This window comes from Tamandua tetradactyla, chromosome 21, assembly GCF_023851605.1.
Source record: "Tamandua tetradactyla isolate mTamTet1 chromosome 21, mTamTet1.pri, whole genome shotgun sequence".
Taxonomy (NCBI): domain Eukaryota; kingdom Metazoa; phylum Chordata; class Mammalia; order Pilosa; family Myrmecophagidae; genus Tamandua; species Tamandua tetradactyla.
Genome location: NC_135347.1, coordinates 6017911 through 6149752, shown reverse-complemented (window position 1 = coordinate 6149752; position 131842 = coordinate 6017911). Strand labels below are relative to the sequence as shown.

Below are 131842 nucleotides of genomic sequence, written 5' to 3'. Positions count from 1 at the left end.
TAAAGAAACCATGTTAGCCCACTTAAGTTAGAAGGGTCACGGTTTTCATTCCTAGCATCGTATCTTTTAAACTTTCAGTCCTAATGGATAGTCAGACTCTTGTTTTGTCACCCATTATGTATACTAATTGGCTTTTTTGTTTTGTTTTGTTTCTTTTTTTTTTTTTTTTTTTTTTTAACATGGGCAGGCACCGGGAATTGAACCCGGGTCCACTGTGGCCCGCCCGCTAATTGGCTTTTAAATCACAAATCTTTAATATATACTTTAACTCTAAAAATAACATAATCACATGAATAAAAAAATAGACTAGAGAGAGGGCAACAGTGGCTCAGTGGCAGAGATCTCACCTGCCATACCAGAGACCTGTGTTCGATTCCTGGTGCCTGCCCATGCAAAAATAAATAGACTAGAGGGAAAAAATCACCCACAATCCACCACTCTAATGCAATCACTATTCTGTTTTTTTTCATATGCATGTTTTCACATAGTTATAAAAATGATGCCCATAGAATTTAGCATCTTCCTTTGTAATCAAGTAACATTTTATTATAAGATTTTTCCAAATTGTGACGTATTCTCCTCAATCCTCTTTTCCTATACCCATTATTGTAATATCAACATATTATTCCATTTTGGAGTCACACTATAATTTAAATATTCCCCTGTCGGTGAACATTTGGAGTATATCTGATATTTGAGTATTATAAACAAGACTGCTAGAAGCATCTTTGAGCATATAACTACTTCCATATCTCGTTCAATAGTGAGAGTATTTATTTATTTGTATTCTATTAATCTGCCTAGATCTATAGCTAATAGATCATATTCATTTATATCAATTTATTATTGCTTTAATATGTTAGGTAAATGTTGAAACCCTAACATCAGGTAAGTTCAACAAATTAATATATTAGGAACTGACAATTTTCTACCATGTTAAATATACTAATTAATTTTCTCAAAATACGCCTTTTGAGCATTACACCGGGAATTATTCCTGACATACTAAGAAGGTATGGCCAGGGGAGGCCTCACTCCTGCCTGGGGGGGCTTCCTTGTATGGGTGGTGCAAACCAGTCTACGGGTGACCAGTACTTTGAATGAGTGAATAAGAGGCACTTTGGAAACACACAGGAGGGCCTCAACCCTTACTTCCAGGGTCTTGGAGGGCTTCCTGGAGGAAGTGACATCTAAATAAAGCCTAGAGAATGAGAATCTAGTCAGCAAAGGACATGGGGTAGGATATGGAAAGTGGGTAATTGCACACCAGACTAAGTTAATGGCATATGAAGACCAAGGGAACACATGCGGTATAAAAGGAACTAAAAGAAGATAGTGTGCCTGACACGGAGATTATGTGTAGGAATATTGGAAACTTTCTTTTGCATTTTGCTTAATATTCATAAACAGTCAGATTGCATTAATAATTTTCCTTAATTTATCAATTGTGTTAATAGATAAAGTCATCTCATTTGAGGAAAAGGCGAGGTATTTGAGGGCCAGTTAAACTGCATCCTCACCAGCATCAGAGGGTACCATTTAGGTTATTTTAATTGTAAGACAGTAAAACAGATATTATTTATGTTAATAACCATGATTTCATGACCATAGATAAACAAAGATCTATGGAGCAATATGAGAGAATCACCTAGGAGAAGTTCAGTTCAAAGAGGTCTCCCATAATTCTTTCCTTTGAGACTAAACTTTCATTATTTCTTTCTTCTTTGGCTTGAGGTATTGAAAGTCCTTGTTAATTTTTGAATTTTGTAGTGGAAAAAATTACATGTTCAATTTTTAACTGCTGTGAACACTCCATAGTTAATTATGTTTTCATATTAGCAAAGTGTTGTGTCCTTCAGGAATGGGTCACAGTAGAGCTAAGTTTTGATTGTGAATTTTGAGATGAGAAGCATTCTTAATATGGATATTTTCTGGGAGATAGAAAATGTAGGGATGTGGTTAGGCTTGGGAAGGCTCAGGAAGCAGGGATGAAGGGTGGAAAGAGATACTCCCCTCAAAAGATGACAAAATAGCTCCAACTCATATCCTACTCACAATTTTTTCCTAGTCCCAGCCCTGTCCACAGCAATCATTCTAGAGTAAAACGGAAAATAGCTTTGAAACCTAGCTTCTAAAAATCTAGTGTGAGATCTCTGTGTCTCATGGCTAATTTCTCAATGTAATGTAGGCTAACAGATTCATGGTTTCCTTGATACTCTGACTCTTAGGGCATGCATTAGTAGGGTACACCCTATATCTTAGGAAGTCAGGAAGATCCACACTAAACGAGGAGGAAAGTGATTAATGCAGTTGTTGGCACCCAAATTAGGTGAAACAATTTAATCTCAGCTTGGTTCTAGCAACATCAAAATTAATATTCTAAGTCTTATAGTATTTACAATTTGCTGTTCAAGTACTGTGGGAGTCATTTGGCTATTTAAAAATATTCTGATTCTCCTCCTTGGGGGCACTTGGTAATTATTGACATTTCCCACCTTCCTTAAAGTTGTGACTTGCTTTTGCCAATGGAATGGGAAGGAAAGTTGATGTATCTCCTCCAGGTGGAAGCCATTAGCCAGAGGAAGATGGGATCAAATGGGCTTTGCTTTGAACCATACCAATTCATTAGCCACTGGGAAATGTGCAGCTGGGAGGACTAATGAATGCAGGAGAAATTCTCATAATAATTGTAGCGAAAAGAAACATAGACAATCACAAACCTATGATCAATCCTCATTATTGATGGATTCCATATTTGAAAATTTGTCTACTCACTAAAATTTTTTTGTCACCCCAAAATCACACTCACAACATCTTCAGGTTCATTTGCAGGCGAGCATAGCACAGCAGAAAATTGTGTTACTCAATGCACACGTTCCCCAGTTTAGGTCAAACAAAGTGAAACTCTGTCTACTTGTTTCAGCTTGCATATGGTAAACAAGTCTCATAAGTGCCACATTTTTCATTTTTTTGCAATGTTTTTATTTGGTGATTTTGAAGTTCAAAATGGCCCCCAAGGGTGCCATGGGTGGTTCCGTGGTAGAATGCTCACCTTTCATGTGGGAGACTTGGGTTCGATTCCCGGACCATGCATACACACACACGCGCAAAAAAAAGGCCCCCAAGTATAATACTTTAGCACTATCTATGTAACGTTCCTAAGCGCAAGAAGGCTGTGACATGCCTGATGCAGAATCTACGTGTACTAGACGAGCGTCATTCAATCTTGAGCTATTGCACTGTTGGTCATACAGTCAAAGTTAATAAATCAACAATATATAGTAAATAAGGTGCCTGTAAACAAAAATACACATAAAACTAGGTTATGTGCTAATCAGTTGATGAATGCCATGACCAGAGGCTCACAGGGGCCTAATCATGAATTTCCCCGAGGAGCAAACGGTAGGGTCGTTGCTAATTCAGTGTTCACAGTGACTTTACTGTGAATAGTGAGAATCAACTGTATTTCTCCAGCTATACTCTACCTGCTTTGTGAAAAACTCAGTTACCCTCAAATGACTCCCAGGTAGTCTGAAAGTTCCCAGGCAACTCTTACCATGCTCTGCAGCCAAGTCTTTTGGCTGCAATGTACCATCTGTCCTCTTCCCTTTTACTTCAAATCACCATGGCATTGAAAATGATCAACGTAGCAGCTTTTTCAACAATGCACATAGAGGTGTCTCTGTCACTGATGCCACTATTGCTGAAGGGCAATGACATCTAAACCAAAGGCTACAGATATTGCAGGTGCCCATGGAAGGCCCTAGAGCCAATATGGTAATACTATGCATTTTCAAAACCTCACTTATATTAGTTTTTGTTTATTTTCTTCATGATAGCCCTATTTTGTCACAGAGGTCAAATATGAGATCATGGTGACTAGACCTGAGCAAGAGACATAAAAGGAGCTGAGCTCCAAATCATTCTTTCCTTCTATCCTGGCCCTCAGTGCATCAGATAAACCAATGCATCTAGAAGATTCCTTCTTCCCATCAGATGCTTGCTCTGCTAGGTGTCTCCCCTGACCTTCTTGTAAACAGGAACTTGTTGGGCCAAACCTATCAATTCTCCAGATTTGTCACTGGGTAGGCCCAGGCTGGCCCCCCTCCTATACAATCTTTGGGAGTTTCCTGGATCTCTGATTGCAATAACCAGAATTTTATGAGTCAGAATCTAAGAGGGTACCAAACTAAATAGAATAGAATTGGGATGGAATGGAAGAAAAAGAAAGGGGGAGAAAAAGGATAATGTGGTGTTACTATACTATTTATTTAAATAGGTACATTCTACTAACAAACAGACTATCATCAGAAAGGCACAGATTATACCAGAATGGAAGTTAAATACCCATAGTTGTTTCCAAAAGACCATATTTGTGATGATGAGATGATGATGCAGCAAGGATAGTCACAGCCTCTCTGAGCCAGAGGACTAATGAGTGTGGCAGAGACTGCTTGTTCTCCACAAGCATTCTTCCTTTTATTTTGAAACAAATTTCAGTTTTCGCTGAAATGGTCCTTAAAGATCTACATGCCTTTTAATGAAGAGGCCTCCCTTCCAATTCTCTTGTTCCCTTCTGGCTGATAGGAATGGACAATGGTGGAGCTAGAGCAGCACCCCGAGATAAAAGCCACGTGAGAAAGATAGTGGAGCAGCTGTGAGAAACCTGAGACCCTGAGAGCATGAAGCTGCATTTCTGCCTTGTATTGTTCACACTCAGACTCTTAAATGAAACGTGAATTCATTTCCATTTAATTTAAGCTACTCTATTTATGTATTTGTAGCCTAACTAACACAGCAAGAATTGAGGTGGTAGAAAGAAAGTTACCAAAGATTTGGGCAGAACTGGAAAGACCAAGACTTCTTTGGGAGTAAACAATACTTAAGGCAAAAAAAATTCCACTGGATTGTGGGCAAAGTTATACTCACCCAGGGTTTGTTCAGGACAAGAAGCAAGTGTGATGTTTTTCCAAAATCCAATTTCCAATGTTTTGCCAAAATGATGGCAAGCTTACCATCATTTTGCAACCCATACCGTCAGTATTGCAATCAAAGATGACTTTGAATGCCAATGCATTTCAGTAGCTAACTTCACTTTATGAGCTCAGTCATACAGAGCCACTTGTTCTCTCATTCCTCAGATAGTTTCATCATCATTGAAAATAGTGGAAGCGATTCAACATCTTTTACCCCTTTCCATTCCCGTATTCCCCATTCCTATGCCAGGGCTTAGAAAACAAATTTCCACAGTCCTAAGAATAAATTTCAATCCCAGAAGCACAGGAGTGAATTTTCTCTGTTCTCAGAAGACTTGAAGCTGCAGAATAACCATCTCACAGTGACTCGGTGTTGGCCACTGGCTATGTGAGAGGGTCTCTGCCCCTCAGTTAACTGATTAGAAGCTCAGTCTTCACTGGGTCTGTTTAGTTCCTGTGATAGATAAGAACTGTTTGGTAGCAAGTGATAGAAAACATAACAAATGGTGACTTAAAACAAAAGTGTATTTATTGCCCCAATTCAAACAAGCCATCTAGAGATAGGAGGTCCCAAGATTAGTTTACATCAGTGGCCACAATGACATATCATCAAAGGCCCAAACACTTTGCATTCAACTACTCTGCCTTTATCAGCTTTGGCTTCCATTCCCCTTGGAGGCAAGAAGCTGACCCAACCCCACACTCACATCCTACTTCAGTGCTATTCCAAAGCAGGCAGTTGGGGGAGAAGGGGAAAGTAGCTTTCTCTTCATACGCCATGCTGGTGGGAAGCTGTTAGGTTAAAAGGCCATGTTCTTTCAATCCCTTCCTGTAGGTGTAGACCTACTGTGAGTAGAACAGTTCGATTAGGTTGTTTCAGTTGAGATGTAACCCACCCAATTCAAGGTGGACACCAGTCCTTTGTGAGAGGATGCAGGACAGAAAAATTGGAGAAAATTTAAAGACCAAGGCCCTGGAGGAGCTAAGAAAGGACCCACAGAGGGAGCCACGGGAACCAGAGCTGAAGGGAGCAAAATTCCAGAGCAACGGCCCAGCAGACATCAGCCATGTGCCTTCCCGGCTGCGGGCAGCCTTTCTTCAGAGTCTGGGCTGATGCCTCAATTGGGACATTTTCATGGCCTTAGAACTGTACATTTGTAAGCTAATAACCCCCCAGTGTTAAAAGCCAGTCCATTTCTAGTATACTGCCTTTCAGCAGCGTTAGCAAACTGAAACATGGCTTTCTCCAAATTAAGGAGGAAAATGGTTGCCAAATGCCCCCTAGTATCTTGCTACTCAAATCGTGGTCCTCAGATCACAGCATCATCATCCCCCAGGAACTTACTAAAATGCAATGTCCCAGGGCAGTGCGATGGCAGCTCAGTGGCAGGACTCTCACCTGCCATGCCAGAGACCCGAGTTTGATTCCCGGTGCCTGCCCAAGCAAAAATAAATAAATGAATGAATGCAATGGCCCAACCCTATACCCATGACTGATTCACACTCTGCATTTAGACTAGATCCTTAGGTATGTGTATGCAGCATTGGAAGAACCCTGCTCTGAACAGATTTTACCCTGTATCATATTAGCCATTCCTAGGTAGAAGGAAAGGGAGCGTGGAAAAGTAATCTCCTTTTTCAGCTTCTTTAGTGGGAGACAGGAAAGGGCAAATGAGGTGGAGAATGGCTGTTGGTACGTAAAATCCAGGGCCTGGCACAATATTTCTCTGTGGACAGAATGATTCAGGACGCCATGCTCCCTGCTGTCCTGTGTTGCCAGGGGATGCTCTAAACTCCCGTAGCCTATGAAACCTGCCTAGGGAATGAGGCATAGGGCCCATCAGAAGTATTTTTAACAGCAGATTGAGACTTTACCCATGTGATTTTGGAAAGGTTTCTTCTTTTTATAATCTTGAGGTTTAAGAGTTCTGTCTGACCCAGGGGAATTCAAAGGGAAAACATTAAAGCTAGTATAATTGAAGGGAAAGCGAAGATTGTAAAATAGTAGGTTTCTTTGCAGTTATGGTTGGTATGAAACTTTTTTTTTCACCGGAGCGCTAATAAAATCTCTTTTCCCTTTCATGTGCATTTTTTCTCTGCTATGCATTAATTTTCAGTATACTAAGAGGACTTCATAAATATTAAATATAAATATTAAATAACTGGCTTAGAGAATTTTCATCGACTTTCTGAAATGAGAATTGTGCTCTTTCAAGAGTGAGCCACGTCTTCTTAAGTGTTTCATAAAGTAAAATTGTAACATGCTTTCCAATAACACATAGTAATAAAATGCAAGGGTAAATGGCATATAGAATAGACAAGAAAATAAAGGTAAAACGGAGTGAACTTCTTACTCTTGGCTCAAGGACCTTGTAAACTTCAATTTTAGCCAATCTTGGTTGGACTTCCGGGTGATGATATGATAGTTTGTGTGTGACATCATAGAAATTACAGATCTCTTCTTATGTCTCAAAATACATCTTAGCATTATGCAAGTTTCCTAAATGAGTGGTCTTTCCCACGGTTTACTTAAAGGGCACGTTGAGAATAGGTTTGTATATTCTCATCTCCTCCCGACCACGTCGTTATTTTGTTTTATTCCATGTTCCCTATGAACTCAGTGCACTGTCGCCTGAGGCAATGGATTTGATAGAATAAATGAGGTGAATTCCCAGAGGAACAGAAATGACTGCAGGGGAAAAATCAGAGGAGACTTGACCATAAAGGTGGCTGTTTGTGTTCAGTAATATTGCAGACACAATCGAGGCTCTTAAATTGAAAGCACAGATGAGTCAGGGGGCCTGCGGGGGCATGAAGGGGTGGGGTCCAGGTCACCCCTTACATTGCTTAGCTTGTTTTAGGTGCACACAGTTCTCATTGAATTGGCTGGGAGATCTGCTGGCAGACTGTGGCATTCACGGAAACAACTGTGACTTTCAATAAAAATCCATGCTATGGGTGCCAAAGCAAACTTGTGAAAATTGTCCACTTTTAGGCAACCGAGACAAAAACTTTTGGAGGGCTGAAGTCACTATTTAAAGAGCTCTCTCCAAGCCAGGAGAAATGTATGCCTGACTTATTTGAATACAAGTTCTTGTAAATGGCAAAGCCATCATGAGCCAAATTTGCATTTCATACTTGGAGCCTGAATTTGGCTTAACCACTTTGGCTGGTGAAAACAAGGAGACTCCTTCCTCCTTGTTCTTTGAGATGTTGAATGGAAATTTCAGGAATGTGGTGAAACAGTCTTAAATTTAAAGATTGGGTGGATTTGGGGGCAATCCTGTTTCCACTTTTTTCATAGCACGTGTTCATTGAATTAAAGGGGAATACTATATTCAATAAAGCAAAAAAGCAAGTTTGGTTAAGAAACTGGAAACTTTCTGAAAATACTTTTTTTCTCATTTTGGTATTTGAATTTCAGATTCTTGTCAAATATGAGCTGTATGCAGTCTGTTTAGTGCTTAATCAGAATGTCACCACTTGACCTTGGCAAAGTTACCTGGTAACGAGGATGAAAGGTACATGGAACAATTTGTGTCCATCTGAGTCACCAAGTTTTCCTTCAACAGCACAAATGTGTCATCTGTTTTGTCATGACTTGTCTTGAGCAATAGAAGCCTGGACGGCAAAAGGGACGGGAAGGGTCCTGGAGTGCAGGTCAGAAGGCAATATTCACACTTATGTATATGCCTATAAATGAATAAACTTACTGGAAATATACTGGAAACTGGTAATAGGAATTGCTGCTGGTGTGGGGTACTGGAGAGGGACCCTAGTGAGTCAGGGGTAGGAGAAATTTTTTCATTTTTTCAAATATGCATGTGTGTGTGTGTATATATATATATGTATATATATATATATGTATGTATGCATGTATGTATGTATGTATATGTATTGTCCATTCAAGGAAATGAAGATTAATGACAAAAGGCAAAGTGAAAAAGGTCAAATTTTTCTTGGCTCTACATCAAACTGGCTCTATAATTTTCTCTCCCTAGACCTTAGATGCCTTTTTTGTGAAAAAAGAAAAGGTGAAACAGAATTTAGACTACAAAAATAGCCAACATTTCTTGAAGAAGTAACTCTATTAATAAAAAAATAAAATTTTCCAATCTGAGTCTGATGTTAGAGAGATAGTATACAAAGTATAAGTAAGATCTTAGTAGTTTAAAGTTCAAAACTCTATGGTTGTTTATTGACCATAGAAAAGAAGCATTAAGGAAAAAAATAAAAGAGACTTCAAAGCAAAAGCTGTGGCGGACAGGAGAGCAGGTGATGAAAGGCCGAGAAGACATAACAAACAGCATATCCAAGAGCAAAACTTGGATAAGACCAAGCTCCTCTGGCTGGGATCATGTTTTCACCAGAGCTTCTGCCAGTTCTTACTTTACCTAGGAGCTGACACTGGTGTAGTCCCCTTGACCAGCTGACCTTATACTATTTTCCTTTGACTGGGCTGTGGTCTTACACCTCAGAGTCCATACTTTTCTACACCTCAGTCAGCCTCTAGCCTTATGTTCAACCACTAATTCCAGGATCGTTTTCATAGTAAAGAACAAGTCTCCATTCTTTGACCTGGTGCTTTCTCTAGTTGGCTTTTGCACTGCAGAACTGATTTCACCCTCCACTCATACACGATTAAATGTCTGAAGCTCAGCTTTTTGGGGCAGTGATGTGGTAAAGAATATGAACTTCGGAATCAGTCAAGGCCTGCATTCAAATTGCAAAGGAGGCCTCACTATTGGCAGTGGAAATATGAGTAAGCTACTAAGACTCTTTGTGTCCATTCCAGAAAGAAAGTAATTTCTCTAATAGCCCCACTGATCATACTCAGAGAGTACAGAGCTTGGTCTTCATAACTGGCATTATTGGCTTTTAGGACCACGTGATTCTTTGTTGTGGGAGGTTGTCTTGTGTGTTGTAGGATGTTTAGCTACACCACTAGCCTCTCCCCACTTGATGCCAGTTTCACCCTTCCCCAAGATGTGGAAACCAAAAATGGCTCTGGACATTACCAAATATCCCTGGGTGTGGGGGATGGGGGGAGGGAAGGAAAATCACCATCGGTTGAGACCCACTGTTTCAGAGGATGATTTTTTTCCATCAAGTTTCACTTGGGTTCATACAGAGTGAGTCAGCCTGGAATGGATGTCTGGACAATCCTGTCTTTTTCTGAATTTTTTATCCCTCATGGTGGACCCTCAATCCAGCTTCATTTGGAAGTTAGATAGGACAGTAAGACAAGTTATAAACTGTGAAGTCATAAACCAGAGAAGCTATAAATTCCTAGAGAAGGCAACTCCCCTGCTCCATATGCACATCTGAAAGTGCACATGCACGCTCCTAGGCACAACAGCTGTCTGTACTAGAACCACTGCTACTATATAGCAACAACTTCAAATAAGCATGTTCACCATCTTGCAAATCCTGACTTGGCTCTGTGTTTTCCTTATTCTTGCCCCTTAAGCAGTGCAGAGTGCTACTCTTAATATACTGTAGCCTCCCAGGACCAGTTTCCTGATTTGTAAGTTCCCTCATAACCTGTTACTGTTTTGCTATATGGAGTGGCCTGCTTTGTTTTTCAGTCTTAAATCCTCATTGAATTATGGGGGAATCTATTCTGTAGGTTCACAGCCAGAAAACTGGTGAGCCAGCCTGGAGACTGAAAACAAAACAATGGCCATCCATGGGGGGAGTCCTGGGATGGCCAACTTCCAGTATGTGGTAGGAAGTAGTCTGCTTCCTAAAACACTTCAACTCAGTGCATGTGTGTGAGAGCATCTTGTAAATGCTAGTTTTTAAGCATTTGTCTAGTTTCTTCAGAGAAGAAGAAATACTTCAGACAAAGTATTATTTGTCTGGAGAAACTGAGAGGCAAATGAAAATTGCAAGGAAAAGAAATGATTGTAGCTCTATTAGCTAGGATTCTCTAGAGAAACAGAATCAGCAGGAGATATCCATAGATATAAAATTTATAAAAGTGTCTCACATAGCCATGGGAATGTAGAGTCCAAGGTCTGTAGGGCAGTCTGCAAGCTAGGAACTCTGATGAACATCTGCAATGAACTCTCAGGAGAGGCTGGTTGGGCAACCATGAGAATGGGAGAGTCCAAAATCTGTAGGGCAGGCCATGAAGCTGACGACTCCAATGAAGGGTCTGGATGAACTCCACAGGAGAGGTTTGCTGGCTGAAGCAGGAAGGAAAGACTGTCTCTTCTGAATCCTCCTTAAAAGCCTTTTTGTGATTAAATTAAGCATCACTCATTGCAGAATACACTCCCCTTAACTGATTGCAAACATAATCAGCTGTGAATGCAGCTGGCATAATCATGATTTAAGTTCATGAAATGTCCTCACAGCAACAGATCGGCCTGACCAGATGACTGGATACCACCACCTGGCCGAGTTAACACATGAACCTGACCATAACAGCAGCCATCATGTGGTTGCAGCTATGGGCAGTTAAATGTCCATTTAAAAGCAAAAGCCAAAGTAAGGAGAATAGATGAGGCTTTAGCTATTAAAAAAAAGGATGTTAGGTTAACATGTTCCAACAACCCCAACACATTAGCCAAAAAAAAAGGCACACACCCAAGAGGGACAATTAGAAGTAATGGCATGTAAAGTGGCAAAAATATATGGACAGGGTGTCCCAGAAGGAAAAGAGAAGGGAAAAGGAGGAGAAAAACTAATGGAAGAAATTATCACTGAAAATTTCCCAACTCTTATGAAAGACCTAAAATTATAGATCCAAGAAGTGCAGCACACCCCAAAGAGAATAGATCCAAATAGGCGTTCTCCAAGACACTTACTAGTTAGAATGTCAGAGGTCAAAGAGAAAGAGAGGATCTTGAAAGCAGCAAGAGAAAAACAATCCATCACATACAAGGGAAACCCAATAAGACTATGTGTAGATTTCTCAGCAGAAACCATGGAGGCAAGAAGACAGTGGGATGATATATTTAAATTACTAAAAGAGAAAAACTGCCAACCAAGACTTCTATATCCAGCAAAATTGTCCTTCAAAAATGAGGGAGAAATTAAAATATTTTCAGACAAAAAGTCACTGAGAGAATTTGTGACCAAGAAACCAGCTCTGCAAGAAATACTAAAGGGAGCAATAGAGTCAGATATGAAAAGACAGAAGAGAGAGGTATAGAGAAGAGTGTAGAAAGAAGGAAATCAGATATGATATATATAATACAAAAGGCAAAATGGTAGAGGAAAGTATTACCCAAACAGTAATAACACTAAATGTTAATGGACTGAATTCCCCAATCAAAAGACATAGACTGGCAGAATGGATTAAAAAACAAGATCCTTCTATATGCTGTCTACAGGAAACACATCTTAGACCCAAAGATAAACATAGGTTGAAAGTGAAAGGTTGGGAAAAGATATTTCATGCAAATAACAACCAGAAAAGAACAGGAGTAGCTATACTAATATCCAACAAATTAGACTTCAAATGTAAAACAGTTAAAAGAGATAAAGAAGGATACTATCTACTAATAAAAGGAACAATTAAACAAGAAGACATAACAATCATAAATATTTACGCACTGAATCAGAATGCCCCAAAATACGTGAGGAATACACTGCAATCACTGAAAAGGGAAATAGACACATCTACCATAATAGCTGGAGACTTCAATTTGCCACTCTCATCAATGGACAGAGCATCTAGACAGAGGATCAATAAAGAAACAGAGAATTTGAATATTACAATAAATGAGCTAGACTTAACAGACATTTATAGGACATTACATCCCACAACAGCAGGATACACCTTATTCTCAAGTGCTCATGGATCATTCTCAAAGATAGACCATATTCTGGGTCACAAAGCAAGTCTCAACAAATTTAAAAAGATTGAAATCATACACAACACTTTCTCAGATCATAAAGGAATGAAGTTGGAAATCAATAATAGGCAGAGTGCCAGAAAATTCACAAATACGTGGAGGCTCAACAACACACTCTTAAACAACGAGTGGGTCAAGGAAGAAATTACAAGAGAAATTAGTAAATATCTTGAGGCGAATGAAAATGAAAACACAACATATCAAAACCTATGGGATTCAGCAAAGGCAGTGCTAAGAGGGAAATTCATTGCCCTAAATGCCTATATCAGAAAAGAAGAAAAGGCAAAAATTCAGGAATTAACTGTCCACTTGGAAGAACTGGAGAAAGAACAGCAAACTAACCCCAAAGCAAGCAAAAGGAAAGAAATAACAAAGATTAGAGCAGAAATAAATGAAATTGAAAACATGAAAACAATAGAGAAAATCAATAAGACCAGAAATTGGTTCTATGAGAAAATCAATAAGATTGATGGGCCCTTAGCTAGATCAACAAAATGAGAAGAGAGAGAACGCCAACAAATAAGATCAGAAATGGAAGAGGAGACATAACCACTGACCTCACAGAAATAAAGGAAGTAATAACAGGATACTATGAACAACTTTACGCTAATAAATACAACAATGTAGATGAAATGGACAAGTTCCTAGAAAGGCATGAACAACCAACTTTGACTCAAGAAGAAATAGACAACCTCAACAAACCAATCACAAGTAAAGAAATTGAATCAGTCATTCAAAAGCTTCCCAAAAAGAAAAATCCAGGACCAGACGGCTTCACATGTGAATTCTACCAAACATTACAGAAAGAATTAGTACCAACTCTGCTCAAACGCTTCAAAAAAATCAAAGTGGAGGGAAAGCTACCTAATTCATTCTATGAAGCCAACATCACCCTCATACCAAAACCAGGCAAAGATATTACAAAAAAAGAAAACTACAGACCAATCTCTCTAATGAATATAGATGCAAAAATCCTCAACAAAATTCTAGCAAATCGAATCCAGCAACACATTAAAAGAATTATACATCATGACCAAGTAGGATTCATCCCAGGTATGCAAGGATGGTTCAACATAAGAAAATCAATTAATGTAATACACCATATCAACAAATCAAAGCAGAAAAATCACATGATCATCTCAATTGATGCAGAGAAGGCATTTGACAAGATTCAACATCCTTTCCTGTTGAAAACACTTCAAAGGATAGGAATACAAGGGAACTTCCTTAAAATGATAGAGGGAATATATGAAAAACCCACAGCTAATATCATCCTCAGTGGGGAAAAATTGAAAACTTTCCCCCTAAGATCAGGAACAAGACAAGGATGTCCATTATCACCACTATTATTCAACATCGTGTTGGAGGTTCTAGCCAGAGCAATTAGACAAGAAAAAGAAATACAAGGCATCAAAATTGGAAAGGAAGAGGTAAAACTATCACTGTTTGCAGATGATATGGTACTATACGTCGAAAACCCGGAAAAATCCACAACAAAACTACTAGAGCTAATAAATGAGTACAGCAAAGTAGCAGGTTACAAGATCAACATTCAAAAATCTGTAGTGTTTCAATACACTAGCAATGAACAAGCTGAGGGGGAAATCAAGAAGTGAATTCCATTTACAATTGCAACTAAAAGAATAAAATACTTAGGAATAAATTTAACTAAAGAGACAAAAGACCTATACAAAGAAAACTACAAGAAACTGTTAAAAGAAATCACAGAAGACCTAAATGGATGGAAGGGCATACCATGTTCATGGACTGGAAGACTAAATATAGTTAAGATGTCAATCCTACCTAAATTGATTTACAGATTCAATGCAATACCAATCAAAATCCCAACAACTTATTTTTCAGAAATAGAAAAACCAATAAGCAAATTTATCTGGAAGGGCAGGGTGCCCCGAATTGCTAAAAGTATCTTGAGGAAAAAAACCAAGCTGGAGGTCTCACACTGCCGGACTTTAAGGCATATTATGAAGCCACAGTGGTCAAAACAGCATGGTATTGGCATAAAGATAGATATATCGACCAATGGAATCGAATAGAGTGCTCAGATATAGACCCTCTCATCTATGGACATTTGATCTTTGATAAGGCAGTCAAGCCAACTCACCTGGGACAGAACAGTCTCTTCAATAAATGGTGCCTAGAGAACTGGATATCCATATGCAAAAGAATGAAAGAGGACCCATATCTCACACCCTATACAAAAGTTAACTCAAAATGGATCAAAGATCTAAACATTAGGTCTAAGACCATAAAACAGTTAGAGGAAAATGTAGGGAGATATCTTATGAATCTTACAATTGGAGGCGGTTTCATGGACCTTAAACCTAAAGCAAGAGCACTGAAGAAAGAAAGAAATAAATGGGAGCTCCTCAAAATTACACTTTTGTGCATCAAAGAACTTCATCAAGAAAGTAGAAAGACAGCCTACACAATGGGAGACAATATTTGGAAATGACATATCAGATAAAGGTCTAGTATCCAGAATTTATAAAGAGATTGTTCAACTCAACAACAAAAAGACAGCCAACCCAATTACAAAATGGGAAAAAGACTTGAACAGACACCTCTCAGAAGAGGAAATACAAATGGCCAAAAGGCACATGAAGAGATGCTCAATGTCCCTGGCCATTAGAGAAATGCAAATCAAAACAACAATGAGATATCATCTCACACCGACCAGAATGGCCATTATCAACAAAACAGAAAATGACAAGTGCTGGAGAGGATGCGGAGAAAGAGGCACACTTATCCACTGTTGGTGGGAATGTCAAATGGTGCAACCACTGTGGAAGGCAGTTTGGCGGTTCCTCAAAAAGCTGAATATAGAATTGACATATGACCCAGTAATACCATTGCTAGATATCTACTCAAAGGACTTAAGGACAAAGACACAAACGGACATTTGCACACCAATGTTTATAGCAGCGTTATTTACAATTGCAAAGAGATGGAAACAGCCAAAATGTCCATCAACAGACGAGTGGCTAAACAAACTGTGGTATATACATACGATGGAATATTATGCAGCTTTAAGACAGAATAAACTTATGAAGCATGTAATAACATGGATGGACCTAGAGAACATTATGCTGAGTGAGTCTAGCCAAAAACTAAAGGACAAATACTGTATGGTCCCACTGATGTGAACCGACATTCGAGAATAAACTTGGAATATGTCATTGGTAACAGAGTCCAGCAGGAGTTAGAAACAGGGTAAGATAATGGGTAATTGGAGCTGAAGGGATACAGACTGTGCAACAGGACTAGATACAAAAACTCAAAAATGGACAGCACAATAATACCTAATTGTAAAGTAATCATGTTAAAACACTGAATGAAGCTGCATCTGAGCTATAGTTTTTTTGTTTGTTTGTTTGTTCTGTTTTTTTATATATATATATTTTTGTATTTTTTATTTTTATTTTTTTCTCTATATTATCATTTTATTTCTTTTTCTGTTGTCTTGCTATTTCTTTTTCTAAATCGATGCAAATGTACTAAGAAATGATGATCATACATGTATGTGATGATATTAAGAATTACTGATTGCATATGTAGAATGGAATGATTTCTAAATGTTTTGTTAGTTAATTTTTTTTAATTAATAAAAAAAAAATATATATATATGGACAAATGGTGCCATGCAGCAGGTCTGAGCAGTTATCAAAAGGGAAGGCTGAGATCCAAAAGTGTGGTATCCCTCGATTCCCTAGGAGAATGCAGAAGAGGGAGAATGAGAGGAGGAAATTGAAATTGAAGATATGCCTAAGCAAGCAAGACCATGAATAATTATGAAAATGACCCTCAAGAAGAGATCCCTGTGCAGAAGCAAACAGCAGTGAAGGTGCATACCCCCATAGAATGAGTAACCTTAACAGAAAAGTTTAAACAAGAGGACCTAGAGAGCATACCTGTTGGGTTACTAAGATTATGGGATGTAGAAGCAGACAGCATTATGCTTTCGGAGGTGGAAATGGCGAAAATGGCAAGCGTAACCATACATTCCTCTCTCCGTCAGCGTCTTTACCAGGCTACAACAAAAGTCAGATGATATTCAAAATGTGTTAATGGTACATTTTTTAACTGTAAACGTGGCCTGACTGAATGAGGGGCATATGCCATCCACGTTAGGCAAGTGGTTATCTACTGAAGAAGTACAAAATATAGTTGGAGAACTAGGAATGAAGCACGCAGCACATGTTGAATACTTTCGTGGACCTGATGATGAGCTGTTCAAGGCTGTTTTGAAGAATAAAATCCTCCAATCCATACCTGGTATGGGAAATTATTAGCTATTCTTACTCCACTAGTCGGCAAGACTGCTCACTGGGTCACACAAGCAATAGCAGACTTGGGTGAGACCAAAAGAATAGGGTTGAAGAGGGTAAGGAAAGTAACTAAAGAGACCTCACAAGGGAAGAGGCGGAGGGAGCCTGTATAAGTAACCCAGAAACAATTATGAGCTGATTGAATTGCTTCAGACAGCCCAATAGAAAAATAAACAGCCTAATGCTATTAGTAGGACTCTGGCAAAAGCTGCCCAGGGAAAAAGATATCAGCCTCTGCCTACATTTAAACCTGTGCCACCAGTCATCATTCCCATAGTACCCCATGAAAGTCTGTATAAGGGAGCATATTCCATATACTCCTGAAGACTAGGGTGGCTGAAAATATGAGTGACAGCAAGCAATTGGAATCCTGAAGTAGAACTAGTTATCCACCAGTCTACTACAAACTGTTTGCACATTGTAGCTCTTATTGAAACTGGAGCAGAGTGCACACTCATCTAGGGAATCCTTGGAGATTCATAGCCTTCTAAAGGGGACAGATGGTGTGCTGGTTTGAAAGGATGTATGGACCCTAGAAAAGCCATGTTTTAATCAAAATCCCATTTTGTAAAGGCAGAATAATCCCTATCCAGTACTGTATGATCATCTCCCTGGAGATGTAACCCAATCAAGAGCGGTTGTTAAACTGGATTAGGGGAGATGTGTCTCCACCCATTTAGGTGGGTCTTAGTTAGTTTATGAAGTCCTATAAAAAAGGAAATATTTTGGAGAATGAAAGAGATTCAGAGGGAGCAGAGAAGAATGATATGGCTATGAGAAGCAGAGAGCTCACAAGCCAGCGACCTTTGGAGATGAAGAAAGAAAATGCCTCCCGGGGAGCTTCATTGAAATAGAAAGCCAGGAGAGAAAGCCAGCACTTGATGCCGTGCTTGCCATGTGTCCTTCCAGCTGAGAGAGGAACCGTGACTGTGTTCACCATGTGCCTTCTCACTTGAGAGAGAGACCCTGAACATCGTTGGTCTTCTTGAACCAAGGTATCTTTCCCTGGATGCCTTTGATTGGACATTTCTATAGACTTGTTTTATTTGGGACATTTTCTCAGTCTTAGAACTTTAAACTAGCAACTTATTAAATTCCCCTTTTTAAAAGCCATTCCATTTCCAGTATATTGCATTCCAGTAGCTAGCAAACTAGAACAGATGGGTATAGGGGAAAAGTTACATGAGTAGTGCAAATTACCCTAACATTACAAATCGGATGCCTCACCCCCTGAAAGTATATTGCATGTTTCTTCCATTCCTGAATATATTTTAGGAGTGGATGTGTTATGCTATCTAGACCTTATCCCCACCACCAGTTAAATTTCATCTTCACACATGCATGATGACATCAGTCATGCAGGGTGCTGCTCATTGGTCCCCAGTGCACCTGCCTCCACCCTGGAGGGTCACCCATACCAAACAACATCATCCCTCAGGTGGACATGATGAAATCAGTGAGGCATTACAGGAACTGGCCAGAATGGAGATCACATGACCAGCACAGAGCCCATTTAATAGTCCTGGATGGCCAGTGAGAAAACCTGATGATAGCTGGATGTTCTAGTTTGCTAACTGCCAGAATGCAATATACCAAAAACGGAATGGCTTTTAACAAGGGGTTTTTAATAAGTTGCTAGTTTACAGTTCTAAGGCTGAGAAAATGTCCCAATTAAAGCAAGTCTATAGACATGTCCAATCAAAGGCATCCAGGGAAAGATACCTTGGTTCTAGAACGCTGATGACATTCAACGTTTCTCTCTCAGCTGGAAGGGCACATGGCGAACATGGCAGCGTCTGCTGGCTTTCACGTGGCTCTACCAAAAGGGACTCTCTCCAGAATGTTTCCTCTTTTAAAGGATTCCAGCAAGCAACTTCACCTTCAGTATGTGGAGACACACCTCCATGGAAATCATCTAATCAAAAGTTACCACCCACAATTGGGTGGGTCACCTCTCCATGGGAGCAATCAAAATGCTCCCACCCAGCAATATTGAATGAGGATCAAAGGGCATGGCTTTTCTGAGGTCCACCACAGATTCAGACTGGGACATTGGAGAATGACAGTTGATTATCAAGAATTAAATAAGACTGTTTCTTCTATGCATGCAGCAGTGTCAAATATTGCAATGCTTCTGGTTATTGACCCAGCTATGGCAGTTCCATTATATATTAGACTTAGCTAATACCTTTTTCAATATCATACTGGTTGGAAAGAGCCAGAATCAGTTTGCATTTCATGGGGAGGGCAACAGTGGATGTTCCAGGTTTTGCCACAAAGGTACCTACAGAGCCCCACCATCTGTTAAGGAATAGAGGCAGCTGATCTAGCAATATAGGAAAAGCTACCAAATGTTGCTGTGTTTCACAATGTTCTGCTTACTTTTTTTTTTTTAACCAGTTTTGTTCACACACCATACAATCCATCCAAAATGTACAATCAATAGCTTTCAGTATAATCACAGAGCTGTGCTTCCTTCTGATAGTGTTCCATCTCTGGAAACGGCAGCCCTGCCACTGCAGTGCCTTTTTATGAGTAGAGGATAGGCTATCAATAATGCCAAGATCCAGGGATTTGAGCAGTCTGCAAAATTCCTGGGGATGGTTTGGTCAGGTAAGACAAAGGTCACTCCAGAAGTGGCCATAGACAGAGTACAAATGTGTCCAATTCCCCACACCGTAAAGAAACCGAAAGCCCTTATAGGCTTATTACATTACTAGAAGCCTTCTATACCCTAACTAGCTCACTAGTACTCAAACACTATATAGACTGATAGAAAAGGGGGCTCACTGGTATTGGATACTGAGGCCAAGTCAGCATTTCAACATGCAAAAGTAGCTGTAAGATAGATCCAGTCTCTAGGTACTTTAAAAGGAGGGAAAGCTTGTGAGTTAGATGTTGCCAGCTACCCAGAAAGGTTTGAGTGAACCTTGTGGCAAAAACAAGATGGAAGCGAGTACCCCTCAGGTTCGGGTCCCAGCCTCAGAAAAGAACATCACAATGGTAAAGTCCTATTGAAAAACAGCTGTTAGCAGTTTATCCTGCTCTTATGCAAACTGAGTCTACAACAGTGACTTTGCCAGTAACAGTGTGCACATCTTTGCCATAAGTTGATGGGTCAAAGATGCTTGTATTTGACCCAAAAGTGCTCATGCACAGGCTAGCACACCATGAAAATGGCATGCTTATGGGGTGGGCCACGGGGGCTCAGCAGGCAGGAATGCTTGCCTGCAATGCCAGAGGACCCAGGTTCGATTCCCGGCGCCTGCCCATTTAAAAAAATAAAAAATTCATTAAAAAAAAATGACATGCTTATGTACAATAACAGAATTCTCTCCATACCAGCCAACCACCTGAGGCGTTAAATAAATTAGTTAGCCAGTTATGTATGTAGAGAATCCAAATTCTCCCACACCACCATCCAGGCCAGTGTAGACAAAGTAGAAGCCTCATGGAAGGATGCTTTGTATACTGATGGCTTGTGCAGAGGACAGTGCCCTCGATGGCACATACTAGCAGTTCAAATGTCTACACACGCTCTAAGGACGGATGAAGGAGAACGTCAAGCAGTCCATCGGCTGAGCTCTACACCATCTGGATGGGTATAGTCCATGAACCTATGCTTATCTCCGTATGCACTGAGAGCTGGGCCATGTATCCTGGTCACAGATGGGACAGTGGTAACAGGGTAAATGGACCATAGCCGGTAAAGATCTATGGGGTAAAGTCCTGTGGAAAGATATCTGGGTTAGGGCACAAAACCCCAATGCCAAAATACAATCTGGCATGTTCCAGCCCATACTTCACAAATACCTCTGGGAAATTTGGAAGCTGACACCTTAGCTAGAATTAGATGGGTTGACAAAGATCATGACCAAGCAGATTGGCTACCATGTAAATTGGGACGTGATTGTCCTAAGACTCTATGGGAATGATGTAAAAGGTTACATCTCTCTCTGAAATATTAGAGATGTGTTTATGGCTTGTGAGTCCTGTCCAAGGGGCACTCGACGGAGGCGGCCCCTACTTCACAATACAGGACAAATGCTGCTGGGAAAGCAGGCCAGACTAAGGCTGGCAAATAAACCATACAGGACACCTTCCTCTGTCAGAGGGACAACATATATGTACTAAACTATATACATCCTGCTTCAGGCATTCGGCAGGCTTTTGGATGTTAACGAGGAAATCAAGCTTCAACAATACGAGGACTCGAGAAACTTACCAATGTATTATATGAGACAGCGACCAAGAGACCCATTTTTACAGGTCACCAAGTGCAGGACTGGACACACAAAAAAGGAAGTGCCTGGAATTTTCATCTGTCATACAACCACCAGGCCGCTGGCCTGAAAGAAAGAAAAAAATAATGATGTTTTGAAGCAACAGCTGCACAGTTATCTCCCAATGACTCATGGCATGGGTGGCAACACCTCGTTTACAGAAAGTAATTGGGTCAACAAATAGTGCACCAATGACTGGAAAAGTGTCAGCATATGAATGTTTCCAGACCCAATGTCCACTTCCATCAACAATAAGAAGAGAAGTAACAAGGTATTCCAGCAATTAGAACAGGGACTTATATTGCGATTGCCACAGCCCATATGCAAAGGCACCCACCAAATTTGGTGGGGCTTATGCTGAGAAATACCACCCAAGTGCATAGGTATTCTTATTCCTTGGGCACGTGGAAAGGAATTAGCAATACCTCTGATTCCTGTTTTATATCTAGAAGATCCCCATTGCTCTAGACAGCTAGAGGCAGAAGCAGACGTTGAACTGCTATTATTGCTTAATACACAGGCTGCTCCTTTATACAATGTCCTACTCGATGCCATAGAACCCTTGGGGTCTAAAGTTTGGTGCACATCCCCAGGGAAGAAGCCAATGTTGGGAACTATCTTGTCAGGAGATGGCCCTGCAACCTGCATAGTACCAAACAGTCATGGCTTCTCCATGTTGGTCCCTACTAAACATCTTGCATTTGTCTGTAGGTTACTGTTTCTAATCTTTACAGCAGAAGGAAATGAAATCCTGGAATGGGCAACTAAATGGGCTGCAATTTATAACCAGACTAACTGCTGAATGTGTGGATAGTCGCCGACTTCCACCAGAGATGGACGCCTTGGACAAGATTACCTTTTAACCCAGCAGAGTGGGGTTTGGGGGATCTGCTTTACTCATTTTCCTTTTGACATATAGTATTCATATATGTGTGTTTTATGTTGTTGTTTTGGATTCATCCTTCCAGATGGGCTTTTCGCTTAGGGATGTTCATGGAAGAGAGGCTTGTAGAATGTAGGAGTGGGTTTTTTGAGGGGTGAGTATGAGGTCATAAACTGGAGAAGCCATAAATTCCTAGATAAGACTTACCCCACTGCTGTAGGTGCATCTTAGAGCACATACGCACATTTCTATGCATCACAGCTCTCTGTACTAGGACTATTCCTACTACATGTCAGTAACTTCAAAGAGTTATGCTTATGATCTTGCAAATCCCGAGTTGGCTCTGTGCTTTCCTTGCTCTTGCCCATAAACCCGTCTGTTACCCCCTGGCAGTGTAAAGTGCTTCTCTGGATGTGCCGTGCTGCTGCAGCTTCTCTCTCTGTAAGTACACTAATAAATATTGCTATTTTGTGTATGGAGTGGCCTACTTTGTTTTTTGGTCTTAAGTGCCCTTCAAACTTTGGTGAAACCTATTCCACAGGTCCACGGCCAGACACGGGTCTCCACGGGAGTCAACTGAAGGCTTTTACAGCCTTTAGGAAGCGCCACTCTAAGGCAAAGAAACTTAGTCTTGCCGAGGTTGACCTCTTCAGTAAAGTTTTCACATGTTATTATTCTTAAGTTTCTATCTTACCAAGCTTTACCAGATCTGCAGGAAATTAAGGAGTAAAGATCCAAAGAAAACTCTGTCCTGTCACTGCAAAGGAAGATCACAATACCAAATGAAATACCCATTGCCTTGGCATAGGTATTAACAAGGAAAATAGTAAGACTATGGCAGCTGGGCTGGTAAAGTCATCTGCACCAGAATGAGGTACTGGGCAAAGCAAGGATTGGCCAAGGGTCTTGTGAAGACACTGCTCTCTTCTTTCCCTCCTGTTCTCCTTCCGAACAACTGCCATCTCTCTCCCACTCACCCACGTTGGTGGCCCTCAGCCTCCACACCAGCAGCTGTGGACCCTGACCCAAGTTTTGGCCTCAACTCCTCAGATGGATTATATGTACACTTGGCAGGTATTGAAGTCAGTCTGTGGAATTTGTATTTTATTTTTCTAAAAGCAGCGGGACGGTTAGAGGCAGAGAGTATTTCTGGTGCATGGGATGACAACAATATTAAATGCCTCAAAGATATTGTGGGTGAGAGAAACTGAGTAAAGCTATTGGATGAGTTGATTGGGGTTCACGGGTGACATTCCAAGAAGGGAATAGAAACCAGATGACAGGGCGTAAGAGAGGTTTAAAAGGAAGGAAGATAAGAGGAGAATGAAAGCAGTGGCTTAAACCACATTTTCTCAAGAAGAAGGTGGGGGAGTACAACAAATGCAAGTTACTCCCTTTCAAGACAGAGGACATCTGAGATTCTTTGAAGGTTGAGAAGAATAAGCCAATGTAATGGAGAAATTAATGGTACTAACGAAAAGGGACGAATTAGGGAAGCAAATTTCCAGAAAGAAGAAACCTCTGTTCTGAAACAGGTGAAAAGAATGAGAGTAAGAGGGAATTCCTTTACCATTTACTATTTTCAGTTAAGGAATTGAAATGACCTTCATGAAATGCACATGAAAAGGTAGATTTTTATCAGCCACGAGTACCCTAATTTAAACCAGGATCAGAAATCTGTGAGCCATAAAGTAGTGATAAGTATCTATTAAACGTTTATTTTTCACATGCTGTAAAGCTTTGGACTTCTGCCAGTTCTCCAACAGGAGAGACAAAATTATTTCAAAATGTTTAGATTATATTAAGTAGAAAATGTTAACTAAGTACTAATCTGGCCTTACCATCTCGTAACCTTTTATCGTAATTAAAAAACTGATTACTTATCTCTTTTAACAGAAAGGTGTGTCTCCACTTAGTGGGCAAATATTCACTGAGCACTCACCTCCCATGTACAAGTACTATATTTGGTCCTGAGTTAGTGGATGTTGGGAAAAGAGATAGAGCAGAGAACTGTGCCAGGACAGCTTCCTAAGCCAAAACTTGTGATGAGTCGTTCAGTTCACAGAAAGTATTTAAATATTTAAAACTTGAATATCAGATCCTGAAACAGGTGGTTTTACAACACAATACATATTCAATCTTTTATAACCAGGGACACACTAGATGTAATGCTGATGACTCAGTGCTTAACTATGGAAGGGAAAGCAAAAGAAATCAATCCTTATATCTGTCATTGCTCATTTGAAGCTATTATGTACCCCAGGAAAAAGCCATGTTCTTTTAATCCATTTCTATGCATGCAAAGCTTTTGTAGGTGGGTTATTCGGTTAGGTTATTTCAATTGAGATGTGACCCACTCATTCAAGGAGTATCTTAATCCTTTTACTGGAGTCCTTTATGGGAGGATAACATACATATAGAAGCAAAGAGATGAATTTAAGAGAAGCTCACAAAGAGAAAGCTGCAGGAGGAGTTGAGAGAGAAAGTCACTGAAGCCAGAAGATGAAAGCAAGAAACTTGGGAGAGTAGGATCAGCAGATGCCAGCCATGTGCCTTCCCATGTGACAGAGGGATTCTGGATGCTGGCAGCCTGTCTTCAGGGTCCAGGTATCATCCTGTTGATGCCTAGAGTTGGACATTTTCACAGCCCACGCATTGTAAATTGTAAGTTAATAAATAGCCATTGCAAAAATAAACCCATTTCTGGTCTATTGCATTCCAGCAGCTTTAGCAAACCGAAACACTGCCCTGAGAATGTTTTTATTATGTCAAAGATAAAGCAAGGGAGTACTTTGACAATGTTTTTGAATGGAGTCTGCATTCAAATCTGGGGCACATGAACAAATAAATTAATGTCCTCTGCTCAGATGCCTCATTGATTTTAAAAAGCCAGGCCAATAACATCTTTATTGCTTGAAGACTGTTGGCTGGACGAGGCACTATTTTGAGGTCCGTATCAGCTCCACGAGTTTGATTCCTGTGATAAAACCACTCAAATGCATACAAAATAGAACGCATATGTTGATCCTTTTCAAACAAATCCATGTTTCTCTTGAGCGCCAATCAAGTGACCATCTGCTGTGCTTTTCTGTTTGGGCAATTTAGGAAGGGTCTCTATGGTTCCTGGGCCTCTTGGTCACTTTCTGCATTAGCTGGGTGTCTGAGACCAGCGCTGTCACCTCTTTAGACATGGGGCACTGGGGCATGTATTCTCAACACCGGGCACAGAAGGAGTTTTGGGGGGGGGGGGGGGGCGGTTACAAATTACATTGGTGTGTGGTCTGCCAAAGGGCCACAACCTCTAAACTGATACGCTGCTTATCTGTGGTATTCAAATCTCATGGGTGCGGGGCAATAACAACAAACAAAAAATCTAAAAAAGGCTTCTGGTGGGGTCAAGAATGAAAAAAAAAGCTAAAAAATACTGTGCCAGGGACAGGAATCCTGCGGATTTAAGACCAACTGTTGGGAGGGGCTCTGAGGCTTCACATTCAATATATATTTCCTTTCTTAAGTTTTGAAAGTCTCTATTTGAAGTTTATTTCCCCCTCTCCTAGAGCTTTCTATCTAATCCACCGCAGGACCCTTTTTACAATGTTATAAGTTCAGACATTTTCAAATCCAACACAGTATATACAACTCAATTTACGAAAGGATATTCATGCGGCAAAGGGGGTCTCTAGAAAAATGTCTCTCTTTGGGGTCAGATTGTTTTGTATGGCAAGACCCTAGAGGAAGCGGTGGAAGGGGAGTGTTCGGGCACCAAAAAGACATGCATTTCAATCCCAGATTTGTTTGAATTAGCATCGAGATCAGGGGTAAGTAGCTTCATGTGTCTGGATCCCAGTTTGGGTCCCAATTTTCTTACCTATGAAACAAGGATACTAATTTTCTACCTCTGTTTAAGGACTCTGGATAACAAATGTCAATTGTCTGCACTCCCCATTTTGCAGTTAGGTGTAAAGATGAAGGGGGGAAAAAAACTGGACAGAAAATAACAAGGATCCCAGTGGACATAATTTACCAAATATCACAAACATCCTGTTTGGGTTTCTGCTGTTACCACTAAAACGATTTTTTTTTTTTTTGAAAGAGAGAAAGAAATCCTCGCAGACAGAATGTAACCAACAGCCAAGTATTTTTTTAAAAAAAGCACCCCCAGAAGTATTATTATCAGTAGCTTGCAGAATAACGTTCGGGCATTGTATGAGTGAGACCACAGCAGCACTGTCAGAGATAACGGGAAGAAACAGCATTTCTCCAGTTCCATAAAGTCACTGTGATTTATTCCTTTCATGAAAAAACTCAGGGCCATGGGCTGGCCCAACAGCTGTGGTTTTATGAAGGGAAAATAAGTCCAGAACACCTTGTGGTGGGACTGTTGTCACATGGGGTCTGACTTGGATTGTTGATGGAAGCTGGTGTCACCTCACAGCGACACAAACCCAATGGAGCATCAAATAGCTTGAAATAACTTGAATGCGTGTTAGGTGAGAGAGGCTGAAGCAATAGCAAACCAGACCAGCTCTGTGTAAGTGAATGTTTCAGTGTCCTTGGTCTGAGATTGAGTGGGGTGTCTGGAGCGGGAACAGAAAAAGGAACCCAGTTATCATGAAGCTGAGGCCGTTGACGGCTGCCCGCCCTGAGCAGATGTGGGCATTTTAGCTGTCACAGTGAATCAAGGGCCCCCGAACCCCTAACGTTACAGACAGGGATGGGTGAATGTTTGGGACTCATCGGCCTCCAAGTATTCTTCAGATGTTTTGGGTTGAACCAATCACAAACTACATAATACTGAGTACATCTTCCCTCGAGTTTTTAGGACCATGTGTGATTTATGGGAAGCGGAATCCATATGTTTTTGCTTCATTTACACTTAAGGCATCAAAAGCCTGGACGTGAGAGCTAGTTAATGGCCAAAATGCTTTTTGAGTTTCGTGTCTCTTTCTTTATTTTTTTTTTTAGTATAAGCCTTTTAAAAACTTTAGTCTCTTTAAAAGATAAAACAAAAATCCCCAACAGCGACAGTGAAAACCAACCCCAAAACCCCAGGAAGTACTGTTTGCCAATATGAAATCAATCTGAATACTGGGAAGTTCAATTTAGGCTGGGACTACAAACCTATGTTTTTTTTTTTCGAATGAATCCAGAATTGGGGAGAAAACAAATGCTCGTCTCCAGCCAGCTCCAGAAACAGCTCCGAAGAATGCAGAAAAGCAGTTGTTAACTTGGCAAGGCACCAAGGAAGAGGGGCCTGTGAACATACCAGGAGTCACCAAAGCTAATGCATTTGCCTCCTGCTTCAAGATCTGATATTCTCAGTCCTCTGGAGAGCTGTCGCTCCAGTCAGGGTTAAGAACTCATTGCCCGATTTTAACATGGAAGTGTCTGCCCTCGTGATGTTTTCCCGGGATTGTCCTCCTGTCCTAGGCCAACATTTCCCGTCTATTCTTCTGCCATCTGGCCCGAGGAGTTGGCGCATTGTGTGTGCATTTGGGATGGTGTCTGTTTATTGGGCAATTTCACTAGAGAAATCTGTCATATAGCTTACAATAGGGTCAGTAAGGTATGCGGTTTGTGTAAAGGGAGAAAAACATCCACAGCTTGGCAAAGACGGACCCACCAGTTAGCAAAGAGCCAAATGGAAAAATTTGATGGCCCCACTTTCAGTATTTTAGCTCCTGGCATCAAAACAGTTCTCAAGCCATTTTAGGTATGCGTTATCATTTTTAGACGGCATCTTATGAAAGGTTTCAGGAGAAAAGTGTTCAAATTAGAAATGTTTTACGTGCAGAGTATACTTAAGATATCTTTAAGTCTCTATAGAGGATACGTCTATACATTGTCAGGATGTGGAACTTTCTCGTCCAGTAGTGTTCAGGCTGTGTGGCCAAAGTGATGTTGTCAGAATTAATAGCCCCCGGAGTTGCCTACGTATCCCATTGCAGCTATCTAGGGGTAAGGAACAAGGCTTTGGAATCTCACAGGTTAGGGAAATAAAAACATTTAATAAAATGCTCCTTAATCCCACAACTCAGAAATAGCCACTAACATTTTGAGGTATATCCTTTGAGTAAATCATGCATGAAAACACAAAAACTCACAGTTTAATTAGATAATGCTGTTTATACTGCTTTATAATTTCTTTTTTTTAGCACTGTATTGTGGACTTTTTCCTATGTCAATAAACTTTATTTTACTTCGTGAGTTTTAATTATTGCACAGTATTCCATTTTGGGGGATGTACCATGATTTTGGGTATGGGGTTTAAAAATAATTTTTTGATACATATTTTTAAATGTTGAACTTCAGTTTAAAAAATATATATGTTTTCTATATCTTAGGATGTGTTAGAAATGGGAACTAACCATAGCTTCCATATCTAGCATTTCCTTGCATTTTGGACCACCTTTTGAAAGTCCCGGAGAATATAGCTTCCTGTTTCAGAAGGGGCCAAGCACTCCTACGTAGATGATAATTTCCAAAGGCTCTCGAATAGAAGGGCAGTAAGAATCAGTAAATGGTGTTTCTTTTTCTTCGTTAAGAATAAAAGCTGCTCCCACCTCTTCCACCCATCAAAAAAAAGAGTCTTGTGACTTAAATTTAACTGCCACTCCTTGCTTCATGCTTAGTCCATTGGTCAAGTTCTTAGAGTCAACTTGAAAGAAAGCTGAAGTCCATATCGATTTTGCTATATGTGTCTGAGTTCCTTCACTTTTTGTTTTATATTTTTAGAATCAGTTACCAGACAACTCAGTCCTGTCTCTTTTGTTGACACGTTGCCAGGATACATCCAGGCGACAAAGGCTGAGATTCCTGTTACTCGGGCAGCCTCACAGGCTAATACAGACACCCACGAGAGGGGACGTGAATCTTGAAGGTCCCAGCTTTTCTGTTTCAGGCACCTTCTTGAATAGTCAGAGGGGCTGAGCATGCTACAATAAAAGCTGAAACAAAAAGCTAAAGACCACATGTTGGAAGGTGAGGCTCTCAGGTGTGTTGTTTCTCTGCTGTCTGGTAGCGCCTCAATCTCGAACCTTCTTTTTCAGCTAATAAGGACTGCTTATTTTAAATAATCTTGATCACTTCCACTTCCTTCTTATGGGTAAGTAGTAAATATTTCTTCCTGAAAAAGAATCCGAGGAAAAAATCATAAATCCATAAGTATAAAAACCCTCAGTTATTACTAAACAAAATTAAAACATTTTATTTAACCTGATGGTGCTGACAATGGTGTGAACTATGGAAGAAATGTTCTGATGAATGAAACAGAATCAAATTCCATTTTAAGAGGGGGATTTCTAAATCATCTGCTTCAGAGAAAAATAAACTATTTTTAACGTTAATCCCAGATTATATTTTTGTGACTCAGATTAACCATGAATGAAAAAGGTGATAAAAGCTACAGTTCCTCAGTTGGTTTGGTATTATTTTTTCACTAACTGAGGTAAAATTTACATAGAGTAAAATGTAACAGATGTCAGACTCTTAAATTCAATGAATTGAGTCAATGTATATTCATGTAAGAATCATTCCAAATAAAACAGAATATTTCCATGAACCCAGAAAATTTATCATATCCCTTCCAGTCAATTTTTCTTCCGTAGGAAACCACTCTTCTGAATTCTAGCACCAAAAAATAATTTGGCTATTCAAGGATGTTATATAAATAGAATCATACAGTATCTATTCTTATACCTGACTTCTTTGGTTCAATATAATGTTTTTGAGAATCTTCCATATTGCTGCATGTATCAATAGTTCAATTCTTTACATAGGTGAGTAGTGTTGCACTTTATGATTATTACCTATTGGTATTCACCTATTGATTAGTATTTGGCTTGTTTGCATTTGGGACCTACTGTAACTAAAGCTGCCAAAAACGTTACTGCATAAATCTTTTGTTGAACATACATTCTCTTTCTTGTGGGTTCAAGCCTAGGACTAAAATAGGTGGGCCAAAGGATACATGTGTATTTAACTTTATAATGGTTATGAAATGGTATCTTGTGATTTTAATTAGCATTTCCTTGATAACAAATGAAGTTGAGCACTTTTACATGGGCTTTTAGGTGGTTTGCATATTTTTTTGTTTAAATATCTCTTCACATTTAATTGTTTTTTTTCCCTTTACATGTCTTTATTGATGTATAATTAACATACAGTATAATGCTATTATATTGTAACTTTTGGTTGAGGGAAGAAGGATATTTCTTGGTTCATAATTTCTGCAGGGAAACAGAGTATTCATAATCTCTACCATATTACCTATATACCAATGTATTTCTTACAATTACAGAAAAATTATCCATACCTCATAAAATAAACATCAGATTTAATGTCTTCATGTATTCCTATGAGTCACCAGAAAATTATCAATAGTCAAATGTTTTCTAAGCAAAAATGTTTCCTCGACCTTTCCAAACTTTGCTATGACTGCCATAAAATATCCATTTATCTTTGAGCCCAAGAATGTAAACTATCATTTCTGTAAGTTGTACATACCAGCTTTTCTGAGAATTTGAGTCATATATTATTTCGAAGAGAAATTTGTTATCGAATTGGATCTTCCTTCAAACTGATGGTTTCTTCTCTGGGTTGGTATAATTTAAAATGAATATGTAATATTATTTTTTTTTAATTTTCCCAGATCTTCTGTTGAATTATACATTTTCAGGAATATACACAATTCTAGAAATCAGTTGTTCATGGTGAAGAATGTAAATAATTCCAGCATATCCTTCCTGAGGTCTTAAGACCCCCATGAGTCTTAAGGACACAGAGAATTATTTTCTAACTATGACAGCACACAAATATGGCAATAGGAATACATAGGTTGGGAGGTAGCAGAAAAGTAGTAATTTATTAATAGGTTACTTAGGCAAACAGATGTTTGAGCCCAATGGAGTTTTGTGCAAGCAATACTTAGTAGGATCCTAGTAGCAGTGAGTGTGGTTTTATAAAATCACATTGATAATCGGATGTTTCAGTTGAATGGATTCTCATTTGTAATCCATTCTTGTCTAAAGAAGGAGTCCTTAAACTTCTCCCATGAATGGCCAAATAGCAATTTTTTGTTATTAAAGAGTTATGAATTTATGGAAAATTCATGCATAAAATACCGAGTTCCCATATACCATACTATTACTACCACCTCAAATAGCAAATATTTTGATTCGTGGGCCATACACTCTGCTTTTGTAGGGCAAAGCAGTCAAAGAAAATATGGAAATGAGTAAGCATGGCTGTGTACCAATAAAGCTCCATTTCTCATAAGAGGCAGCCCCCTCGCTGAATTTGGTCCAAGGTCCATGGTTTGCCAAGCTGTTTCCGCTGTTCAAAGAAATGTGATCAGCTATCTTTCAGAATCATACACTAATAGTTAAAGGTCTGTGGTCTTGAAACTGTTCTTCCTTCAAGTGTCTGGCACTTTAATGCTTTCTTAGGAAGAAATATGACTTCCAAAGAGAATTAAAGTTTCGAAGTCATCTGCACTCACAATGCATGTGGGCAAGAGAGACAATGTAAGAATGAGCTCAGCTTAAGGAAGCCGACCCGTGTGGTTCTTTTTCAGCTTTCTATCTTAGTTAGTCACCCAGCGGCCTCCAGTGTACCTGCCTAGGCCCCATTCTTGGGGGACGCTGCACCCCAAAACGCTGGTTACTCTTTACTTGATGGACAGTCTTTATACCGATGCCCAGTGCTTGGTCTAGTCCTGTGCTAGAATCTCAATTATCTGAAATCCAGTATAGCTACACTTCTAAAGCTATAATGCTATTATAATACTAATTCCTGAATTAGTATTATAAGCATGATTGGACAATGGTCGCTAATACTCGGGGATCCCTAAGACTTGAGGAAATATCACAAAACTGGTTGTTAATTTTTTCTTCCCAAAAGCCCTTTTATGTTTTTATTCCTCTATTTAAGTAACAAGCTTGATTATAAATATATATATATATAATCGAGATAATTTCACTCAGCTAATTTAACATTCAAGGTATTTTGATAGCACCTACAATGGGGCTGGGGCTGGTGAGCATAGCCAGAGGGCAGGCAAGTCCCTGATGACTGGAGTTTACATGCGAGTGCAGGAGACAGATTCTGCACATGTAACCAAGCAAATGAACAAGTCAAAACCAGATGTGGGAAAAGCTGTGAAGAAATAAACAGATCAACGTCACAGAATGTAACTGTGACGGCAGTGGTGGCATGTGTGTACGTGAAAGAGAGAGAAAAGTACTTTAGAGTGGTCAGGGAAAGCCCTTCTGATGAGATGATACTTGAAAGTGAGAAGTCCAGGCAGAGGACAAAGCCTGGGGTGGAGGCGGAGGAGAACCTGTGCGAAGCCTTTTCCCATTCCTCTCCTCACTCACCCTGGAGAGGGAAAGAGCTTGACTTGTGTGAGGAAGTCAACATGGGGCATGGGCGAAACAGAGGAGACAGGGGAGAGGAGAGAAGAACAAGTGGGTGTCTTAGAGTGGCACCAGTTACAGTTGGGTTTCACGGTGGAGAGATTGGATTTTATTTTGAGAGTAGTAGGATGGCCATAGGACACTTAGTCTGCCGAGGTTTAGGATCTGGTTTGTGTCTTTAGGAATTTCACGTGGCTCCTCTGAAAAAGATACATTAGGGGGGACTACTATGGAAGTGGTTACTCACCTCCACGTGGCTGAAACTCAGCATATGGACACTGAGGCACATTCGGCCACCTGCAGGGAAGTCAACCTGTGATTATAAGTGAAACATCCTAGAGAAATAACCAGCCCCTTCCACACTAGTTTACTAGCATAGATGTTTCCATCTACAGTAATGTGATATCATAAAGAGGTTAATCAATAGCAAAAGGGTAAGATGAAGACAGGAGTCAAAAGATATGGGAAAGACGATGCATTAGGATGCAACAAGCAAAAACTAAAAGGGGAGATGAGAAAGTGAGTAGAAGCAAAGTGTTAAAATGACTAGAGTAGGATAAATCTTTAGTTTTCTGTAACTGAAATGAAAAGATGCTAAGTATTTTTCTAGAGTATCTGCTAGCACCTTTTACCTATTCTCTTGCTCTCTTCTCTCTGATCCCATATCCCATATGCAAGTCCACGATGCAATCAAGAACCTCATTGGCACGCTAGGGCAAAGGAAAATATTCTCATTATGCTCTCAGTCTGGCCTTACCATCAGTATGATGATATGGGGAGCCCTATTTTATTTGTTTCAACTGCATGTAAATTTGCTTGTGATTTACATAGATTTGGATTTCTGTAAATCTAAATGATCTTTAAGAACTGCAATAAAAAGTGCAATTGTAATGGTCAAAATATTATTTTAGTAAAATTATCATGAAAGAAAAAAAAAGAGAGGTAGTGAAGACTGAAGATGGGAAAAAACAAGCAGTTGGAGAAAGGAGGTTCAAACTTCAACTTTCAGTGATATTTTCACTAACAAATGTCCTTATTGGTGCCATCTGACAGTTTCAGTTCAGCATAGCACAAACCAAATAAATGCTACATTGGGATGGCACACTGGCGTGGATTAGTTGATAAATGAAGACCATGATAATATTATTGATACATTCCCACGACCAAGAGGGAATAAGGAGAGGGAGGTATAGAGGCATGCACATGTGTACATGTGCACTTGTGTGTGAGCAGTTGGAAACAGAGAATTCAGTAAAGTGATTAACAAATAGAGCTAATAAAACCCTAGTTTCTTCCTAGCAGGTACATATTTTTATTGAAAGGATGGAAATACATCTCTTTGTCTTGTGAAAGATTTTATATTATGGCTCATTTTAAGATCAGCAATGTGTACTGAAATGTGACTATTTACATAGCTTGAATTAGTTCATGGCAATCCCTCTCAAAAATACCAAACGATTGTGCAATGTTAGAATAAGATCAATCTTGGACTGCTGTGTCTGTTCGGTTCCACGTGAACCATCTTATATATGAAACATATGACATTTTAATCAACAAAAATTGAAACCACATTTCCCTCTTCAGTTAGCCTATTGGTGCTGTAAAACACTATGTGAAGTGGAGTTTAATTATTTTAACTATCAGGGGCAATTATGGTTGATAAGTTTCCAAATAAAGTTTTCAACAGAGACTCCCAGGGGAAGCATATTGATAAGTGGCATTAAGAATGCCATTCTAGCTAAAATGACTTCAAACGCATTCCCCATTGCATACCTAAACAAAATCAGTGTAATGCGATTGACTAAAAATTTAATAATATTTCATGCAGTTGAAATAATTCATCCATGTGAGATTTACGGAACCGTTACTAATATTTCATGCAACAATTATTTCATTGTTAATTTGTAACTGGAGTTTTACGAATAAGCAAAAAAGGAGCATGATTTGTAGCCTAAAATTGAGATATTCATCCACATGAGATTTTTAGAACAGATTCTAAATGTATGCATTTTAAAACGTTGATTCCATAAGGTCTTGAGATGTTTCAGCTTATTCTCTGTCTATTTTTTTCCCAAATGATCATGGTATTCAGTAAGACTTTGGTATTTCAAGAATTAGAAAACTAAGAACATGATGGTGTAAACAAATAAATGAAAACCAGCTTACAATATTTAAAAGGAAGTTAAAAGAAAACAACAAGGAATAACAACAACTGAACAAAAGCAAAGCATTGAGGAATTGTCAAATCCTGGTGAAAGCAAATGAGGACCTGACTAAGTACATCTCATCTACACTTGCCCACCCTGTGATCTAGGATTAGCTAATTATTATTCAAAATAGAGAAAGAAAAACCTTTTTAGGAATCATGCAAAGCATGCCGATTTTGTCATTTAAAGAAGAGCTTGTATATAAGGAGGTGTGGGCATGAGTGAACAAGGAAGGGTGAAGGAGAAGAGTAAAAGGAAGAGGCTATTCGTGATGTCTCTTCTTGGTGTCCATGAACATAGGCTGATGGAATTCTCCAAAACATCCACCTGCATGTGGCCAACCACAAACCATTACAGATAGCTCACATAGGTGAAGAGGTCCAGCAGATCCTTGGACTGAGAGATAAAGAGCTGGTCCATTTATTCAGCATGAAGGTAGCAGAATGTCATTATTTAAATAAGGATGTAGTAGTAATACAGTATTGCATCCATAATGGAAAAACCAAGACTGCAGTGAAGCATTGGTGTCATTGAACCATAATCTACTCTATTTTACCTACAGCAATTCCCTCCCCCTGTGTTCTTTCTTCGGCTTATGCATGATTCGTTGGCCATGATGTTTCATGTGCTACTTCACTAATAACCTCTTCCCCTCTTCCTAATAGAAGAGTCTGATTGGATCAGTTAACCTTTTCATTTCAGACTATATCATAGATTACTGGTGAGCCTATGGATTAGCTACCTTTTTGCCCAGTGCCCAGTTCGGACCCAATCAGCTCAGACTGAGGATAAGGAATTGAAAAACATGCCACAAAACATATCCACCTAGGACCACCTCCCTGGAAGCTGGGAAAGTTTCCTTAGCAGAGGCTATGAATATGGCAAGCAACATGATTACCATATTTCATATTGATTTGAGTTTTAATTTTGGAAGATGTATTCATGTTTCTCATGACTTTTCAATATTTCTTTCTTTTTCAAGAATTCAGTTTAAAATGCTTTTAAAAAAAGTATGAATAGTAAGTCCTGATTTGAGTTAGCTAGACAATGAAAACAATGGAGTTACTCAGAATATTTTAGTAAAAAGGAGCATTTCAAAAATGTACATTTTCCTAATTACATTTTACAGTCTGTTGGATTATTTATAAAATAGCATGGAAGACAGATATTAAAAACATATTAGAGGGTGGGCCACTGTGGCTCAGCAGGCAAAGTTTTCGCCTGCCATGCCAGAGACCTGGGTTCAATTCCTGGTGCCTGCCCATGCAAAAAAAAAAATACAAGAATTATGACATACTTACCACATGCCAGCCATCGTGCCAAACATTTTACCTTATTTTGAATACTCACAATACCCCTACAAGGTGGATGTTATTCCACTAAATACATGATGAACCTAAAGCACAGAGAGGGCACGGATCTCATTCAAGATTCCCCAAGAGATAGGCATTTTAGAGGTGGGGCTTGAAATTAGGTCTGATTTTATGAAAGTGTACAAAAAGTTCTTTGAAATGGAGACTGGCAAAGTACATACTTCATTCTTTGCTCTTAGCTACATCTTCTGTTATTATTTAGCAAATTAGACTTTGCCAGCTCATTTCACACGTTGCTTGAACTTGTATTTTTTTCCCTAATTGATAGTACAATCAAAATTAAGATCTGAGTGAACTAATCCCATGACACCCAGAGAGGGAAAAGAAAAATTGTTTTGGCATCTAAAGGGGAGATGTTATGGGAAATAAATTATTTCATTATTTAAGCTTTGTAGATACACAGCAAAATTCTACACCAGAAGGCTACTTTCTAGGTGTGTTTACTGAGATTTTTAACAAAACCATTTAGACATTTGTCAGCTACTAGTAACATAAGATGGGTCATGGAGGCAACTGTTGGGATCAGAATTTTGGATCTGGAAGGGAACATAAAGTCTGTTTTGTGTAGTATATATAGTCTTGAGGAGGTTCATGCAGATCGCATTTTTATAAATCAGAGCAACCTATTTACCTCCCAAAAGTTGGCTTTTAAAAGAAACTGCAGGGGATCTTTTTAAGAAACTGAGTAATTTCCTTTGCCTAGTCCTTAAATGTTAAATTTATGTTCTCCAGATTTCTTCAGACATGATTTTTTTAATCATCAGTGATACATACTAAAAGAAACCTATAAAGGTTCCCATTTCCTGTAGGTTGAAATAAAAATGTCTGAGAGTAGCTATAAGGCCTTTCATGATTCTTTCCAATTTACCGTTGTAGTTTCTTGTATCAATCAGTCATCACTCTTTTTCCCTGTCTTGTTTTACCCACATCTCAAGACCTATAGACATACACACATACACACACACGTACACAAACCCACATCCAACCCTCACATCCATCCACACATTCACTCACATCCATACAGATTTGCATCTTAATCACTCATATCCATCTACACACGCATTCACTCACACCCATGTGCATACTCACATCCAACCATTCACACTTATCTACACACTCACACTCACAACCATCCCTATACCCATGTACACACACACATTAACTCATCTACACACTCACACATAAACACTCTCACCCATCCATGCACATACCCGTAACGCCACCCATCTACTCACACTCATGCTGTTTCAGGTCCCCTTATCTTTGTGCATGCTACACTATCTGCTAGAAATGTCTTTCCTTCTTCTCTATTTATCTAACTGCAATTCATCTTTCATAAAATGTCATTTCATAAATGACATTTTTTTCCTTTGGCACACAAATGTTCATAGCGGCTTTATTTGATCCCAAACTGGAATCAGCCCAGTTGTCCTTCAACAGGTTAAACAAATTATGTTACATCCTGTTATGGTCTGAAGCTTTATGGACCCCAGAAGATGATGTTCTAAAGACAATCGATTCCTGTGGGTGTAAACCTATCAAGGGTGAGACATTTTGATTAGGTTATTCCAGTTGATGCATTAATCCTCTTACTGCATCTTAATCCTCTTACTGGAGTTGTTTATAAGAGGATGAAATTCAGAAACAAAGACACAGAAGCTGAGAGAGAAATTCCCAGAAACAGAGAGGAAAACATTGATACCAGAAGCTGGAGGCAATGAAACCCATACGAGGAGGGAGAGACCAGCAGATGTAGCCATGTGCCTGGCCGTGTGACAAAGTCCCGAATTGCCAGCAGCCTGTCTTCAGGAAGAAGGTATCATCTTGATAATGCCTAAATTTGGATATTTTCATGGCCTCAGAACTGTAAGCTTCTAAGCTGATAAATTCCCATTGCTAAAAGCCAGCCCATTTCTGGTATATTGCATTTCAGCAGCTTTAGCAAACAAAAACACATCTGCACCCTAAAATACACTCAGCTATAAAAAGTGATCTATTGATACATGCAACAACTTAGATGGGTCTCCAGGGAATTATGCTGACTGAAAAAAAGAGCTTACATACTGGAGAATGTCATTTAACAATTTTGAAATAAAATTTTAATAATGGAAGACAGATTAGTGTCCCAGGAGTAAGGGACTAAGAGATGAGCATGGTTATAAAAAGGCAACACAAGGGATCCTTGTGATGTTGGAACTGTCCAGTATCTTGACCATGATAGTAGACACTTACGCAGGTGATAAAGTTGTAGACTGCTAAATGCACATACAGCCACAAATGAGAACAAGTAAGACTAGGGAAATATGACTAAGATTGGTGCATTGTTCCAGTAGCAATATCATGGTTTAGATACTATACTACAGTTTTGCCAAATATTACCATTAGGGGGAAACTAGGCAATGTGTGAAAGGGATCCGTATATTATTTGTTTCAATTGCATGTAAATCTAAAATTTTCTTTATAAACCACAATTAAAAAGTGCAATCATCATTTCATTATTACATCTAAAAAATAACATGGCAGGAAACATCTTAAAAGTTAGTGATGGGATAAAACTAATTTTTTAGGCTGATATATACCTGGGAAAGTGTAAACTTCACTTTCAGGTCCAAACATTCAATCGCATCAGTGCAGATAGAGGAAGACATGGCTCACGGCAGATCACAGGGCCATAGCTAAGGTCTGGTACGTGATGATACGTGCAGTGCAAACATCATCACGGCATAAAGCAACATATTCTGAGCCTGCATTACTGGGTTAAGATTTATTCATGAGGGAGCACACAGGCAGGAAAACAGCAAGAGATTTCTCATCTTTTGGGCACCACATCACATTAACACAATAATTTGCATGCTTGGGACTCTTCTCTCTTACCTGTGGAGAAGTTAGAAATCTAAATTGTTGCATCAGTCAGTAAAAAATAGTGTTTATTGAAATCAAGTCTTTGAAGAATTCCGTTAATAAAGCCTCTACCTTTTGTGAATGCTCAAATGCAAAAACAAAAAATATAGACAAAGGGGAAAGTGGAGAAAAAGTTCAAGGTGTGGACAGAAAAGACATACTGACCACACTGAGGAGAATGCAAAGTCTGGAAGGAGAATTCCCCCAGCTGCACTGATTGAGGGTTCTCAACTAAGCTAGAGAGAGTTACTGGAACCTCCTGTATGAGTTTATTGTGTCTTGTGAATATTTATGTATTTGTTACTGTGTAGTAAATTGTATTATTATCATTCTCACTGTAGAAAACTCACTTTGACATCTCAAGAAAGCCATAGGGATGGAGACTTCTTGGTGGTGTTTCTAATAGAGACTTTAGCTGGGTGACTGTACCTGGCCATTAAGTTTTTGTTTCACAATGTGGACAAAACTAGCTAAACAGCATCTTTTGCAGAAGGCAGAATTCAGAGAACTGATCTCTTTCCCTTGGGGGTGTACTAGTTTTCTCTTACCACTATAAAAATCACCACAAAATTAGTGGCTTTTTAAAACATCACAAATTCATTATCTTATAGATCTATAGGTCAGAAGTCGGACATGGGTCTCACTGGATTAAAATCAATCTTTCAGCAGGGCTCCATTCCTTTCTGGAGGTCCTAGGGGAGAACCTCATGCCATGCTCAGCTTCTAGAAGTCACCTGCATTTCTTTTCTCACAGTTCCCTTTCTCTGAAGCCAGCATTGACAGGTTAAATTCTTTTCACACTTTGAATTTTGACTCCTTTTTCAGATGGTCCCATTTCTTTCTCACCAAATCCAGGAAAAGTTCTCCACTTTTGAGGACCCCTATGATTGGATTGGGTCCATCTGGATGATTCAAAATAATCTCTGCATCCCAGGGTCCATAGTCTCAACCACATCTGCAGTTCCTTTCTCCATGTAAGGTAACCACTCATTGGGTCTGGAGAGTTGGGCATATGTCATCTTTGGGGACCTACAACTCTGCCTACCACTGTCAACCCCCAATGATCTGTGTCTACCCTACATGCAAAATGCATTCATTCACATCCCAAGGTCACAAAAAGTGTTAGCCCATTAAAGTATCAACTCAAAATTTAAAATCTCATCTCAATTTCATAGCTCAAAAGCCCTGAATCTCATCTAAATTAGGTATGGGTGAAGCTCTGGGGTGTGACTCTTCTCTGTGTGCAAGTTATCTACTTCCAAAGTAAAATGGGGGGACAGGCATGCAATAATGGTTCAAAAAGAAAGAACATGCAGTGAAAAACAGGAGCCACAGATCCTAAACAATTTCTAAATCCTGATTAACTCCACTTCGTTTCAAGGAAACTTTGGTTTTCCTAGCCTCTAGGTTCGAAGCTCCACCTTCTGGCTCACGCTTGCTTCCTCATGAAAGATAGCACATATTTGTAACTGGGTAGTTTTAGCAACTTGCTTCTGCCTATAGAATTTTAGGGAGCTGACAACCTTCTTTCATTTCATAATCTCAGTCCAAGATGGCAATGTTTTCCCTGACATAAGCTCTCAAGAATCTTGTGGTTTTCCTAGGTATTTCACAGGGATTCATTTCATTAGACCAGAGGTTCATCATGGATTCAGTTTAGGTAATCCCGTCTCTCTTCTTCGCTTCTGCTGAGATGACTGAGGGTCAGCATCCTTTAGCTTCCTAGATTTTCTCCGGTTTAATTGAGTTGATCTTTGTCTCTTTAAAGAGCCTTTTGCGTTACTGAAGGCTCTGCTCTGAACTTTTGATCTTTCTGGGGTATTACAAGAAAGGTTATATAGCCACATCTACATACTTTTCTCTAAAGAATGCTTTCCTGACAGTGAATCACTTAATTTTAGGTCTTTTGCCATTGGAGTGGGCTAAGAATTTCCAAAATCATCAGGTTCTGGTTCTTTTTTGTTTAACAGGTATTCCCTCAATTTATCTCTCTCCTCTCACATTTCATTACAAGTAGCAAGAAGAGACCAGGATGCATCTTTAATTCTTTGCTCTGAGACTTCCTCAAATAACCAAGCTCATTGTATACAAATTCTATTCTCTACCTAACTGCAGGACACAACTCAGCTAAGTTTTCTAAAACTTTGTAACAAGAATCCCCTTTCCTCCAGTTTCCAATAATGTGTACCTTATTTCCTTCTGACCACTCACAGTTAGTGCCTTTTATGTCCATATTTCTAGCAACAGTCTATTCAAGGCAATCTAGTCTTTTTTCTACTATGCTCCTCAAAATTTACTACTCATTCCTGGAATCAAAGTCTGTATTTGATTTCTATTACTGCTATAACAAATAGCCACAAACATAGCAGCTTAAAACCATGCACATTCATTGTTTTAGATTTCTTTAGGTCAGAATTCTAGCAATAGGTCTCAATGGGTTAACATGAAGGTGTTGTCAGAGCAGCATTTCTTTCTGGATGCTCTCAAGAATTATTTTTTCTTCGCCATTCCCAGCTTCTAAAGGCCACTCACATTCTCTGGCTCATGGCCCCTTTCTCTATTTTCAAAATCAGCAGTGCCTAGTCAAGTCCCTTTCACACTTCAAGTTTCCCGTCCCTCTTTTTCTTCTGTTGTCCTGTTTCTCTCTCACTCAAATGACAATTTGAGAGTTGTTCATTCTTTCTCTGTTCTTAAATTTTAAGAGTGCCCTGAGGCACTCCATTGTGTCCCTGATCACAATGCATTATTATTATTCTTATGTTAATGTCTTATCTCCCAGGGAAAAGAAACATTGTAGGGGTTCAATGAATCTTTATTCAGTGAACAAATGAACGTTTTTAGAATGAAACTAACTCTTTGTTCCAACCCAGCTCTTGGAGGGTTTGGGTTGAGACAACCGGAAGACCAAAGAACACATCAGGCATGAAGTTAGGCATGAATTTTAATCGGGATTTACGGATAGGAGAGGATCTTCAATGGTAGCATAGTGGCTGGTCATGGGAAATGGAAGTCAGCGCTCTGCAAAGGATGCAGGGGTGTGCAAAGGCTTATAAGCATTTAGGCATCAGGTGTTATAAGGGTTTAGGACAAGGGTGTAAGGCACAGAGGATTGGAGGTTTGTTATCAACAGTGATCAGAGCAGGGAAGTTTCAATGCTTTGTTTAGATACCATCTATACATTCTTTTCCCCCTGAGGAGATTTGATGACCTTTAATGTCTGTCCTGGCCATCTAGCCATCTACATGAAATGACCTGGTCTCTGGTCTCAATATGGAGGGGAATCCTGGGTCCTGGATCCCCACGATCCTAAACCAAGCAAAAGAAAGAGGTAAACCTACAGGGACCTAATCTATATGGGAACACTTACAACATCAGTTGAATAAATTGAAAAAATGAGGTTCCTGAAATAAAATGAGACTCCTTACATAATTGATAACATGTTTTATTATTCTTGCATCCACTCCCTCTTTCACTACCTCATGGCTTTTTGCCCCTTACCTCCTATATTGCTTTCTCCAGAATGCAATGGGGTTAAAATTTAAGCAAGCCACACTTCGCTAGTGGCATTACTTTTATCCCTCCTGCCAAATGGACAATACACAGCAAATTAGCAAGGAAGTCAACCATGGGATGCCACATTCTTCACTCCTTTCCCAATAGTCGCTTGTCCTGATGTGTTGTACTGGTTTAAATGTTACAGACCCCAGAAAAGCTAAATTCTTTAATCCATATTAAATATTGCTGGGTGGAGCATTTTTGTTGTTTTCATGGAGATGTGACCCACCCAATTGTGGGTAGTAACTTTTGATTAGGTGGTTTCCATGGAGATGTGTCTCCACCCATTCAAGGTGGGGTTGCTTACTGGAGCCCTTTAAAGAAGAAACCCATTTTGGAAAGAGCCACAAGAGCCCATGCTGTCAGAGAGTTCTGGAGATGAAAAAGGAAAATGTCCCTGGGGGAGCTTCGTGAAACTGGAAAAGAAAGCTAGCAGATGTCACCATGTGCTCTTTTAGCTGAGAAAGAAACCCCAAACTGAGTAAAAGTAACATCTTCTTAGTGCTTTAATTTGGACATTCTCATAGCTTTGCCTTAATTTAGACATTTTCATGGCCTTAGAACTGTAAACTTGCCACTTCATAAATTTCCCTTTTTAAAAGCCATTCTGTTTCTGGTATATCACATTCTGGCAGCTAGCAAATTAAAACATGTTGGGTTGTCCTTTTCCATTTAAAGTGGAGAGAGACAATGAATACAAGAAAACAAGGTGAAATAGAAAACAAAAATGGGCACAGAGCCTGCGGAAGATTCAAAAAGATAGGAAAATTCATGGCTTTTCTCAGCATCCCCAGAGTTGATTCCAATCAAGTATCCCAATCTTCGAAATCTTAGAGGTGACTTAAAATACACTCATGGATTTTTTTGTTTACTAACAGAAAACAGAACAAGGCAGTCAATACTTTCACTGACTTTCTTGCCATTAGATAGCTATTGGGCATGGTTTCAAAGGCTTTCAGTAAATTTTAAACCACCAAAAATTTTTAAATTACAAGCTAAGAAAGTTTGCAAACAAAGAATTGTCACCACATTTCATGTTGTGTTTGGGCTCTAGGGACAAGTAGAATGAACGAATTCTTCCTAGACAGTAGGAGATTCATTTGAGTGATTTATTTTTTCCAGCAGGGGATATCCTCTGGAAGATTTCCTGGGAAATATAAGGTTGTAGTATGGAGGATTCTGAACCATTAGCAATCTCCCATCTGGCTTGTGAAAGACTGCCTTGTTCACATGATGCAAAGATGTCAAGTACAATGACAATAGCATTTTGATGACTTATTTATGTGGGAGGGTGAGAGATCTGGGGAGAACAGTAATAAAGAGCCTTATGTTCGGAAAGAGCTTTCCACTCGTGGGCGTGTACAAACGATCAGGTCTCCAGAGTGACCGCCATTGAAGCTATGGGAAGCACAGCAGAAAATAGAGGTGCATTCATACACAACAGTCAAAAACTCATCTTGCCTTCTGGGCTCTGCTCTGGTTTTGACTTTTTTCCTAGAGTCTTTCCCCAGAAACAACTTTGGGTGGGGAGAGAGCATTATTAACAAAGGGTGTTGATGCCTTTAATGAATGGTAATGATAATCTATTTAAGAGTTAGCCAGGCTCCAGGGAGCACTGACCTTCTGGAGGTGGATAGAGTTTAAGGCACAACTTTGAGGCTGTTGTAGCATGAATGGGGAATAAGGTAGCACTGCTTCCTCCAGGACACAAGGAAGCCCATTGCTTTCGGGCCAATATATCCTTCAAGGATAGCTGTGTTAGCCATTGTGCTTATTTCCACCTGGACATACTAGTCCAAGGACTACACTTCTGTTCTGCCACCTTATGGCTTAAACGTCTGTGCTGAAGCATGGCACCGAATTAGCACACTGAGAAACTAACGTAAGGATGTGAAGACATTGGGAACTCCAGGCAAGTGTATCACATGATTGGGACCATAAACACATGCATCAATTTGAAATTCTTTTATAAAATTGAATACTAACACATCAGTCTCAGTGGGCTTTTCCTGAGTTTTAAATCATAATACAATCTATTTTAGACACTTGATGGATCTAGGATATCCCGGTCTAAGCTGGGAAAGGATTGCTATAGTGGACATTACATCCTTTCATTTCCAACTTATAGTTACTTTGCAACAAAATCTAAGAAAAAGTGCATCGGATTCTTTAATCCCTACAAGGAAGCATAATTTTCTTATGAAATATTTCTAGCCCAAATCTTGAAACTCCAACAATATGCTATACTGTTGATAGCTTGTTTATGTTTTTCATTGACTGATACATTCTTTAGATTAATAATTTAAATCATTCATTCTTTTTCATCTGGGGAATCATTTAAGGGTGAATCAAGGGTCACTGGGTTAAATTGAAGAGTAGGTCTTATTATGTCAATTGATAAGTAAATTATCATGGGATGGTTTCCAAAGGGTTCATATGGCCTCTCTTTTTTTTTCTTTTCTTTGTTTTTTTTTTCCAGTCATCTCTCTGATGGCTGCTCTAAACATTGGCTGCCTGACTTTTTCTCCCTGTAATTAGATGCATCAACTTCTGTGACCTTCTGATAATGCATGAAGATTCTTTCTCAGGCCACTGATTCTTTTCTCCTTTGGTTTTCCCCTCCCTCCTAGAACCAAACCATTTAGCCTCAGGTTATTTTCATTAGGAAGCACTCTTTCTGAATTTTAGCTAATAAGTATCTCTTGTTTTTAGTAATTACCTCCCTGAGAGACTTCAGTTGGATTCCCAGTTTGCTGGGGGCAAATGCTTCTTGAAGTGATTTTCAAATATTTAGTTGAGGAGAAAAAATGGGAGGGAAGAGACACTTCAAAGCGAGGGTCACAAATACAAATGGTTCTGGAGAGAAGTAAGAACTATAACTTAATGAAGCAGGCTGCTGAGAAATGGTAGAGTGAAAACAGGCAGCTCAATCTGTAGACACAGCCCTGACTTGGCATCAGCTTATGTTACATATTGCCAAAGAGGATGTAGTCTCTGTACAGTCACATCCGCCAATTTTGTTTTTGAAGAGAATTCCCAAATCCTTATTTTATGTGATATAGAGCAATTTAAAAATAATGACAGCTTGATGCAAACATTTTAAACTCTGTGTAGGCCAAAAAAGAACTGATGTATATATGGACCAGATTTGTTCTATGAGCCACTGCTGTGAAGCTGTGAGAGATAGCTACTGGAACTATTTTCCTAAATGCCAGAAAATATGGTATGTGAAATTCCTCTGTAAGCCAGCCTCCCCCACTTTATATATTTATTTTTTTGTCTATCCTTTGAATTTACATATATATTACAGGCCTCTAATTTGATTGCACTAATGAGTTTTATAACCAGTTTTCCAATACTCACATGTCAATTGATAACTAAATTATCATGGGATGCTTTCCAAAGGGTTCATATGGCCTCTTTGTTTCTCTTTTCTTTTTTTTTTTTACATCACAATTACAACATTACAATTATATGGTCATACCTGTGTGGCCTTTCAGGACTCTTGGGTACTCTGTGATTTGGATGCTCAATATAGAGTGAAAATTACAGGCTCGATCTAACAATAGTTTTCACAGGGTGATATTATGAGCCTCAACAACATAAAATGTCCTTACCAAAGGCTCCACTTAGAAGCATAGAGTACACTTCTCCCATTTTTTGTTTGCACAGTTTTGCTAACACCATAGACCATTTTGTCTACATCTGACAATTTGAATGAATAAAAGTGAAAGCACTTCTTTCTTGGTTGAAAGTTCTTCAGATCATAAAGGAGAGGTAGGGAAGGAGGCATGTTTGCTTAGGTATTCAAAACCAGCCTGAAAATGTCACTTGTCCATATAGTCCCTGAAAGTCATGCCTTAAAGCTAAATGACTTCAGAAAGCGTCTCCATTTTTGGGGTTTTCAAATACCTTTTCACATCACCACCTCCAGTTCCCATTTGCTCTCACATGGCCTTTTGTCTACTCACATCAGAATTACTCAGGACTGCAGTACTACTGGCTCTGATACTGCCTGGCCAGACAGAGCAGCACCAGCTCCCCTCAGTGCTTTCTGGTCAGACTTGATCAATGAGTGTGATCCCTTTACTATGACAAGTGGCCTTATAGGTAGTCAGTAGGGAAGAGTGCCATGCAAAACTAAGGAAAACATAAATATGGCTAAAATGGCAAGCTTATCCTTAGGAGTTAGTGCAGTTAGTGGCAAATGGGAGAGCAACATTTTATAGCTCTGAAAGCTTAGTGATGATGCCAAAATTACAAACAAGGCTTTCAAGAATCTGAATGAGCAGAGGATTGAATGTTAAGATAAGCACCTTATATTTGAAGATGCTGTAAAAGAAGACATTTGCATTTATATTTATAGCAACAGTAGCAGCCTGCATATCACAGATTTTTATTATTTATATTCTGAGGGTAATAATCAGGAGACAAAACACATTCCGGTTATTTAAGCAGAATTTAATATAAATCACTGTTAATTAGGAATGTTGTTAATTAGCTCATTTATAACTAAGAGGTTATAAAGAGAAGACAAGCATATGATGGAAGTAGCAGCTGCCGTTCCTAGGGCTAAAGGATCAAAGGGAAAAGGTTGAATTATTAAATTTTCAAAGTTTAAAAGAGGGATCCTTTGGAGCTGCAAATCTGATTTCTGGGGAGGAGGCACAGACAGGCTGGTGAGGTTATCTTATGAGGAGGGAGGCTCCACAAGTGTCAGAAAAATTATAGACAGGATTCAGCTGCTGCTACAGGAAAGCATTGCTGCTGCTGCTGCTGGGCTGAAGCATTACTGGGGTGATGCCTACAGGAACCATAGCAAGTAGCAAGTCTTTAGAAAGAAGCACATCTCCTCTTCCTCCTCCAGCCTTGTGTTGTCCCTCCAGTCCCACTCTTGGTAAAGCATAACCCAGAGCCAGCTAGACAAAGCAGAAACGGGGTATGCAGAGTCCCAGTACCGGCATCACAAAGCTGACTCTACAGTAGAGGGTTGGGAGTTTTGACCCAATATGTTAATAACTGGCACAACAATGATACCGCTTAGACCTTTAAAAAGTTCATGGAAAATAGTTTTTTTTTTCCCCTGATTCAAAATATACCATAACAGAGTGCATGGGTGGTTCAGTGGTAGAGTGCTCACCTTTCATGCTGGAGATGGACCATGCACCCAAAAGAAAAAAAAATATGCCATAACAATTTTCTGAGAAAAAAACAAAACTAGGAAAGAAACTTTAGTGAATTTAATTCTGAGGAACCATTAGTTCAGTACTTGTAGGTGTATGTTTCATATTTCTAGTTTGCAGATAAGAATGTATATTTAATAAGTCAATTTTACCCCAGATCTATCCCCTCTAGAAAAAATATTGTCTCATCCCCAAAAAAGAAAATCCTGAAATTTGAAATATCACTAATAGAATTTATTTTGAGCTAAGTCAGTGACCACTATGAAAATACACATGTACATAAATTAGGATTAGTATTAATATTATTCATGTGCATAAGAGACCATAACAAAGGAGCTAAAATATGAATAGATATCTGTTTCTCTTATGTAAATAAAGCCAAATGGAAGGTACTTCGGAGCTTGTATGATGACTTCAGCGTTATCAGGAGCCCAGCTCTGGAATGTCAAGTGTCTCTGCTCTATCATGACAGAGTTTGCATGGATGTCTCCTGGCTCAAAATATTTTCTGGAGCTCCAGCCATCACATCCACCTCTTAAGCATCAATATGGTAGAAAGGAAGGAAGGGAAGAGAAAGAGAGTTATGCTTTTCAAGATGAGTTCTTACAAGTCTCACATAACACTTCCACGAGCTCTAAAGGAGTTGGTAGACTTTTAGCTCAGAATCATGTACTTAGCTAAGTTCATTACAGGGGCTTTGTTCATGAGAGGGAGCTGGGCATAATGATTAGTGATGGGCAACTAACTATCTCTGCCAAACTTTGGGAGGTATGTTATTTCATCAAGCATTAAGACTTGTTGTGGATGAATCCATTGGCACGTGAACCTATGAAAGAAGTTTCACAGATAAGAAATAATGAGAATTGTAGGAAGATACAAGGCTGGGGATAGAGAAGGTTGCTGAACAGTATGGGTAGAGAACACTGAATACAAACTTCCTCTATTTTACAATTTTGCTGACAGCCAAAAACAGCACCCACTCCATCGTTCTTATTTATATTGCTGCTTAACTAAAGAATTAGGATTTTATACCAACAGGAAAGGGGCTAAGTGGCATTAACATTTATTTTATTTTGAAGGGCTGAATTATTTTTCAAAAGATTTAAACAACTTTTCAGTCGTATTTTTTCCTTCACTTTTAGAGAAATACTTTCTAATGCTAAGATGGGTTCTGGATTTCCATGCTCATTGCAGTTGTCTTCATGAGTTCCTCTCTCCCTTCCCATGAACCCCATTTTCCCAGGAAAAATGATGTCATATTGATAAAATATGATGCCTTCCAAAACATTATTTAAATGTCTTATGTGCAAATACGGTTCAAATGAATAATTCAGGTCAATTGGAGTTCATATTTCTCCATGGATGCTTGGAATGAAACTGGTTGGCTTTGCAAAGTGATTCTCTTTACAAACTAGCAACATTGCTTTACTACATGTCCAGGTGACAGGCCAATTTCAAGTGTTTTAAGTATATGCATTTAGTATTTTCCATCACTTTTACTTTTAGAACTAACTTACAGGCTTGAAAAGTTGACCTTGTTGCCCATTGACACATGGTTTGGCAGATTCAGTGGCAGAAACGTTATCCCTCACTCCAGTGGATATCTCAGTTCCCCAACATTGCACTCACTTCTAGCTACTTCATCTTTCATACATTGCTCCTTTAAATCAAAATAAGACAGAAATTTTAGGAGGACATCGGAAAAGGAAAGGGAGAATATAAAAAAAAATGTGGATTCAATCTGGGATGGGCAGCGGTGGCTCAGTGGCAAAATTCTTACTGGCCATGCCAGAGGCCGGAGCCTACCCATGCTCCCCACTTCCAAAAAAAAAAAAAAAAAAAGATTCAATTTGGAATTCTGTGATGCTTCATCTTGTCCACTATAGAGAAAATACTGGTGCACAAATGCTTGATGTGCACAGATCCATCACTATTTGAAATCGTGAAATGATTGCAGACAGAACACCATGTGGCCTCTTTGGGCAGCCCTGGCTTTCACCCTGTGCCCATTACAAGGACAGACTCAACATGTCATTTTTAAATCATGAACCACCCTGATTCTAACCCCCACTCTTGGCTGTACGTGTAGATTTTTCTTAAGGCTGCTGGTGAGAATAGAAAAATGATTCATATTGCATTCCATGCAGGAAAAAAGATTTCATCTATAACACCATAAGCAGCATAGTAAAATAATCCCTGTTGCTTAAGGGAAAACAATGTCTTCAGTAAATCCAAGCTCCTACTTCTGCTTTTTCCATCTCTATACCATATTTCCTTCCTTCCTTTTACCCCTTCCTTCTCCTAAAGGAGAACGAAGGCTACTGAGAGCTTGATTGTTGCCTTCCTACAGAGCATATGAATAGTACATTAAGACAGGATGAAAAATAAAGAGAAGACGCTCTGCTGGTAGAATTTCAGACAGAATGAATAATGGAAAGAATCTAACTGAGGCCAAAGAGAGCTGGAAATAATTCCCAGTTCTGTCATTTAGAAACTGACTGGTTTTGGGCAAGTTACTTGGCTTTTCTGAGTCACAATTTCTTTGTTTATAAAAGTGGAGTAATAATATCTGCTTCACAATCATTGGAGGATTAATTGAAGTGATATATTTTAAAGCATTATAACAGTATCTGGTGTATAGCAGTCATTTAGAAATATTTGCTTCCTGAAAGGAGATGTAAAAGGTGTTGGGGGAAATGTCACACAGTACTCTATTCCTCTAGGAACAAAGCTGAGTCTGTGTGTGTATGTGTGTGTGCAAGAGAGGGAAAGGGACAGAGGGAGAGAGATTGAGAAGAGAGAGTGTTTAGGTTAAGGTATTTGATTGCATTGATTTTTCCAACCCATCCGTTTAACTACTTTTAGTGTCTGCAAATTCCTGGTATCAAGGTACCTGAGAAGCTAAATCAGAAGGTCCTTGGTGGACATGAAATCAGAACAAATGAAACAGAGGGTTTTTGTTTTGTTTTGTTTTGCTTGGCAGGGGTGGGTAGGATGGTATTTCATCAATGTGCTGATAAAAATCTAATGAAGGGTTTTTACTCTGTTCCTTGCATTCCCTAGATCTACTCTCTCTTTTGGATGATGCTGGTCAAGTGATAAATCTTGCTCTTCTAAGCTTTGCATTCTGTGCTAGTCACCCTGTTTGGTGCCAACACATTCTTTTGCCACATGTGTTAATATCACTGTCTTAGGATCTGTCAAAATGAAGAATTGCTTCTTTCTCTGTGCCAAATCGGGTTTGAATCTCTTAATTGCAGAATCAAGCCCCTCTTGGAACCAAAATATTGAGCAAAATTATTACCTATCTTTTTGTCCTTTATCAAATGCAATACCCGCAACATTTTGATATCACCATCACTGCAGTCCTTCCTCTGCCTGAATTAAGTACTTGCCATGGTCTCCAAGGCCCATTCTCAGAGCAGGCGCTGCTTCCTTGCAACTGGGAATAGATGCTGCTATGTCTCTAGTCCTGATCTGGGTCACTGTTTAGGAAAGGAAGAAGGTCCTGAGTTCTAAAATTAGTCCTGGGCAAGACTGTGGGCTCATGGTAAAATTTATTCATGACTCTCTCCAAGGTCAGCACTCTTTAGCCTTCTGCCTATAGCAAGATCTTACCAAATCTTTCATCTTATTTGTTTGGGAAATAAGTTCTTTTATAAATAAAAAAGTATTTGGAAGACATACATATATCAAATGAGAAAGTAAGCACGATGCTTAAAAAAGAATGTTAGGCCCAAACTTTTCTTCTTAGGAACGATCCATAGATGTCCCATCAGAAAAGACAGAAGCCTGGGTTTCATTCTTTGACTGAGAGTAGTGGCCACAATTTATTAATTGTGGAAATTATTAATTTTCTTTAAGAAGGAAAAGTGGATACATCATGGGTTATAGGAGATATATCTCCCTTGATAATCCTCATAATATTCAGTATTGAATACTTCTGCAGGAGTTCTTAAAACTTAGGTCCATGGTCATTCACAAAGTCTGTGATACTATTATATCACAATTAAAGCACATACCACAACCAAAAGTATTTGAACAATTATTTCAATAGAATTGGTTTCACTTACAACAGTGAGATTGTACTTTTTGCTTTCAAATTGTTATTCTGAGGCGAGGTCCATAGGCTTCACAGAACTAGCGAAGAGATCCATGGCACTAAAAAGGCAAGAATCTCTGCTGTGGTGGAAATTTCAATGGGGCCTGGGGGGTCTTTTTACAAGACGTGCTGCTTTCATTAATCTAATTTTCAGCTCTTCATTCTCCCTTCTGTGGTCTCACCACTGTAACCTCAGCCTCTGTTGGCTCATGCCTTGTATTTCTATTAGGTACTACAATTTTCAGTCTTCCTTTGGGCAGAACGCTATTCACAATATAGTAACAGGGCAACTCATAAGAAAAATGTATTTCTTCATATTTATTTCAAAATTTATTGCACTAAGCCTATGTGCTAATGACTATACTAACCAAAAAAGGATACCAGGTCAAATTAAAAATAAACATACAATAACTGGCCTTCATTGTCTCACAGTCTAGGATGTGTGTGTGTGTAATAATTCATGGGTGTGCAACTGATTCATGTTCTTCCCCCCTCCATCCCTTTCCCTCCAGATCTTGGAAGCATCTGAGGTTTAATGGGGACTTTCCAACATTCCAGACTGCTGCCCTGCAGATGAAGCTCTGAGTCACGGGCTGTGGGGCTAAGGCACTGGCAATAATGTGGAACCCCTGGACAGCCAGCCTCGCTAACCTCCACTCTGTGCAGAAGCCCAGAACGAGCCTGGCCAGAAATCAGAACAAGCACTAGAGAAAGACATCTTTGTTAATGGAAAGAGAAAAAGTGAGAAAGGCTTCCAACAAATTGCAACAAACTTTCCACCATTCTAAAGAACCCACCTTCCTTATCAAGCAAGTTGTCCTATCTAAGTACTACCATTCTAGAGCTCTGCCAGAAGCAGAGAGTCTCAAACCCACTGAAAACATAAAGACAAACGCTCAGAAGAACAGACCTGGAACCGTGATACTAGCAAAACGGTCAAGTGGGAGAGGCATGTCGGAAAACCATCTTAGCCCTCCGGTCATCCCACCTCGCAGGCCTGGGTTCAGAGTGTGCTATATCTGTGGCCGAGAGTTTGGGTCCCAGTCACTCGCCATTCATGAACCCCGGTGCTTGGAGAAGTGGCGTATTGAAAACCAAAAGCTGCCCAAGAACATGAGGAGACCAGAACCGTCCAAACCACAGCCTCTCAGCGGCACTGGGTCCTACAGTCTTCAGGCTGCTAATGAGGTGGCATTCCGGAGCGCCCAAGCCCAGCTCCTGCCCTGTGAGTGCTGTGGCCGCACGTTCTTGCCAGATCGCCTTCTAGTTCACCAGAGAAGTTGCAAGCCAAAGGGTGAGGGTCCCAAAGCACCAAATCCCAAGAGCCCTGAGAATCTTATTGGCCTCAAGAAAGGCCCTAATGAGAACCCAGCCCGACCGAGGACTCTCATCTGCTACATCTGTGGTAGGGAATTTGGCACCCTATCCCTGCCTATTCATGAGCCCAAATGCCTGGAAAAGTGGAAAATAGAAAATGACCAGCTCCCCAGGGAGCTCCGCCAGCCACTCCCAGAGAAGCGGCAGCCCCTTCCAATGGGGCAGTCCAGTCAAGAAGGACCAAGTAAGGCACAGCTGGTGCCCTGCCCAAACTGTAGCCGGACCTTTGCCCCAGACCGCCTTCAAGTGCACCAGAGAAGTTGTAAAGCTCAACCTTGTGGGTCAAAAGTTCAGAATTTAACTTTAGGGAGTAAAGCTGGCCTAACAGAGTCTTCTAGTTCCAAGCAACAAAGGAACATGGCAGCGTCTACCGTGTCCGATAAGGTAATTCACGCCACACGATATACAGTAGGGAGACCTGGGGGGAAGGGTGCATTCTACCTCCAGGAAATTAAGAAAAAACTATCCCCAGAATCAGCAACTTGATTGGATGGCTTCTTCCAATGCCTTATTTCTGCTTCAGTGCCGTCTGTCCGAGTTGACTTTGGACTCTAGGAGCCATAGCTTTCTTGGTTAAGTAGATAAATGAACATCTTGCCTGATTGGTTCGTATTCCTCTTCAATTCTGCTGCATAAAACAAACAGGGACTTCTTTCTTCCCTGGTCCCACATAGCAATAATCCCTGGGAGAGACTGTTATTTGTAAATGAGTCATTAATGCTGTTTCTACATTGCAGAGTTATAACTCCTATTCCGACAGCCAATATTTATTGCCGGTTTATTTCAGTCATCTACCTTAGGAATTCATTTTTGGCGAAACTGGGTTATGCTGAGTTTATCTTACTAAAATAGCATCTGTGTCAAAAACCCCAGATGACTTTCGCAGTAATTAAACACTGGAGCATTTTCAGAAATACACACGCTCTGCAAATACAACCGATTTTCTTTTAACACTTACGGGATTGTAGTCAATGAGGAATTAGCCCCACAAAGCCAATGATACAATGAGGTGCTATGTTCATGGTCTGGGGGTGCTTGATTGTCCCTTCTGCTCCGTACCCTGTGTTTGGGTGAACATCAGGTCCTGACCTCCTGCTTGGGCTATTCTAGATAAGAATGACTCCAGGTGTCTCCAACCTGTAGTGAAAACAGTGATTGGGCATTTAATTGAAATTTACCATCAACTCAGGATTGGGGAAGGATGTTTATGAGGGCAGTTACCTACAAGACAGAGCAGATTCCATGCTCTTTCTCTTGCAATTAAGCTGCCCTGTGTCACATCTTTCAGAATATCGAGTCATGAGAAACAAGAGGTGGTCAAAGTCTTTTTCTCCATGGTTTACTACTTGAAACATTCAGTCTTCAGAGACTCTTTTTTTTTTCTTTACATTTTTTTATTGTGAAATATAACATATATACCAAAAAAAAAAAAACCCAATAGATTTCAAAATACACTGTAACAAGTAGTTATGGAACAGATTTCAGAGTTGGGTATGGGTTACTGTTCCACAATTTACTTTAGGTTTTTCCTCCTAGTGCTCCAAGACACTGGAAATTAAAAGACATATCAATATAATGTCAGCACTCATACTCATTTGCTAAAACCTATCTTCTCTGTTATAACTCCTCTTTCTCCTTTGATCCTTCTGTCCATCTTCAGGGGTATTTGGACTCTGCCCATTCTAACATTTTCGTGTTGGAAAGGGGATACGGTAATATGGCATAAGGGGATGGAATTAATTGATGTTCTTCGAGAGGTTGGCCCCTTGCAGAGACTCTTTAATGGGCTGTTTTAGGGAGATAAAGGCTTCAAATCTATTGTAGAAGATAAAGCCAGAGGGACAGAGGTATTTGGAGGGAGGGGCATTTTTTTTATTAAATGCTGTTTTTCTTACTTTTAAATTTTATTACTTTGGAGACTGTTCAGTTCTTTCACCCCCACCCCCAGCCCCCAATTTCTAAGTTTAAAATGAAATAGGACTGTGGACTTACTGGTTTACAAGATTCCAAGACAATGATTCTGAATCTGAATGTTGGGCAAGTTTCCCGATGAACATTGAAGAAAGAACAGTTACTTTCTTTGCCTAAGGAAAACCCAAATTCTGAAGTGTGGCATGGACTGCAAGCCGGTCTTATAAACATGATCTGTTTTTCCCATCTCCTGGCTGTTGCTTTTCTTCCAAAATGTGTGGGGTCTGGATTCAGAGAGAGAGTGAGAAAAAAAAAACAAAAACGTGTCTCAGGACTATAAATCAGAAAGTCCTTTAGCATTGATTTAGCGCTGTTTCCTGGTCGTATGCATTTACTGCGAATGTTCTTATTGCATATCCTCAGATAGGGAAGTGTGTGGTCAGGATTCTCGTGCTTGTTGTTCTAACACATACTTTGTGCTTCCAAGAGCAGAGCCAACAGGCTGAGCACAGCATGTTCTCACTCAGTCACATGACTCACAAGAAGACACCTTCCTGACTCACCCTGTTGCCTGGAGGGGAGAATGTCAGAACGGGAGGTCAGCCTCGGCCCCTCCAGGACCCATGAATTTAGATCAGAGTAGGGAGAATCCATTAGAACAAGGGCATCTAGCGGACATGGCTGTGTCTGCGCACACACACACACACACACACACACACACACACACACACACACAGCCCCGCTCGGAGACCCAAGAACGGCCTGTTGGTGGGAAACTGGCCTCTGCTGCTGTCAGATGTGTGCTGGCTGGTCTGGGGACCACACAGGCTTCCGCAGAGGACATAGAAAGGTCATCCTACATAAAGTCTCTTTAGCTGCCTGATTTAAAACAAGCTTGGGTTAATTAAAATGCAGAAAACGCCTAGGCATCTGAGAGGCATACGATTTTTTTGAAGCAAGTTTTACGTCTTCCCTGAAGATATTTGCCATTCCGCGGTGCTTTCAGCAGAAAAACTCTTCTGGGTGGTGTCGTTTTCGTTTTAGTTACGATTTGATCTTGTCGACTGATGGTTTCTTTCTTTGCATTACTTAAAATTTAGATAGTACACAGAATCGTGCATTTTTCAGGAAGAGCACTGCCCTTTACATTATTAGATTTCGCAATCCCGTCGGCCTGTGACGGCTGACTTTTGGCTGACTGTGGCGCTCATACTTTCCTTTTTCTAATTCATTTCTTCTCTCCTCAACTACAACAGTTTCTCTCTAGAATCCTTGATCTGACTTCAGATTAGAATCAACCATCTTGCCTTATGTTCTCAGGGGGTTCAATCTTCTAATGAATTCAGGTGAGGAAATGTTTTCAGAAATATGATCGTAGCTCTTGGAAAATAATTCACTCTGATTGGGTGATACTGTTTCCCTGGCAGTGCAAATTATCCTCTGCTCAGAATGGTCCTCCAACACAGACAGGCTCAATTCCCGCACATCACAGGTGCCTCTGCTACCTTTTGATGAGGTCTAAACAAAATATAAGCATCACGAAGGAGTTCTCCAAGAACTGGTGGGCATTTCGCTTTGATTCGGCTTTTGCTCTCTAGCTGCTGTAGGTTCTTGAATTGTCACATTGCTTCACATCTGAAATACAGGGATGGATTCATTCTTTCTTATCTGCAAGAAAGTCATGGAGGGCAAGAAACAGTATGTATGGTACTAGAGTCCTTAGTGGAGATTTTTCTTTGAAAGGTGAGACAGTCCTGGAATAGTTGCTCTCCCATTATATGACATAATGTGCAGCATGACACTCTCTTTCTTTACTTTAAGACAAGAAAAGCCTTAATGAATAACATCTGATTTAGCGAGATGTTACAACCGGTTTCAGTCCAGGTGAAATTTGGCTGTATGATATGAAAAACCATAGATTATCATTTAAAATATTAACAGTGCATCTTATTTAATGAGCTCTTTTGAGGTCTATTTTAGTAAGCTTTTTCCCAAGCAATGCCAAGGAACACGTGATAAAAGTAGTTTTTGTTCTTTATTTTAATATAAATGAGTAAATGTTAATATTTCCATTTAATATTTCTCAAAAATATTGCCCTGTTATAGAAGCCAATGGTATTTCCTTCTTTAGCTTCAGGCACTTTCAGGCTAATTGGAACACAGATTAACAGAATTAATTAAATATAAGTCAAAATGAAGCCTTTGTCTTCATTTTTGGATAAATGAAGTGTATCCAACTTTTTGGATAAAGAAGTTATCCAACTTTTTATTAGTTGGATAATGCTTGGGGATATTTTCTTAAGATTTTACTTATCATATGTGAAACCCTGTTCCTAAAAATCCTATCCTGTATTAAAAATAGGCATTATTTTTCTCAGTGGGAGCTATCTATTTAATAAAAATGATTGCCAGTCTCTGAGTGTAGTTTTAAACTGCCTGTGAACTTCTAGATGCCCAAGTTTGAGCCAAAAGCCCATTAGATTAATCTCTAGCATCTGTGCTGCCACCTGGTGTTTTCTTTTAAAGTAATTTCTTCTACATGTTCAAAAATACTGCCTTTTTCTTTGTGTTACCTCGAAATATATTTGAGAAGTTGCCCTTATAATACAAACTCCAATTATTTAGGACCACATTTTTGTATTTGGTTTAGAGTCAATGAATACTGTTCACGGCTAGGTATGTCATTATTTAGAGGCAACACTTTCTAAGGGAAGATCAAAGTTAGAGAGACTGAAAAGGGCAGGATGGATGTTTTTCACGTTTCCCAACTTTATCTGTGTGTGTCTACATGTAGGTGTAAAGTAAAGAATTTGGAGTTTAGTGGAAGGCATGGGAGAAAGGAAACAAACTTCAGTTGAATTCTTTTATGGTTGGGACTTTATAGATATATGGTTATATTTTAATCTTCATAGTATTACTACGAGATATTGTCCCCATTTTACAGGTAAGGAGACTGAGGCTTTTAAAGGTTAAGCAACTTTCCAAAAATCACACAGCTGGTGCAACACTGGACATCAGAGCCAGTTTGCTTAATTTCGAAGACCCCCTTTCTTTTCTTTTCTTTTCTTTTTTTTTTTTAACATGGGCAGACACCGGGAATCGAACCTGAGTCCTGGGCATGGCAGGAAAGCACTCTTACCTGCTGAGCCACCGTGGCCCACCCCCCCCCCCCTTTCTTTTCATGTCGCAATGAGAGAGGCATAAGTGCTCTACAAAATAAAAGTACTTATGACTACCCTGCTAAGCTATAAATGTTGGACAAAGAAGAAAGAAGTTTGATCACTCAACAGATATTTGTTATCAGGCATTGGACTCAGTGTAAATTTGTAGTCATGAAAAAAATATGGACATAGTTCATGTTCTCATGGAATTTATAGCCCTATGCAAGAATCAATATGATAGAGATAAAAATAAGCATGCAATTTCAAATTGCAATATGGCAATGTGTAACAGTGAGAGGGAGGCATTCAGGATCTTGGTAGCAGAAACCTGCGGAAAGAAGTGACACTTCAGCTGAGACATGAAAGATTGGAAGGCATGGTTAGGAAAAAAGATGGCGAGGGGGTAGCATGTGTGAAGGCCCTGAGGCAAGAGAGATCTTATAATGGAACTTAAAGAAGTCCACATCTGATGAGATCCTACTGAGGCTGGGGAGACACACACAAGATGAAGCTGTAGAGGGAGCACAGTTCCCTCCAGCTGCTCTGTGGACATAAGGACAGCAGACATTGGGCTGTAGCAGGAATCCAGGTGAGAGGTGATAATGGCTTGGCCTCTGATGGAGAAGGTGCAATGGCCCGACCCTGGTGATGGTTGGAAGGTGCAGAGGTGTGGTGGGGAGTCAAAGGATGACTCCCAGATTTCTACCTTGAGCGACTACATGAAATGTGCCATTTTCTAAATGGGGAAGACTCGAGGACAGGCAGGCTTTGAGGGATAAGAACAGCAGTTCAATTTTTTTTTTAATTTGAAAATACTGGATTTAATAGAAAATATCACATTTAAACAAGTTCTTTGAAAGATTAGCTTAAACAGAATGACAGTGACGATCACGTAGAAAAGCCTCAAACAGAACTGAACTGAACTGGTACCAAACACAGTACAAGAAAGAGATCTAGGTCAGGCTCAGAAAAGTCTTCCCTAGAAAGAGAGGCAACAGCAGCTGCCAATAGGCACAAAGACAGGCAGGAGAAGGCAGCATCCACTCTATGAAGGCTTCAGAGAGTGAAAGGAAGGCAGAGCAATAGACTCATCTTATGAACAAGGGGTGAAGGACCAATGGAGAGAGGGGTTGTACTTCCTTAAGCTCTAGAAACAGACCATACCATATGAGCCTAAGAAGGTTCTAAGGAAGGCAGAGTCCTGTCAGTAAGGGAAAGAAAATTAGGCAGCTTTAGAAGCACTGGGTATGTTATCTTGGCACTCAGCTCTTACGGGTGCTGGAAGACATGTCTCTCGCACCTGAGCTTCTTGTCCTGGCTCCCATCACTTTGACTGAATGCTGACAAAGAATCTGCTATCCTAGTGGACCACCCACCTTCTAATGAGTGCACAGTTGAACAGCCACAGTGAGACCTTTGAACAAAAACACAGGGCTCTGATGGGAAAACAGTTTCCGCCTTCCTCCTCTTGGTGCTAGAGGATCTCTAAGGGAGAGGAGTTTGACAGCTGGGCCCACTGGGGCTCTGGGGTCATTAGCAAAAAACCCTTCTCTTTAGTGCCGCCTTGTCCCCACCGTTCAAATCTTCCCCCAAGGAGTCCTTCAAGTTCATAAAAGGTCAGCTCTGAAACCAGGAGGGAAAAAAAGAAAAAAAACTGGGAGGGAGGAAGGAAGCAAGAGTTTTCTTTCCACAGCCCTTGCTGCTGACCGGAGGAACTGTTTCCCTGTACTTACTTTTGACAATCAAGGGCAGTGATTCTCAATAAGGTGGCAGAACCAAGAGGTTCTTAAGACTCTCCAAAGAGGTTGTGTCCAGTATACACAAGCCCCTAATTCCCTCTCAGTTGAGAATCACTGCATGGAATCATAGCAGCTCCTAAAGGGAGAGTGTTGTTCATATAAACTGTGTCAGAGACAAAACAAAAAGTTTAAAACTCCTAACCTAGGTGTGACAGACACCAAGATGGATGGAGTATATTTTAGAGGGTTTTTTCTGAATAGGAGTAGGTTACAAACAAGTCATTCCCCAAGTAGCCAAACTATAGGGCTAGGCACCAAACCTCATAGACAAGAACCAAAGGCTTACTCACTTATCAGGAATATTAATACTAAGATTAAAGAAATATGATTGTGTTCTCCTAAAGACCATTTCCAGAAGAACCTACCCATCCCTGTGGATACTAGGTATAGCACAGGCTAGTCACTGTATGGTTTCATGGGAGACTGGTTGTTCTCTAGTTCCTTCGCTTTGATGCTGTATAAGGGATCCACCAACTCATCATGAACAAGCATTAAACATGTGAAATATTTGACAGTTTTCACTTTCAGCTCTAGGGTGGCATCCTCGTCATACACTAACTCTGTGCGGAGCTGCTGCTAGAAGGCAGATACAGTCCCCATGTGGCTCACCCCTTCCTCAATGGTGGTATACAGAGCAAATGCCTTGCGTGCATCCGTGATGAGATCATCACCTCTCTAACATCCATGATGATGCCAGGGCCCACCACCAGGGACATAGTGGGCACCTCGGTGAGCTCTCCATTGAAGAACCTCGCATTGGGCAGGATGGTGCCCATGGCCACTGTCTTCACACGAGTCCTGGACACCAGATTGGAGCCTCGTTCACTGAAGATGATGTATCCATCAAGGTCAATGCCTCCCACAAATGGCTCGATCCCACCTGCAGCTGTGGGCATCACACACTCCACCTCCAGGCCTGCTGCGTTCCCACTCAGAACCTGGATGTCAGTGTGCTTGAAGAAGCTGTTCCATTGAAGAGGTGGTGACTGTCTGGGTGGTCTCGAGAAAGCCCACATACTTGTCCACCTTGAAGCTGTTCACATATTTGAAGGATAGCTCCCCATTCTTGTGGAACTCAATCAGCTTCTTGTAGCAGCCGAGTGGGGTGCCCCTAATGGGGGATCCCAAGGTGAAGCACTTGTCTGACCCTGGGCTAAACTGGATGATGTGGTTCGTGATGTATTTGGCTGCCCACTCACTGGCCTGAGAATAGTTGTCGAGAAGATGAGATTCGCTGTGTTGAGGACACCAGCGGCTGCTGCAGCAATGGCCAGTAGTTCAGTTTTGAACATAACTAATTCAAAATGTTTGTGGGGCAACTAACTGCATAAGTTAAGCTGGATGTATAAATCTGGACCACAGAAGAGAGGGCTGGACTGAAAGTTTACATTTGCGTGATATTAACCTATATTCACAGTCGATTCGAGGTTATGGGAATGAGCACGGGGTCAGAACAAGAGAAAGGCCCAGGATGAGCCTGGAGGCATTACAGAGAAGAGAAAGAAACTGAGAACGAGTAGCTGGAAATATGGGAGAAATGCCCAGAGAGTATAGTGTCATGGAAACTGAGATCAGAGAAAATGTCAAGAACGAAGGTGTGGGAAACTATGGAAGACGGAGAGGCTGAGAAAGATAAGGACTAAAAAAGTATCTATTTCATTTGGCAATATGGATTTCATTTAAGGATCTTGGACATTTAGTATAGTGATGGGCAGTAAAGATAAATGTATTTTGAGAAGCTTGACTTTGAAGACTAGGAGAGAAATAGCAGGTTGGCTAGAAAGAGAAAATACTGGTTTAGGAAGGGTTCCTTCCAGACTGTAGGAGATTTCTTCCAAACTATATTAGAATGCTTAGAATATTGATCTAGTGAAGAGAAGGAGATTGAAGAAGAAGGAGAGGTGATGAGGGAAAGTGCCAAACTTGGAGGAAAAAAGGCACCAAGAGGTGGGATCCCCAGTGTACGTGGAAGGAGGAACCTTTGAAAGAAGGGGAACTTCTTCCTTTGTTTCAGTAGATATGTTGAGTGCAGATGAAAGCAAGCTTGTAGCTTTGCAGTGGGAAAATGGGGCTGCAGCCTGTTAGCTTATATCATATTTTCTCAGTGAACTATCAAGCAAGTTTATAAGGCCTATCAGATGAAAAAGATTGGGGTACAAAACAAACAAACAAAAAGGATAATTTGAAAGCCTTCTTAGTTTTTTGTCTCTTCATGTCTTCTGCAAAACTTAGCTACTGAAATCAGTAAGACTCCTAGAACTCCTAGAGCTCTATGATCTCCAAAAGCAAACATGATCTGGAACTCTTTAGAAATTGTAGATAAGACATTGAGTGGGATCTTTTTTTTGGTGTTCTTACCCTTATAATCACCTTCAGTGGCCCTTATTCACCTCCTCACCTGTGCTGATGTAATGAAAACCAGCCTCAGCCTCACAAACTGTCCCCCAATGATGCTGAGCGCTGAACTACCAGTGTCTGACTCCATGCGCCAATTCTTCATCTCCCCTTGGTGCCAACCATGTCTGCATATCAGGCAACATTCTAGCATCCCGTGGCTTGCAGGGGCACAGGAGTATAACTTGAAAGTAACAGGAGCAGCCCTTCTGCAATGTTGGCCATAGAGGCCAACCCAAAGTCTTCCACATGTGTGCATTGTGTGTGAGTGTGTGTGTGTTTAATGTGTGTGGATTTGGAGAGAGGGTAATGTGACAGATATGTCTTAGAGCAACAGTGTCATGGGTGAAATGGGTGTATAGCTTCCTATTAGGGAATTTTGAAGACCAAAATTCGCTTGTACGAAATTACAATTCAACGTAATTGTTAAAAAATTAATCGGTCTCAAGTTATAATTATAATATCACATATCGGTGGAAAGAGAGGCCATGATAGATATCAGCTACACCTCCCAAAGCCCAAAGAATAAAGAGAAAATAGATCATCTTTGCACTAGGGCTCCCATATGTGACTTCTTTTTTTAGAAAAAAAAATTACTGATTATAACCTCAGTTAGAGGAGAGGATTCCATATGGCAAATTCAACAAATATTATTCAGACCTAAAGTGACCAAAAAGTGCAACATGGCCATACTCTCAAAGAGTTAAGCTAGCTTAAAATGATTTCGTATGTTTTTATAAACCTGCCTTCCTCTCCCACCTCCATTTCCCTGCTTCCAGCCCCAAACCTACATACAACTACATTTCTCAGTGATAGATGCTTAATACTTAATAATTCTTTATAGAATAACTGAATGGATATCCATGATTCTTAAAAACCCATATTCCAAGGTCAATAAGTTATAATTTTCCCTAATGTTCTTAGAATCCACCAAAGCTAGTGCAACCCAATCTTGAAGCCGTCCTTATTAAAATGGAGGTGAACAGACTCTTACTGCCAAATATGAGAAACAAGTTCAGCTTTATGGATGGTGGAGGATTTACTTATGACTCCATCTCTTGCTTACATTTTAGTATTGTGCAATTCTCCTCCTTCTCACTTTCATTGCCTCTGTCAAATATTTTTCTCTAAAATGTTGTCTTACTATATAAAGAAATATCCTAGAAATTGAGGAAAGACCTAATCAAGGAAGTCAGTAAGTTTCCAATATTAACGTTCCAAGCACTGATACTGTGATCCCTTAAAGTTGTCACGTCTCAGGCCACCCTTGTTTAAGCAGAGAGGATGAAAACACAAAAAGTATCACTGGTACCAACATAAAGCTTCAGGAAATCAGAGGGGAGTAGTGCATGGGGCAGGGCAATGGAAAAAGCATAGGGTGAGATTAGGTTCAACATTTCTGATAAAAGATGGAAAACAAAAATCCCTTAAGGTTAGACTTCTTTCTAGTTTATCTAAGGTGATTTCTTCTTTTCCTTCATTGGGAAACATCTTTCCTTGGCCTTCCCCCTGAGCTAGGACCTTTCACCATATAATAGACAAATCAGGTACTGGAATTAACCAAATTTCCAGGTTCCAGGTCAGATAGTGTCAATGCTTTCTTTTCTTTTCTCTAACTGTAGAAGCTGGACAAACTCAAGTGATGGCGTATGCTGTTGCTCTCGCTAAGAACTAGAGCTCTAGGGGGATGCCTGTCTCAGTTTCTGAGTTTTTCCTCTCTTGTCCATTGCTCCCATATGGCTTCATTTTGCCCCGTGACCTGGATGCTGTTTGACCATGAGGATCAGGGCTGGTGCCAACCCAATGGGCAAAGAAAAGTGATTTCCTGCCATAACGACCTTGGCCAGAAATCCAACCAATGCCTCAAATACTTCACTTTCCAAGCAATGTCTTTCTTAGAGATCAGAAAACGCAAACAGCTTTATCTCAAATGTTAAAAGGAAAAAAGAAACTTCAGCTAAGAAATTATAATGTTAGGAACATAGACTCTAGACTCTGTTGGGTCAATGACCTATTTTTTCAGTCCTGTATTTTTGCATTAACAATTAAATAACTTAAATGCCGAACATGTATTCAAAGTACCAACAGTTCCTTTTTTTAAAAAAATCAGGTACGTGAGGATAATATTAACAGCATTTCCAAATAAATGACCAAATCTTTCTCATTGTTAAAGGGAACAAAACAAAACTCCGAATCATAAGTAGCACACTAGTAGCTGGCCAATAGACAGTCTGGATTGGAAAATTCTTTTACGTGGCATCCAGTGTTTTCCAAAAACAATTTCATTTCAAACAACGATCCTTCCAGATGTGACATTTGGGTAGAATTGTTTGAAAACACCAGAAGGAAATGTAAAACGCCAGTGGTTTCCAGACAATCAAACACTGCAATTGCTGAGATTTAAGACTTAAGCCTATATAGAAGTTGTTCCTATATATTAAAATGATATTTATACTTTGTCCGCACATGTAGGACATGCCTGGGGAAATGGAAACTTAACTGTACACCTTCACTCTCATTCAAGATTGTTGAAATCATGCTTTAAATGGCCACAGGCAAAATTCAGACTCTGGGAAATTAGTTTTTGGTGACCTGGCCTCATATTCTGATCTCCTTTTATTTTCAGCACCTCCTGTACTCTCCCTACCCTTAGCAACCCTCACCCCTTGGTACTGCTTGGGTGGTGGGGAGGCAGCTGGGAGAACCTGATAAACTCTTTCAAAATAAAAATGTCCCTCATTGGAGTGTGTGCATTTCAGAAGGGGTCTCAGAGGAGAGCAATATTTAACTGAAGGAATGAGTTTTTGAGTAGTGGAGAGCAGAAGTAGACCTTTTGCTAGTTTCTCTCGAATCCCACCCAATGGCCATCTCTATGGACACATAAGGCAAAACATCATGCTCTGTTGACCAAAGATGACTTACCCCCCCATGTTTCTGGAAACTGCCAGAATCAGACAGACAGACATTTAGATCTTGGATGCACAGCAAAAGATGTATCTTTGAACAAGTCACTTAACCTCTCCTAAGCTTCTTTCAGCTGACTGTGAGGGGGTTGAAATGAGAGAATGTCTGCAAAGCACCCCAAATGGTCTCTGTTAAAGCAAACTTATTAGCTCCTTTCTGCCCCCTTCTCAGTGGCGGTATGGTGAAAGGTGGATTTGAAAACCTACTGACACTCTGTGCCTCAGTTTCCAGGTTAGTAAAATGGGGATATCAGTAGTGTCTTGGCCAGAGGGTTACAATGAAAAAAAAAAAAAGAGATAATACATTAAAGTGTTTGTTTAGTGTAGGACCTGGCACCTAATAGGTGCTTGGTAATTGTGAGCTGCCATTGTGCAATTTGGTCAGACAGCTGCAATATTGGCTGAGACATAGGATTTATGAAGAGTTTTTACTTTTATGGGAAAAATAAATCTCTCTTCTTATTTCTCCCATCCAAACTTTCTGCATTCTACGATATGCCTTGTGCACTTACCACAGACATCTCAATTATTTGGCTAATGGAAGGGATCAGGAGTGTGGAAAATCTAAAACAGCAGTGAAAGTTCAAATTCTTTACATTTAACTTTGTCATGTGGAAAGAGAAACACTCATTGATGGACTGGCACCCATTCGAATAGCTGCACAATCACATAGCAGTTGTGGTGTGGGGAAAGCAAAAGCCTTACAGGAAATAAATAGCTTGAGGAATACCCATGGTTACAAGTGTACATGTCGTTTTGGAAATCAGTCCCATCCCTTAAGGTAAGAGCTGCTATGCAGGCTTCAAATCTCCTGCCAAATCCTGTAGCAATTGCTTTAAAGCTTAAATTCAAATAAAGCAGGAATTTTCAGTGGGGCATAACCTTTAATGTGCTCCTGAGATTTTTTTTTTTCCTAAAATACCTACCCTACTACCTGGCAAGAATTTTTAAAACTCCCCAATCAGAAAGTTCAGTTCTTTGAATTAAAGCAGTAATTGTTAGGAGAAACTAGCCCAAAAGGCAAAGATTCCCAGGTAGGTAACACACCATTTTTATCCACTGGTCCACAATTAGGTGAATTAACAATCAGTTTAGCCATTTCTTAGCTTTGGGACATAAGACACATACATTTTCTTGGCAAGATGAGTGGAAAGAGGGATTAGGAAAATAAACTGCTCGTGGTTGCCAGCTCAGATGCTTTCAGGGACTGGGAAGGCAGCATCCTGGAGAGCAGGTCTCACTTAAAGATGTTCTCATTTAAGAACTTTTAAGAACATTTTTAACTTTTAAGAACATTGTTCTGGCCAAATAAAGCTTGTCTGTTGGTCACCAATTGACCCATTAGTTTGCAATCAGAGCTTCAGAGTATGAAACATAGGGAGAGGCTGTTCTAGGGGGTAAGCCTGGCCCAGTTGCTAAAAGAGGGGAGCTGGATCATGAGGAGACAGTGGTGGGAGCTGAATGGGCAGTTGTGCACAGGGGTCAAGGGCAGGCACACTTCATACCTTCAAGTATAGGGTAACATGCCCAGGCTGTCAACCACCCTTGATCACCTGTGGAAGTTTCCAGAACAATGAGGACCTTCTTGTGGATAAGACACCCGAGAGCCAGACCTTCTAAGAATTTCAAAGGATTACAAAAAAGACCTGGATCCTAGTGAAGTCCCATGTAGGAGAGTAAATTTCAGAACGATTCAGTCATAATCTGAAAATATCAGTGGGCAGAGAAATTAAGAAAAGGTTTCCTCCACTCAGCAGGTCCCCTTCTCACCTTACCCTCATTTCTTCACTGATTTCCTTTTCCCCCCTTCTTCCCTGGTCTGATGGATGGGCTCAGTGCATGCCAAATAGGAATCTGTCAACCTGACTTATTGCCTGAAAGAAAGAGTTTTGCAGAAAGTAAATATGCTTCCTAAATAAAGGTGGTAAGTTGAGTATGACCGTTCTGACTGTTAAGGTGAATTCCTTGTTCTGGCCTCTGCATGGTACTTGGCAGTTGGCCCATGATCAGAAGAGACTTCCTGAGCACCAGCCTCTGGACTACAGATGGTTCTATTGAGAGTCAACCCTTTTCTCCAGATGCATTTCCTGAGTCAGACTCAGCTGTGTTTTTAGCGGATGTCTCTGGTTTATTTCTGCTCAGAATGCAACTTCAGTATCAATACTTGGGATTCCTTTGTTTGTTGGTTTTGTAAAATTTTTAAAAATGTATATTTGATTGCACCCAGCTATTTGCAGACTGGCCATCCTGTGCTCATTACTAGCTGTACTCCAGCTGGAGACAAGGCATGCACTGACTTAGGGCCTACTCTGGGCAAAATCCTGAGATGGGGTGACGATTGTCATCTGTCGCTTTTTATTTTGTGCCTTGTGACTTGTATTACTGTAGATGAATGATTGCAACCTGATGGTTGGAAAATGTCTCAAGGTAAGGAAGCCTTTTTCTAATTTATACAAAGCCATGGTTCATACTTGCAGGGGCTGTTTCCTGTTCAAGATGTTCTCTCACCTCTGGGTTCCCTGATTTCCTTTTGACTATTAAGTTGAAGAATATCCCCCAAATAAACAGAGAACATTTGGGTTTTTTGATGCAGGGATGCTATGATGCAGCCTAAAAAAAAAAAAAGAAAGAAAAGAAAAAGACCATTAAACTTTCTGCACGTAAAAAAAATATTTCCAAGTAGTGTGCAAGGAATGTAAGGGAAGGAGGCAGGCATTTCATTTGCACATGTAGTTTGCAATAAAAAATGCATCTTTTACATTTTGATATGGCTGCTTTGGCACAGTCCCACTATAAAATGGCCTCATCAGCAAGACCAGGGCATCTGCTTCAATGATAACAAATAAACCCAGCAAAATACTGCCTTTCGATGTGCAAATGCAGGAAACTTCCTCCACTCCCTGATGGATGAGGGTAATTGTATCTGTGGCCTTCTAGACCCCAAGTTATCAGCTTTCTCTCTCTTCCTGGCGTAGCCACCCTAAAAGATGTTTATTTGTAGGCAGGAGTGAAGACAAGGGCAAAGCTAAGGAAAATGTAAAGGAATGAATAGGTTGAAGCAGAGGAGTCTTTCAGTATTCCTGAAAGCAGCTAAAGCAAGTGATGGTGTGACGTGGTCTTTTATGCACACACACACACACACACACACACACACACACATTCAAATACTAAAGGACTGCATGTCTCCTCATAGGAGAAGATGAGGGACTGGTGTCAGTTATGTTTCAAACAGACGAAATGCACGCACATGAGCACAGAGAGCCCTGCTTTGGTGTTACCCATCTCTGGTTATGGGAATCAGGTCCTGACACTTCTCTTAACAAAACTGTGCAAAATCAAGTTGACTGTTAGTGCACTTTCTTTGGCAAAAAAAGAAAAAATGTATATATATAGTTCTGGAGGGAAAAAAAAGCCAAAGAGCTCTATAAAACATTTCCTAATTCTCTACTTCGTTTTCTTTTTACAATCTTCTTTCGTAGTGTTTTTGAACTGGGAGAACTTCTTAGGAGACAAAGCAAACGTTTTAGAGTATAAATAATTCAAAAAATATTCCCTAGCTCCTGTCAGATAGCAGTTTGAAATGTATGATTTCTGAATCGCATCTGAAAATGTCTGTGATGACTCTGAACTGACTGCATTGCATGGTTATTAATGCTGTGAAAAAATGCTGCACTAAACTCAGTCTGCATTAGGATTTTTGAAATTGGCTTTATTGAGGAATAAATAAACTGCATCCATTTAATATGTGAAATTCGATGAGTTTTGACAGTTTTATCTACCTGTGATACCGTCACTGTAACCAAGGTACATTACGCATTCAACATCTCCCCAAATTACTTACATCCCTTTGCAGTTTGTCCCTTCTTCCACCCCCAGCCTCTAGGCAACCATTGATTTGATTTTTAATCACTACAGATTAGTTTGGAGTTTATATAAATGGAATCATATACCATGTATTGTTTTGTGTCTGGCTTCTTTCAGCATAATGATCTTGAATTTTATCCATATTTATGTGTGCATATATAGTCCTTTCTTTAAAGAATAATGAACTTTCTTTTTTAGAGCAATTTTAGGCTTATCGAAAAATGGCACAGAAAATACCAAGTCCCCCCATACCCCCCTCATAGTTTCCCCTAATATTAATGACTTGCATTAGTGTGGTACATTTGTTATAATTGATGAACATTTTGGGTAGCTAAAGACAGCAGTTTACATTTGAGTTCACACCCTGTGTATATAGGGTTTGTGGATGTTGACAGATGTATAATGCCATGTATCTGACAATACCTTATCATCCAGAATAGTTTCACTGCCCTAAAAATGCCCTGCACTGCACTGATGCCATCCCTCACCACCACCCCTTGCCACCTGCACCCACAGCAACCACCAATCTTTCCACTATCTTTATGGTTTTGTCTTCTCCACAATGTCATGCAGTTGGAACCATATAGTATATAATGTTTTCCAACTGGTTTCTTTCATGAGTTTTTGTTGTTGTTATTGCTGAGTCATATTTATTGAATGGCTGTATTATATTCTGTTTATTCAGTCACCTGTTGATGGACATTTGGGACACTTCCAGCTACATTAGTGTTTCTATTATTACTGGAGATTGCTATCTGCTTCGCTGTTTGCATTTCATCAACTTATCCAATGATGCTGTAGTATATAAAAATGATGACTTGCCTTATCTGGCTCACTCCTTAATCTGACCCTGTCTTAAAAGTATGAAATGGGAGAAAAAAGTAGATAAAATGCTGTGGCAGCAACTGGATCCTGAGGTGCCGGGCCGACCCACCAGACCCGAGCCTTCTGGACCTCCTTTCTGAGGGAGCTGCGAGCAAGATGTGAAATAGTGGATTTGACAGCTATAGCAGCTCCACCTATGGCAGCGCGGTGGCTACACACAATCCCCTGGGGGCTTCGGATCGCCGACACCTTCTCAAGCTGAAAAGAAATCAAGAACCCAAGCCCAGCACATCGTTCCTTGTACCATATCCCAACTACTTTCTGCCACTCTGGTTGATGAAGTGTTCAAAATTGGGAATGTTGAGATTTCACAAGTTACTATTGTGGGCATAATCAGACATGCAGAGAAGGCTCCAACCAACATTGTTTACAAAATAGATGACATGACAGCTGCACCCATGGATGTTCGCCGGTGGGTTGACACAGATGATGCAAGCAGTGAAAATACTGTGGTTCCTCCAGAAACATATGTGAAAGTGGCTGGCCACCTGAGATCTTTTCAGAACAAAAAAAGCCTGGTAGCCTTTAAGATCATGCCCCTGGAAGATATGAATGAGTTCACCACACATATTCTGGAAGTAGTCAATGCACACATGACGCTGAGCAAATCTCACAACCTGCCCTTGGCAGGGAGAGCACCTATCAGCAATCCAGGAGCGGGTGAAGCAGGGAACTTTGGTGGGAATAACTTCATGCCAGCCAATGGCCTCACTGTGGCCCAAAACCAGGTGCTGAGTTTGATTAAAGCTTGCCCAAGACCTGAAGGATTGAACTTCCATGATCTCAAGAACCAGCAACCACACATGAATGTAGCCTCAATCAAGCAAGCTGTGGATTTCCTTAGCAATGAGGGACACATCTATTCCACTGTGGATGATGATCATTTTAAATCCACAGATGCAGAATAACAGGAATAACTGGATCTAATTGGGTACCTGAAATATTTTCTAGTTGGATCTAGTTTCACAATCTGTTGTCTCCAATTGTGCATAAGTTTGGCCAGTTGACTTCTAGGAAGTAGGTTTTATCTATAAAAGGTCTCAACTGACATCCTTCTGAACTTTTTGCACTTCTCTTTGTCTTGTTTTGTTTTAATTTTTTGAAGCTCAGAGGGAAATGGGCAATTATCAGGGATATAAACCAGGACAGAATTTCTTGAAGAAGATACAAATAAGTTAGTTCACATCAGGATAGATGGAATTGGAAGAGAACCTACCAAGAGAGTTGGACAGTATTACTTAAATAAATGCTCAGGAGCTTCTATTCCTAAAATGTTTCTCGTTAAGGCAAAATGAACAGGACTAAGACCTATTGCCAGAGAGCTAACCAAAGGACAGCTAACCTTTGCCTGTCTTTGTTTCCCACTTTGGTTATATGGAGTTACTTTCAGAATTGCACTTTCATTCAGCCTATTGTCTTGACTGCTGCTGAAAAGCGTGTTTATGAGAATATGAGGTTCTGGAGTGGTAGCCTCTGGAGCAGGGCAGAAGAAAGTACTTATTTTGTACTGTTTTGTAAAAATATGTGCATCCATTTGTTTAATAAAACAGTTTCCTCATTGCAAAAAAAAAAAGTATGAAATGGGGGAAAAAGAAGTATGAAGTTGGGTTTGGTTCCTGGCCCATGCACCCTCCAGCCCCTTCAGAAAGTGTGAAGTACTCAGCACTGCATTAAGGTTTCGATATACTCTATTCTAGTTTGCTAGCTGCCAGAATGCAATTTACCAGAAACGGAATGGCTTTTAAAAAGGGGAATTTAATCAAACGCTAGTTTACAGTGCCAAGGCGGAGAAAATGTCCCAATTAAACCTAGTCTATAGAAATGTCCAATCTAAGGCATCCAGGGAAAGATACCTTGGTTCAAGAAAACCGATGAAGTTCAGGGTTTCTCTCTCAAGTGAGAAGGCACATGACTAACACAGTCAGGGTTCCTCTCTCCTCTGGAAGGGCACATGGCTAACACAGCATTATCTGCTAGCTTCTTCTCCTGGCTTCCTGTTTCATGAAGCTCCCTGGGAGACATTTTCCTTCTTCATCTCCAAAGGTCGCTGGCTGGTGGACTCTGCTTCTCGTGGCTATGTTGTTCAGCTCTGCTCTCTCTGAATCTCTCATCTCCAAAATGTTCCCTCTTTTATAGGACTCCGGAAACTTATCAAGACCCACTCAAATGGGTGGACACATGTTGTCATTTAATCCAGCTGAACAACCACTCTTGATTAAATCACATCTCTAGGGAGATCGTCTGATTTGTAATTTTCAAACATACAGTATTGAATAGGGATTATTCTGCCTTTATGAAATGGGATTTAGATTAAAACATGGCTTTTCTAGGGGACATACATCCTTTAAAACCAGCACACAATCCCAACACACTTTTCATTGCTTTCTTTCACTGACCTCTCCCTGTCTGACTCCCGCAGCACCATGCAGGAAGCTTCACTTCCTTAACTTGGCTGATGTAGCTCCATTGGCATTGAAAGCCCTTCCTCTAGCACTGTCAAATGCTTCCCCAGCTGCTGACACACAGCCAGCTTCTAATGACAAGAAAATGGAATCTGGAGGCACGATCAAGGTAGGGGGCACACAGAAAAGGTGCCAACCTTTGACCACCTTCTCCGGGTCTGACCACACATGTTTCAGTCCTATTTTGAGCAGGCTGGTCTTCACTTTCTTACATCCTGTAATCAGTTTTCTCGTGATCAGCTCTAACGCTTTCATGCTAACAGACTGTAGCACTATTAAATAATCACTGAAAAGGGCATGCCGTTTAGCAGCTGAGGGAGTTTACCTCCTCTTATCAGTACAGTTCTTTCTACCCACTCAGCAATCCAACTTCAAATATCACCCACTTCATTGGCTTCTGATCCAAATTATTCCCTCCCCATTTCAGGCTCCTGTGATTCTATGTCTCCCTATCGTAGCACTTACACATTCAGTCAGTAGTTTATACGCTTGTTTCCATCAGTAAGGAGAACTAAGGGTTGGGATCCCCCACTGAGTACGGGGAAGGTGCTGTTGAATAAACAAGCAGTGCTTGTTGAATAGAGGACTGGAAGCAGTGAAGTTGAGAGTCATGGTCTCTAGCCTGTGGAGTGGGGTTGAGTTTGGGGTAGCTGATGGTCTGGATGCGTGGGGCTCGGTGGGCCATGACTGTCAGCATGAATTGTTTGGTTTTATTTTGTAGGCCACAGAGAACCGCAGAAAGTACTGAGATCACATCAGAAGGGTCAAGTTTGCACCAAATAGAATCAAGCCCAGTGGGGAATTGGGAGGAGGATGGACTGTGAATGAAAACTGTACAGTGATTTGTCAATGCAGCCAGCATAGGCAATACAGGACCCAAGAGATGATTTGGTCCATTCATCCCCCAAATTATTGTCCTTTTGGTGACCATTTTTCAACATTAAGATGTCTAGTGCCAGGCTGCCCCATTTAGCTATTTGTCAGTTCATGTTTGGCTGATACATCCAGGCCTGGGAAACGACCCTGAATGAAATTAATTTCTGAAAGAAATATATTTAGATTATCTTATGGCGGGAACAGACTCATGCTAAATCCTATCCTCAAATTATTTTTCCAGGCCTTTATTACTGCTCTTTCAAGTAATGGAGAGGACTGTGGGACATTAATTAAATTAGGTTGCTTCAGGCAATCTTTTAACTGCTGTGTATTCAACTATAAACAATTAGCAAAATAAAAAAAAATTTAAATAATATAATTTAAAATCCTATAAGTATGTTTCTTTTGTATTTACTTTTATTTTTGATATGCAAAGTTGTAGTCATTTCTAATACTAATTCTGATTTCAATTGCTACTTCATTATGATACTAAATTATATTATACAGGTGATCCTACAATATTGCCTTTAATGAGTTAAGGAGTTTCCGTAAGGTAATTTTGGCTTTATTTGAATTTTACCTTTTAGGATTGATATCTATTACTTAATTCCTGCCTAAGTTTTGAGACTCTGGTATTGATGCTCTTTTTCTATTACTTCATAAGTATTCTTACAATTCTTGCAAAAACTATGCAAGTTCATTATTGAAATTCAAGCCATATAGGAAAGTATAAAACTGAGAGGATAAAAAATGACCACAAGTGCCCCTTAGTTTGACTTTCATATCATTTCAGATATCTCTCTATGTACACAGAAATATATAAATAAATAGACATGCATTTTTTTCAGTAAAGAGATATCCTATATGTTATTATTAATACAGTTATTACATTTAACTTGAATTTAACAGACAAGAAACCAAGGTGAAACTGATGATATTGCTACACATCAGAAAAATAGCTTTTCACTAAAAGAATATTTGTTTTAAAAATAGCCCATTCACTAAAAAATGATACATTATTAAATAAGTTGGAAAAATATTTTTTAAATCCATGTTTTGTTTTTACACAGTTTTATTTGGTACTTTTCCATGAAAGGGGAAGAATTTAGCATTTTTAACTTCTTTGCCACTCACTGTCTCCTTCTAAATTTTGATAACTATGGTATTTTAATTTGTCAAGCTATCTTTCTTTCATATTCTCTTCTCTAATTATAATTTTTACATTTATTTTGCTCTGGGTTTCTTTCTTTCTAGCTTTTTTGTTGTTTCTTTACTTGATTGCTTTATTTCATTAATTGATGTTTTTCAAAGAGGACCAGAAATAAGATGTTTATATAATTCATTGACCAAAGCAAGACATTTTAAAGACTAACAGAAACTATTAATACTTAATGTTGGCATTACAACAGTTTATTTTTTAATTTTTTTTTTTTTTTAGTTAAGACAACAGGCATAAAAAGGACTGTTGTAAAAAAAAGAAAGGACTGTTCTAGGCAAAGCAGTAATGTTTATGGGTGTTTTAGTTTGTTAGCTGCCGGAATGCAACACACCAGAGATGAATTGGCTTTTAATAAAAGGGTTTTATTTTGTTAGTTCTTCAGAGGAAAGGCAGCTAAGTTTCACCTGAGGTTCTTTCTTATGTGGGAAGGCACAGGGCGATCTCTGCTGGCCTTCTCTCCAGGCCTCTGGGTTCCAACAACTTTCCCCAGGGTGATTCCTTTCTGGATCTCCAAAGGCCTGAGCTGAGCTGCAAGTGCTGAGATGAGGTATGCTGAGCTGCTTGGCTGTGCTACATTGAGCTCTCTCATTTAAGCACCAGTCAATTAAGTCAAACGTCATTCATTGCAGCAGGCACGCCTCCTAGCCAACTGCAGATGTAATCAGCAACAGATGAGGTTCACATACCATTGGCTCATGTTTGTAGCAACAAAACTGGGTGCCTTCACCTGGCCAAGTTGACAACTGAATCTAACTACCACAATGGGTGTAATAGATTCCTTTGAAAATCTCATGAAAGCTATGGTTATATCTCCAGAAAAGTGCACATGCATACATAACTGTGGATATGATTTTAATTGGTTGGTGGATTCCCCAAAACACATCCAGGAGCTCCAGGAAGTCAGCTACAGGATCTTGAGCAGAACCAACACTTTTCTTTAAGGAGATGTTCCTGAGCTTGGACAGCTATTTGGCTTCTGTTTCAATGCCCCGTGAAAAACTGAGCTGAAGCATGCAAGAACGTATGAAATACATTACCTCTGGCTTCAGGTTGATCTTAAGTCCTGCTTTGTCTAGAACAGAAGTAGGTAGTCCTAGTCTAGGTTTTCTGAATTGTGTCCATTACACTTGTATCAATACCTCTCTTAAGATCTTCCCAAACATCCTTCTTTTCTTGGTCCTTATTCTTTCCCCTTGCTTCCATGATGGCATTACAGCAGTTTATTTTCTTTTCTATTTTTTTTAACTTTTTTATTGTATAGTATAATATATATACAAAGCAGAGAAAGAAGAAAACAATAGTTTTCATGGCATTCTTCAAAAACTGGTTACAGGACAGAGCCCAGAGTTTGTCATGGGCTACCATACGATCCTCTCAGATTTTTTCTTCTAGCTGTTCCAGAATATAGGAAGCTAGAAGGCTTAAATCTTTTGTTTATTGCCAGAATTGAATTCTTTTCTTTTTTTGTGAAAAAAAAAACATATACACAAAAAAGTAATAAATTTCAAAGCACAGCACTACAGTTAGCTGTAGAACATATTTCCAGTTTAACATGGGTTACAACTCCACAATTTTAGGTTTTTACTTCTAGCTACTCTAAGATACTGAGACTAAAAGAGATATCAATTTAATGATTCAGCAATTGTATTCATTTCTTAAATCCTATCTTCTCTGTATAACTCTACCATCACCTTTGATCTTTCTATCCCTCCCTTTAGGGGTGCTTGGGTTATGGCCATTCTACCTTTTTCACATTGGATGGTTTGTCACTAATATGGCGTAGGAAGATGGAACTATCTGATGTTCTGGAGAGGCTGGACCCTCTAGGTTTCAGGTCTTATCTGGTCCGGGGACCCATATGGAGGTTGTAGGTTTCTGGAAAGTTACTCTAGTGCATGGAACTCTTGTGGAATCTTATATATTGCTCTAGGTGTTCTTCAGGACTGGCTGGAATCATCCTGGTTGAGGGTTGGCAGGTTATGATAGGTAGCAAGGTCTAACTGAAGCTTGTGTAAGAGCAACCTCCAGAGTAACCTCTTGGCTCCCTTTGAACTCTCTGCCATTGATACTTTATTAGTTACACTTCTTTTCCCCCTTTTGGTCAGGATGGAATTGTTGATCCCACAGTGCCAGGTCCAGATTAATGCCTGGGAGTCCTCTCCCATGATGCCAGGGAGACTTTCACACCTGGATGTCATGTCCCACGTAGGAGGGGAGGGCAATGATTCCACTTGCAGAGTTGGGCTTAGAGAGACTGAGGCCACATCTGAAAATATAAGAGATCCTCCAGAAGTAACTCATAGGCATGACAGCAGTTTATTTTAACCTGTAAAAATGAATGGGTGGAAGACAGGCCATCTAGATAGTTTAGGAGATGTTGTTAATTGTCTACTTCCCTTTGTGTTGCACAGACCTGGCCTAAGAGATTGAACATGAGGTGTTCCTAACATAGAAAAGACATTAAAAAAAAATGGAAAGAAAAAAGTTGAGTGGAAAATAAAACGGTAATTGCTATAGCAGCCAGCAAAATGATTGAAAACACATGAAAAGCTAGTAAATTCAAGTTAAAAGAAATACACACATATGAAAGCTTTCCCTAGAGTGTTCAAATGCCTCTGACTATATACAGCTTAAGTAGACTTTCTCAGGAAACTGAAAGAACAAAAGCAAAAGTGTAATGTCCTTGTGTATGGGGCATTTAATTGTCCCCATGAAACGGTTCACACCTCTAATTCTGGAAATAAAGCTTATGTGGGTTCATTGATTAACTGTTTTTTATAGTCTTTTACCCCAGTGTTGGAAAAGTAATGTCACACCACCTAAATATTATCTGAAATGTTGATGGAAAAGCTGTAGATCCAACCCTTTGTTCTGCAGAAACTTTTCAGGCTTACTAACCCTCTTTTTGCCTTCCTTTGATTTCACCTTTTTGGATTCGGCTGGCCATGGTAAGGCCAACACAGGGCTCTCAGCACTCACATATCTTCCCGGTCCAGCCTTCTAATGGCTACCCCACACCCGCTCCCCCCACCTACTCCCTACCCACCCTCACCTGCCTCTCTCTGTTCTGCTCTATCTCTGTTCTGCATGTCCTGGAAACCTAACAAATCTTTGAAAACCACGGGACAGCGCAGTAGCCAAGGAGAAGCCTTTGCTGTTGCAGTCAGGGCTCTGCTTCCTTTTCCCCCACTCCCATCTGCAAACACTGGAGAGAGATGCCGCAAGGTAAAACCTTGGCAATTTGGGGTAGTAACAATAGCACGTGTTGGAGATGGTCGCATGTTTCCCGGAAGTTTCAGACTGATAATCATGATATTAATGAGAAATAAAATGGGTTCTCTTATCTCGGTCCACTGCCTCAGGATGCATTTTTCTCTTTGACTGTGGCTGGGGTGCTTGCACTGCCCTAGCGCATGGCTCGGGAGGAAGATGTTCAAAACCTAAGGGTAAAGAATATGTTGCAGGTTCAACTGCAGTTCAACTGCAAATAGAGAGCATACGACAAGCTTTGGAAAATACAATATAGTATAGCTTATTCTTTTTACGGTCTTAATTTTCTCCCACCTCCGTTTTAGCGGTTTCGGTGTTTGTCTCCTGGCCTCTGGGTCTGCCTGCTTTCTTCTCATTTTTCCTATCAAAGGAAACCTTCTGATAATGTGACATGAATGTCTTCATTATGACCCATGTCATTTATTTTGCTTATATGCTGTGTGAAATACTGGATTTGATTCATATTAGCATATTGAATTTTAATGGATTCATTATCCTCAAAGTAAAAAGAATTATTTCTCATTTTCTAACTAAAAATCTGTATTCAATTAACCTTTCACATAAATAAACATGTAACAATACTACGGAACTTGTGGATGTCTTGTAAATTATTATGAGCGGAAAAAAAAAATCCTGTGTTGCCTCATAGGGCTTGGATATTTTCAAGTCACTTTTTAAGTGTTAGACCCTTGCTTTGTAGCTAATACAAAGGACGGTTGATCAACTATTTAGTTATTTTGATCAGTATAGACAGTCTATTGGCATAATTCATTATGAAATAATTGAACAAAAATATATTCTACTTTAAATAATATGCTTTAAAAAAAACTTAGCTCATTCAGGGACTGATTTCATTCTCCAGTTCTTTGGGTCTGTATTAAATGTGGATTTCCTTATCTAGAATCTGTTCTTATTTCTGCTTAGGTAAACAGAAATTGTAAGTATGGTTCTTTCTGATTTGGGTCTTGCTGTCTGCTCCTTCTCCTGTGACCTTAATAGCCATGGTTAAAAGGAGCTGGCTTTAAACATTCACATTTTACCAGGTTTTAGCTCCTCTAGGGAGACCACACCACCCTTTTAATCTGTTTCTGCTTTCGTATCACCCAATGCTGCTCAATGCTGACAACTTTCAAGTCATTCATTTATTGTCACTTATTCCACTGAAATGTCTTACCACTCATTTGACTGAGCCTTTTCCATTATTTGGTAAGTATTTTTCCTTAATTGAGTCACTATCACATTCACCATTGTATCCAATCTCAACACTTTTTTATATTCTATTTCCCAGAATCTGAAACTCTTCATTCTCTCAGAATCTGTGTCCCATATTTAGAAAACTAAACCCATTTTCTGTAAGCACCATTAATTCCTCACTTCTCTACAACAGACTCCACTTCATCTGTTCCATCTTTCTTCCATTTCCTCAGAGGCTTGCACTTCCAGTTATGCTCTTGATCCCATCTCCTTTTGTCTCCTCTGAGACCCTTTTCTATTGATTTTCCCTTTTTTCTTGGCCCCACGGTCTTTTGCACAAATGAATCAGTGCTCACTTTAAATGTACTCAAGACACCCCTATCCTAAAAACAGCAAAACTGACCTTCAGCTCGGCTTATGTCTGGTTTCCTTTGGCTTTTTCCCTTCTGGAAGCTTTGTGAGAGTGTATCGCTCTTCTCCATTATCTAATTTTTAATTCCTAACAGTTCAGTTGTTCCCCCTTATACTCCATTGAAATTCAACCCTCAAATATCACCAGTATATAATCTACTGGCAAATTTAATGACCTTTTCTCAGCCACTCATTACACTGATTTTTTGCATGGGCAGGCACTGGGAATTGAACCCAGGTCTCTGGCATGGCAGGTGAGAAGCTCATTATTCTTTGTAGCATTTGACAGAGTTGTTAACACGGTCTTTGCTTTCCATATCCTGTTTCTTTAACTAAAACCTTGAACTTTATCTTTTCTGGCTACCATTTCCCTTGTTCAGTCTACTTATTATAGATATTCCTCCAGGATTTTCTCTCCATATGCTTCTCTCTATACTCCCTTTTCTGAAATTTTCTTGTTTTTAAGTACTTTTCTGTGCCATTAGCCCCCAAATCCATTAATTTTCCTGCATTCCAGGTCTATATTTCCTCTTCTAACTGAACTTATCCACATTTAAATTTAACTGATATGTCAAACTCAACAGGTTCAAAACAGAATCCATCTTTTTCTCCTTCCCTAGCCAGATTTTCCTGACTTCCACCTTTCTGTATGATATTAACATCTTCCTGGACACTCAGAATAAAACACTGAGATTCTCTTGAACTCTTGATTTCCTTTAAATACATGGCTGCCAGGATAATCTTCTTGAAGCATAGTTACACATTATTCCCCTACTTTACAGCTCCCCATCATTTACAGAATGAGATGCAGATGTTAGCATGGTACTTATAATTCTTCACAGCACATCCACAGGTCACCTGTCTGATTTTAGTTTTCACTCTTACATTGAACATCAAACAAGCTTAATTATTTACTATTTCCAATACCTTATGATTTCTGCCCCTGAGGTCTTTCTCCAATGTCTTTCTCTGCCCCTCCCATCCTTGTGGTCTAAATCCTATATACAGTCTTCAAATCCTGTCTCCTTAATAAAGCTTCCCCTGGACTTAACAACTGGAAGAAATGTTTCCAACATTTGAACTCCAATTACTTTTTACTAATGGAGCCATACTTCTTTCTTATGCTTAGTGTTTATAAAATATATTTCTTATAAATGACATATAGTTGCACCTTGCTTTTTAGCTTACTGTAATAATCTTTGCCTTTTACTTGTATTGCTTAGTCCATTTATATTTGTTGCAATATTTGGTATATTTGGGTTTCAATCTAGCATCTTGTTGTTTAATTCTGTTGGTCTCTCTCCCATATATTTATTTATTTGGTTGGTTGGTTCTGGTCTTCTGGTCCTTTGGGGGCTGGTTAACTCCCCAACTATTTTTAGTATTCTGTCTCCATAATTGATCTTTTAATGGGCCTTTTTGTATGCCTTTGTGTTTTAGTATTTACTACAGAGATTATACAATATATGTCTTCAGCTCATCACTATCTATATTTTAAAATTACCTTAAGAAAAATCTAAGAGTGATATGGTAGTCTATGTCCAGTTTTACCCTCCCACCCTTTGTGCTCTTATTGATAACATGCTACAACATATATATATATATATCTATAAACCCACATTCGGTTGTCCTTAAAGAGACATATTCTAAAGAGGCTTGATACATATGTTTAAACATTTGAGGTTTTTTAAAAGATTGTTTTTATTTATTGACCTATTTGCATTTTATAGTATTTCCTTTTCTCTCGTAGAACAAGATTTCTAGTGGATATCATTTTACTTCAGCATATAACACATCTTTTAGCCTTTCTTATAGAGCAAGTCTGCCAGAGGTGGATTATTTCACCTTTTGCTTGGTCAAAAATGTCTTTATTTCATTTTCATTTTTGAAATACATTTTCATTGATACAGAATTCTGATTTGAGATTGCATCTTATTTTTTTTCAAGTTTTAAAAATGTCAGTCCATCGTTTCCTAGTCTTTCCCCCCTCCTAACCTTTTAATGAGCAATCAGCTAAAAGTCTTGTCATTGTTTCATTGTTCGCTTGTCTGCACCATTTCTGTTTTCTCTGGCTACTTTCAAGCTTATCTTTGGTTTTCAGAAGTTTTGCCGTGATGTGTCTACTTATATTTTTCTTTTTTATTTATCCAACTTGGATTTCTCTGAGTTTCTCGGTGTTTTGTTTGCTGTTTCGTTGATTTTAGAAAAATTTCAGCTGTCATCTCTTCATCTACTTTTTCTACTCCATTCTTTACCTTCTCATTTCCTATTACATACATGTTATACCATTTGTTTTGTCCCGTTTCATTTTCACTCTTTTAGCTCTCTTGTTAACGTTTGGATCTTCTCTCTCATTATCTTTGGTTGTATTGATTTTGTTTTCTTCTGCTATGTGGGCTTCAGCTAAAAACCCCATCAAGCGAATTTTTCTTCTCATCTCTGATTATCATTTTCCATTGATTCTCTTTTTATTGCTCTGCCAGAATTTCCCGTATATTCACACATGGTATCCACCTCTTCTTCTAGATCCTTTAACATACATTTCACAATTATTTAAAAGTCATTACTTCAAAATATTTATTAAAATAATTTTAAATGATTATTTTAAAACCCTGATAATAGGCCGTCTTTTGGCCTGGTGATATTCAGTATTGTATCTGTTAATGATAGGTCCTATTTTCATTGTGTATATGTGCTTTTCAATTTTAATTGAAAGTTGGACACTTTATGTAAGGTAACAGTAGATTCTGAGGTAAATATTTATACCTAAAAACGGCATAAAAAAATAAAAACATCATGCCTCTTCTTCTTACAGGCTGTTTGTATAAATGGTTGTGTCAATGTAGTCTATAGTAGAACAGAATTTGGACCTTGTTTTTCATTTGGTTGTGTTTAGTGCAACAGAGACTTCAAATTCCCTCAGGGATAGGTTCCCTTGACTTGTACTTAGTGCAAGTCTGAGAGAGCCAAAGGGTTCAGTTCTCTTGTCCATTCTCAGACTCCTGTAGACCCCACGTGTCTGTACACAGTCGGGGTCTCTTTTAGCACTCTTGCTCTCCTCTGGTAGATTGCTCTGATACAGTGCTCTGCACAAAGCCTCATTCTCTAACTCTGTTTTCAGACTTAGACAGACAATATCCCGAGTCAGTGGGGCTTTCTCTCAACCGTCCTGTCTTTCCCCGGTGGTACTGTCGCCCCCTGTTCTGCGTGTAAGACCTGGTGGTTGTCTTTACCCGATAGTCCCTGCCTGCCTGTACTTCAGAGAAGTTCACACTCACTTCTCCTGCCCTTTCCTCTGTGCAGACAGTGCTGCCTGATACTTGTAAGGTCTGAAATGTGAAGCATTTCCTTGATTTTCCTGATTCCATCCTGAAACTTCAGAAAGCCTTTTATTTCCGTGATTTGCCTTATGACTGAGTGCCTGATGGGCTCAAAAATATGGTTCCATAGGCTGTCCCAGTCTTTCTCATTTTTTGGGTGGAAGCAACATTTCTTATGACTTTGCATATCCTGGACAGAAGCAGAAACTCCTATGGCATTTTTATTGTTAGCTTTTTCTTTAATTGCCCCTCCACCCCCACCTTGAAACAAATGCTAAGGAAAGAATTTGAGTTCAAGTAGTTTCTTTGGGAGGTCATCCCAGGATAGCCCAGTAAGAAAGTGGGAAGAGAGACAAGGAAAAGAAGGAAGCCTATATTATGTGATAGCAAGCAGCCATGGCACCATCCCACTGGGGACTTCTGGAAGAGTGTATGGATCAGTCTTTGTGAGGGATCCAGGTATTTATCCATCCACTCCCACCCATAATGGCTCAGGCCTGCTTCCCACTACTCCGCCTGCCCTGCCTGCGGGTGGAATCTTCTCCTGATCAAAAAAGGCAGAGAATCTCAGCTCACAGCACAAAGTTGTTGGCATGAAGGAGGTACCACAATGTTGTAGACTCTCCACTGACATATTACCAGCCCATCTGAGACGTAGTCTGCCCTACAGTCTGATGTTATTGAGAGGAGTCATGCGTGATTTACCTTTGTATTCTTACCAACACTAACTTGGATTCCCTAGTCAGAAGGCAACCCATTAAAATTTATTAAATGAGAAAATACATTTTGTGCAGCACCAGTATTCGGAATTCTAGTTGGCTTTGCTTTATTGCATATCTTCATCCCAAACCCACATCCCTACTCCCACCCAAGTACTTGGATAACATAGTGTGGCCTCTTAATTGCCATAAAAGGTTAATTTCACCAGTCATGGGTTCAAATTTTGCTGTTTTAGACACAATAATCTCTGAGATCCATAGCTGTCTTTATCCTCAATTTAAGATTGCTGGTAGCACTTCTACAAAGGAATTTAACTTTACTTCTTACATTTTTTTAAAAAATCAACTCTAATTCTATTGTTTAGGTTTACAAATGTTCATATTTAAAATTTTTATATAGCAATTTGTTTGAAAGACCCTTTCCTTCCTATGTTTCTGCCTTGCAACTTCATATCTTATTCAAGAAATAGATCTTTAGTCATTCTTTTCTTTTTTTTTTCTTTTTTGTGTTAAAAATAAAGTCTCACAGGTGTTAAATTGTGATTCCAGGTGCAATATAACTTTTTCAAGTGAGTAGGTTTTGAAAGGCCAAATGGCTATATGTAATCAGGGGAATTAACTTGGGCCCATACACTTCAACAACACTGGTTGATATTTAGACTGGTTGATATTTTTTAAATAGCCATATTGATTTCCCATCTAATTTGGATGTAGAGGAGTGTTAAAATGATTTTCACACCTGGGCTTTATCTAATAGATATTTTGTATTACTTGCAGCCAACAATAGTGAGACGTCCACCAACAATTGTTTGCTACATTTGTGGTCGTGAATATGGAACAAAATCTATTGGCATCCATGAGCCACAGTGTCTGAAAAAATGGCATAATGAGAATAATTTGTTGCCTAAAGAATTAAGGAGACCAGAACCTAAAAAACCAGTAGTCAGGACCATTGCAGGTAAGTTCCTGGAGAAAAGAAGGCTTGAGTGCATTTTATAAGGGGAGACTTCTCTCTCTAAACTTAGAAAAATAAAGAAACTCTTTCCTTACTTATTCATACAACTAAAATCAGCAGCATTTACTGGCTAAAGCCAAATGGGATAAACAGTTATGGAATACCTGTCCAGTGTTGTCTCCAGCCACTGAGACTTACACATTGTCTGGGCAAAGTGTACAAGGAAAGTGACCACTGGAATATACTGTATTTCCCAAAGTCATTTTCATATATTATCAATCATAATACATAAAAACCATGATGCTTAAAAAAAAAAACCTTTAGGGATATTCAGTCGTGTTTACAGATATGAATGGGTCTCAGTGTTTATAGAACTAGGGTACTAAACTCAAATGCTCATGGGGTTCAATAGCCAGGCTATAAAAATGAGTAAACTGGTTCATGTGAGAAGATAGGAACAATGACAGGCTGAAGAGCATGGGCTTGCTGGAAAGGAGACAGCTGATGCCCTGCTCCAGCTTGTGCTATCATTAAAAACTTTAGTCCAATGGAGTCAGGTCTTTCAATAACAAAATAGAAGCTGGAAATCTAGGCATTTATATGAAATGCACTATTTTTTATCCTTGTAAGGAGCAATTCATAAAGTGTGCGAATAAAATGAAGCTGGAAATCCATAGGTTGTCATGTACGCTCTCATCGAGAGCTTTATGATTGCTCATTTAGGGTGTAAGAATAAAATAAAGAGAATATATTTGCAGTGCAGGCTGAGACTTATCCTACTTCTACTAATATCACGTCCTCAGATGATCCCCTGATTCCCCTCAAAGGAAAATCATCCTTAGTTTCAAGAGGAGCATTATTTAATCCATCCATTCTTCTTATGACATCCTAGTGTGGCAGTGCTGGAAGGTAATTTGGAGGGCGTTTAGTGCCGGAAGTCTCCAGGAGACTTTTCTAGCAGGCCACAGAAGGAGACTCTAGACTGTTCATAAAGTTCTAGATGCTGCTAGAATTCAGCTATTCACAGTCCTTGCCAAGAGGGGAACTTTGCACGCAGGTAGGAAATGAGCACAAGATGAACATATTTACCTGTTGAAATAGGAGCATTTGCCCACAATATTCACTGGGTGCCAAAGCTATGTTTCTCCCTTCTGGGTCTGGGTCACAGTCTTTGCTTGAGCACAGCAATCACAAGTCTAGGAGAGGTGAAAGAAACGACTGAGTTGAGAGTCCTGGTGGAGTCACTGCTGTGTTATTGCTTACACATGGGGTAGGTTTTCCTACCCCTGCTGTTCATCCCAGGCTATTTTTCTCCCTGAAGGGACCCTTCCTCTCTAGACAAAGAGAATTCACGTTACCATTTCCCTCACTTGGACTCATTAGAGACAAAGCATTCAAATTTCCCTTCCCCCAAATCCAAAGTCAAACCCCTATGGAAAAACCATTTAGTAATGTCATGAATCAGTTTCAATGGAGAATTAATGAAAACCCTGGAACTTCTGAGTCGGTATTAAAACTCATATGAGTATGGAGAAAGTCAGTGCCATTTTCTGTTCAAATAGTCTTTTCAAAGCCCTCAAAATGTACCTTCATATCCTTCATAGAGAGTGATACTTGCTCAATCCAAAGGAGAAACATTAGATTGCACTGGTTTAGTTTCCTATGGAATGAAAAAGAACATTCATAGCAGGCATGTTAAGAAATCTAAGGTTTACTATGGTCCTATAACCATAACATAGAAATCAGATGAGAAATAAATGGTTTGCCAAGGATAAACGATGCAATATATTTTTGAGTGCCTGGTTACATTTTGGGGGGCCTATTTTGGGTGACTCAAAGCCAGAGTCAATTTAATGTACAAAAGTCATTCTATTTGAATAGGGTTTATTAAAGCTAAATCCCAAACTGTTTCTCTAAAATAGAGCCATATGCATTTGTTCCTACACTTTGCCAATGAACAGTATAGATCTCTCAGCTGTCTTTGTTGTTTTCTTAAGGATAGTTCTTTTTACTAAATTAACTATTCTGTTTGCATTCTTCAACATAATAACTTGAAGAATCTCTGAGTTTGTGGCTATAAAGAGATGATAAACTTTTAGAATACTATTCATCTTAAATTCACTCTTAACTGTCAGTTTTCGCTTCCAAAAACATTCCACTGAAGGATTACAGAAGATAAAAATACAGATACATATTCTTTTCCCTTATAAGCTTATATTCAGAGTCAACTGAGAGAAGGCCAAAAGTTATATTTGCAAAATAATAATGTCTAAGCAAAGATGTTAGTAATTACTGAAGAATGCATATCATAACACAAAAAACAATGTTTCCCCCCTTTTTAAAATCCAGGGAGTAGAAAGCCTCTGGTTCACAGCTAACTTTACTCAACCCTTGAAAGAGTGAGCAGTGCTTATTTTTTTTTGGCAAACATATTATGATTTGTATAAAAGGCTCAGTCAACAGGTATTTCCTGAAAATATTTTCCATAAAAAGGAGAACATGGCTCTCCCAAAAGAAAATGTACCCATTTTAACTTTTTCTTTTTCCTGCTTTTATTTATTTATTTATTTATTTATTTTCTTCTTTTCACTTTCCAGCCAAAGGTTTCTATGATCTCGACGCTTTAAACGAAGCCTCCTGGACAAGTGCCCAGAGCCAGTTGGTTCCCTGTAATGTGTGTGGGCGCACTTTCCTGCCAGGCAGTCTGATTGTTCACCAACGGTCTTGTGGCCCCAAATCCGCCAAGTGAAGTTCTCCATCCTGAAGTGTTCCAGGAAGTCAATTCCCTTTGAAAGACACTGGGATGTTGCAGGAAACGGGGAAAGGAGATGAGGAGAGGAGACAAGAAAACTTGGAATGGAGAAAGGGGCAGTCTAGTGTCCGGCGGTCAGCGGCAAGCCCGCACAGTGCTTTGGAGGCTTAAGTGCACGCCTGCCATTGTAGGGAGGGTCAGATGCTCTGGTTTTAATAAGCAGTGGCATCCATGTAATAGACACACTGGGAATCATTTCACACTTTTGCCAGAAAGAATTACAAGTGAGCTGCTCCTCATCCAAGCTGGCACTTTTGACGAAAGGAAAATTCAGTGCCAATTTGGTGCCCTTTTTTCCTGCATTCTATTTTCCTGAACAAGATTTTGAGTCTCACTATCAGGTCTATTGTTCAGTGAAAAGAGTAACTTGAGGCAACAACTCAGTTCAAGGAAGAATTGGATTCCTTCCTATCCACACGTTTGCGTAAAATAATATGCCACACCCTGCTTTTATTGATCCAGGGAAATTTTTCAAATTGAGCTATTGATTGGGTTGATTCTTTTCTCTGCAAGATCATTCAACAGTGGAAGCATTCATAAAAGGCCTGGAAATGTAAAATACTGAAACTGTATCTAATTCACACTTCCTTTCTAATAGTGAGAAGTGCCATGGAGAAATTTCAGAACCAGTGCAGGCCTCATATGTCAGGAGATTGCTGCAATACAATTCATCAAAACGGGTGGAGGCCAGCTCCTTCTGAAGTCCAGGGAGAGTTCTCTGTCCCCTCGTAACAGTTTATAGGTGTTTGATTGTTGAGATCTAAAAGTCTGCCAGGAAGTTCTATGTCTCCCCGCCCAAGGCCCATGCACAGTAAGTGGGTTGTGAAACGGCCTGAGTACTTGAATGTGTATTCATGAAGGTGGGGCTCTCCTGGGAGGAGGCCAGGGCCAGGGAGGTGCCCTGCCCAGGAAATTCTGCTCCCCTGGGCTGGGCCGCTTCGCCTGGACTCCCAGCAGCTTTGCTTGAGATCTTTGTTCATTTGCTGGCTGGCTTCCAGGGCCCTGCTGGATCCACTGGGTCCCTGCAAGCCTCGTATTCATGACCTTGTCCAGCACAGTTAACTCCAAGTTATACAAGCAAATTGATTTGACCTAATATTTTGGTCCTACATCTCCCTATTACATGAGGTTAGGTTAGGATAAATGTGTTAATAATTCTGGCTCTCTCATCTATTCCAAAGGCAGCAAGAGGTGAACTTTTAAAAAGTCTTAGATACCCTCAAGTAAGATTATCATTTTGTGAAAGACATGGCATTTAATGACTTACAGTTGACCATTTAGTTCTTTTATCTTGCTAATAAAAATGACCAAAAAAAATCTAACCCCGTTGACTTGAGGTCAGGCATTCTGCTAAGTGCTTCATATATATAATTTTATAAAACCTTCACATCAACCCTACAAGTATATTTCATTATCCTTATTTTACAGATGAAGGAACTGATGCTTAAAGAGATTAAATAGCTAACTGAAGGGTTTGAGTTCAGGGATGGAGTTGGGAAGCAAACTACTGGACTTCCAAATCCATAATTCATTGCAGTTTGTATGCCTGCCACATCACTAATAAGATTAACCATACTAATAACACAAATGATATGACAAATATGAACATTGGAATATGTATGAACAATATTGAGTAACTAAACCACATGGTAGTCTTAGCATGCTTGCAGTTTTGCTGCAATTCTAGGTTTATCTTAGACTGAGGTGAAAGCAAATCTGAACTTCATTGTGCTAGGGATATCAAAAGATATTTCTGCACTCTGCTGATCCTCAGAATTCAAACAGCTGGACAATAGCACAAAAGTTCCTGTCTTAACTGTGCAATGAGTTTCTAATTGGAATCGTTAATAGAGATTCTCAGGCAGTTTGATTTCAAAGCATGACACATGAAAATTATTTTTCTGTATGCATCATTAAGTCTGTGAGTTCTTAAAGTGGTTGAAAAGAACAAGTTTTTGTAGGAATCGTCACATCAAGAGAAAAGCAGGAACCACCTTAAGATACATCAAAGTGCTGATGGTGAGAATTCTTAGGGCTCCATGTTAGGCAGCCTGCAAATGTTCCATGGAATTAAGTGTAGAGCAAGCTCAGTTGTAATGACATCAACCCAAGAATTCTGGACAATTATCAAGGGAAATGAATAGGGAATAGCTTACCTGCTTCTCACCAACTACCCTCCCCCAAATTAGTTCACATCTGTGCAGATAGCTGCACTCTGAAAAGAAAATAATTTAACAATGGTTGGCACTTCCACGAGCTAAGAATTTCCTTGAAATCCCTCCAATTGATAATTTAGTTGATGAAAAGCAGACATTAGATGAAGGTACTTGGAACTCTTACACTCATCCAGATAGTTATTTGTCTGGGATGTACCGTTATCACAGGCATCAAAAACAATGCAATTTCCTCACTACTCTATTAATTGGTGCTGTACAAACTTTAATTGAATTCCCCTCCAGTGGAGGTTATGGGAAGAACTCCAGGATTTCTTGGTGATCATTTGCACATTGAATTCACATCAAAGTTGGAGGGTGTGTCCCACCAGAAGGGAACATTGGGTACTGAAAAGGCATGCTCTAGTAATGGGTGTGGGGAGGAGGTGTCTCCTACAGTGAATAAGCACATAACTGCGTTTGAGCTTCAGCATGAGGACTCTTCTCATATTCATAGTATTTTCTGATAGACAAGTGTTTCCAGGGATCCTGAAGGATGGTTCCCTGACAGCACAGCTTCAGTCTTCAGAACACTGGACTGGGTCCCTTTATTGAGAAAGAAACTATTAATAAGCAGGATACTTTTTGGATAAGGAACAGATAGACGACAGATGTCCAAAGTTGTCTGCCCATGTTTTTTTTCTGGACTTGTCTACTTCTGACATTAGTAGCATTTCTCTTTTGCATCCCTGTCTAAAACCCCCTCATATCTTTAATTCCATATCAGGTCAGCACAGGAAGTTCAGCCCTTTCCTTCCCCAATCCCAAGGGGCAATTTCCCCACTCTGGCCAACAGTCTACCTTTCCTTATCACTTCTTAGTTTCATACTGACTCACTGCCTGGCCCACATGAACTGCTGGGCCTGTGTCTGCTGGCCCTGCCCATTCTTTGTGAGCACTCTGGTGAGAGAAGAAAAATGATTTTTTCCTATGCTTGGAAGAAACAGCACAAATGAGAGGCAGTCAAGTTGCCGGTAGGGGACAAAGTGGGTGGAGTAGAGAAAATGCATATCAGGAAAAACACTGTTAAGTTATCATGGGATGTTTTACCCTTATACTTAGTTCTTTTTAAACTTTATTATTAAACTATTCACACAGGTGTAATCATAAGGGTATAATCAAAGTTTATGTTCCATGCACCCAGCTACTCTTAGATATTAGCATACCACTGAGGTTGAATTTGAATGGTTAATATTCCAGCTAGCACTATTTTGGGCATAAGAGGAAGGCAGAGGAAGGAAAGGGTGTTGGGAGTACAAGATTCCAGGGTATCTTTGATAAGTTCTTGCAGTTCTACCTATGGAAACATGACATTTAAGCCAGCACAGCTATAAGCCAACTGCAAGTGTGATGAAAACCAGTGAGACCTGGCCTAGGCATCATGGGCCTAGGTCCTATCATTGATTCACAGTGACCACCCTGAAGGCTGAAGTTTTTCAGATGACTCTTAGTTGAGTGGTATGATAGACAGAATAATGAACCTACACATACATTGATGCTTAGTCCCAGGAGCATGTTACCTTACATGGCAAAACAGGACTTTGCAGATATGATGGACCCAGACATGGGAAGATTATTTTGGATTATCCGAGTGGGCTCTGTTGAATCATATGTCCTTAAAAGTGGAAGAAGAAGGCAGAAGGGTGACAGAGATAGTAGCATGAGGATTCAATGCCCAGTCGTTATTCCTGAGACATAAGGGACTATGTGCAAGGACAAGAAAGAGGCCTCGTGGAGATAAGGGAAGCCCCCAGTTTATAGCCAACAAGGAATTGTAGAAGCTCAGTCCTACAATCATGAGAACTCAATTCTGTCAACAGCTTGGATGAACAAAGAAATGGATTCTCCCCCAAATCTTCTAGAAAGGAATGCAGCCCTGCCAACACCTTAATTTTATCTAATGAGTCTACTGTCAAACTTCTGACCTACAGAACAGTAAAAAAATGAACATGTTGTTTAAGCCACTAAGTTTTCAGTGATTTGTAATGGCAGCAATAGAAAACTAATAGAAGATATAGTGGACTAATAACATTTCCTATCGATAAAAGAGGTAGATCTCCCAAATCCATGAGAATGATGGCCACCTCCACACTAGCTTTAGTGAGAGGGCAAATTGGACAATATTCATTAGGCACAGATATTTGAAGAAAAACTGACTCTAAGATTTGAATAGGATGTGGAACTATTAAACTTTACCAGGGAATCCCCTGGTACTGTGTCAAACTTTAGGGACACCCAAATCAATAGGCTACACCTCAATCATGAGGCTTACTCTTGTGAAGCTCATGTAAGTAGCAGAGACCTTACACTACCTATAGGCATGTCTAAGAGTTACTTCTGGAGGACCTCTTTTGTTGCTCAGATGTGGCCTCACCTTCTAAGCCCAACTCTGCAAGTGAAATCATTGCCCTCCCCACTACATGGGACATGACATCTGGGGATGAAAATATCTCTGGTGATGTGGGACATGACTCCCAGGGATGAATCTGGTCCTGGCACCATGGGATCAACAATTCCATCCTGATCAAAAGGGGGAAAAGAAGTGTAAATACTACAGTGTCAGTGGCAGAGAGAATTCAAATAGAGTAGAGAGGCTACTCTGGAGGTTGCTCTTATGTAAGCTTCAGGTAGACCTTGCTACCTATCATAACCTGCCAACCCTCAACCAGGAGCATTCCAGCCAATCCTAAAGAATACCAAGAAGAATATATAAGATTTCAGAAGGGTTCCATGCACTGTAAGTTTCCAGAAACCTACAATCTCCAAATGGGTCCCTGGACCAGATAAGTCCTGAAACCCAGAGTACCCAGCCTCTCCAGAACATCAAATAGTTCCATCTCCCTACCCCATATTGGTGACAAACCCTTCCAACATCAAAAATTTTAAATGGCCATAGTCCAAGAACCCTTAAAGAGAAGGATGGAAAGATCAAAGGTGATGGTGGAGTTAAACAGTGAAGATAGGATTTAACAAATGAATATGAATGCTGAATCATTAAATTGATATCTCTTTTAGTCTGCAGTATCTTAGTGCGACTAGAAGTAAAACCTTAAATTGTGGCATTGTAACCACGCCAGACTCTGAAATAAGTTCTACAACTAATTATGGTGCTGTGCTTTGAAATTTATTGCTTTTTTGTATATATGCTATTTTTCATTAAAAAAAAGGAAAAAAGTTCAATTGTGATGATAAAAGATATTTAGGCCTTCTAATCTCCTATATTCTGGAGGAGCTAGAAGGAAAAATCTGAGAGGATCATACAGACTCTGGGATCTGCCTTGTAACTACTTGTTGAAGAGTGCTTTGAAAACTATTCCTTTTTTATTTCTTTTCTTTGCATATGTGTTATACTCTACAATAAAAAAGTTAACGAATGAAAGATTTGAACACACAAAAATTCTACAGTACAGACAAAATCTGGATACATATTTTAAATTTTCTGTTTAGGGAAACATTGTCTTTAATGTCTCTGACTTCAAAATCGATTCTGTCATACATTACATACACATTTTAATAATAATAAACGTTCTCCCCTGATCCAGATGGTAGAGTTAGATGCTTCAGGGATCTGTCTCCCCACAGAAGCTTTGAACAACCAGCAAGAACTGGCAGAAACATCTTCCTCAAAAACCATTTAAGGGACTTCAGAAAGAAGTTGAATGGCAAATTAAGAAAAAAGCTACACAAATAAGGTATCAGTGACTGAGAGAATTCAAATAGAGTCAAAAGGCTACTCTGGAGGCCACTCTTACACAAGCTTCAGCTAGACATTGCTACGTATCATAGTTTGCCAAACCCCAACTAAAACCATTCTTGCCAAATTTAAAGAATACCTAAGGTGTTTTATGAGATTCTTCAAAGGTTCCATGCACGAGGGTTATTTTCTAGAAACTGATAACCTCTGGATGGGTCCCTGGACCAGATAAGTCCTGAAATGTAGAGGACTAACCTTTCCAGAACATCAACTAGTTCCATCCCCTTATCCCATATTATCAGCAGCCCCTTCCAACATGAAAAATTAGAATGGGCATAACCCAAATAACCATAAAGAGTGGGAGACAGATCAAAGGTGACAGTGGAGTTATACAGAAAAGGTGGTGTTTAATAAAGGGGTATGATTGCTGAGTCATTATATTGATATTTATTTTAATCTCCAGTGTTGTGAAGCAGCTTATAATAAAAACCAAAAATTGTGGAATTGCAACCCATACCACACTCTGAAATCTGTTCTACAACTAATTATTGTGGTGTGCTTTGAAATTGATTGCTTTTTTGTATATATGATATTTTTCACAAAAAGAGGGAAAAAAAGTCAATTGTAATGATGAACACAGCTTTATGATGATATTGTGAACCACTGATTATACACTTTGGATGACTGTATGATGTGTGAATATATAATATATACTAATAAAATTGCATTAAAAGTTAAAAGAAAAAGGTGATATCTATTTAATGCTTAAGAATAACCTCCAGAATAACCTCTGGAGTCTGTTTGGAATCTCTCAGCCATTGACACTTTATTTGGTCTCATTTCTCTCTTCCCCCTTTTGGTCGAGAAGGTTTTCTCGATCCCTTGATGCTGAATCTCAGTTCATTCAAGGATTTCTGTCCCATGTTGCCAGGAAGGTCCATACCCCTGGGAGTCATGTCCCACGTAGAGAGGGGGAGGGCAGTAAGTTTGCTTGTCATGTTGGCTAAGAGAGTGAGGCCACATCTAAGCAACAAAAGAGGTTCTCTTGGGGGTGACTCTTGGGCCTAATTTTAAGTAGGCTTAGCCTATCCTTTGCAGGATTAAGTTTCACATGAACAAACCCCAAGACTGGGGGCTCAGCCTATTGCTTTGGTTGTCCCCACTGCTTGTGAGAATATCAGGTATTTTCCGCTTGGGGAAGTTGAATTTTCCCCATTTCTCACCATTCCCCCATGGGGACTTTGCAAATACTTATTTATTAACTATTCAAATCCTTCTGGGATTTATCAGGACATCACTCTGGAAAAACCTACAAAATCTCATGCCCTACTCTAGTTTCCACGTGCTTATGGTGTTCAATTAAGCTGTCCACATAAGTTATATAAGGAAATGCACTAGTCAAAATATAAATTTTGTACCAAATAAATACCTTTTGTTTTAGTCTCACACATAAGTTAAAGTTTTAAGATATTAATTACCATCTATTTTCAACACCCTGTATTACTGATATTCCTTTGCTCTTCCTCATGCAAAACATTTTTAAATTTGTACATTTAGTCACTAACATTATACACTCTAGGCATTCCTAGAAAACACCATCTCAGTCTTTATTGTCTATCTTTCCTCCTGATTTCATTTGTGCCCCCAGCCCTCCTCCCTCTATCATTCTCACATTCAGCTTCAACCAGTGTTCTAACATTATTGTGCTACAATTTGGTAGTATTGTGCTATCCATTTCTGAATTTTTACAATCAGTCCTGTTGCACAATCTGTATCTCTTTAGTTCCAATTACCCAATATCTACCCTATTTCTATCTCCTGATAACCTCTGTTCTTAACTGAAATTATTCAAGTTCATTCATTTAATATTAGTTCATATTAGTGAAGCCATACAGTATTTGTCCTTTTGTTTCTGGCTAATCTCACTTGTCATAATGTCCTTAAGGTCCGTCCATGTCGTTACATTTAATGTGCTCTTTCAGGTGATACAATTATTTTTCAAAAGATTTCTAGAAGTATTATATCTTTATCCAAAGTAATGAAATCCCTGGAGAATTGGATTTTGGACTAAATGTTATAACAGAGGACATGAGGACATGGGAAGGTGTTCTTCCTTTGACATTATTGCCCCTTATCAAACATGTATATTTTTTGCTTACTTGACCTTTGAGTTAGGGGTATTTTTGATGGATAGGGTATCACTTTAAAGCTTGCATTGAGGGAAGCTAATTTCTATAAAAATAGAGCCAAAACTGTATAAGTGCTTAAATAAAAGTTACGGACGATTGAGTGCATGGGTGGTTCAGTGGGAGAATGTCTTCCCTTCCATGCGGGAGACCCGGGTTCGATCCCCAGACCACGCACTCCTCCCAAAAAGCAAAAAGTAATGGATGATTGAGCAGTTTGGTGAGGTGTCCCTCCTTCCTAAAATCATTGAGGGCCCTAAGCTAATGAAAGTTCTGCCACATCCAACCTGTGGCTCTCGAAAGGTGCTCTGAGGACTGCTGTCCTTTCAGCCCAGTCAGAAGAGAAGAGCGTGGAGGTTCCATCTGGGATGAGTGGGCCGGACCCGGAAGAACTGCATGTCATTCCACTCGCATTTCCTGGGTGACTCTCAGCTGCATCCGAGAGTGAAAGGGACCGGAGAAGGTGCCCTCACTGTGGCATCGGGAAGAAACGGTGAACGTGAATTTGGGGGAACAATTATCAATCTCTGTATGCAGCTTGAATGTAAATCTATTCCTGGCTTTAGTTAGGGGACCACTTTCCTTAACTGGTGTTATCAGCTGGCATTATATGGGCATACACTGAGGAGGATAAGACACTGCTCTTGCTAACAATACACACAAAGTAAATAAGGACCAAAGAAAGGGGAAACTATTTTTAAAAGTTGCAGCCATTTTCATGTATCAGCCATTTTCCTGAACAGCAGCATCATTCGATTTTTAGAGGAAGTATTCTCTTTTATATTTGTTTGAGGAAACACTTCAAGGGCCATTTTAATATGCAAATTTAAATCTTGTGTTCAGTCTCATAAAGGTATTTGGGGCAAGGAGGAAAGAAAATATTTTGCAAAAGAATGTGAATGGACACCTTTATGGTGGGCAGGGCTCCAAATCTGGGGGACTATCATAGGAAAAACTGGTTTTCCATCATCTAACTAGATCCCAAAAGAAGAAAAAGGAATTGCAGTTTTGTACTCAGCCCCAAGTCAGGAGGATATGCCACCTTTATGAGGAAGGTGACACCTAGCAACATGGCAGCAGGACAGCCTGCAGTAAAAGACAAGATGGTGGACTTAGGAGCAGAGATCATTGTTACCTAGTTTTAGATGTTCCTTTCCTGCCTTCTAATTCTAATTCTGCATATTATCTTTAAGCCCTCCCTAGGGTTTCATTACTCGCTGTAGTAGGGTATAGGGTGGAGTTGTGAAAGAAGAGAGGAGTCAATATCTACCTGTGGAAAAACTGACCAAGAAAGCAGTTGGATCTGTATGGAGCATGCCAAGCAGAAGCTAGAAACAACAGATTGCAAGCAACAGCCTAGGCGGGTGCACATGACCCAGTAATCCGCAGAATTCTCGGAGAGAACTGGCATTCTTGGCATCATCTAATATGATGTTCTAGTTTGCTAGTTGCTGGAATGCAATATACCAGAAACAGAATGGCTTTCAAAAAGAGGAATTCAATGACTTGCTAGTTTACAGTTCTAAGGCCAAGAAAATGAACCAATTAAAGTCTATAGAAATATCCAATCTAAGGCATCCAGGGAAAGATAACTTGGTTCAAGAAGGCCGATGAAGTTCAGGGTTTCTTTCTCAAGTGGAAGGGCACATGGCAAACACAGTCAGGGTTTCTCTCTCATCTGGAAGGGCACATGGTGAACATGGCATTGTCTGCTAGCTTCTTCTCCTGGCTTCCTGTTTCATGAAGCTCCCCTGGAGGCATTTTCTTTCTTTATCTCTAAAGGTAGACTCTGTTTCTGGTAGACTCTGTTTCTCATGGCTATGTTGTTCTGCTCTCTCTGCATCTCCATTCTCCAAAGTGTTTCCTCTTTTGTAGGACTCCAATAAACCAATTAAGACCCACCCAAATGGGTGGAGACATGTCGTCACCTAATCCAGTTTAACAGCCACTCTTGACTAAATCACATCATCCAGGGAGATGATCTGATTACAGTTTCAAACATACAGTATTGAATAGGGACTACTCCACCTTTATGAAATGGGATTTTGATCAAAGCATGCCTTTCCTAGGGGGCATACTTCTTTTCAAACCAGCACATGTGAGGATCTGGATCTTGATTATTTGGCTAGCAAAGGGAACTGTATCCTGGGAAGGCCAGAAAACAATGACACATGGTCCGATGTGCTCAAATAAAACATCAGTGAACAATACAAGATTGCATGTAACTGTGCTACATGGTGTTACATGGGCTCTAACTCCTGCAGCCAGTGATTCCTGGAAGACTGAAATCATGAGAAAAACCTCAACACAGAGGGAGGTTGGAGCTGGTCCTGAAAGGGTCGACCGGTAGAGGCAGTGGGGGGCACCGATGGGGACCCAGAGGGCATCTCAGTAAAGAAACCCACAGTACGTATGGATGACTCCAGGAATTACAAAGTTGGATATGTTTTATTTCCAATCTAATTGGCCTGTTTTTCTCTGTTACTCCCTGAAATTGGTCCACAGGATTTCCTGATAGTTGGATAAGATCCAATACTTTCCTTTCATCTGCATTTTCTAGACCACAGCTTCTGACCCAGTGTGCCGGTTATTGATGTCCAAACACGTTAAACTCTTTAGCCCTCAGGGTCTCTGCATAGGCCTGTAGCAGGTCACCTCTGGCTCAAAGCAGCCCGGTTGATTAACACCAATATGCTGTACCAATATTGGCATTTTCCAGATGTGCTGTAAGATGAAGCATGATAGGAAGCACTGCGGACTCAGTATTGGTGAGTAGCACTGATGATGGACAAGTACAAAACCTTCTACAGTTGAGATTGTGGGATCAACTTAAAAGAAGTTGTCAAAGTTAACATGTTAGTTACTTGCAGTGGATAAACTTGGTAGTTCCTTTCCCCTCTTTCTTTCTTCCCAACTTCTTTCCTACCTTCTGTCATCAATCTAGTGTTTTCCAGAGAGATGAAGCAGTCAGATCCAGAAAGTAACGAAACAGTTCTCTACACCTTTTAGCAATGTGGGATATACAGACAATCTATATATGGTTGAGGTAATTAGGGAAAGTGCCCAGCGAAATTTGAAAGTGGGCATTTTGTGCGTAAAGATTTTCTGAGAACACAAAAATGGGCAGAAAGTCAGAGAAACAACTTAAACAATGGTGGGGTCCAGGATTTCTGGGCAAGGCAGGTGAGGGGTTATGGCAATGAAGAGACTGAGGCAGTTATGGCTTCATTTCTTCCAAGCCCTCAGCTTGTAGTAGGTGCTAAAGCAAATTAGACAAATTGCAAGACTTGCCGAAATTTTCATTAGGGATGGCATTGGACAAGATGATCTCTGAAGGAAGAGAGCAGGTGAGCGGGCATAAAGGTTAGGAAGGTTATAAAACCATCTGTCTCATTTTGTTCCCATAGCTACTCTTTCCTAATTTTCATTCTCTCAAAATGTCATTGTCTCTATCTCCACTGATTCCATTTCTCTTAGACACTCTCCAGCCAGAAGAGGGCAGTATTTGGAAGCAATGAACATAGAAATCTCCATGGAGCAAGCACAGGTATAATCGGACAGACTTTCTCATTTTTGTTTACTGTAACAGCAAACCATACAAGGGTCATGTTGTGTTTACTGTGAAGTCAAAGCAAATGACTCTTTCATGCTTCTCCTCCCTCCACCTATTTCAAGGAATAATCATATGTGTAAGGATAGAGTTATCAACTTGGCTTCATAGTAGAGCACATTTTGTTTTCTTATGAAGCTTACATAGAATATAGAAGGCAAATATTTAGATATTATGAGCAGAAAGCTGATAGTGATTCAGGCAAAACCACTCAAGACAGCTGTATGGCTGCTCTTACCATACAGTGGGGGAAGTAAGCTTTGTATTCTATCCAGTTTTTCCAAAATAGACAAGTCATTTATTAACTTTTTCAACATGTGTTTATTGGGCACCTATTAGATGCCAAGTATTGACTAGACACTGGAGAGTTGTGTCAACGATGCAGCAAGGAAGGGTAGCAGATCATATAGAGTGATGGCATGGGCTGGAAAATGCTGAATTTTTGAAGAAGAGAAAGCTCTAAAACTAGATCAATGGGAATCAAAGAAGACACCTATCTCACCCCAAATACTGGATATGTAGCATGTGGGAGTCTGACAGTATCCTCAGGGAACAGCTATATTTTAGTTAGATTGGGAAGAATCATTTTTAACATTTGGAGAAGACATTGAGGATATGGGGGGTTTTGCTGATGCCAGGCCATGAGGCTATAAAGAAAGGTTTTTAGGTAAAAAACAGAGTGGGCTCTGTAGGCATCTGACCTCTGCAGTCACAGAGGGCCTCATGCCTAGAAGGACCCAGTACTGGGCCTAACGCTTTGCTATAGCCTTCTTGAAAGTCTTAGTTATTTTTTTAACAAGGGGTTCCACATTTTCATTTTGTACTGGGCCCTGCAAGTTACTCAGTTCTCATAGGGAGAAGTCACAGATATGGGAAAATTCGGGTAAAGTAAGACTGGGAAATTTACGGATCTATTTAGAGAGTCTTCATGATGCCCTGAGAAGCTTGAATTTTGGGCAAATTATATGATAATGTTGCAGAGATAGAAAAATAGATGGTCGAACAGAATGGAGCATCCAAAAATAGACCCTTGCGTGTATATATATATATATATATGTATATGATAAACTAGTTAATAAATTATGCTGGAGAAGCAGACTTCATTTGGGAAGTCTTTTATTTGGGCACCTATTAGATGCCAAGTATTGACTAGACACTGGAGAGTTGTGTCAACAATGCAGCAAGGAAGGGTAGCAGATCATATAGAGTGATGGCATGGGCTGGAAAATACTGAATTTCTGAAGAAGAAAGAGAGTGAGCAGAAGTGTGATGCTTCATGAAATCAGTCCTGATGGTCTTCTAGGGAACAATGGCTCGTGAGATATAATTAAAGAACCTGAAGGACTGGTATCTTGGATGTTTTTTAGGGATAAGGCAGGTTGTGTTGGAAGGAGGGATGTCTGGAGAGAAGAGTTTTGGGGAAGCTCTTGTCCTGTAGGTCTAAACTTGAACACACTGAGCTCCGAGGTCTCCCTGAGGTTCAGGGACCCTTGGTGCTCAGTCACTTCCTTTCTAGATTGCAGCATAAAGTGTAGTGTTGGAATTAAAGGGAGCTTGTGGACCACCTTAAATCCCACTGTGGGCAATATTGTATCCAAGAGAGAGGTGGTCTTACCAGATGTCATGCAGCCAGTGAAATATTTAAATGTGATAAAATTCATTTATCTTTTCCTTTATGCAGTCTAAGTATGACATCTACTTTAAAGAACCTTCTCAACTCCCCCAAGATATACAGTCTCATAAGTTTCTTCTAACAACTTTTAGTTTTTATGTTTAGTTTTATGCTTGACTCATCTGAAATTTGCTTATTATATGCTATATAGTGGAGGTTTTCCCAAATGAAGTCTGCTTCTCCAGCATAATTTATTAACTAGTTTATCATATACATATATATATATGTATATATATATACAAAAATAGACAAGGGTCTATTTTTGGATGCTCCATTCTGTTCGACCATCTATTTTTCTATCTCTGCAACATTATCATATTGTTTGCATGACTATATACTTAGACTAGATTTTGATATTGTTTGGCAAGACCCTCCCATCCACATTTTTCTTTCTCAAAAATTTTCATGGCTCTTCTTGCTCATTTCTTCTTCTGGAATCAAGCTTGTCAAATAACATAAATAATTTTACTAGGATATTGATTTTTACTGAATAAATTGGATTGGGAAGATCAGCATTTTTAGAATATGGCCTCCTTCTATTCAGGAACATAGTTTGCAATTTATGTTTAAAATCATAAATTCTCAATCCTGAATTCCTTCAGTCCATCTATCAGTCCATCCACCCACCCTAAGTCGTGTATTCATTTTGCCAATAACGCACTTTGCACATTTACTACCTTTTGTGGAACCCCTGGCATCTCCTTTTTTACAGTCATGTGTTTTCAGATAATTCTAATGAGTAGTGAATACATGGGGAATTGAGCTTGAGGACAGGAAAAAACCTCACACCCAGAAATTCTCTAACTACTTAGGGCTTCTGTTCATTTCTTAAATCTTTGCTGTTAAACTGAATTGTTTTTTTCTTTCAGGGGCTCTAGAAAAGATTTAGAAAGCTTTGCCTTAGACCCTGAAGATGTCCATATCAATTTCTCTTTTCTAACTAGATAGTTAAAATATAAAACCATAAGAAATTAAATGCCAAGCATGATTGCAAATCAATATCGAGTTGGAAATTACTCCACATTGCTCATTCTGTTTTTCAGGAAACCAAAATGTTCAGTAATACCCATCCTGTAAAATGAAGATATTCACAAAAAAGAAAAGAATTTTTTTTCATCCAGTTCACTTATTTTCCTGTCTAAAGCGAATCAAGGCATATGTTTAATAATATACCTTTAAAATTGCGTACTGAAAAGCGTTTTCACTTAGGTTTAATGAAAAACACACTTGAAAGCAACTGAGTGCTATGAAGAAGTGGTTAGTTATTATCCTTGTTTATGAATTAGCTTGAGTTTGGAGAGTAGTTGATGCTGAAGGCTCAAGGTTGTATTTCTTTTCCATCAGCATTATTCCGTCCAAACTGAAACCAAAAGACTGACAAATGTCAGAGGGCAGTTAGCTTGTGAAAGAAACCAGAGGCCAGAGATTTAAGAATCCGAGATGGTGGACTGTGAAGGAGTCCACCAGGTGGCAATAGAGACTCTTCTCTTCCCTCCATGTCCAGGCATTTTTAAGTCACCCAGCTTCTTAACCCATCATTAAGTCAAGCATAATTTCAATTATCTATGGTCTCCTCGTTCTCCCGGAGATAAGAATAGAAGTCAGGATGGAGAAAGGGGAATGAAAGTTTGCGCACAAAACATCATCCCTTGAGAAGGTCTTTGCTTTCCCAGGTCACTGAACACTTTTATTCACTAAAAGCATGTATGTTTAAATAGCTTCCTTACATGTTCCCATTGTAAGTCTTTTTTTTTTTTTTGCTTAAGGAGAGAACATAAAATTTTAACCAGCATTAGTTTTCAGCTTAATAGCGAAGCTCTCAGATGACAGAGAGCTCAGACAGGGCAGCAAACAACAGGTCGTGAAGAAGAGAAAATATCTCAGTAAGTTAGAGAGAGACTCAAGCAGTGAAATAGCTGGAGGAAAGACGCAACGTTCTGGATATGACACCACTAATGCTAACGAGATAGGACCAAAGTAGAAGCAGATAATTTGTTATGGTTTATTAGTTCAAAAAGAGCACACTGAAATCCTTGAACTACTAGTGACTGTTATAAACAGACAAAAAATTAAAATCCAGTGTTTTTGTGCACTAAACAAAGGGAGGGTTTGGAAAAGGGAAGCTTCTAGACTAGGAGAGATTAGTATTTCCAGGTCACACAAAAGTAAAGGAAGAGATTCTTCTGTATGTGGTTTCTCAAAGACCTGTCTTAAAAGGAGGCAGGTATTTCTTTTAAGGAACATTATTTTATTTTAGTACATTTTAAAAGTATAGTTGGTTGAAACAGCATAGATTAATTAAGCTTCACCAAGCTTATAGCTTGGGTTTAAATCCCCCCTCCACCAATTACTAGTCATGGAAATGTGAATAAATTCCTTACCCTTTTTGTACCTCGGGTTCTTTATCTGTAAATTGGCATTAGTGTTAGAATTTGCCTCAGAGGGTTGTTGTGAGGAATACAAGTAGAGCCAAGATACTTGGTGCTCAGTAACTACCTACTTGTTCTTTTACATTTCTATGCCATTCTTGAAGTTAATCTGAGGCTGTACCCCAAGGATGGTCAGTGAGCTGGAGTAGAAGGACTGAGGCAATCAAGAGCAGTGCAGCTCCTCGAGCTTTCTCTTTCCCTGTTGAAGAGAATGAGCGTTCCATCGTCGGGGTAACTCCAAGGCAGAGGAGGGTGACCCAACCCATGTGCGACTACGAGACGGGGAGAAATAAACTTTTGCTATGTTAAGTCACTGAAATTTCAGGGTTACTTGATTGCCACAACATGTCTTCCATTGCCACGATGCAATGGAAGACATACGCTCTGAATATCCGGGTTTCTTTATAAGTATTGTTATTTCTAGAAGATGACCAATAAAATGTCAAGATAAAATAGGTATCAAATTCACTTCCAGTTCCCCATAATCAGAATGCAATCTCCTTGAAAGTAGAACCCTTATTGAGCTCATTTACCAGTGAAATCACTACTTAGAATGGTGCTTGGCACATAGTGATAAATAAATATTTTCGTGAAGGTACTGATTGAGCATTTTTAATATGCATGCCATTCTGTTTACATTGTAGAGTAAGCAAGAAATTAAACCTGTAGTCTCTGACCTCAGACAAACACACCTTCTTCCCCCTTAGCCCCCCACCTGAAGGCAAACAAACATTGCTGCTTCAGCTCTAAGACTCTGTTCAAATGCTAATTGATGTCACAGAAACTGAAGAAGTTCAGATGACAGAGAGCTCAGACAGGGCAGCAAACAACAGGTCGTGAAGAAGAGAAAATATCTCAGTAAGTTAGAGAGAGACTCAAGCAGTGAAATAGCTGGAGGAAAGACGCAACGTTCTGGATATGACACCACTAATGCTAACGAGACAGGACCAAAGTAGAAGAAAAATGTTTTGGAGAGGAAAGAGGGGGAAAATTGGATATTATGGATATTATGCCATGGTGTGCTGCCCAAAACCCCTCTTCAGGATTAAAAGCACCCATTCTCCAAGCTGCTGAGAGTGTTGATGGGTGAAGATGCTCAGCTGAAACCCCTCCCAAAATTATCTTCAACTGAAGGAAGCCACGGGGTCCAACATCTCATCTCCATCCCCAGGGCAATCCACACCCAGTGAGTGATTGATGTGAAGAAAACCTGGGCCCTTTTGCCTCAATGGAAGGATAGCTCTGCAGGAAGATCCCCATTCCAGAGCTCCCCATAGGACTACCAGAGGCGTCTGTTGTGACTGGAGTTACAGCCTAATAATATCTCTTTCTGAACAATCCTGCAGCCAACAGTCCTCGGCAGATATCAATCCAAAAGCAGGTACCAATACTTCTTGCATGCAAATCTCCATCTCAAAATCCATGTTGTGACAGAGGGTAAGGATAAGACAAGCTTATGGATGGTCGCAAAAGCTATGAAGAGCTTAGACTTGTTGGAGTAGAAGAAATGAGAGTCTCTAAAGACTTCTGAAGTGGGAAATGACCAACTAGGAGGGATTTGGTTCAGGAATGGAATGGATGGTAGAAGAGATCTTACATTTGGAGAAGCAGCTGTCGTTTTAGTGAATTCTGCTAGATTGTCTATGGAAAACTCCGGTGGAGTTCCTCTGTCTAGACCCCAGAATGTTTGTCTGGAATGTGTCTACTATTTCCAAGCCCACTTAGGACTCTGAGATGCATGTCCAATGAAGTTTAAAAGGGAGTGAAATTCCTTCTTTGGCTCTACTTCAAATAGAATCGTTTAAATAGAGATGAGTTTGAGCAGTAGCCAGAGTTACTAGGTTTCTTGAAGAAAATCTCAGCTTTTTGTGACCTTTCACAGTGGAAAATTGGGATCATGACAGCTTCATTCTCAGTGGTCAGTTATTAGCATTTAATGGTAGCTTTGGTCACAGAATTAAAACCAAGTTGACAGAAATGTTCTGTTAGGAGAGAGAGAGAGAGGGAAAAAGAAAGAAAATACACGACATATGGCTAAGAAGTGATGAGAAGCCATAGAAAGTATTGATCAATGAGTATTGTTGATTTAATGTGGTAAGTTTGCCGGACACAGCTTACATTTAGAATCTTTTCTCTAGACTAATAAGAAGAGTTTCTCTCTCCCAACCTTCTTTGGCTTTTTTATCTATTGTTTCAAAGATGGTTCTAGGAATACCAAGAATATGATGTCTCACATGCTGATCACTATTAGAATGATGCTTATTTGACAAAAATTATATGCAAGCCTAATAAGTGTTGTTAATGGAATCTTGGAAAACTGTTACTTTGGCTGGATCAGTTCTAGAAATGTTGATTGAATATTGAAATAAAAACTTAGGGTAAAAAAAAAGGCAAGTCTTCCAAAATGTTTTTATAATGGGCCATTAGCTCAAGTGAGCTTGGCATGCTATACTGGTGATCCCAGACTGATGACGCAGATGTTATAAGGTGTAAATGTGGGAATTTATGTATTCAAAGGAAAGAACAGAGGTGGACCATCCTAAGGCAGGATGTGTGCAATGAATGGTTTTGACACTAATGAGCCTGTACAATGGGAATTATCTGCCATCTACGCTCATTCAACAAACATTTGTTGAGCCTGTACCTTGTGCCAAATGCTGCAAGGAGGTGATTTTGGCAAATTTATGAAGAACTAGAAATGGTAAGGTTCTCTAACTTAAGAAAGGAGAGGGAAAGAGAAGGAGAGACTAAAGGGGGAAAGGACCAACATTTGTGATTGGGCAGATCAGGAGACCTGAGTCTGGACTGAATGGTCTTTGTGAAAAAAAAAAAAAAAAAAAGATGCTCAGTGAAATTCCCTGCTGAGTCCAAGGAGTCACAAGCTGAATCAGGAGTTCACATGACTTCTGGGAGCAGAGGTCCAATGTGGTGTTAAGGCGTAGTTTGAAGAGTTTTTCCTGGAGTCAAGCTGCCTGAATTAACATCCAGATTATTCCTTCCAGCTCTGGGACATTGGCTGGGGTCCTTTATTTCTCAGTCCCTCAGTTTCAGCATCTGCCCCATAAGGTTAGTAACGGTACCTCACAGGATTGCTGCTGGCAATTAATGAAATAATTCGTGTAGAATGCTCAGCACAATGCCTGGCTCTCTATAAAAGGCTTTGAATATATCTGCATATGCTCTACAATAGTGGAAATGCTGAGATATATCATTGGAGAAATTAAAGGGGTAACTATCCTTGCAAAAGCCCTCCTTAAATTCCCTAGGTCACGGGGATGGAAAAGTCACACAGCAGAAGCAGCATGAAGAACATAGCTGGGACAGTCTCTTTGGAGCTGTTCACCTCACTGCAGGCATGCAATTTCTTTCCTCTTAAGTTTATAGCACGTAGAATGTCTTAGCTTCTGATGGACTGCACGTACCTTCTGGTGAGACTTAAGCAATTTTCTTGATTCTTGCTTAATAAGAATAATTCACACTAAGTGCCAAGTCTGCATAAATAACTTCTGACAGATGAAACAGTCTATAAATCCTGAAGAGCGTTTTATTATTCCTTAAAAAACCTTTACACTTACTATCTGTATGCCCTGACGGTTTGTTGTGTGGGAAGGGCCCTCACTCTAAAACAAAGCAGGCAATGTTTTTTGGTTTTGTTTTTAGAAAAAAAAAATTTTTTTTTAAATTTCTTTTCTATAAACAAATGCAAAAAAAAAAAAAACTCCCAAAAACAAAAGCAATGGTCCTGCATGACTGAGGCAGGACCAAACAAACTTTGAACTTGTGTTCCATTTCAGTGTATAATGCCTTAGCAAAAGAAGAATAAGCAAGATTCACAGAATTTCCATGCCACCACGGTTGGGTCATTGCATGACAGGTGACTAATGGCTTTTCTTTTTTTTCTTTCACCCTTGCAACCCCTGACGTATCTGAACTCTTGCCTCTGGTGTCTTTTGCTTGCCTTTGAGGATAACAAAGCAGCTGCCTTAAGCAGAGTTAGTCTTTGAAGGGTTATTTTGATGTTCACATGCTCCAGAGAAGAATAAATGAAAGTAAAGAGAAATGATTTCACTGACCCAAATGACAAGAGATTCTAACGGGAGAGAGGAATAACATTTTCAGGGTTTTTCTCACCCCTGTTTTCTGCTTCAGTCTTTAACTCCCATCAGACACACAATGGTCGGTTGATAGAACGGGTTTCACCCACTGCTGTCTCATCCTCAGCTGGACATTGCACTTTCTAGCTCTTCACGCGTCTTATGTCATCCTTCTAATATTACCATCTGTGTGAGCCACGCAGAATATTAGACAATATCTTTGTGTACATTTCTGTGCACATTTTTATGTATTAACATAAAAAGGCCCTTTTAAAGAAATCTTCTAGAGACGTGCTGCTGGGAGACAAGTTCCCAGGAGTCTCTTGTGCTTCTACACATCTTGGGAAAGAGACACTGAATGTCCTTTTTCCTGGGCGATCTTTTCAATGCTATTTGCATAGTGAATAAGTTTAAAAGATAGAGTATTTCCCTCCAGAGCAAAGGGCAGGCAAGCTCACTGCCCATTGAAAAAGATTCAGCTTCACTGAGCTCAAGGTTTCTCTTTTATAACATAACCATTTCCACTGTGTGTGCGGTGTAATGCCACCTGGCTCTCTTCCCATATCGTTCTGAGGGACCAGAGGTGCAGGGACCCACATGAAATTGCTGCTACTTCTATTGCTGTGATAAACTGTTTTTTTTCTCTGACCCGAGAGTCTCATGTCTTCTGCCAGCAGCCATGAAATTGTGGCTAGTTAACTTGTCTACAGGCTAGTAAGTCAAAATCTCAGATACTTCCCTGTTCTTGACCCATAATTCCAAACGTAAAGTGATCCCAAGAGATACACTGATGTCCAAACTCCTTGACAAACATTCGTGATGTTTTGACCAGTGTGACACCACATCAAACTGCAGATCGTGTCCCACTGCTTTTTCAAATTCTCAGAAACTCATTCTGAGAACATGTGTGGAACAGAAGCTGCACGCAATCATCCTTCTTCTTCAATCCTTTTTCTGGATGCTTCTGAGAAGTTGGCAAAAAAAAAAAAAAAGGAAAAAAACCATTAAACTCTCAGACCCCTTGCTAAATGTTATCAGATCTTCGATCCATGAACTAAGAATTATGTCCTTATAAATGATTGAGGTGACTTATGGTCAGCAAGAACACAAAAAAAGTGTCTCTCCTTTCGTATAGGTTCGGCCCAGTGGGACCCAAAATGGTTACGTCATTCTAGCCCAGTCATTCATTCAAATTCATTCATTCACTCATTGAAAATACATATTTTTCACAGGAATGAAGAAGGCAGGCACAGTTCCTACCTTTATGGAACTTATAGGCTAATGGAATAGAAAATATTAAAAACAACTATGTGAAACAATAACATAAGAAAATAGGAAGGAAATAAATACTATGAGATGATATAAATCATGACATAAGAGGATTTAATGGAGAAATTGTTAATTTGTCAATGCACAGAAGTTTCACAGGTAAGCAAATAACTACACTATAAAAACTTTTGGGACAATTGAGATAGTTTTCCTTCTTTTTTTTTTTTTTTTGCCTTTTCAGGAACAGAAAACATAAAAGCTAAAATGCATGGTCTTTACAGTTTTGCTCTAATAAAATAATATTTCCCCTGGGGTAAAGGGCATTTTTGTAAGGCTTCGCAAGTTCTTTAGAAAAAGCAGACATTTCTTCCATTGACAGTTTTTGAGGAGAAGTTGAAGCTTGTTGGCCATTTTGTGGGAATTAGAGGTTGGAGGGAGTGTGAAAAACAAAAGAGATAGGTATACTTAAGACCTGAAAGAACTTTCTCTGCGATGTTTTATAACTACATAGAGTTGACTACAGCCACCAATTGTAAGCATCTAATCTGTGAAGTATTTAAATAAGTCCAGTTGAAATAATGGGGGCGGGGCTACATAAAAAACAATGGTTAGTTACAAACGTTTCAGACCCAAGTTTCAGAAAAGCAGAAACGTGTGAAATTTCCTGGATAACTCTCAGCCTCATTTGGTTTATTGGTTTTGATTTGAGCAGAAACATTGCAGAATAGACATAATCAGATGGAATTTGAAGCTCTAGGATATTTGTCTATTTGTCTCTCTCGTTCTGTCCCAGTATGTGTGTGAAGTTAGGAACATTTATCTCCATGGTTTTCTAAATAGTTCAAACACAGATGTTTGAGTTATTCTCAATGACACTGACAGTTTACTAAAATCTGTACATTTGCCTACTGTTTGCAAGATTTAGTCATGACATCCAAGACATGAAGACTGTTTTTAGTGGAAAGGAAGTAAGGATGAGTTATAGAGGGATTTTATTGAAGGTTGGTTCAAAATAAAGGTATTATTATGTTCATCTAGATTAAAAGACCCTAATCCAACTGAAGCTCTTCTTTTAAGGTAGTGCCAGAAGGAAATTTATTTTTTCATCACAAGTATGATGCTAGCACTTGTAATAACTTACCTAGTAATTAGTTACTTCATGGGAAAGAAAAACCTCATTTATGTTTTTTTTTTTTTTTTTTTTTTTTTTTTTTTTTTTTTTTAAAGGAAAGACAGAGAGAAGGAAGGAAGAAAGGGAAACATCTTTAAACATTTTCTTGTTTTATTGTATTCTGTTTCTCCGTTTTTGTTACATGGGCTGGGGCCGGGAATCGAACCGAGGTCCTCCCGCATAGCAGGCAAGCACTTTGCCCGCTGAGCCACCGCGGCCCGCCCCTCTCATTTATGTTTTTATTACCAAGAATGAAGGTAAAGCAACCAAGATGTAGTAGAACAGTTTTCTTCTGTCTGCAAAGGTAGAGGTTTATCTCTTTTCTCCCTGAATGCTGCATGTATATCTGGTTCAGTCTGAAGTTGTCTCCCAGGCATTCAGAGAGTTAATCCTTGCTACTAGCTAACCATATCACTCTCAGCTATTGCTTCAGGCTTAGTGACCCTCACTGCACAGCTCATTTTTTGGATAGGGATCTTTCAACACAATTGTCCCTTGTCCCCAAAGCAAATACATAGCAAATTTAGTAAAAGAATTCTACTTTCTTTTCAGAGCATTATCAGACAAGTGTGTTCTCTCTAACTCTGTTGCTAGTAAACAAACACCTTCTCCTTTAACATTTTAACTTTATGAGCTCTTCACTCCTGCTGTCAAGGTCAAATAAAAGGTCAAAAAGTCTGCAACCCTTTCTTCTATTTATCCATACTTATGAGAAAGGGAATTCTGGCACAAGAAACAGGTGGGAGTAAAAAGCCTTCCTTTTTAGTAAGACACAGGCTTCATTGACTTTATTTCCTGTGCTTGGAAACATCTACATGGTGTTCAGTTTCTTCCTTCACATCATACTGGCAATTCTGGCACCTAGTAATAAAATCCTGCCACTTCTAGGATGCTAGGTGGGTGTTACTACATTATCTGAGTTACATGTCGTAAAATAATGTAAGCAACTGAGTCCTATTGTATTAACTAAGGAAATTCTCCTGCTGGGTCCAAGTCAGTCACAAAATGCCTAAAATATTGTATGGGGCTTATTATGACATTCTTGTTCTATCTGTTTCTACAAGGGTGGAACTAATGATGATACTTGGAATACATTGTATAGGGTAAAGCATATCTATTGAATGAATCTGAAAGTAAAATGTATTTTCTTCTTTCGAATGTTATCCTACGTACACAAAATTTTCCAATGACAATTTGAAGTGCTGTGATTCCACAAGAGATGGTAGAAGCTATACGCTGGATGTGTTTTTAAGTCAGATAGAGTATAAGCCCTTGCTCATTTATAACTTCTAGGGTCATAACTAGAGAAAATTTTCTTGGCTATTTGTTTTTGGAACAGTTGCATCAGAATCAATTGGGGAACTTCAAAATATTGCAAATTTGGGGCGGTGTGATGGTGGCTCAGTGGCAAAATTCTCATTTGCCATGCTGGATACCCAGGTTCGATTCCCAGTGCCTGTCCACGCAAAAAAAAAAAAAAAATTGCACATTTGAAAACACCAGTACTAGGCATTTTTATTCAGTCAGTCTGATGCAGAGCTTTGGAATTAGTGTTATTTTATAAGTCTTTCATTTCATTTTAAGGTATATCATGTTTGAGAAAGTTTTTAAATCCATAAGATATTTTACTTAGTTACTTTCCTTACAATGATTTTTCATGAAAACATGAAGAAATAAAACAATGGTCCCTGTCATGCGAAACTAAATGTCTCAGTGCTTTTCAAAATTTATTTTTCTTAAAAAAAGCAAATACTGTAGTGGCAAAGCACTAAATTGTTTAAGGAAGAGTCAGGTCCACGTAAATTTATGAAACATGTCACGTGTCTTAGGTAGTCTTTAGTCCTCCCTATGCACATAATTACTTAGATGTCTCTAGCAGTCAGGATAACTTAGAACAGTCTATGGGGGGGGGAGGAGTAGCCCCCAAATTTAAGTGACTTAATATAGCAAAGCTTATTTCTTTTCATACTCCCCAGAAATGTTCTCTCTGGGCCCCAAGTTGACAGAGCAGCTGCTGTCTAGATCATTCATGGTGACTGCGGCCGAGGGGCAAAGACATGGCAAACCACACACAGACTCTTAAAGCTGCTACCCAGAGAGGGTCTCACAGTCATGCCTGAACCCAATGGACAAGGATGTATAATATCCCTACAGGGAGGGGTGTCACATATTTGGGATTCAGTGTGCACCACATAATTCTTTTCAGAAAATAAACAGTGTTGATCTTCAACCGAAAGAATACATGTGTTTATCGCATACCTACCATGTTCTCAACACTGTCTGGACACTGAAAATATAGCAGTCAATGGAAAAGACAAAATCCCTGAACTCTTGGGGCTTTCAGCGAAGGGAGAGAGGAATAAAGTAAATACTCTTTTTTGAAGAAAAACAAAGCAGGATAAGGGCGCAAGATGATGGGAATGCTGTGAGTTCTGTTTAGACAGGGTAGTCAAGGAAGTGGCTTGTGAGGAGATGTTTAGCATAGAACTCACTTGAACGTAGTGAATGAAGGTCACTCTAAGACCTGAGAGAAGAGACTGAGATAGAGAGAGCAGCAATTGCAGAGGCCTTAAGGCTGGAACATGTGTGATATGGTTGAGGAATTATAAATAGGCCTAGGTGTCTTAAAAAGGGTGAGCTAATGGAAGGAAAAAGGTGCTCGGTGGTCAGAAACCTGATCATGTAGAACTTGTTGACCTCAGAAAGGGCTTCGAATTTTCTTGCGTGAGATAGGAAGCCATTGAAAGATTTTGAACAAAGAAGGGACATGATTATATTTACATTTTGAAAGAGTTTTTCCAACTGCTGTTTGGATATAAACTATAGAGAAGCAGTATTGGAAGGAGGTTGACCAATCAAGAGGCTACTTTAGTAGTTTAAAGAGAGAGATTACTGGCCTGGATCAGGATGATGTAAGTGGAAGTGGTGAGAAGTCAATTTTCAGACCTATAATAGAAACGGGGCTGGTAGAATTTGCTGATGGACTGGATGTGAGAGAAAAGTCAGGAGTAAAGGACAGCTCCTAGGATGTTGGTCTGAGCAAATGGGTGAATGGAAAGTCCATTTACTGAGTTAGGCACATAAAGGAGGGCTGGAGGAGGATCAGAAGTTTGCATTTGGATGAATTAAGTCCACGGCAGCTTTTAGACATCATGTTTGGATCTATGATTCTACAGTACAGGGAAGAGTCTGCGTGGGAGCTGTAAACGAGGAAGCTACATAATGGATGAGATTACAATGGAAATAGGAGATAGAAATGAGAAGGGGCCCAGGATTGAGGTCTGTGGTCCTTCAGTTTTGGAGGTTGAGACAAAGAGAAGCCAGTGAAGTAGGGAGAAAACCAAGTGAGCATGATGTCCATAGAACCTTGTGAAGAAAGCATTTCAGGAAGGAGGGAGTGATCCTTTGAATCAAATACTGAGAAGTTGAGTAGAATTAGGACTAAAAATTGACTGCTCGTTTCCCCGTTATGGAGGTCGTTGGTCTTCTTGGCATTGGGATTTAAATTAATGATAAAGATTAAGAAGCTTGATTTGGGAAGATTCCAGAAAGAATGGAAAGTGAGGATTGGGAAGGCAAATTAAAGAATCTTTTAAGAGATTTCACTATAAAGAGGAACAAAGTTTTGGAGACCACTGCTTAGTAGTGATCTTTTCTGCTGGGATTGTACCATTTTAAAAACCCACCAGCAGAATATGAGAGTTCCAGTTAACTTCCTCACCAACTCTTGGTATAGTCAGCCTTTGTTAACTTTTGCTAGTTTGAGCATATGGTGGAATCTCATTGTGATTTTAAGTTTCATTTCCCTGATGACTAATGACCTGTGCATCATTTCACGCACTCACTGGCCATACGTATAACTTCTTTTGTGAAGCATCTATTCAAATCGTTTGCCAATTTTTTTTTATTAGGTTGTTAGCCTTCTTATAATTGAGTCGTAAGAGTGCTTTATGTATTCTGGGTTCAAGTCTTTTGTCTGATACATATTTTAACCAATATTTTCTTGTCAACCATAGCTAACTTATCTTTTCATCTTAATGTTAGCTTTCAACAAGAAAAAGTTTTCAGTTTTGAAGAGATCCAATTTGCTTTTCTTTTTCTTTTCATGCTTCATGCTTTTAGTATGCTAAGAGAACTTTCCCTAATCTACAGTTATGAAGATTTTTTTCTGTTTTCTTCTAGAAGTTTTACAATTTGGGGTATGATATTTATCTCTAGGATGATCATTTTTGGATTAAATTTTGGTATGTTGTTAGATGAGGGTTGATGCTCATTGTTCATTTCATATGGATATCCATTTGACCCAGATATATGTTAAAAAGACTTTTCTTTTCCTATTGAATTGGCTTGGCACCTTTATCCAAAATCAATTAGCAATACACTTGTGGATCTATTTCTAGATTTTCTATTCTGTTTCTTTGCTTTATGTCTACCATGCATATGTCAGTCAAATATGTCTATCATAGTGCATCACCAATAGCTTACAGTCCTAATTGCTACTGCTTTCTAGAATCAGCATTTCAATTTCTCAAAAATAAATAAAACATAGCCTGCTGGGATTTAGATTGGGATTGTGTTAAATCTATAGCTCAATTTGAAGAAAATGTCATCTTAACAATAGTGAGTCTTAGAGTCCAGGAGCATTGATATCTTTCCATTTATTTAGATCTTTTAAATTTTTTTTTTTTGGCAATGGTCTGTAATTTTTTAGGGTAGATATTTTGATATCTTTTGTTAGATTTATTTCTATGCATTTCATATTTTCTGGTACTACTATAAATGGGAGTTTGAAAATTTCATTTCCTAATTGTTTCTGGTATATAAGAAAGTAATTAGGTTTTGTGCACTTTACTTTCCATCTTTGCAATTTTTATGCCTTTTATTTCACTTCCAAGGGGTGCAGTGGTGGCTTAGGGGCAGAGTTCTCTCCTGCCCTGTCGGAGACCCCGATTTGATTCCTGGAGCCTGCCTATGCAAAAAAAAAAAAAAAATCTATTCATTTCATATCCTTTTCTTCTTGCAAAAGATAACCCCTTCAGAACAACGTTGAATAGAAGTGATGAAAGCAGGCACCCTGAACTTGTTCCTAACCTCAGGGAGAAAGAATTGAGCTTTTTTTTTTTTTTTTTTTTTTTTTTTTGCATAGGCAGGCACAAGAATTGAACCCGGGTCTCTGGCATGGCAGGTGAGAACTCTGCCTGCTGCGTAGCCCACCCAGAATTGAGCCTTTTTCTCATTAAATATGCTATTACCTGCAGGTTTTTTAGAGATACGCTTTTCCAGTTAGAGGAAGTTCCCTATTATTCTTAGTTGAATGGGAGATTTTTCATGAAAGGGTATTGAATTGGGTTCAATGTTTTTACTGACTCTATTGACAAAATCCTGTAGTTTTTCTCCTTTATTCTGCTGATATGGTGAATTAGTCGCTTGATTTAAACATAATGGTAAATTGACCTTTCATTTCTAAGATGAACTCTACTTGACCATCGGTCACCTTTTTTTGGGGTGGGGTGGGGGTTGCGTGTCCTGAAATCGAACCTGGTTCTGCCACATGGAAGGTGAGCGTTCTACCACTGAACCACCCGTGCACCCCTTTTTTTGGTATATTTTTAATTCTATTTTCTAATATTTTGTTAGGAATTTTTCTTTAATCTATATTCACAAGAATTATAGGTCTGTACTTTCCTTTATTAGTTGTTTTTTTTCTTAAAGATTTATGCTGGCCTTATCAAATAATTTGGACAGTGATCCTTCATCCTTTCTTTTTATATGTTTGAGTAAGATTGGAGTTATCTGTTCCTCCAGTGTTGGATAGAATTCACCAGTGAAACTATCTGGCTGAGGACATTTTTCTTCTTGGAAAAGTTTTGATAAAAATTCAATTGCTTTAGTGATTTAGAGCTATTATTATTGTCTATTTCTCCTTAAGTCAATATTGGTATGTTGTATTTTTTTAAGAAATTTGTCATGTCCATTTTCCAATTTTTTTATCCTGAAGTTGTTCATAGTATTCTCTTATTGCTTTTTGTACCTGTAGGATTTATTGTTCTTTTTCTAGTTTCATAAGGTAAACTTTGGGTTGTTGATTCTAGATCTTTTTTCTTTCCTAAACAACCATTTAAAGCCATATTTTCCTCTGATCACTGCTTTAGCAGCATCCCACACATTTTGATATGTTCTATTTTCACTGTCATTCTCTTAAAAATATTTTCTAATTTCCCTTGTTATCTTATCTTTGGTCGATGATTTTTAGGGTATTCTTAGTTGTCGTATTGTTATTGGTTTCTAATTTAGTTCTTCTGTGGCCAGATAATACACTTCATATAATTCTGAGCCTTGCAATTTTATCAAGACTTGTTTCATGTCTCAGCATATGGCCTATCTTTGACAGTATATTAGGAGCACTTGGGAAAAAATGGAGCATTCCATACATCGGATCAAGAGGGTTGATAATGTGGTTCAGATCTTCAATGTCTTTTCTGTTTTTTTTTTGTAGAGTTGTCCTATCATCTGCTGAGAGAGGAGTGATAAAATGTAAACTCAGAGGTGAGCCTGAGACTCATGCAGGTTCATATTGAGCGTTAGGAGACCCTCATCTGCAGCTCTCTCCACTCTGGGATTCTCTCAATCTCCAGCCCCTGGAAACTCATTTTTCTTATCCTCTGACCAGAGATATGGGGTATCTCTTGGAATTTCTGCCAATTGTAGCACTGCTGCTGTCGTAGCACTCCAAGACCAGGGCTTGCCTTTGGGGCAAAGCTACAAAAGGAAAGAGAGAAAAGAGAAGTACAGTCACTTCCCCAAGTTTTGTTCCACTTCTGCAATCTGCCTTCTTTTATTACTTCCCAGATTCCTTGAGTAGTTGTTTATATGTATGTGTGTATATATATATATATATATGTCTTGTCCAGATATTTTCATTTGAATCACTGGGAGAGATGAAGTGTAGTGAGCTTAGGCAGTCATGCTGAGACCAGAACTTCCATAAAATTCTTAATTTTTATTTAAGAATTCTGAATTTTGTGTTTTGTCCAATAAGGGCTCCTCCATTCCAAAAAAGAAAAAAATATATACATATGTATTCAATTTTATTTCTCTTAGCACTTTCGAAATTTTTGTGTCATATTTGTTTCATTTTAAGCTTACTTATTAGCCCAGCTAAAGTTCATTTGAGGGGTAAGAAATGGGATGGAGATTTACCTTTAATTTTTATTCAATCAAAGTAGATGGTTAGCTGTCCAGGCATAATTCATTTATTGTAAGGCACCTCTTTCTCCCACTAATTTGAAGTGCCACTTTGAAATACAAACAAAATTTCTATGTAAACATAAATCTCTTTCTGGATTGTCCCTTCTGTTCCATTGATTGATTTGAATATTCTCCTTGGGTATGTTTTCTCATTCTTTCTCTATTTTTTTATGTTGAGTATTTAGCTCATTTATATTTAAATTTTTTATCCAACACTTCTAAGCCTAGGTTTGTTTTCCTTCCGATTATCATTTTGAGTGTTTTTAAATTTTCAAGTGAATGAATTTTCTTCTCTTAGTTTTTTGTTTGTTTGTTTTTCATATATCATTTTGGAGGGTTTTTTTGGGGGGGGGGCAGAATGCATGGTCCAGCAATTGAACCCGGGTCTCCCTCATGAAAGGCAGGCATTCCAACCACTGAACTACCCGTGCACTCCACGAGTTCATTTTTATTTTATTGAATTTTGGTTTGAGGAGGTGACACTGTGGTTTCTGATTTGGGGAGTTTACTGAGATTCTATTTTTGGCTCCATATGTCATGTCCTATTGCAATAGAATCTTATGTGATTGAAAATATATACTCTTTACACATGTATATCTGTTTGTCCAAACGTACTGTTTTGAACAAATCTTCAAATGCTCATACATGTATTTTGTCTACTTGTTTTTTTGTGATAGAGCTGTGTTAAAGGCCCCTACATTAGGATCATTCTCTTTTTGCTGAACTGGTTCCAGAGCATGTATCTTAAATTACCTATAGATTGTACTTTCATTGGCTTTCCATAACCTCTGGAATCAGCTCAGATTTCCAGAGGGAGAGATCTGGGAAGACAGTGCCCAAAGGCCCTTAATTCAATGCCTGTTGCATCATCTCTTTGCTTTCCCAGCTAAAGTCAGATCCGCAGTACATTTGGCAAGCCAGACCTTCTCTCTGGAGGTAACTGCATGTAATTAGTTAACAAAGCAGCCTCCCTATAAAACACTATTTATAAAATTTGCTTGATATGATGAAGGGAACTGGAAATTCCCTGTTGAGAGTCTTTGTATACACCCTGAGCACTCACTGACTTCCATAAGACACAAGTTTCTAAACAGATAAAAGACCAAACAACAGAGATAACAGCACTTCTTTTCAAAGGAAGAGTTGTCGTACTTGTGAAGATGGCAAAAATGCCATGGCTTCAGACCAACTGTTTCAAAGTAAATTAAAATGAAAGCTTATTGTGGTTCACAGAGCGTTTTCATACACACTAGGTAATTTTATACTGGCAACAATCCTGCAAAAAAAGCAAGAAAGATACTATTATCACCCTCATTCTGATAGTTACCATTAAGAACCAAGGATCAGAAGTGACTCATTCAGCATCATACAGATGGTAAGTGGTACTGGGAATTTATTTACATCTCATGGTTTAAAATTTTAAGTTATTTTCACTTTATCATAGCAGTCCCCTGCAATTTAGAGATTAAATTTCCATAGGGAAATCCTTCTTGGATTCCAGTTCATGTATATGATGACATTTTTAAAATGAAGAGTTCCTTGAATATAGTTGTTGAGTGAGTGTTGGTTGATTTTGATGGAAATGCACCAGCTCTCCAGTTGCCCCCTTTATCTTTTCTGCACCAAGAGGCTGACTTAGAGCATCACTGGGCTCTCTTGCCCTCTGACATCTGGTAGGGTTGGGTAATTGCACATCTATAGGACCCAGGGAAGGAGGGGAGTGAGATCCAGGCATTTATTTCTCTCGCTTCCTTCTCGCAGATTGCTGAGGGCAGGCCATGTGCCGTAAGTGAAGATCTTAGATCTTATAAGTGGCCAACTTCACCCAGTTCTCTTTTTCTCTGTATTAAATTAGCAATTCCTTCCCCTTCCCCCTCGGGCCTAGGGTAGGACTCTTGCCCTACTTGAATTACCTTAAGTCCTGCCCCATCTCTGTGGTTTCCCTCCACCACGCCAACACCTCTGTAAATGGTCCTCTCTTAGAGCATCCTCAAACTATCCCTTTGAAAGGTGCCATCTCTTTCTTTCAAGGACTTTGACTGACAAAGGAGCCAAGTTACACTTAACTGTAAAACTTAAGTACAAAAAGATGGGGTGAAGGCACCAGTGTCTTAGCCAAGCCAAAGTGAGTCATATACAAACATCTGACTAGTACAGCTTCGGAAAGGAATTGGCTCTTTCCATATATTCTTCATTTGAGATTACACATTTTCTGGACCAAAATCATAATCAGATCCAAAAGATTTCTAATACTTTATATATGTTGTTAATAAAATTTCACAGTAACAGAAAAAAAAGATAAAAACAATCATTCCTTTTCCAAAGCAGAAAGTAAAACCAGTGCATTGCTCTTAAATCACTCTGCTGCCATGCAAATTTCTTTGCCATGCCATCATTAGAAATCCCTTAGAAAAGATAGATATTGATGCTTTGGCTAATTTAAACTGGCACGGACATTGTGGGGGCTCATTTTTCAAAATTCAGTCTAAGAAGAGAGTGAGATTGATGATTACATGTTAGCAAAGGGACTGAAACAACACATTCCAGCAAGCATGTCTATGTATATGTGTTCACACACACACACACAACCAGAGAAGCAAACCTACAGAGAAATTGGTATGATTCTCAGAATTCATTCTGTTACTTGGGGTCTAGAAGAGAATGGGGACTATTACTTTCCTTCTAAACCAGAGCAGGGTGAGATGCTGACATGTTTGGTATTTTCAGCCAGTTGGCCACAAATACGGTGGGTAGAAAAATATGCTTTTTTCCCATCCTCCTCCCTTATCCCTCTGCCATGAGTTAATTTTTAATAAATGCCATAAGGCATATTATAACTTAAAAAATAAAAAAGTAAGGCTACATAATTGCTTAATCAATAAAGGATAGGTTGCCACTGTCAAAGTGAGGGGGAACATCATCCTCAATGGATTTGTTTTCCTGTTGCAAGACTGACTACATTTCCCTGTTTTGAATTTTAACGAGAAGGGGGCTTGAAACCAAAATATAATGGCTGAAGTTCCTGAAGACTCTAAGGTGGAGCAAAACAAGTGTGCTGGTTTGAAAGGATGCATGTCCCCTAGAAAAGCCATGTTTTAATTTAAATCCCATTTCGTAAAGGTAGAATAATCCCTATTCATTACTGCGTGTTTGAAACTGTAATCAGATCATCTCCCTGGAGATGTGATTTAATCAGGAGTGGTTGTTAAACTGGATTAGGTGATAACATGTCTCCACCCAGTTGGGTGGGTCTTGATTGGTTTACTGGAGTCCTATAAAAGAGGAAACATTTTGGAGAATGATAGATTCAGAGAGAGCAGAGAATGCTGCAGCACCATGAAGCAGAGTCCATCAGTTTTGGAGATGAAGAAGGAAAACGTCTCCCAGGGAGCTTCATGAAACACGAAGCCAGGAGAAGCTAGCAAATGATGTCGAGTTTGCCATGTCCCTTCCAGATGAGAGAGAAACTCTGACTGTGTTCACCATGTGCCTTTCCAGATAAGAGGGAAACTCTGACTGTGTTCGCCATGTGCCTTTCCACTTGAGAGAGAAACCCTGAACTTCAGCGGCCTTCTTGAACCAAGGTATCTTTCCCTGGATGGATGCCTTTGATTGGACATTTCTATAGATTTGTTTTAATTGGGACATTTTCTCAGCCTTAGAACTGTAAACTAGCAACTCATTAAATTCCCCTTTTTAAAAGCCATTCCATTTCTGGTATATTGCATTCTGGCAGCTAGCAAACTAGAACAACAAGACTGGGTCTTTCACACTAGAAATGTTCAGTTTTGAAACAAAGTCTCCCTATTCAAAACAATGAGATAAATTGATCTACTAAAATACGCATTTTAAAATTTGCATCTTCAATCAATTTGGGGGAGTTGCTGATTTCTAGGTTCCATTTTTAGCAGTGCAATAGATTTTTTTCACCAACAATTTAGGAACTATTTGAAATAAAAGTCTGTATTTTTCATAATGCCAAAAAAAGGGGGGCAAGGAAAGTAAACAATAGCACATTAAAAGTAAAAAAGACTAATGGTATGACAAAAGACCAGATATATTGACTGTTGTTACAAATAAATGACATAATTATCTTCTATAAATAAATAAAATGGTAGCAGGAAATTTTATACTAATACCAACCAGAGTTTAATTCAAGTTGAAAATCTTAAATCACACAACACTAATGCAGTTAAAAATCTGCAATGAAGTTATAATCATGATATGTCCTTCTTAACAAAAAATACCATGAATAAAATATAAGATTACAGAAAGTAAAGGATTAACTTATAAAAATGAAATAATAGTGGGAGTCAACACTTGACTTTCAATCCTGTACAGATCAAAAACGCAAAAGTTAGCCAAAGAGATTTGAATAATGATGTTAGAAGCATAATTAGTAGACAGGCATATAACAAATGTCAAACACTAGAAACAGAGAAATGCATCATTTTTTCCCCAAATACCCATGGTTATTCACAGAAATTTATTGCATTTTAAAATCACATATCAAAGTCCCCCAAAGTAAGAATAGTCTAGGCTACACTTTCTGGCCAAAAATGCATTTGATGCTAGAAACAAACATGAAAATTAGAAACAAAATAAAAACTTCTTTATAAAACGTGTCTTAGGTTAGTAAGACAATCAAAACGTAATTAGAAAAAAATTCAATTGAAGAATACTTGAAAATAATGCTAAAAGAAGAATTTTTAATCTTAAACATGTATTTCACTTTTAAAAAAGAATGAAAACAAATGAAGGTGCCATTTGGTAAGCAAAAAAATGAGTAGTAAAATAAATTTGGGGGAAAAAATATGAAGAAATTAAAAAAAATTATGACACAAATATCTGAAAAGAGAAAACCGATAGAAATTATAAGTAAGTTCAAGACCTGGTTCCTTGGAAAGAACAATATAACACAATTAAATAGGTAAGCCATTTACTAATACAGAAAATGAGAGCGCAAAACAGAAAGAAAAAACAAAAATAACCCAAAGAAGCAGTGAAAAGGGGAAACTACTCCAGATAATGAGAAAATTCACATGAGAAAATAATTTATACAACTTTATACAAATAACTTGTAAAACCTGGGTTGTTTTCAAGAAGAAAATAATTAGGTTACAAATTGTGGAAGAAAGAAATTGTAAATGTTATTAAAATTCTCCAAAAGCATCAGACCCTTAGTATTTTTTCATTCTTCCAAGAAATAGATTACTTCAATATGATTTAGGTTTGTTCCAGAGGAACACAAAAGAAGGAATTCTCCCCAAAATATTTTATGACACTGGCACATGTGTGATAGTGACATCTAAGAGAATTAACAGATCTCACTGCCTCTTTCTTCTCACAAAACTTCTAAACGATATGTTAGCAAAAAGAATTTAGCAGTGCATTAAAATAAATTCTTTTATCTACCTTATGGACAGATGAATAAAACATAAGGATTAAGAATAAATAAATAATAGGTGGAACAAATATTAAAATAAAATTAGTACATTGAAATGCTAGTGATCAATGAAAGGGAAGGGTAAGGGGTATGGTATGTATGAATTTTTTTCTGTTTCCTTTTTATTTCTTTTTCTGAACTGATGCAAATGTTCTAAGAAATGATCATGAGATGAATATACAATTAAGTGATAAAAAAAGAATGTTCATATTTTATGCTGACTGGTTTTATTAATAAAAATTATAAAAATAATAAAATCTATCCAGTTTGGTATTAGAAAAGTATTAGGAAACCCGTCAGTCAGTCAAATCACAGTAGATACTAAAAGATATTCGATTAAATGCAGGATCTATTCCTTCAAAAGCAAAAAACAAAAAACTGGGTGGGCCACGGCAGAGTTCTCGCCTCCATGCCAGAGACCTGGGTTCGGTTCACGGTGCCTCCCCATGCAAAAAATAAGAAAAAAAGAAACAAAAAACTGCCCACCAAAATAGTAAATAAGAAGATAGCCTTATCTTGATCATCTATATAGTCCAAATTTGGCAAAAATAAAATGAAAGGAAAGCCTCTATTCAAAATAATAGTAAAAGCATAAAGTAAAAATAAAATACATAGGCATAAACTTATTAAGAATGTTCTGGAGGTACATAAATGAAATTAAAAAAATTATAAAGGACATTAAATAGAATCTAATAAATGATAACGTCATGTTATTGTACATAAAAACTCAATGTTTTAAGACTATTAATCTATTAATTTTCCTAAAAAATACGCTATGATATCTATGCATTTTTATTCAAAATCAAGCAAGATTTCTTTAGGAACTTGTAAGTTGTTCAAAAATTCATGTGGAGCAATAAATAAATGGAAAAGCCGACAAAAATGAAAAAAATCAGAAAAAGAACTGCTAGTTTTTTTAACTTACAAATTATAATATCTCAAACAGAGCTGGCACAGAAGATACAGAAACAACTGACATTAGTGAATAAATTTGGAGAATTTCAGTTGGTAACAGAGACCATCAGGAGGTAGAAAGGGGGTAGATATTGGGTTATTGGAACTGAAGGGATACAGATTGTGCAACAGGACTGACTGTAAAAATTCAGAAATGGATAGCACAATACTACCAAATTGCAGCACAATAGTGTTAGAACACTGAATGAAGCTGAATGTGAGAATGATAGAAGGAGGAGGGCTGGGGGCACAAATGACATCAGAAGGAAAGAAAGACGATAAAGACTGAGATGGTATAATCTAGGAATGCCTAGAGTGTATAATGATAGCGACTAAATGTACAAATTTTAAAATGTTTTTGCATGAGGAAGAGCAAAGGTATGTCGATACTGCAGGGTGTTGGAAATAGATGGTAATTAATATTTTAAAACTTTAACTTATGTGTAAGACTAAAGCAAAAAAAGTTTATTTGATACAAAATTTATATTTTGACTAGTGCATTTCCTAATATAATTTATGTGGACAGCTTAATTGAACACTGTAGTACTTGGAACTTTGAGTAAGGCATGAGATTTTGTAGGTTTATCCAGAGTGATGTCCCGATAAATCCCAGAGTGGTTTGAACAGTGAATAAAAAAGTATTGGCAGTGTCCCCTTAGGGGAATGGTGAGAAAGGGGGAACATTCAACTCCTCCAAGTGGAGAATTCTTGATATTCTCACAAGCAGTGGGGATGACCAAAGTAATAGGCTGAGCCCCCAATCTTGGGGTTTGTTCATATGAAACTTAACCCCACAAAGAGTAGGCGAAGCCTACTTGAAGCAAACTGACCACCCTCCCCCTCTCTACGTGAGACATGACTTCCAGGGGTGTGAACCTTCCCAGCAATGTGGGACAGAAATCCTAGAATGAGCTGGGACTCAGCATCAAGGGATTGAGAAAATCTTTGCGACCAAAAGGGGCAAGAGCGAAATGAGACAAAATAAAGTATCAATGACTGAGAGATTCCAAACTGAGTCAAAGGTTATCCTGGAGGTTATTCTTGCGTATTAAATAGATATCACCTTTTTAGTTAAGGCATAATGGAGGGACTGGAGGGAAGTGCCTGAAAATGTAGAGCTATGTTCCAGTAGCCATGTTCTTGAAGATGATTGTATAATGATACAGCTTTCACAATGTGACTGTGATTGTGAAAACCTTGTGTCTGATGCTCCTTTTAACTACCTTATGGACCTATGAGTAAAACAAATGGATTAAAAATAAATAAATAATGGGGGAATAAATGCTAAAATAAATTTAGTAGATTGAAATGTTAGTGACCAATGAAAGGGAGGGGTAAGGGGTATGGTATGTATGAATTTTTACTGTTTCCTTTTTATTTCTTTTTCTGAACTGATGCAAATGTTCTAAGAAATGATCATGAGATGAATATACAATTAAGTGATAAAAAAAGAATGTTCATATTTTATGCTGACTGGTTTTATTAATAAAAATTATAAAAATAATAAAATCTATCCAGTTTGGTATTAGAAAAGTATTAGGAAACCCGTCAGTCAGTCAAATCACAGTAGATACTAAAAGATATTCGATTAAATGCAGGATCTATTCCTTCAAAAGCAAAAAACAAAAAACTGGGTGGGCCACGGCAGAGTTCTCGCCTCCATGCCAGAGACCTGGGTTCGGTTCACGGTGCCTCCCCATGCAAAAAATAAGAAAAAAAGAAACAAAAAACTGCCCACCAAAATAGTAAATAAGAAGATAGCCTTATCTTGATCATCTATATAGTCCAAATTTGGCAAAAATAAAATGAAAGGAAAGCCTCTATTCAAAATAATAGTAAAAGCATAAAGTAAAAATAAAATACATAGGCATAAACTTATTAAGAATGTTCTGGAGGTACATAAATGAAATTAAAAAAATTATAAAGGACATTAAATAGAATCTAATAAATGATAACGTCATGTTATTGTACATAAAAACTCAATGTTTTAAGACTATTAATCTATTAATTTTCCTAAAAAATACGCTATGATATCTATGCATTTTTATTCAAAATCAAGCAAGATTTCTTTAGGAACTTGTAAGTTGTTCAAAAATTCATGTGGAGCAATAAATAAATGGAAAAGCCGACAAAAATGAAAAAAATCAGAAAAAGAACTGCTAGTTTTTTTAACTTACAAATTATAATATCTCAAACAGAGCTGGCACAGAAGATACAGAAACAACTGACATTAGTGAATAAATTTGGAGAATTTCAGTTGGTAACAGAGACCATCAGGAGGTAGAAAGGGGGTAGATATTGGGTTATTGGAACTGAAGGGATACAGATTGTGCAACAGGACTGACTGTAAAAATTCAGAAATGGATAGCACAATACTACCAAATTGCAGCACAATAGTGTTAGAACACTGAATGAAGCTGAATGTGAGAATGATAGAAGGAGGAGGGCTGGGGGCACAAATGACATCAGAAGGAAAGAAAGACGATAAAGACTGAGATGGTATAATCTAGGAATGCCTAGAGTGTATAATGATAGCGACTAAATGTACAAATTTTAAAATGTTTTTGCATGAGGAAGAGCAAAGGTATGTCGATACTGCAGGGTGTTGGAAATAGATGGTAATTAATATTTTAAAACTTTAACTTATGTGTAAGACTAAAGCAAAAAAAGTTTATTTGATACAAAATTTATATTTTGACTAGTGCATTTCCTAATATAATTTATGTGGACAGCTTAATTGAACACTGTAGTACTTGGAACTTTGAGTAAGGCATGAGATTTTGTAGGTTTATCCAGAGTGATGTCCCGATAAATCCCAGAGTGGTTTGAACAGTGAATAAAAAAGTATTGGCAGTGTCCCCTTAGGGGAATGGTGAGAAAGGGGGAACATTCAACTCCTCCAAGTGGAGAATTCTTGATATTCTCACAAGCAGTGGGGATGACCAAAGTAATAGGCTGAGCCCCCAATCTTGGGGTTTGTTCATATGAAACTTAACCCCACAAAGAGTAGGCGAAGCCTACTTGAAGCAAACTGACCACCCTCCCCCTCTCTACGTGAGACATGACTTCCAGGGGTGTGAACCTTCCCAGCAATGTGGGACAGAAATCCTAGAATGAGCTGGGACTCAGCATCAAGGGATTGAGAAAATCTTTGCGACCAAAAGGGGCAAGAGCGAAATGAGACAAAATAAAGTATCAATGACTGAGAGATTCCAAACTGAGTCAAAGGTTATCCTGGAGGTTATTCTTGCGTATTAAATAGATATCACCTTTTTAGTTAAGGCATAATGGAGGGACTGGAGGGAAGTGCCTGAAAATGTAGAGCTATGTTCCAGTAGCCATGTTCTTGAAGATGATTGTATAATGATACAGCTTTCACAATGTGACTGTGATTGTGAAAACCTTGTGTCTGATGCTCCTTTTAACTACCTTATGGACCTATGAGTAAAACAAATGGATTAAAAATAAATAAATAATGGGGGAATAAATGCTAAAATAAATTTAGTAGATTGAAATGTTAGTGACCAATGAAAGGGAGGGGTAAGGGGTATGGTATGTATGAATTTTTACTGTTTCCTTTTTATTTCTTTTTCTGAATTGATGCAAATGTTCTAAGAAATGATCATGATGATGAATATACAACTATGTGATGGTATTGTGAGTTATTGATTATATAACAAGAATGGAATGATCATATTGTAAGAACACTTGTATATGTATGTGGTTATGTTTCATAAATAAATAAAAAAGAAAGAAGATACAGAAACAGACTGAATTGAAACAGAATTAAGTATATGTATTTGTTGAGTATATGATAAAAGTGGCATTTAAAACTGATGAGACAGTTAATAGAATTTCCCATAAATAACATTGGGATTGTTGGCTAAACATTTCAGGGAAAAAAAGCTGAATTTCTTATAGGAAAATGATTTTCAGAAGGATCAAAATTTTAACTGTATAGAGGGGGGGAAAAGCCATAAAATCTTGGAAAAAAATATAGGAGAATAATTTTCTAATCTTAGAGTGGGAACTCTTTCTAAGCATTATAAGAAATTCAGGATTCATAAGAAAACGATGTTTGATTACATCATAATATAAAATTTCTATATGATGAAATACACTTTAAAGTTCCTCTAAAAACTAATTACAAACTGGGAAAAATATGAGAAAATTAATTGACTTAATACACAAAAGAGCTCTAGCAAATCAATGGCACAAGATTAACCACTCCAACAGTAAAATAGAAGAAGAAATTAACAGGCAATGCAGAAAAGGAGAAATGCAAATGGCTGACAGATATGGAAAAGATAGTTACTCTCATTCTTAGCAGAAAGGAAAATAATTGATATTTCAATTTTTCCTCACAAATGAGCAGATGTTTATGAGTGACATATGCCTTACTGGTAGATATATAATTCTGTAGAAAATTTCTGGATGGTAGTGTGACAGCATGTATAAAATTTTAAATTAAGAGGTCTTTTGACCTAACAACTCCACTTTCAGAAATTTATCTAAAGGAGATAAAATTAATATATATGTATGAGGAATTTCCTTGGAGTATTTAAACAACCTGTGGATGCCACTCAATATGGAACTGATTCAATAAATTATGGTACAAATTATCAAACATCATATATCCCATAAAATGACAGTATAAATCTGTATATAATTACCCAGAAAGATGTTCATGATATATTTTTTGATTGAGAAAATCAAGTTATAAAATAGTATAAACTGATTAAATAACATAAACATATGAATATGAAATTATACATAAGGTCCATATATGTATATGTACACATAGGAATATATAACATTAACAATCATGTTTTAGTTTTCTCTCCCTTGAATGTGAGTGAAAGAACTCAATCCAAACTGGCTTAAGCAGAAGGGAACTTCTTGTCTCATACAGCTGGAAAATATAGGATTTGTGTTTGCTTTCAGAAACATCTTGCTCTGGGTTTCAAACAGGGTCAGAAGGAGTAAATTTTCCTTTGTCTCTGCTTTTGAGTCTCTTCCCTGCATTCTCTTTGTTGGCTTTATTTTCCCCCATTTCATACTATATTTTGCTCTTTTGTATTTTTTCCTCCTTTCATTTATATATTTTTCTTATAAAACTCTCAGTAATACTTCTTCCTGTTATCTTTCCATAGCTGTTATTCAAACTTCCACATTACAGGCAAAAGTATCTGCACAAAAAGTGAAGGTATTTGCCTTGGGAAACATTTAGGAGAATAAAATGTAAAAATGAAGAAATACATGGTGTTCTAGTTTGCTAACTGCCAGAATGCAATATATAATTGATAAAACATCATACAAACACAAACATTCTTAACATACAAACATTCCATACATGGTGTATAATCAGTGGCTCACAATATCATCACGTAGGTGTATATTCATCACCATGATCATTATTTTTGAACATTTGATCACTCCAGAAAAAGAAATAAAAAGAAAAAAAAGAGAAAAACTCATATATACCATACCCTTTATCCCTCCTTCTCATTGACCACTAGTATTTCCATCTACTGAATTTATTTTAACCTTTGTTCCCCCTATTATTTGTTTATTTTTATCCATATTTTTTGCTCATCTGTCCATACCCCAGATAAAAGGAGCATCAGACACAAGGTTTTCACAATCACACAGTCACATTGCAAAAGTTATATCTTTATACAATCATCTTCAAGAAACAAGGCTTCTGCAACAAAGCTCTACAGTTCCAGGTACTTCCCTTAAGCCACTCAAATACACCATAAAATGAAAAGGGATATCTCTATAATGCATAAGAATAACCTCCAGGATAAGCTCTCGACTGTGTTTGAAATCTCTCAGCCACCAGCACTTTCTTTTATTTCATTTCTCTCTTCCCTCTTTTGGTCAAGAAGTTTTTCTCAATCCCTTGATGCTGGGTTCCAGCTCATCCAGGATATCTGTCCCATGTTGCCAGGAAGATTTACACCCCTGGGAGTCATGTCCCACGTAGCAGGGGGAGGAAGTGGGTTACTTGCCCATTTGGCTTAGAGAGAGAGGCTACATCTGGGCAACAAAAGAGGTTCTCTGGGGGTGACTCTTAGGCATAATTTTAAGTAGGCTTAGCCTATTCTTTGCAAGAATAAAATTTATAGGGCAAACCCCGAGATTGAGGGCTCAACTTATTGATTTGTTTATCCCCACTGCTTGTGAGAGTATCAGAAGTTCTCCAAAGGGGAAGTTGAGCCTTTCCCCCCTTCTCTCCATTTCCCAACAAAATACTTCTTTATTCACCGTCCAAATCCCTCTGGAATTTACTGGAGCATCACACTAACCTGAACAAACCAACAAAGTCTCATGTCTTATTCAACATTCATGTACTTATGATGTTCAACTAAACTGACCATAAATTAAATCAGGAAATGCACTACCCAAAGTATAAATTTTGCACCCAAATAAACATTTCTCCCTATCCAGATCAGCTTCATTCATAGCTCTACTTGATGCCTGATCACTTTTTCAACTTTTTAAACAATTCCTGTATGGGGTTCTATTGACTTTCACAGCTTCAAGGCTCTAACTCTGAGTCTCAGGAGTCATATAGATACCGGAAGTTTTTGGGAAAGGGCATGTTAGATACAAACAGTTCTGTGTCCCAGAATTTAGAATTAACAGTTACATCTCCTGAATATATGTGACTGCTGTAAGAGCTTACCATCTAGGACCCCTTACAATAAGCCCCAACCTGATAATGCATGCTCTTGACTTTAGTTCACCAAATTTTTATATTATAGTTAGTCCATAGAATTGACTATTTTGTCTTTTTGTTCCTGACATTTCATTCAACATGCAGCTCTTAGGATACATTCATCATCTGGTTGCATGCCTCACAACTTCATTCCTTCACAGTGGCTCAGTAATCCATTGCATGTACACATCATAGTTTCCCCTTCATTCCTCAGTCGTTGTACCTTTAAGCCACTTCCATCCTTTGTCAATCTCAAACACTGCAGCCAGAAACACCGGTGTGAAAATACCCATTTGTATATGGACGCAGTACCTCCAGGTAGGTACTGAGCAACGATTTCAGCACCATAGACCAACCTCACCCCTAGACTCCTATGGAGCCACCACACTGTCCTTCAAGGGGCTGTACCCCCTTCCCTACTGACCGTAAATAGGTACATCTTTCTCCACATTTCCTCTAGCACTTGTTTCTCCCTGACCATTTTTAAATGTTTTATCCACACATCATACAATCCAGCTTAAGTGTATGGACATGACTTCACCACCATATTTGATCTGAAAACATTTCCTTTTCTTCCACAAAGTACCCATACCCCTTTCCCAATCCCCCGGCCTGTTGACATTTCGTTTTGGCAAAATGCCTTTGTCAGATTTAGTGGAAGCATATTACAATGTTACTGTTGACTACAGACCACCCTAGCTTACATTGACTGTACTTTTTCCTATATACCATCTATCTTCAACACCCTTCAATACTAACATTCCTTTGTTTGTCCTCCTGCAAAGACATTTTTTAACTTGTACATTTAATCACTATCATTGTATAATCTGGGCATTCCTAAATTATACTGTGTCAGAAGGTAGTCTATCTTACCTTCTTGTTTCATGCGTGCCTCCAGCCCTTCACCCTCAACTGTACTCACACTCAGCTTGATTCATTGCACCTACATTGTTGTGCTAGTATCAGGTAGTTATTGTGCTATCCATATCTGAATTTTTACAGTCAGTTTTGTTTGCACAATCTGTATTCCTTCAGCACCTATTTCTATCTCTTGATAACCTGTGTTCTTAACTTAATTTCTCCAATTTCATTCATTAATGTTAGTTCATATGTGAGACCATACAGTATTTGTCCTTGTGTTTCTGGCTAATTTCACTCAGCTTAATGTCTGCAAGGTCCATCCATGTTGTTACATTCTTCCTGACTTTATTTTGTCTTACAGCTGTATAATATTCCACTGTATACATATATATACCACAGCTTGTTTAGCCACTTATCCATTGATGGTTATTTGGGCTGTTTCCATCTCTTGGCAATTGTAAATAATGCTGCTATAAACATTAGTGTGCAAATGTCCATTTGTGTCCTTTCTCTCATGCCCTCTGAATAGATACCTAGTAATGGGATTGCTGGATCATTTGGCAATTCTATACTTGGCTTCCTGAGGA

The 131842-nt window shown here is 39.0% G+C and overlaps 2 protein-coding genes and 2 pseudogenes across 3 annotated transcripts; 3 read left to right on the top strand and 1 right to left on the bottom strand.

Moving 5' to 3' along the window:
• Nucleotides 1-29163: 29163 nt before the first annotated feature.
• Nucleotides 29164-54071, top strand: ZNF474 (zinc finger protein 474). Of its 2 annotated transcripts, none has more exons than XM_077138833.1 (2): nucleotides 29164-29337; nucleotides 52605-54071. In XM_077138833.1, the coding sequence occupies exon 2, from the start codon at nucleotides 52819-52821 to the stop codon at nucleotides 53953-53955; it is 1137 nt and encodes a 378-aa protein (XP_076994948.1). In that variant the 5' UTR covers nucleotides 29164-29337; nucleotides 52605-52818; the 3' UTR covers nucleotides 53956-54071. The 2 variants fall into 2 exon arrangements, with proteins under 2 accessions (XP_076994948.1, XP_076994949.1); XM_077138834.1 differs by having other exon boundaries at nucleotides 29164-29350.
• Nucleotides 54072-60736: 6665 nt separating this feature from the next.
• On the bottom strand, nucleotides 60737-62825 carry LOC143665140 (glucosamine-6-phosphate deaminase 1 pseudogene; annotated as a pseudogene).
• Nucleotides 62826-70542: 7717 nt separating this feature from the next.
• Nucleotides 70543-72034, top strand: LOC143665258 (replication protein A 32 kDa subunit pseudogene; annotated as a pseudogene).
• An 874-nt stretch (nucleotides 72035-72908) lies between these two features.
• ZNF475 (zinc finger protein 475) lies at nucleotides 72909-93154 on the top strand. Its single transcript, XM_077138835.1, has 3 exons — nucleotides 72909-73017; nucleotides 84695-84875; nucleotides 87470-93154. Exons 1-3 carry the CDS (start codon nucleotides 72994-72996, stop codon nucleotides 87619-87621), a joined length of 357 nt encoding a protein of 118 aa, XP_076994950.1. The 5' UTR covers nucleotides 72909-72993; the 3' UTR covers nucleotides 87622-93154.
• Nucleotides 93155-131842: the final 38688 nt, after the last annotated feature.

Excerpts from the sequence above, each read along its gene's own strand:
- ZNF474 (XM_077138833.1), top strand. The coding sequence starts at position 52,819 with ATGGAAAGAGAAAAAGTGAGAAAGGCTTCCAACAAATTGCAACAAACT.
- ZNF475 (XM_077138835.1), top strand. The coding sequence starts at position 72,994 with ATGGAATCTGGAGGCACGATCAAG. Across the intron at positions 73,018-84,694 it reads AATCTGGAGGCACGATCAAG|CCAACAATAGTGAGACGTCC; the intron begins GTAGGGGGCACA and ends TATTACTTGCAG. Across the intron at positions 84,876-87,469 it reads AGTAGTCAGGACCATTGCAG|CCAAAGGTTTCTATGATCTC; the intron begins GTAAGTTCCTGG and ends TTCACTTTCCAG.